Below are 144,179 nucleotides of genomic sequence, written 5' to 3'. Positions count from 1 at the left end.
CATCGACAACAACCATGGCAATAGCGGCAACGACGATCACAGCAACTCTTACCCACCCACTACTCTTTCATCACCCCCGGAAGAACACCGACCAACGGCACCCCCACCAACTACCCCTTCAACAACCCTGGCGGCACCCCCGGCAGAGACCCAGGAGGCTACCGGGGACACCCAGCCGACACCCGCGGCACCGCAACAGCCACGTCGGTCGCAGAGGACTATCAAACCCCTGAACAGACTAAATCTATAGAAGGGGTGAATGTGATGAAATATTTCCATTCATCACTGCCTGTGACTGAGATCGGTTTCAGTGTCATTTCCCTTCCCCCAGACCTCATTGTATTGTGTACTGGAATGTGCTGTATTGTATACTGGAATGTGCTGGAATGTGCTGTGTGTAGGGCTCCGCCCATACCTGGCCCCGTTTGTAAGCTAGCTTCAGTCTAGCCCCAATCTCCAGAAGGACGACATCTCTCTCGCTTACGTGTTTCGTTCTAAGTTAATAAAAGCCTTGTTTTGTTCTGCTACCTTCGAGTCTCGGAATTATTGAGGCACATCAGGCAGCACCTCCCAGCCCCACGACCTCCACCACCTGGAAGGACAAGGGCAGCAGGCGCATGAGAACACCACCACCTCCAAGTTCCCCTCCAAGTCACACACCCTCCTGACTGGGACATATCTCGGCCGTTCCTTTATCGTCGCCGGGTCAAATTCCTGGAACTCACGGCCTAACACTGCTGTGGGAGTACCGTCACCTCACAGGGACTGCAACGGTTCAAGAAGAAGGCGCACCACCACCTTCTCACGCACAGCTAGGGATGGGCAACAAATGCCAGCCTTGCCAGTGGCGACCGTAACCCGAAAGTGAATATTTAAAAAAAATACGGCAGGCAAGACTTGGCCTGAAAAACTAGGGAATAATTTGGGTAAATGCCAGTGAAAATCAGTGGAGAGAGGAACGTGATACGGGTGCGCCAAACATTCGGGTGCTAGCCAATGTTCCCTTTAAGCTGCGCTGTCGGCTCGTCGGCTTTTCAATGTAAAAACCGCGCCTGCGCGGTACTTTAAAGGGGCCAAAAAAAATAACAGGGATCATCGGTGCTAACATCAGCGACAGCAACCGTTTTCTCTCCCCTTCACAAACCCAGGCCGTGTTAGATGTGAATGAACGGAAGGCGGATGCAGCAGGAGCCAAGTCCATTCACAACCCGTTCAACAGACAGCACTGCCTTCCCACCATGCTTCTACCCTGGCAGCAGCCCCAAAGCTCCCTCTGCATCAACACTTGTGACAAGACAGCGCAAGTGCGGGAGCCCAGCATTTCTGCAATACTTAAGCCGGAATTCCCACGCTGGCTGCCAGGCCAACATGGGAGAAATCCCAGCCAGTGGTGAGGGCCAGCTGCATGCTCGTAACATTAAATAATGAGGATCTGTCTGATTCAAATCCCACACATATATATATAAAAACAAATGAAACACGCTCAGGCGAAAAAAAAAGCAATGTTATGGGCCGGATTTTGCGACCTCCTACGGGTGCGTACGAGGTGCGTATGCGCCCGTAGGGGCAGCGCAAGTGCCGGTTTCAGGCACGCGGAGCGCACGCGCTGAAAACCGGCACTTGCGATCTGTCAAGCATCCTCTTGACAGATCATCCGCCTGCCCAGGAAAAGCGCCTCTGCGGGCGGAGAGCTGCGCTTTTTGCACAACTTCCGCCCGCTGAAAGCCTTGTCAACTTCTTACGCCTGGTAAAAGCAGGAGTAAGGCCGGCTTTTACCAGCTTAAGAGTTTAAAAAAATAGAAAAATGAAATTTGATAACTCATTTATAAATTAAAAATACTCTTCAAAAAGATCAGTCTATTTTTAGCCCCGTAAAATATTTTGTTTAAAATATTTAATTAAATGGCATTTTAATTCATTTTAAATATGTAATTAAAAAAAAAATGTTATTTAATGTTTTAGTGTGTTTTTAAATGTGATCCCCATTCGTACTTTTGACAGTTCTGTACGTACGGACCTGTCAAAAGTGTGAATGGGGGTTCCCTTCTTCCATTGGTTTGCCTGGCTCACGTGATCCCAGGGGGGCTTGCGAACCGCCTGCACCCCTGGGATACCTGGGCCTCTGTGCATTTCAAAGAGGAGAGGCCCAGGATCACACGCCTCGGGATTTACGGAACCAGCGGGTAGGTTCGTAGATTTTTTCTGATCGGAGGCATCTGCCCACAGGAAGCCCCCGATCGGAAATTCAGGGCCAATGTCGTTTTGTTCATTGCGGAGAAATGGCCAGTTGATCGTTACCCGAGTTACGCCCTTGGGTTACCGCAGAGACCCCCCCCCCAGGCAGAGGGGTAGACCAATTCGAGAACTCGGTGGCAACGAGAGGCCTATGCTGGTTTTTCTAGTAAGTGCTTTGCATGGAATTGGCAGTTCAGAGAAGCACGAGGTGATGGGCTGGGCCATGAGGTGGTGGGATGCTTGGCGGGGGGGCGGGGGGAGGAGTCTAATTAGGGTCGCCAACTCTGGTTGGACATAATCCTGGAGGTGTCATCACATGACCTCCCTGACATGAATCAATTGAGCGGCCTGCGGGTGGCACTGTCCAGGGAGAGTATAAATACTCGGGCACGGGCCCAGCTTGCGCAGGATATTCTTAACAGGAACTAGTGAAGGACACAACTAGACCTCCATGTTGTAAAACAGTTGATTAAAGCTTTGTTTAACGCTTAGACCAAGTGCCTAGTAGTTTTCTTACGTCACTCCCGTCTCTGATCGCCCCGCCCCCACACTCCCGCCATTGGTCGCCAGACACGTCCGTCCCCGCGGTGCCCCGCCTTCCTGCACCAATTTCAAAGTGAACAGACTCTGTGGGGGGGTAACTTTAACTGACCCTCTCCTACCCATCGTGCGGGGGAGGGGGTTAAAATTTCAGAAATCTGAAACCTGCCCTCTTACGGTTTTAACGGAAGTGGGTTGTGGGGCGGGCGGCTGACCTGCTCACGAGAGACGGGTCAGTTATTGAAATATTGAAATAAGTCAGCGTGCCTCAAACTTTAACAGACTTTTAGATTAAGCGCTGCGGGCCGGGTTTCCCAGGTCTCGGGAAAAGCCGGCAGCTGAAGGGAGATGAGAAGGGCCGCAGCCAGCAGGTCAGTGTCGTTCCAGAAGGGGCAGGAGTGCTTCCCCCACCCCCCTAGCCCCCTCAAGCAAACTTGTTTCCCTCTCCACCATCCGAAGGCCCCCCCTCGCCCCGCGATCTGACCCCCTTTCACCGACCCACAGTCTCCCCCCCCGCCCCGATCCTCTGCTCCCTGGTTGCGGCCTACCACCGCAGGCCTCCCCGCCCGACAGCCTCTCAATCTACCTGCGTCTACAGTCGCTCTGAGGTGACGCTTGCCACCTCTGAGCATCAGCAGATGTGCGAGTCTAGGGAACTCTCAAACGTTCCCCTGTTGCCGAATCCACCCCACAGAATAAATGGGATTGTTTCAGCTGCAACACGAGAGCATAATATATATGGAAAAGAAAGAAAGACTTGCATTTCTATAGCGCCTTTCATTACCTCAGGATGTCCCAAAGCGCTTTACAGCCAATGAAGAATTTTTGAAGCATAGTCACTGTCGTAATGTAGGAAACACGGCAGCCAATTTGTGCACAGCAAGCTCCCACAAACAGCAATGTGATAATGACCAGATAACCTGTTTTTAGACATGCTGATTGAGGGATAAATATTGGCCAGGACACCGGGGATAACTCCTCTGCTCTTCTTCGAAATAGTGCCATGGGATCTTTTACGTCCACCTGAGAGGGCAGACGGGGCTTTGGTTTAACGTCTCATCCGAAAGACGGCACCTCTGACAGTGCAGCACTCCCTCAGCACTGCACTGGGAGTGTCAGCCTAGATTTTTGTGCTCAAGTCTCTGGAGTGGGACTTGAACCCGCAACCTTCCGACTCAGTGGTGAGGGCCACGGTTGACAATTAGTCTACAACAGATCCAGAGCTGAGGCGAAGAAATGCCTAGTGATGGGAGAGCTATGGGGACCATAGGTCCACCTGTTCCTCCCAAGCACGCTGCACGTACCACGTCATGTCTCAAATGACTAATTTGAGAGGTAGGATCGCTTTCAGGGGGAAGTGACACTAATTTGCCTCTAGGTTGGGGAAAGCACCAACAACACGAGTCACTCATCTTCATGGTGACACCTGGGTTGCTAATGACGCTGCAGCCAGTTAAATGTTCCCGCCCATTCAACTCAACTCCTCTGATAGGCTGAGTCCAGTGTAAAACGCTGAATGAGATATTCCCGTCTCATGAGAAATTACTTAGCTGACATCCTGAGGAAAAATGGACATCTTACTGTGCCGTCTCGTTCGATGTCCTGATTGGCCAAAGGTGGCGGACAAACATTTTGAAATGTACCTGCTGGGGTACAGACTGGGAGACAGTGGGGCTCAGCAAGAATGGCATTGATGGCTTTGAGCAGATGAGAATGTTTGGGCTGCCCTGTGAAGTAAGTTTGGTCGTCACTAAGGAGCCGTACAAGGGGCTATTAGGGCAGATGACCATGTGATGAAATATGCCTTCATCAGACCTGATTGTATTTTACCTGCTTGTATTGTGTGAACCACACCCTTTTGTTCCTATTGTGTGTACTGGCTACGCCCCTGTCTTTTGCCATATAAAGGTCTCAGGAGCTGTATGAGTCATTCACTACCAGACGAACCCGATGTGGGAAGACCTGCTATGCTGCTATGTTCTTAGTGATTAAAAGCCTTCAGTTGAATCCTTGTCTTTGAGTCATTGATGGCATATCAATTTTAATCACTAAAACACCAAGATGGATCGACTCCTGAAACCAGAGCGCTTGGATCTGGACCCCCATGCCTCAGACGCAGCCACACAGTTCGGACACTGGTTCCAATGCTTCGAATTTTTCATTGCAAACTCATCCACTGCCATAGCCGCAGCCGAAACCGCTACCGGAGACATGAAACTGGGAATCCTGCGAAACTGGGTGAGCCATCGGGTCTCCCCTCTCATCCAAGATGCCACCAGCTACGAGGAGGCCTGCACCATCCTGAAGGCCCACTACGCGCGGCCAATAAACGTGGTGTACGCCAGGCATCTTCTGACTACTCGCACGCAGCGGCATGGTGAGTCACTAGAGGACTTTATACTAAACCTAAAAGTACTGGGCAGAGACTGTAACTGTAAGGCCGTGTCTGCCATCGTGTACACGGAGGAGCTGATTCGAGACTCCCTTATTGCGGGCCTCAGTTCAAATTATATTCGGCAGAAACTGTTTGAAAAGGAGGGACTGGACTTAAAACAGGCTATAGATATAGCGCGATCGCTGGATATGGCCCAGAGGAACTCTGAATCCTGTTCCCCAGGCCACGCGGCCCACTCCGCCTCGTGCGCGCCGTGGGGGCCGCCATCTTGGAAGCCATCTTCACCTCCCAGGTCTCAGGCCAGCCCAGCACCATCGGAGCCCCAGCCTCCACCCAGGAGCCCCACTACTGCCGCGATGCATCGGGGCCCGAAATGCTACTTCTGCGGTCAGGACAAACACTCCAGGCATCTGTGCCCAGCGAAGGGCACCACCTGTTTTAAATGCGGGAAGAAAGGACATTTCAGCAAAGTCTGCAGAGGGAACCCCGCCTCCAACTCTACCACCGCCGCGTGCGCGCCGTGGGAGCGGCCATCTTGGAAGCCATCTTGTTCACCCTCATGGAGTCCACCATCTTGCCCCGACTACACGGACCTCCAGGACCCACTGGTGGCCTCGATCACAGTGGATCAATCCAGGCCACATCCGTTGTCTAAATCGATGATGGGCATAGAGGTAAACGGGAACAAGGTTAAATGCTTGATTGACTGCGGGAGCACCGAAAGCTTTATTCATCCCAGCCTGGTAAAACGACTTTCTCTAACGATAGTCCCCACACAGGGCAAAATCGCCATGGCCGATAAGACTCATACCTCAAAAATTACAGGTTTCTGCGCGGTTATGTTGTCGGTAAAAGGCAATGATTACAGAGATTTTAAACTATTGATAATGCCAGATCTCTGTGTGAGCGTGATCTTGGGTCTGGACTTCCAGTGCCACCACCAAAGTATCACGCTTACCTACGGTGGGTCCCAGCCGCCCCTCACAGTGTGCGGTCTGGCTACCCTAAAGGTCAAGCCGCCCTCTCTGTTCGCCAACCTCGCACCCAACTGTCGACCCATAGCGACCAAGAGTAGGCGGTACAGCTGGGAGGATAGACGGTTCATTGCGTCGGAAGTAGAAAGACTCAAGCGGGAGGGTATCATCGAATGCAGTACCAGCCCGTGGCGCGCCCAGGTAGTAGTAGTTAAGGGTAGCGAAAAGAAGCGGATGGTGATAGATTATAGCCAGACGGTTAATCTATACACCCAGCTAGACGCCTACCCTCTGCCCCGCATAGCGGATATGGTTAACCAAATCGCGCAATACCGGGTGTTTTCCACCATCGACCTAAAATCGGCATACCACCAGCTCCCCATTAGGCCGGAGGACCGTCCATACACCGCCTTCGAGGCGAACGGACGTCTCTACCACTTCCTCAGAGTCCCCTTTGGGGTAACGAACGGGGTCTCGGTCTTCCAGCGGGAGATGGACCGCATGGTCGATGAGAACCAGTTAACAGCCACCTACCCATACCTAGGCAACGTCACCATCTGCGGCCACGACCAGCAAGACCACGACTCGAACCTCGCGAGATTTCTGAAAACCGCCCTCAGACTCAATCTCACCTACAACGAGGATAAGTGTGTCTTTAGCACCACGCGCCTCTGTATCCTGGGCTGCGTGGTGGAAAACGGGGAAATCGGTCCGGACCCCGACCGATTGCGCCCCCTACGGGAGCTACCCCTACCAAACACTCCCAAGGCCCTGAAAAGGTGCCTGGGGTTCTTCTCCTATTACGCCCAATGGGTCCCCAATTATTCCGACAAGGCCCGTCCCCTCCTGAAATCAACGTCCTTCCCGCTAACAGCCGAGGCCCACGCCGCCTTCAACAGCATTAAACACGACATTGAGAAGGCCGCGCTGCGGGCAGTGGACGAAAACATCCCTTTCCAGGTCGAAAGCGATGCGTCCGACTTCGCTTTAGCAGCCACCCTCAACCAGGATGGGTGGCCCGTAGCCTTTTTCTCAAGAACCCTCCAAGGGCCCGAGATCAGGCACTCCTCGGTAGAGAAGGAGGCCCAGGCCATAGTGGAGACAGTGCGGCACTGGAGGCACTACCTAGCCGGCAAACGCTTCACCCTGCTTACCGACCAGCGGTCGGTAGCCTTCATGTTTAACAACAAACAGAGGGGGAAGATCAAGAACGACAAAATTCTCAGGTGGCGGATCGAACTCTCCACGTTTGAGTACAACATAATATATAGGCCGGGGGCCCTCAACGAATCCCCCGACGCCCTATCACGAGGGATGTGTGCCAGCATCCAGGGGGACAGGCTACAGGGCCTCCACAATGGCCTCTGCCACCCGGGGGTCACCCGGCTATTCCACTTTATAAAATCCCGTAACCTGCCCTATTCCATCGAGGAGGTCCGGTCTATGACCAGGGACTGCCGCACCTGTGCGGAATGCAAGCCCCGTTTTTTCAGACCCGACCGAGCCCAACTGATCAAAGCTACACGGCCATTTGAGCGCCTGAGCTTAGATTTCAAGGGACCACTCCCCTCCACCGACCGCAATGTGTACTTTCTCAACATTGTGGACGAGTACTCCCGCTTCCCATTCGCCTACCCCTGCCCAGATATGACCAGTGCCACGGTCATCAAGTGCCTCGGCAACCTGTTTTGCACGTTCGGCATGCCTAACTACATCCACACTGACAGGGGGGCGTCATTCATGAGCGATGAACTGCACCAATACCTGCTGTCGAAGGGGATAGCCACGAGTCGGACCACTAGTTATAACCCCCGGGGTAATGGGCAAGTGGAGAGGGAGAACGCGACAGTGTGGAAGGCGGTCACCTTAGCACTAAGGTCTAAAGGCCTCCCCACCTCCCGCTGGCAGGAGGTCCTCCCAGATGTACTCCACTCGATAAGGTCGCTACTGTGTACTGCTACTAACGCCACTCCTCACGAGAAGATGTTTGTTTTTCCCCGCAAATCAACCTCAGGAGTATCCCTACCCTCGTGGCTCTCCACCCCAGGGACAGTCCTGTTACGGAAGCATGTGAGGGGCCACAAAACGGATCCCCTCGTGGAGGCAGTACACCTACTCCACGCAAACCCACAGTACGCGTACGTCAAGCACGCCGACGGGCGTGAAGACACCGTGTCCATAAAGGACCTCGCCTCGGCAGGAAGCGACATGCCTTCATCAGACCTGCTTGTATTTTACCTGCTTGTATTGTGTGAACCACACCCTTTTGTTCCTATTGTGTGTACTGGCTACGCCCCTGTCTTTTGCCATATAAAGGTCTCAGGAGCTGTATGAGTCATTCACTACCAGACGAACCCGATGTGGGAAGACCTGCTATGCTGCTATGTTCTTAGTGATTAAAAGCCTTCAGTTGAATCCTTGTCTTTGAGTCATTGATGGCATATCAGACCAAAAGCTTGGTCAAAGAGGTAGGTTTAAAGGAGCGTCTTAAAGGAGACAGCACAAACCTGACCATGATTAGGCGACGAATTGAATTGGCACAGGACGGCTGGTATGATAAAATTGAATTATCGCATTGGTGCTGGAAGGGGTGTGTTCCTCTGAGATTAGGATTGAGACACATTGTTGAGGTGATGCAGTAGGAGCTGGAAGATGGGGAAGGGCTAATTTCAGAATCGCTGCGGTAGTTGCAATGATGCTTTATCATTTTAGTATCAATCCCTTCCTTGGATTTCAACTCTACTTATCTTTCCTTTTCTGAATTGTTTTGTGATCGCTGAGCTCAGTGGCGTGGAGACACGGGAACTCCAACGAGCCTCAGTAGCTTTGGACTCGGCAGGGGGAATAAAATCAAATCTCTTCCTCCGGTCATTATTCAGTTGCCCCTGCTGGAAAGCACATGTGTGGCCAGACGTTGGGTGCGGCAAGAGAGGATGGTGCCCACCATGGCAGATTAGCCTGCCGATCCTTTATTGCCGAGGCTCTCATTTGTGGAGTGGCCACTTTGGGGCGCCGTCTGTGGAGTTTCTAGCCTGTTTCTGAGTTTCTAGCCTGGACCGAGCCATGTTTCACCAAGCAGTCACCTTCAATAGGAGAGGTGGTGGAAGGGGACAGACATGGTGGACATAGAGAGAAAAAAAAACAAAGCACCTGAACTGATCTAACCGTTTATGAAATGTCAGCCATGGCTCAGTGGGCAGCACTCGCGCCTCTGAGACAGAAAGTCGTGGGTTCAAGTCCCACCCCAGAGATGTGAGCACATAATCTAGGCTGACACGCAGTGCGGAGGGAGTGCTGCACTGTTGGAGGTGCCGTCTTTCAGATGAGACGTTAAACCAAGGCCCCGTCTGCTCTCTCAGGTGGACATAAAAGATCCCATGGCACTATTTCGAAGAAGAGCAGGGGAGTTCTCCCCGGTGTCCTGGCCGACTTATCCTTCAACCAACATCACTAAAAAACAGATTATCTGGTCATTATCACATTGCTGTTTGTGGGTGCTTGCTGTGGGCAAATTGGCTGCCACGTTTCCCACATTACAGCACTTTATTGGCTGTAAAGCGCTTTGGGTCATGAAAGGCGCTATAGAAATGCAAGACTTTCTTTCTTCAGAGTCCTTGTGAACATGACCTCGAGCGACAGGGTGAGCGACAGGTAATGAGGAGGGTCTGATTCTCCTCTATCAGTGACAAGGCGAGCGACAGGTAATGAGGAGGGTCTGATTCTCCTCTATCAGCGACAGGGTGAGCGACAGGTAATGAGGAGGGTCTGATTCTCCTCTATCAGAGACAGGGCGAGCGACAGGTAATGAGGAGGGTCTGATTCTCCTCTATCCGAGACAGGGCGAGCGACAGGTAATGAGGAGGGTCTGATTCTCCTCTATCAGAGACAGGGTGAGCGACAGGTAATGAGGAGGGTCTGATTCTCCTCTATCAGAGACAGGGCGAGCGACAGGTAATGAGGAGGGTCTGATTCTCCTCTATCCGAGACAGGGCGAGCAACAGGTAATGAGGAGGGTCTGATTCTCCTCTATCAGAGACAGGGTGAGCGACAGGTAATGAGGAGGGTCTGATTCTCCTCTATCAGAGACAGGGTGAGCGACAGGTAATGAGGAGTGTCTGATTCTCCTCTATCAGAGACAAGGCAAGCGACAGGTAATGAGGAGGGTCTGATTCTCCTCTATCAGAGACAGGGCGAGCGACAGGTAATGAGGAGGGTCTGATTCTCCTCTATCAGAGACAAGGCAAGCGACAGGTAATGAGGAGGGTCTGATTCTCCTCTATCAGAGACAGAGCGAGCGACAGGTGATGAGGGGGGTGCTGATTTTCCTCTATCAGCGACAGGGTGAGCGACAGGTAATGAGGAGGGTCTGATTCTCCTCTATCAGTGAGAGGGCGAGCGACAGGTAATGAGGAAGGTCTGATTCTCCTCTATCAGCGACAGGGCGAGCGACAGGTAATGAGGAGGGTCTGATTCTCCTCTATCAGTGACAGGGTGAGCGACAGGTAATGAGGAGGGTCTGATTCTCCTCTATCAGCGACAGGGTGAGCGACAGGTAATGAGGAGGGTCTGATTCTCCTCTATCAGAGACAGGGCGAGCGACAGGTAATGAGGAGGGTCTGATTCTCCTCTATCAGAGACAGGGTGAGCGACAGGTGATGAGGAGGGGGCTGATTCTCCTCTATCAGAGACAGGGTGAGCGACAGGTAATGAGAAGGGTCTGATTCTCCTCTATCAGCGACAGGGCGAGCGACAGGTAATGAGGAGGGTCCGATTCTCCTCTATCAGTGACAAGGCGAGCGACAGGTAATGAGGAGGGTCTGATTCTCCTCTATCAGCGACAGGGTGAGCGACAGGTAATGAGGAGGGTCTGATTCTCCTCTATCAGAGACAGGGTGAGCGACAGGTAATGAGGAGGGGGCTCATTCTCCTCTATCAGAGACAGGGTGAGCGACAGGTAATGAGGAGGGTGCTGATTCTCCTCTATCAGTGACAGGGTGAGCGACAGGTAATGAGGGGGGTCTGATTCTCCTCTATCAGTGACAGGGCGAGTGACAGGTAATGAGGAGGGTCTGATTCTCCTCTATCAGCGACAGGGTGAGCGACAGGTAATGAGGAGGGTCTGATTCTCCTCTATCAGAGAAAGGGTGAGCGACAGGTAAAGAGGAGGGGGCTGATTCTCCTCTATCAGCGACAGAGTGAGCGACAGGTAATGAGGAGGGTCTGATTCTCCTCTATCAGCGACAGGGTGAGCGACAGGTAATGAGGAGGGTCTGATTCTCCTCTATCAGCGACAGGTCGAGCGACAGGTAATGAGGAGGGTCTGATTCTCCTCTATCAGCGACAGGTCGAGCGACAGGTAATGAGGAGGGTCTGATTCTCCTCTATCAGTGACAGGGTGAGCGACAGGCAATGAGGAGGGGGCTGATTCTCCTCTATCAGCGACAGGGTGAGCGACAGGTAATGAGGAGGGTCTGATTCTCCTCTATCAGCGACAGGGTGAGCGACAGGTAATGAGGAGGGTCTGATTCTCCTCTATCAGCGACAGGGTGAGCGACAGGTAATGAGGAGGGGGCTGATTCTCCTCTATCAGAGACAGGGTGAGCGACAGGTAATGAGGAGGGTCTGATTCTCCTCTATCAGCGACAGGGTGAGCGACAGGTGATGAGGAGGGTCTGATTCTCCTCTATCAGAGACAGGGTGAGCGACAGGTAATGAGGAGGGTCTGATTCTCCTCTATCAGTGACAGGGCAAGCGACAGGTAATGAGGAGGGGGCTGATTCTCCTCTATCAGAGACAGGGCGAGCGACAGGTAATGAGGAGGGGGCTGATTCTCCTCTATCAGTGACAGGGTGAGCGACAGGTAATGAGGGGGGTCTGATTCTCCTCTATCAGTGACAGGGCGAGTGACAGGTAATGAGGAGGGTCTGATTCTCCTGTATCAGCGACAGGGCGAGCGACAGGTAATGAGGAGGGTCTGATTCTCCTCTATCAGAGACAGGGCGAGCGACAGGTAATGAGGAGGGTCTGATTCTCCTCTATCCGAGACAGGGCGAGCGACAGGTAATGAGGAGGGTCTGATTCTCCTCTATCAGAGACAGGGCGAGCGACAGGTAATGAGGAGGGTCTGATTCTCCTCTATCAGTGACAGGGTGAGCGACGGGTAATGAGGAGGGTCTGATTCTCCTCTATCAGTGACAGGGCGAGTGACAGGTAATGAGGAGGGTCTGATTCTCCTCTATCAGAGACAGGGTGAGCGACAGGTAATGAGGAGGGTCTGATTCTCCTCTATCAGAGACAGGGTGAGCGACAGGTAATGAGGAGGGGGCTGATTCTCCTCTATCAGAGACAGGGTGAGCGACAGGTAATGAGGAGGGTCTGATTCTCCTCTATCAGCGACAGGGTGAGCGACAGGTAATGAGGAGGGTCTGATTCTCCTCTATCAGTGACAGGGTGAGCGACAGGTAATGAGGAGGGTCTGATTCTCCTCTATCAGCGACAGGGTGAGCGACAGGTAATGAGGAGGGTCTGATTCTCCTCTATCAGAGACAGGGTGAGCGACAGGTAATGAGGAGGGGGCTGATTCTCCTCTATCAGAGACAGGGTGAGCGACAGGTAATGAGGAGGGTGCTGATTCTCCTCTATCAGTGACAGGGTGAGCGACAGGTAATGAGGAGGGTCTGATTCTCCTCTATCAGCGACAGGGTGAGCGACAGGTAATGAGGAGGGGGCTGATTCTCCTCTATCAGCGACAGAGTGAGCGACAGGTAATGAGGAGGGTCTGATTCTCCTCTATCAGTGACAGGGTGAGCGACAGGCAATGAGGAGGGGGCTGATTCTCCTCTATCAGAGACAGGGTGAGCGACAGGTAATGAGGAGGGTCTGATTCTCCTCTATCAGCGACAGGGTGAGCGCCAGGTAATGAGGAGGGTCTGATTCTCCTCTATCAGCGACAGGGTGAGCGACAGGTAATGAGGAGGGTCTGATTCTCCTCTATCAGAGACAGGGTGAGCGACAGGTAATGAGGGGGGTCTGATTCTCCTCTATCAGCGACAGGGCGAGCGACAGGTAATGAGGAGGGTCTGATTCTCCTCCATCCGAGACAGGGTGAGCGACAGGTAATGAGGAGGGTCTGATTCTCCTCTATCAGAGACAGGGTGAGCGACAGGTAATGAGGAGGGTCTGATTCTCCTCTATCAGTGACAGGGCGAGTGACAGGTAATGAGGATGGGGCTGATTCTCCTCTATCAGCGACAGGGTGAGCGACAGGTAATGAGGGGGGTCTGATTCTCCTCTATCAGTGACAGGGCGAGTGACAGGTAATGAGGAGGGTCTGATTCTCCTGTATCAGCGACAGGGTGAGCGACAGGTAATGAGGAGGGTCTGATTTTCCTCTATCAGAGAAAGGGTGAGCGACAGGTAATGAGGAGGGGGCTGATTCTCCTCTATCAGTGACAGGGTGAGCGACAGGTAATGAGGGGGGTCTGATTCTCCTCTCTCAGTGACAGGGCGAGTGACAGGTAATGAGGAGGGTCTGATTCTCCTCTATCAGTGACAGGGTGAGTGACAGGTAATGAGGAGGGGGCTGATTCTCCTCCATCAGTGACAGGGCGAGTGACAGGTAATGAGGAGGGGGCTGATTCTCCTCTATCAGTGACAGGGCAAGTGACAGGTAATGAGGAGGGGGCTGATTCTCCTCTGTCAGTGACAGGGTGAGCGACAGGTAATGAGGGGGGTCTGATTCTCCTCTATCAGAGACAGGGTGAGCGACAGGTAATGAGGAGGGTCTGATTCTCCTCTATCAGAGACAAGGCAAGCGACAGGTAATGAGGAGGGTCTGATTCTCCTCTATCAGAGACAGGGTGAGCGACAGGTAATGAGGAGGGTCTGATTCTCCTCTATCAGAGACAAGGCAAGCGACAGGTAATGAGGAGGGTCTGATTCTCCTCTATCAGAGACAAGGCAAGCGACAGGTAATGAGGAGGGGGCTGATTCTCCTCTATCAGAGACAAGGCAAGCGACAGGTGATGAGGAGGGGGCTGATTCTCCACTGGCGAGCGGCAGGTAATGAGGGGGGTCTGATTCTCCTCTATCAGAGACAAGGCAAGCGACAGGTAATGAGGAGGGTCTGATTCTCCTCTATCAGAGACAGGGTGAGCGACAGGTAATGAGGAGGGTCTGATTCTCCTCTATCAGAGACAGGGTGAGCGACAGGTAATGAGGAGGGTCTGATTCTCCTCTATCAGAGACAAGGCAAGCGACAGGTAATGAGGAGGGTCTGATTCTCCTCTATCAGAGACAAGGCAAGCGACAGGTAATGAGGAGGGGGCTGATTCTCCTCTATCAGAGACAAGGCAAGCGACAGGTGATGAGGGGGGTGCTGATTCTCCACTGGCGAGCGGCAGGTAATGAGGGGGGCGCTGATTCCCCTCTGGCGAGCGGCAGGGCGAGCAGGGGCGCTGATGGAGAACGAGAAGTGAACTGAAACATGTGGCCAGTGACAGTTGGATGGAGGCCTCAAAAGTACAAAAAATTGGTAAAAATAGAAAACAAAAACGCTTTCTTTTACCAATGACTTGAGATGAAACAATTGGATTATTTCCACTGCAGTGAGCGTGCCTCATATCTGCCGTTTCCATTTTTACTGTGGACTTTTCGGTTCCAAGCCACTTTAATGTGGCCAGCAGTTCAGCATCTGTACAAGCTCTGTCCTGCTAATGTCTGCAGGTTTATTCACTGTACCTGCCCATGTGCGTGGTTAGTGCTGCTGGGGTTCTGAGAGGTAAATAGCAATTTTCTTTTAGTGGAGAGATATGTAGTCTGCTGATAGCCAAACACCTTGCAACAGCCAGGGACCGAATGTTACACTTCAGGGAAAATCTGGAAAGTGAGGGAATGAAAGGGGAAACAGGAGAAAGAGAGGCGGAGAGAAATTGAAGGAGAGAGATTGCAGACAGATAAAGAGAAACTGAGGGGCAGAGTAAGGGGAAGAGAAAGGCTGAGAGCAGCACAGGGAGAAAAAGAATGGCCCAGTAATTCCTGTCACAACGCGTGTGCCCGGAGGAATTGCCGGTTTTCAGCATGCACAGCGCATGCGCTGAAAACCGGCATTTCCTGTCCTCTGACCCAAGGGGTTAAGAGGCAGAACGCGCGCGACTTGTGATGCAGCGCGTGCGCGCTGAAATTCCTTTTTTTTTCAGAGTTGCCAGAGTGTAAAGGCCTCCGGTTTTTACGCGTGGAAAAACCAGACGTAAGTATTTAGTTTTACAGGTAAGTGGTCTTTTAGTAAAATTTAGAAACTTTTTTTCCACAGGTTTATTATTTTTAAAGAATTTACAGTAAGGTAAGTTTAGTTTTAGACCCTATTTTTAAAAAAATTATTTTTTTCAAAAATTTGATTAATTGTTTAAAATATTTTTTTAAACTTATTTATAGTTCATATAATCAGTGGGATGTTTTTTTAAATTTTATTTAAAGTTTAAGTAGTGTTTTGGCAGCCCATACTTTTCATGAGTTTGACAGTTCTTACTCTCAAACTCATGAATGAAGTTTTCCCCTCCCCTGATTGGCTGCACAGTGCTCACCTGATCCCAGCCGGCACATCGCACTAACTACGCCGCTGGGTCAGGTAAGTACATCGCGCCGACATCTGAACCGGGCCAGTGACAGGAAATGCAAGCAGGCCCGGGCTTCAGATGTCGGCGCGCCGGGTGAGTGCACGTCGGGGGCTTGCACGCGCGGCAAGCTCCCGATCCGAATTTCAGGGCCATTAAGTGAAAGAAACCGGGGGTTGCGTGAGACTGGTGAGAGTCAAGATCCATTCCAGGGAGAGAGTAGAAGATTCAGTAAGTGAAAGCCAGAGACCAGTAGCAAAGAGATAACAAGGAGAAAGGCTTGGATAGGCAAGAGAGAGTGAGAGCGAGGTGTGGACAGGGGGATTGAGAGAGGCAGGGAGAAAGCGAGGCAGACAGAGAGTGAAAGAGGCAGGGAGAGAACGAGGCATGGACAGAGGGAACATAAGAAATAGGAGCAGGAGTCGGCCATTTGGCCCCTTGAGCCTGCTCCGCCATTCAATAAGATCATGGCTAAACTTCTACCTCATCTCCACTTTCCTGCACTATCCCCATATCCCTTGATTCCCTTAATATGCAAAAATCTATCGATCTCTGTCTTGAATATACTCAACGACTGAGCCTCCACAGCCATCTGGGGTAGAGAATTCCAAAGATTCGCCACCCTCGGAGTGAAGAAATTTCTTCTCATCTCAGTCCTAAATGGCCCACCTCTGATTCTGAGAATGTGACCCCTGGTTCTAGACTCCCCAGCCAGGGGAAACATCCTCCCTGCATCTATCCTGTTAAGCCCTGTAAGAATTTTGTATGTTTCAATGAGATCACTTCTCATTCTTCTAAACTCTAGAGAATATAGGCCTAGTCTACTACAACAAATATTCATTCCTTTAAGGCACAAAAACCCCACAGGAAAAGTGGTCCAACCGTGGCTAACAAGAGAAGTTAAAGATAGTATTAGATCAAAGGAAGAGGCTTATAATGTTGCCAAAAAGAGTAGGAAGCCTGAGGATTGAGAGAATTTTAGAATTCAGCAAAGGATGTCCAAGAAATTGATAAAGAAAGGGAAAATAGAATATGAGTGTAAACTAGCGAAAGACATAAAAACAGATTGTAAAAGCTTCTATAGGTATGTAAAAAGGAGAAGTATAGTGAAAGTAAATGTGGGTCCCTTACAGGCTGAGACAGGAGAAATTATAATGGGGAATAAGGAAATGGCAGAGAAATTAAACAAATACTTTGTGTCTGTCTTCATGGAAGAAGACGCAAAAAACTTCCCAGAAATCGTGGAGAACCAAGGGTCTAGTGAGAATGAGGAACTGAAAGAAATTAGTACAGGTAGACTACCTTTTATCCGAACTTCCGAAAACTGAAACCCTCTAAAAACCGAAGGTTTTTTCGTTCAGCGTAAGTCGTGCGCACGACATGACCAGAGTGGCGCACGACTTACGCTGAGCAGAGGGTCAACGTAAGTCGTACGCACGACCCCCCGCGGACCCCCGCCAACCCCCCCGCCGACCCCGACCCCCGCCGACCCCCCCCGCGGACCCCCGCCGACCCCGACCCCCGCGGACCCCCGCCGACCCTGACCCCCGCCGACTTACGCTGAGCAGAGGGTCAGCGTAAGTCGTGTGCACGACCCCCCGCCGACCCCCCCGCGGAACCACCTGACTCTCTTCCAAAGGCTCGAAAGCAACGAGAGCTCTGAGCCCGTGGCGGTGCCGGCCCCTGTTCCGACCGAGCACGACGACCTGTTGGTGGAAATGCGGAACTTCATTGCATTCCAGGCTAGCAGCGACGGACAAGCCACGACTGCGGACCCCCCCGTGGACCCCGCTGACCCCCGCCGACCCCCCCGCGGACCCCGACCCCCCCTGCGGAGCCTCCCGCGGAGCCTCCCGCGGACCCCCGCCGACGCCGACCCCGACCCCCGCCGACCCCCCCGCCGACCCCCCCCGCGGACCCCCGCCGACCCACCTTCTGAAATCCGAAATTTCCCGAAAACCGAAACACGGCTGGTCCCGAGGTTTTCGGATAAAGGATAGTCTACCTGTATTAGTAAAAAAAATAGTACTGGAGAAATTAATGGGACTGAAAGCCGATAAATCCCCTGGACCTGATGGCCTACATCCTAGGGCTTTGAAAGAGGTGGCTATAGAGATAGTGGATGCATTGGTTGTCACCTTCCAAAATTCCATAGATTCTAGAACGGTTCCTGCGGATTGGAAGGTAGAAAATGTAACCCCACTATTTAAGAAAGGAGGGAGAACGAAAATGGGGAACTACAGACCAGTTAGCCTGACATCAGTAGTTGGGAAAATGCTAGAATCTATTATTAAGGACGTAGTAACAGGGCACTTAGAAAATAATAATGGGATTGGGCAGAGTCAACACGGATTTATGAAAGGGAAATTGTGTTTGACGAATCTGTTAGAGTTTTTTGAGGTTCTAACTTGCAGAATAATTAAGGGGGAACCAGTGGATGTGGTGTATTTGGATTTTCAGAAGGCATTCGATAAGGTGCCACACAGGAGATTATTGAACAAAATTAGGGCTAATATACTAGCATGGATTGAGGATTGATTAATGGATAGAAAATAGAGAGTAAGAATAAACGGGTCATTTTCGGGTTGGCGGGCTACAACTAGTGGGGTACCTCTAGAGAATATAGGCCTAGTCTACTGAATCTCTCCTCATAGGTCAATCCCCCCATCCCAGGAATCAGTCTGGTGAACCTTCGTTGCACTCCTTCTATGGCAAGTATATCCTTCCTTAGGTAAGGAGACCAAAACTGTACACAATACCCCAGGTGTTGTCTCACCAGGGCTCTATATAATTGCAGTAAGACGCCTTTACTCTTATTCTCAAATCCTCTTGCAATAAAGGCCAACATACCATTTGCTTTCCTAATTGCTTGCTGTACCTGCATGTTAACTTTCAGTGATTTGTGTACAAGGACACCCAGATCCCTCTGAACACCAACATTTCCCAATCTCTCAGCTTTTCTATTTTTCCTACCAAAGCGGATAACTTCACATTTCTCCACATTATATTCCATTTGCCATGTTATTGCCCACTCACTTCGCCTGTCTATATTCCCTTGAAGCCTCTTTGCATCCTCCTCACCTGGAGTACTGTGTACAGTTTTGGTCTCCTTACCTGAGGGAGGATATACTTGCCATAGAGGGAGTGTAATGAAGGTTCACCAGACTGATTCCTGGGATGGGGGGATTGTCCTATGAGGAGAGATTGAGTAGACTAGGCCTATATTCTCTAGAGGTACCCCACTAGTTACAGCCTGCCAACCCGAAAATGACCCGTTTATTCCTGCTCTCTATTTTCTGTCCATTAACCAATCCTCAATCCATGCTAGTATATTACCCCCAATCCCATGAGCTCTAATTTTGTTTAATAACCTCTTGTGTGGCACCTTATCGAATGCCTTCTGAAAATCCCAATACACCACATCCACTGGTTCCCCCTTATCTATTCTGCTAGTTACAACCTCAAAAAATTCTTAACAGATTTGTCAAACACGATTTCCATTTCATAAATCCGTGTTGACTGTGCACAATCCTATTATTATTTTCTAAGTGCCTTGAGAGTTTGAGAGACGGAGAACGAGTGAGGCAAAAACAGTGAGAGAGTAATAGAAGCAAAGGCAGAGAGAGTGAGAGAGGCAAAGACAGAAAGAGAGAGAGGCAGAGAGAGAGAGTTAGGCAAAAACAGCAAGAGAGAGAGAGAGAGAGACAGGCAAAGGCAGACCATGACAAACGTGGTTGGCAATGTAACAATATTAATTGTCAGAATGTCACTTTGCATTCATTTCTATACAAAGACATAATAATACCTTGCTGGGTACTTTACTGTAACAGTACAACTCTTCCGAGAACACGAATGAATGGGTAAAAGTGAGAACACGAATGAATGGGTAAAAGTGGTCAACAGTGCTTGAGATAAGTGGATAGGCATAAAATGTAGATTGTGTCTGAGGGGTTAACATTACGAGATGAGAATCTAAAGTCAGAGCAGATACAAAGTGCTGAGATAGAGATCTTTATTTTCTTCCATGAAAGGCTGTTAGAAGTGATTGCAAAAAGGGACGTTGTACCTTTAAGAGACGTCATTTTTTTAAAAAAAACATTAAAAAGAAACACGCACACAAAGAAATTGCATCATGTGTGTTCTGCGCAGCATCATTGAATGTCTCTGTGGATGGCTGTCACAGAGGTTGCCAAGCGGGTTACTGAAGCAATGGGCACTAGCCAGGAGGTAGCTGCCACTGCTTGTGTGGTCGAGAGTTGTGCTGCTCGCAGGCCTTGCCCCCGCACCCCCCCCACCACCCCCCCCCACCCCACCCGATCAGTGCAGAACAACAACTGGAAGCTGGCAAGTGAAGTGTCAGAGCTTGTTCGCAACCTGCGCCCCGGGAACATTGCTTTCAGTGTGTTGATCGACACGATGTGACAAGTGAAAAAAAGAAATCCCTTGCTTCGTGTGAATGGCTGTCTCATTTTATGTGGTTTGTAATCTGTTGTCTGGCTTCTCATTTTATTGTTAAAAAAAAAAGAGTCTTGCCATCACTGACACTGTGTCGAATGTAAACAGCCGGAAAGAATTCTCCTCCGTCCGAACATCTTTCCTCCAACTTGGCCAACTTTAGCCAGCGGGAGAGGAATCAAGCCGCCCGGACCATGGGAACAGGTCATTCAGCCCCTCGAGCCTGTTCCACCATTCAATGAGATCGCGGCTGATCTGTATCCTAACTCCATCCACCCGCCTGGGCTCCATATCCCTTGCTACCCTTGGCAAGCAAAAATCTGTTGATCTTAGATTTAAAATGATCTACTGCTTTGTGTGGGAGAGTGTTCCACACGTCTACCACCCTTTGCCTGAAGAAGTGTTTCCTAACTTCTCTCCCGAATGGCCTGGCTCTGATTTTAAGATTATGTCCCCTTGTCCTAGACATCCCCCCATCAGCAGAAAAAGTTTCTCTCCATCTACCCTATCAATACCTTTCAAAATCCTAAAAACCTCAGTCAGATCACCCCCAGAAGGTCCCAGGGTTCAGTCTTTCAGTCTCGGTTGCGATAGATGGCAGTGGTCGGTGAATTTCAATTGACTTCAGCATCTCCAATCCAGGGAGGGTAAAAATAGAAATAACAGCCTTGCTTTGGGAACAGCCTAATTGGAAAGAGAACGCAGGCTAAATTCAGCGAGGCTGTGGTCTCGGCAAGGAGCCTCCATAGTCAAGAATCTATGATTGAGGCAGGGTTACGGCGCTATAGCCCCGATTCTCCAACCTGCACTTGCCCCCTAGCGAGGTTGGTGGAGCAGCCTCTCTCTGAATTCACCCTCCTCTGAGGACAGCAAAGGGGGTCGGCTGCGATGCCTCCCGCGGTCAAATAACTGGCCCCACCATTCACCGTCCAACAGCAACAACAACAACTTGTATTTATATAGCACCTTTAACGTAGTAAAACACTCCAAGGCACTTTCTCACATTACAACAGTGACTCCACTTCAAATAGTACTTCACTGGCTAGAAAGCACTTTGAGACGTCCGGTGGTCATGAAAGGCGCTATATAAATGTAAGTCTTTCTTTCCTTCTTTCTTTCTTTCTTTCTTTCTTTCTTTCTTTCTCTTCACAGGAGCATTATCAAATAGAAATTTGACACCGAGCCACATAAGGAGATATTAGGACAGATGACCAAACGCTTGGTCAAAGAAGTAGGTTTTAAGGAGCATCTTAAAGGAGGCGAGACAGAGGTGGAGAGGTTTAGGGAGGGAATTCCGGAGCTTAGGGCCCAGGCAGCTGAAGGCACGGTCACCAATGGTGGAGCGATAAAATCGGGGATGCGCAAGAGGCCGGAATTGAAGGAGCGCAGAGATCTCTGACGGTTGTAGGGCTGGAGGAGGTTACGGGGATAGCTCACGCCGCATTGTGAAGGGCCAGCAGCAGCTGTGGGATCGCACTGCAGCGTGGGTTGGTGCCTCCGGGAGAGGAGGGGAGAAGAAGGTGATCGAGAGGCAACCCCTGGGCTCACTAGCCTGAGGGTATTAAACAGCCAATTGTCCCTAGATGGCAACACTTGCATGAGGTGTCTGGATTGAAATGAGACTTTAATGCTGGCCTCAGGTAAAATCCTAATACCGAAATATAAATACTCTCGCCTCTGAGTCAGTAGGTTGTGGATTCAAGTCCCACTCCAGAGACTTGAGCACAAAAACTAGGCTGACACTCCCAGTGCAGTGCTGAGGGAGTGCTGCACTGTCGGAGGTGCCATGTTTCAGGATGACGTTAAACCGAGGCCCCGTCTGCTCTCTCAGGTGGACGTAAAAGATCCCATGGGCACTATTTTGAAGAAGAGCAGGGGAGTTCTCCCTGGTGTCCTGGTTGACCTTCAATCAACATCACTAAAAACCGATTATCCGGTCATTATCACAATGCTGTTTGTGGGAGCTTGCTGTGCGCAGATTGACTGTCGCGTTTCCCACATTACAACAGTGACTGCACTCCAAAAAGTACTTCACCGGCTGTAAAGCACTTTGGGACGTCCGGCGGTCATCAATTTTTTTCTTTCTTTCTAAATTGCCAGGACTCCCGGTTGAATCGGTAAGATTGGTATGCCGGCGGTAAGTCACTCAGCCCGGACGCGAGACGCACCGATCGAACCCGCGTCGCCGCAGTCTGTAACCGTTAATCTGTAACCGCTGCTTGGCATGCCAGTGAACTCCGCACAGTTTTTGGTCTGCGAGTCGGTGGGCGGGTTGTTTTCATTTCAAAGGCGGCCTCACTCAACGCAAGTACCTGCCAAGTGAGTAGAAACTGAAAATCACAAAACTTATTTGCGGCCGTTGACTTGCTGCTCGACTGAAACGTTCTGCTTTGCGAGCTCCTGCCGAGTGAACGGATTTGGCCCAGGGTCCGCCAGAACGGTCAGCGCCAGGGCGAATCCCCCCGAGGTGCGAGGATTCCCAGTCCCGTACCTGAGCCGTCCGTTCACCCCAGGAATAGAAAGATGCCTTAAAGCCTCTCACATATCCGTGTGGAGGGGACGTGTTAAGCAAGCGCATGAAGAATAGCCATTTGGGCAAGGGACTGGACGTTGACCGGCACTCTTGGAGCCAAGCCCGTTCAGAGAAGGAGGGGACAATTATAGTGCGGTACTGAACCACGAGTTACCCACTAACCACTAGTCACTAGATCACTAGTCTAGTGGAGAAGCATAGTCTTGATGGCAGAGAGGTCTGGGAATTTGGGAGCTAATTGGATCCTGTGACAGACAACATCATTCATGTCCGAGGCCGGGACCCAGGAGCGAGGACGAGCCCAGCAGCGAGGTCAAGGCCCAGGAGTGGCGCAGTGTGGACCAGCAGCGGGGTCGGGGCCCAGGGAAGGTGCGGCATGGGCCAACAGCGAGGTCAGGAGGACCACAATGCATCCTACGAAACCCAGGCAGCGAGGACCTGCGGGAAGGAGGGAGGAGGACAGTAGGAGTATGTTTGTGTGTGTGTGCTAGGCCGTTGTAGCAGAGCCTGGTCTCCAATCGTCTTGGATCCCCTTGCCATTGGACCAAGACCTTGCTCTGTCAAGCCCGTGTGGTAGCTGGTGTGCAACGGCCACCTCACGTTAAAAGAATTCACGCACAGGCATCTTCCATCATCTTCCACCTACTAACCACGCCGGCAAAAGGGGATGTGCACGTGGCAGTACTGCAATCAACAACTTGCATTTATACAGCACCTTTAACCTAGAACAATGTCCCAAGGCGCTTCACCGAGGTGTAACCGGACAGAAAATGGACGTTAAGCACACACATGAAGAATAGCCATTTGTGCACGGTACTGGAAGCTGACCGGCACTCTCGGAAACTTTCAGGACAGCAAGGGACAATATTAATCCCATCTTTCTTACACACTTTTCCCCCTACTCAGGCGGGGGTGAACTTAATAATGAAAAAAATATTATGGCCCCGATTTTGCGCTAAGAATAATGGTGAGGCGATTACAACAGCGTCACTGTTATTATGAAGTAAATCAGACAGCAACTTCCAGCGTCCGCACATGCGCAGTTAAACCCGGAAATCAGGAAGTTGCTGTCTGAGTTGCCCTGCTCCTCCACAAGCTGCGCTACACCGGTACCTCGCCGATAGACTCGGCATTTAAACACATGAAGGGTATGAAGTTTCTGTACTTACCCACTAGATACCCACTAAACACGCCAGAATAAGCCAGGGCTTGTCCACTGACGTGTAAGTGAAATTTTAATGGCGTGATAAGTCTTAATTACTGCCAAACAACCTCTCTGGCACTGAAAATTAACTTTTCCAAGTGTGGAGTTTCATTCCTTCTGATTTTAATGATTGTTGGAGTTTTTAAAAAAGTTTTTAATTAAAATTAAATATTTTTTTTTAACTTTTTCTTTCTGTCTCTTTTATCTCTCTTAATCCCATCTTTCTTACACTCTCTTCCCTACTCAGCCACGGCACAGAACCCCTGTAGGGGGCGCTGCGCTGTTTCCCGATGCCCGATGGTAGTAAGTTGCTGCTCAAAAGCCCACGAAAAGTCTGTGGGCAGCTGTAAGCGTTGTGAACGGCAGGTGCCGTTCCTTCACCACTGACTGCAAAATCCATCCAAAATGTTAATATTTAATTGATGAATAAACCTGTCCACGTTGTCACATCGCAATTATTTGGGCCCGTTAGACCCGGAGGCAGCGACTGACAGTTTGTTTAGTCACAAGATGGCACCTCAGTTTAAAAATGGCCGAGCAAAGGGCCCAAATCATTGCGATGTGACAACGTGGACAGGGTACAAGGACTAGGGGACACAGACTTAAGGTTTTGGGCAAGAGATACAGGGGGGATGTGAGGAAAAAAAATTTACGCATCGAGTGGTGAGGACCTGGAACTCGCTGCCGATGGAAGTGGTGGAAGCGGAGACACTCAATGTTTTCAAGGGGAGACTGAATAGGCACTTGAGGGAAATAAACTTGCAGGGCTACGGGGATAGAGTGGGGCAATGGGACTGACTGGATTGCTCTGCAGAGAGCTGGCAGGGACTCGATGGGCCGAATAGACTCCTTCTGTGCCGTTATGACTCTATGACGTAGGCCGCAACGCCAGCCCGAGTGCGCTGTGAGCAGACTTAATTAATTTCTCACAAACGCTACGTATAAGCTGGGAGGGGGGAGGGGGGGCCCGTCTCACACCGCCCCCATACCCTCCGCCTTGCACCACCCACACCAACCCCACCCCCTCTTCCCCAGCATTGTCAACAGGCCTGTGGTTAAGTGCTGGCTGGGTTATAGTCAAGCTAGATGCAGTGTCACAATCAACCCCTTATCTGCTAACCCATTTGACGTGCACTTGACAAGCCACAATCACTCAATCACCTTAACAAAAAAAAAAGTACCCATTGAGACTGTTAGATAGCTGGAACAGAGGTGTGTGTTCCGACGAGAGAAAGGTTCCCCATTCAGGGCCAGGCTCCACAAGAACTGTACGTTATTAAAGATTTAAAGTTCCTCTATTTTTTTGCTCAGACCTCATAAAAATGTCCCCTGCTTCCTGACTTTTACAACTTCCGATTGTTACTCAAATTCATTGACAATCAAGCCTTGGTTTTTTTTTTCCCTGGTGGAAGAGGGGGGGAGAAGGGAGGGGTTTTTTTTTGGTTAAATAAACTGAGATGAAAGAATTTTATTCCCGAAGGCAAGAATCAAAAATAAATAACGTTCCTTCGACATGAAACATGGAGCATTCGTAATCTCTCCCATCGCTCCTCCCCCAATCCCTTGCCTCCCCCCCCTCCCTCCTACACCCCTGCCCCACTCTCGAGTTCAACAAATATATATATATATAAAAGATGACAAGAGTGAAGCAGGGTTGCCAAGGCCGTACATGGATTTGATTGGTGGCAGCCGACTTCGGGGGTCACGACCCTGCTCCATTTTTCATCAGTGCAAGCTGCCTGATCAAAGCAAGGCCTGCGATCACAAGGCTGGGTCAAAGGTTACAGGAACTATGCCCACCCCTTCTCCATTAGCAACTCCAGACTGGGGGCATCAAGGGGTTATAAAAGGATTTTTCAAAAAAAGGGAGAGAAGAGAGACTTTGCTCATCCTTGTGTGAGTAAATAAAAGGACAGAAGCTTTTTTTTGCACCAGCTAATTCAGGCAAAATTTATTTTGAATTCCGCCCCCCCCCCCCCCCCAGTTTAAATACAAACCTCGCGTCTTGCCCGCAGCTCCGAACAATCGCAGTAACCGCACGTTTCTATTACGGCGCTGTCAGAAACGGGGGGCGCAGGGGCGGGGGGGGGAGGGGCTGCCCTGTAAAATGTGGGGGCGTTCCTGCCTCCGCGGACCCGCGCCAACCCCCTCGCGTTTCTCCCCGCCTCTGGAGGCAAATATAAAATGGCCGCCGCCAACACTGATCACTGTCGAAATGTAAATTCTGGGCTACGGGGCCAGGGAGGTGGCGGGGTGGGGGCGGGAGGAGCAAAGGGGTGGCGGAATGATGTGAGTTGAACTGTCAAAGTCTGCTTGTAAAGTGCAGCAATGCCACTTCTGCTGTCTGGCCTGCGCTGGGCGTCCCACCCACATGACGGAAGGTCAGAGCGGTGATTCCGCCTCTCTCTGCTCCTTTTAAGAGGCTCCTTAAAAAAACCCACCTACCTCAATATCTCCTTATGTGGCTCGGTGTCAAATTGTGTTTTTTTTTAATTTACGCTCCTCCTGTTGAAGCGCCGCGGGGGCGTTTTACGGAGTTAATGCGTAAACGCAAGTGGCTGTCGTTGTCACCAACGTGACTTTGTAGCGACTGCGAAAAAAATAGTGCGACACCCTTAAAAGAGCGAGGCCCGGAGTTTCCGTCACCCAAAAACTAGGCCAACAATCCAGCGCAAAGGATGGCGGAATTTCAAGCGCAAATTCCGTCCGGCGCAACTCGGGTCTCCGCGATCTTTTGTGCCGGTTTAAAAAAACATCGCGCGAGAAGCCGGCCCCGCCCCCCCAGATTGAATGAATCACCGTGGCGAGTTTCCGCTAACTGCACCATTTGCGGGCAGTCCAGGAGGCTCTTAGGATTAAGCTTTTTTTTTCAGGCGCTAGCGCCACTAGGTACATTTTAAAAAGCTTTTAACTATTATTTTTCTTTTAATTTACTAAGAAACTGACTACTGTACCCCAATGTAACTGGTAAATGGTTCCGTATGGTTTTTTAAGGTAATTTGTAGCTATTTAAAATCAGGTTACTCACAGGTGGCGGACGAGACACACTGATTAAAAATGCTTATTTTTTTTCTGATAAACCCATTTTCAGGTGTATTAATCAAACTGCACCTCGTTACCGCGCTTAAATATATCAAGGAATATTTTTGAATGCAAATTTATTTTTTTTAAACGACATTCTAAAACGCCGCCCGATTGCACTGGTCCGTGGGAGACCTTACGTCCGCCAATATGCAAATGAGTTTGAGCACAAACTTGAGTAAACAATACACTTCGCCAAACTAGCTACTTGCTTCCTGGATCGCCGCTAGCGGCCAAAGCAGAAACTCTCGGCCCGACTGTACAGCTATCAATCTTGTGCATGTGCATAGAAACATAGAAGATAGGAGCAGGAGTAGGCCATTCGGCCCCTCGAGCCTGCTCCGCCATTCAATGAGATCATGGCTGATCATCCAAATTCAATACCCTGTCCCTGCTTTCTCCCCATATCCCTTGATCCCCTTAGCCTTAAGAAATATATCCAACTCCTTCTTGAATATATTTAATAAGTTGGCCTCAACTGCCTTCTGTGGTAGAGAATTCCACAGGTTCACCACTCTCTGGGTGAAGAAATTCCTCCTCATCTCAGTCCTAAATGGCTTACCCCTTATCCTTAGACTGTGACCCCTGGTTCTGGACTCCCCCGACATCGGGAACATCCTTCCTGCATCTAGTCTGTCTAGTCCTGTTAGAATTTTATAAGTTTCAATGAGATCCCCTCTCATTCTTCTAAACTCTAGCGAATATAAGCCTAATCGACCCAATCTCTCTTCATACGTCATTCCTGCCATCCCAGGTATCAGTCTGGTTAATCTTCACTGCACTCCCTCCATGGCAAGAACATCCTTCCTCAGATAAGGCGACCAAAACTGCACACAATACTCAAGGTGTGGTCTCACCAAGGCCCTGTACAACTGCAACAAGACATCCTTGCTCCTGTACTCGAATCCTCTCGCTATGAAGGCCAACATACCATTTGCCTTCTTAACCGCAAAAGGACACCCAGGTCTCGTTGCACTTCCCCTTTTCCCAATCTATTGCCGTTCAGATAATAATCTGTCTTCCTGTTTTTGCCACCAAAGTGGATAGCCTCGCATTTATCCACATTATACTGCATCTGCCATGCATCTGCCCAATCACCCAACCTGTCCAAATCATACTGGAGTTTCTCTGCATCCTCCTCACAGCACACACGCCCACCCAGCTTTGTGTCATCTGCAAACTTGGAGATATTACATCTAGTTCCCTCGTCTAGATCATTAATATATATTGTGAATAGTTGGGGTCCTAGGACCGATCCCTGCAGTACCCCACTAGTCACTGCCTGCCACTCGGAAAATGACTCGTTTATTCCAGCTTAGCTGAATGTGTGTGCCACAGGGGCTCTACAATATAAAAGAGGCGGAGGACACATTCAGCAACTTTCATCATCCACATACTACAAGCACCAGCCCTGGTTTTCTTTCTGGATCAATTTTTCTGATGCTCCCTGATATCTGTGCAAGTTCCTTTATCCCAAAGGCTCCAGGTGTAGCTTTCCAACACCACCACCCTCGACTCCATGACCATAAGAACATAACAACATAGGAAACAGGAGCAGGAGTAGGCCAATCGGCCCCGCGAGCCTGCTCCGCCATTCAATAAGATCATGGCTGATCCAATCTTGGCCTCAACTCCACTTTCCCGCTCTCTCTCCGTACCCCTTGACTCACTTGTAGTTCAAATGTCTGTCAATCTCCGCCTTGAATATGTTCAATGACTCCGCCTCCACAGCTCTCTGGGGTAGAGAATTCCAAAGATTCACCGCCCTCTGAGAGAAGAAATTCCTCCTCATCTCCGTCTTAAATGGGCGACCCCTTATCCTGAAACTATGCCCCCTAGTTCTAGATTTCCCCACAAGGGGAAACATCCTCTCAGCATCCACCCTGTCAATCCCCCTCAGAATCTTATGTTTCAATAAGATCCCCTCTCATTCTTCTAAACTCCAATGAGTATAGGCCCAAGCTGCTCAACCTTTCATCATACGTCAACCCCTTCATCCCAGGAATCAACTGAGCGGCCTGCGGGTGGCGCTGTCCAGGGAGAGTATAAATACTCGGGCACGGGCCCAGCTTGCGCAGGACATTCTTAACAGGAACTAGTGAAGGACACAACTATACCTCCATGTTGTAAAACAGTTGATTAAAGCTTTGTTTAACGCTTAGACCAAGTGCCTAGTAATTTTCTTACGTCACCCTTCATCCCAGGAATCAGCCTCGTGAACCTTCTCTGCACTGCCTCCAATGCAAGAATATCCTTCCTGTCAGACTGCCTGACTAAACCAAGTCATGTAAGCGCTAGAACTTCCCAAACTGAAGATTGGAACGACCAAAGCCAACTTATTCGGCTCCCACCGCAAACTCTATGCCCTTGTCTCCCGACTCCATCCTCCACCTCAGCTGCTCATTCGGGCTGAACTCGTTGGTGGGCAACCTCCTTGTCCTGCACACATTCCTACTGCTGCTGGAATCCTTATCCACACTTTGTGACCGCCAATCTCCTTCTCACCGGCCTCCCAGGCCACAACCTATACATCTTGCCCATACCCTGTGCCTACACTAAGACCCGACCAGCTATCAGCTCCACACTCATTGACCTCCTCTGGCTCCCCAACCCCCAATCTGTTGAGCCCATAAACCTCCTCCTCATTTACCAATCCTCACCCGCCCTACCTCGGAAACATCCTCCAGCCCTGAGTACCAGCCTCTCGACTTCGGCCTCCTTCCCACTACCATCGCTGGCAGAGTCTTCAACTGTCTCAGCCCTAATCTCTGGAACCTCCTTCCCTCATTCCCTCCACTTTGCTACACCTCTCCCCACCTGTAAAAGCTTTTGATCATCTTTTCCTTGTTCTTCCACTACTGATCGCTGCCCCTTTCTCCTCTATCGGAAGCACGTTGGGACATTTTCTGTGTTAAAGATGCCACATAAATGCAAGTTGTTGTTGGATTATGCCCCCAATCCTCAGTTCAAGGGGTGACTGAGTAAACTGCTCTCAGCCAACCCCCACTTCCCACAGGTTGCCAGGAAGAGTGCAGTTGGGAAATGGGGTGCCTCAGTCTCCGATTCTTCCTCCCTGCAGTGAAACACAAGTCCTCCTCTGCTCAGTGCCTCCCCGTGACACCATGGCCGAGATTAGGAACTCAACATGCCGTGGAGGCACAGCCACAAACCATTGCTGCATCCCCTGGAGAAAGGAAGAAAGAAAGAAAGAAAGAGAGAGAAAGAAAGAAAAAGAGAGAGAAAGAAAAAGAATGAGAGAGAGAGAGAAAAAAGATCGGGAGAGAAAAAGAAAGAAAGACTTGCATTTCTATAGCGCCTCTCACAACCACCGGACGTCCCAAAGCTCTTTACAGCCAATGAAGCACTTTTTGAAGTGTAGTCACTGTTGTAATGTAGGAAACGCAGCAGCCAATTTGCGCACAGCAAGCTCCCACAAACAGCAATGTGATAATGACCAGATCATCTGTTTTAGTGATGTTGGTTGAGGGATAAATGTTGGCCCAGGACACCGGGGAGAACTCCCCTGCTCTTCTTCGAAAAAGTGTTGGGCGATCTTTTACATCCGCCTGAGAGGACAGACGGGGCCTCGGTTTAACGTCACATCCGAAAGACGGCACCTCCGACAGTGCGGCGCTCCCTCAGCACTGCACTGGAGTGTCAGCCTAAGTTGCATGGCCCTTTCACATTTCCTTTCAAGTCTTGTTATTTATTGCTATGGATGAGAATTGTGTAAATTTTAAACAAAAACACACTGCACTATTTAACAGCACTAGACAGCAGCATAGTGAGTCAGCATTCCAACACGGTGGGAGATCATGGGGTGAGTCAGAAAATGAGTCACGAGAGGAAGCACAGATCGGAGTCTGAGCAATCACTTTCAGAAAGGGATTGAAACAATCGCAGGGTGAAGGGTCCCAAATGGCAGTGGGAGGAGGTTGAGAAAACGTAATCCCAAATTAAACCACCATTATAACTGCCGGTGACATGCCAAAACCGTGCACACTGATTGCTTACAGTTCCTTCCACAATGGCAAATTCTTTAATGTAACACGTGTGCCTCTCACACATTGCCTTGAAAACAGGGCCCCTGCACGTCAAAACCGGCCAAGTTCTGAAATTACTCATTCACAATTATTGATTCTTTTGGAACACGTAGCTTAAGTATGTCACACACAGGCCACACACAAGCTGGAGTGTGTCGCACACAGGATACTGCACAGGGTGCAGAGTATGTTACACACAGGGTAAGCACCAACAACAACATGCATTTATGTAGCACCCTTAACATAGGAAAATGTCCCAAGGCGCGTCACATGAGCGTTAACAGACAAGATTCAACAGCAAGCCACGTAAGGAGATTAGGACAAAGAGTTAGGTTTTAAGGAGCATTTTAATGAAGGAGGGAGAGGCGGAGAGGTTTAGGGAGTGAATTCCAGAGTTTAAGGCCCGGTAAGCTGAAGGCACGGCCTTCCAATGGTGGGGCGATGAAAATCGGGGAGGCACGCGAGGCCAGAATTGGAGGGGCGCAGAGATCTCGGAGGGTTGTGGGGCTGGAGGAGGTTACAGAGATAGGGAGGGGGCGAGGCCAAGGAGGGATTTGAAAGCAAGGATGAGAATTTTAAATTTGAGGCTGTAGGAACGGAGGTTTCTAACGAAAAGACTGAGTTCGACTCAGACAATCAAAATAACGAACTTTAATGGAACAAAACAGGTTTAAACTGGAAACTGCAGGAATACATCGAATACAGGTCTGCTCTCCTTGAAGGCTCCACGAGGACTGATCCTCTGGTCTGAAAGCTGACGTCATGACGTCATCACGTTCTTCCCGCCATTGGGGAATCACGTGACTAACAGCATGACGTCATCACGTTGAAACTGCGCTGTAAAGGTAACTAGACATAGTACAGTTAAACAGTGTAATTAAAGGTACAGGCACAGACAGTAACTACATTGCTGTTAAAGGAATGATGTACAACCGCTCTGAGTCCTTTGGTGGCTCCGCCACAAGGTGTTGCTTAACTGGGAGCCAGTGTTGGTCAGTGAGCACAGGGGTGATGGGTGAACGGGACTTGGTGTGAGTTAGGACACGGGCAGCAGAGGATGGAAGGTAGGAGGCCGGCCAGGAAAGCATTGGTATGGTTGAGTCTGGAGGTAACCAAGGCATGGATGAAGGTTTCAGCAGCAGATGAGCTGAGGCAGGGGCACAGACGGGCGATGTTACGGGGCAGCATGTGGATGCACACAGGCTGGATTGCACTGTACACAGGAAAACTAAAATAGGTAGAATTTCCTATCAGTACGGAGAAGGTATCCCTTAAAATCTTCATTAATATCGTCCCTGAGTCAGAAGATCATTAATTAATGTCTCACACCAGGACTTGAGAACAAAATCTAGGCTGACACTCCAGTGCAGTACCGAGGGAGTGTTGCACTGTCGGAGGTGCCGTCTTTCGGATGAAACGTTAAACCGAGGCCCCGCTCAGGTGGATACTAAAGATCCTGTAGCGTTATTTGAAGAATGACAGGATGCTCTCCCAGTAATTCTCCTAGTAATAGTGTCAGCGGTGGCTCAGCTCTGAGTCAGAAGGTTGTGGGTTCAAGTCCCACTCCAGAGACTTGAGCACAGAAATCCAGGCTGACACGCCAGGGCAGTGCTGAGGGAGTGCTGCACTGTCGGAGGTGCCGTCTTTCGGATGAGACATTAAACTGAGGCCCCGTCTGCTCGCTCAGGTGGACGTAAAAGATCCCACGGCACTATTTCGAAGAAGAGCAAGGGAGTTCTCCCCAGTGTCCTGGGCCAATATTTATTCCTCAATCCACATCCCTAAAACAGATTTTCTGGTCATTATCACATTGCTGTTTGTGGGAGCTTGCTGTGCACAAATTGGCTGCCGTGTTTCCCACATTAAAACAGTGAATACATTTAAAAAAAAAAAGTACTTCATTGGCTGTAAAGCGCTTTGGGGCGTCCAGTGGTCGTGAAAGACGCTGTAGAAATGCAAGTCTTTCTTTTAACATTTATCCTTGAGGCAACGTCACCTGGTAGGTATCTCACTGCTATTTGTAGGATTACCCCAGTCCCCTGCTTCCCGGCCTACTGGTGGGTAGTTCCTTCAGAAGAGCCGCTAGAGGCTTTAGGGAGCGGATTGCCCACCACCTTGACTGGGGATGGATTGTGGCGCGGATAGGACCATGAGAAAAGGGCAAGACAATAAATAAGAAACGCCTTAATTAATTTTTTCAATAAATTCTTTTTGCCAGTGAGATTCTTCGCAAGTTGCCAGCATTTTCCAGTGCATGTCACAAAAGCCCAATCAACTAATTCAAAAACACGTGGGCCGTGTGCCAGTCTATGGTGAGTCCCGGGTGCTTGTGAAGCCAAACAGGGCTATGCCTACAGGGCTATAATTGGCCATTACCCCTGAACTCACTGCAGGTCCAAACATGCTTTTTTTTATCAGTCTACACTCCTGATCCCTGGCTGCTGTGGCAGTCTAGGGTGCAGTGGTTAAACACTAATCTGATCCCCGCTGCTCCCTTACGGTGGGGATAGTGAATGTGCCCATGTTTCTAAATATCCTCACTGCTTTCTTAGAATCGGTGTTATAAATCTCATCATCATAAAAAAACTACTCATAACACTGGATGGCCAGCTGGTGGCGCCGTCCAAGGAGTATAAATACTCGGGCGTGGGCCCAGCTTGGCCAGGGACATTTTGTAAGACAAGGAGTTAGTGAAGTACAACTAGACCTCCATGTTCTGAAACAAGTTGATTAAAGCCTTGCTTTATACTCAAACCAAGTGTGTAGTGAGTTTTATTACGTCAATCGGGATCTGGTTTTACGGATTGAATGGTTTCTGAGCGATATTCAGAAGTAACATTTGACGCCTACCCCCTCTGTTCGACTCAATAACGGATCAGTAGGGTGAAATCGCACCATGCGATGTTAGCACACAAGAGTGTTAACGTGCTCATACGACATTCCTCTGGTGGCTGTTATGACGGAGGTGTTAACCTGCAGGTTTGTAGCCAGAGAAACGCCATCCAAAAAGAAAAACTTGCATTTCTATAGCGCCTTTCGCAACCTCAGGATGTCCCAAAGCGCTTTACAGCCAGTGAAGTACTTTTAAAGCGTAGTCACTGTTGTAATGTAGGAAACACAACAAGATCCCACAAATGGCAATGAAATAATGATCAAACAATCTGTTGGTGAGTTGAGAGGTAAGTATTGGACAGGTCACCAGGGAGAACTCCGCTGCTCTTCTTCAAAAGTGTGCCAATGGATCATTCATGTCCACCTGAGAAGGCAGAAGGAGCCTCGGTTTAACGCCTCACCTGAAAGGCAGCGCCTCCGACAGTGCAGGGCTCCCTTGGTACTGCACTGAAGTGCCAGCTTCGATTTTGTGCTTCGGTCTCTGGAGTGGGACTTGAACCCATGACCTATCTGACTCAGAGGTGAGAATGCTACCCGCTAAGCCTCAGCTGATATCCAGCACTAAACACGCTCATTACAAGTATCACGCAGCACAATTACAACCAGAGGCAACGTTTTCAGCTGTCAACTCAAGGGGAGAGTGTCTGCCTCAGCTCTTCCCGTTGCACATTTGCAGCGGGGCATTGTGCACCCCTGGCCTGTGAATTTTCCTCATTAAAATCACGGGCTGCACTTAAACGGAAAATGCTCCCCCGTAATCCTTTACCACATTATGGAGCGTTACAACGAGAGTCTCTTTAACTTTAGAACAGGTAGCTTAGACTTGCTTATCCAATCAAATACTAGCTGCCCAATTACATACTTTGAGTTTACATAAGAACATAAGAAATAAGAGCAGGAGTTGGCCATATGGCCCCTCGAGCCTGCTCCACCATTCAATAAGATCATGGCTGATCATCGACCTCAACTCCACTTTCCCACCCGATCTCCATATCCCTTGATTCCTCAGAGTCCAAAAATCTATCGATCTCAGCCTTGAATATACTCAAAGACTCAGCATTCACAGCCCTCTGGGGCAGAGAATTCCAAAGATTCACCACCCTCTGAGTGAAGAAATTCCTCCTCATCTCAGTCCTAAATGGCCTACCCCTTATCCTGAGACTATGCCCCCTAGTTCTAGACACTCCAGCCAGGGGAAACAGCCTCTCAGATTCTACCCTGTCAATCCCCCTCAGAATCTTGTATGTTTCAATGAGATCACCTCTCATTCTTCTACACTCCAGAGAGTATAGGCCCATTCTACACAATCTCTCATCATAGGACAGCCCTCTCATCCCAGGAATCAATCTAGTGAACCTTTGTTGCACCGCCTCCAAGGCAAGTATATCCTTCCTTTAGATTTAGGTTCTCTTTTTTCTCTCCCCAAATTGGTCCCTTTGATTTCTTTCCCCTTCACCCTTCTTCTCCTTATGTTGGGGTATAGGTCCACGTGTGGCACCAGACCACTGCTTCCTTGGCCAAGTGGCCATAACAGCCTGGGCAAGTGCCAGTGGACTATTTGACAATAGGCCTGTCACAGCCAAGACTGATCCTATCCTCACATGGCCACATACTTTCAGCCACAGTCACTGGACTGCGATCGGAGCAGAAATCCCGATGGATTTTCTCCTTCCTTGCCCAGTGGCCCTTTGTTGACTATAGCTCCATTCATCCCCATCCTCCGCCCTCAAAATGCCATCATGGCTGAGAGTCGCTATCAGCACAGAGCAGGGACTCTAGGTTTCAATGGAAGGGTGAGCTGGATGGACTGAACGGCTTCCCTCATTTGTCCTTATCCGTGCTCCTTGAGCGGGGACCTTCCTACTCTGCAGTAGCTTCACACAGTGCCGTTACTCACGGAGCAACAGCAAGCTGAAGGTTTGGTTCTATTATGTTTGAGCTGCTCCACTCTCAGATTAAGCTGCAGCATTGCAGAGTCAATCTCATGTGTTCTCTGTCAGGCCACAGAGTGGGGCTGCTATCGTCAGGAGACAACCGACACTTGGTGCGTGAGGGGACAACCTTGGAGCCTACGTCGGTGTCAGGATGGATGAGCATAGCGATGGAGAGCAAATCCTAGCGGCAGAGAGACCCACTGCTATATTCACCAAACTAATGGGAGGGAGGAGTTGGGACTTGGCGACATAGTTTTATTTTGTCTTGGTGCCTTGACGGAGCCTTAAAGTTCAGGCCTTGCTTGAAGGAAGTCACTTCAATATTAAAAGGAAAAAATGTTGAGACCAGGGATGAGAAAGAGAAGGGGTAGAAAAAAATAATAATGAAACGACAAGAAGTTGATGAGTCCTCCCCAAAACCCCCTGCAAAAATAACGGGGGGAAAAATTCGGTTGCTTTGCGCCTCCCGTTAACGCCTTAAGAGGGCGCTAATGGGGCACAAAGCAACTAGCGCCCAGACGCGACGGTGTTTGCGCCGCTCGTGAAATTAACCAGACATTTTGCGGTGGCGCTAAACACTACCAGCACGATCTCCTGCGCCTGCAGATCGTGACGTCAGTCGAGCGTGCAACGCCCCGGTAGCACCCTGGACCGGATATTGAGTGGCGCCCCCTGCCTTACCGCCTGCCGCTAGCAACGACAGGTTGAGGGGAACGTTTTGCAGTCAGGAAGGAACTGGGGGAGCGCTATTTAAAGGCGACCGCTTCCTGCCTTTTTCTTTTGTCGCTGACATTTTTGCACCACTCATTCTGAGAGAGAGACTTCTGGAGAGATTCAACGCTGTGTGAAGGAGTTTTGGGTACTGAGCAGCACTTTGCAGGTTCATTTTGATTTGACCTTCCTTGCATCGATTTAGAAGAGACTGTGGGGGCTGCACTCTGAGCTCTTTCCCTGGGCCTCTCCATTGTCCTTTCCAGCAGATTTGATGTACAGGTCTCTCCAGGCCGAGATTCAAGGCTGCAATGAGCAGGGTGTGGATGGAGAGCAAGATCGACCCGCCCCTTTAAGAACTGGCCGGCGCCAGTGTGTCTGTGTTCCATTGCTGACTGACATCACATGAGCTTCGCCAGCGCTCTGAGGTAGCGCCTCGCTCCTCAGCGTTAGCGCCTTAAGAGAGGTGTGTAGCGGCTGATTTAGCGCCCCAATCACCTCCAGGGGTGATAGTAGCCAAGTTTGCATTCGGAGGCGATAATTAGTGGCAGGCGCTAAACATTGCGCCCGGCCGATAATTGCGCCCCAAACGGGGCGATACCGAATTTCTCCCCCATGGGTCTTTGACAGTCTGTCTGGGCCAGACTTGACCTGAGGTCTTAAGGTGAAGGAGCTGGGCGTGCCATTTTAAGCTTTCCCAACTTCTAAAAATAAATAGTGTTGGTACTTCTGGTTGCAAATCATTGGCTTTTTTTTCTCTCTCTCTCTCTCCCTCCCTCTTCCCAAGCAACGGCAATGAAAAGAAAATCAAAAAGTAATTGTTAAAAGAGCCCACCGTGTTGGCTTCGTCAGTGAAGCAGAGCCACAGGCAAGAGCAAATGCCCTTGTACACACTGAAGTCGTCTATTAGTAACAGGAGGCTCTTGTTCTCTGTCTTAACCCCACCAAACAATTAACTTCCTGTCAGTATGGGAAGCAATTCAAAGCAATGAAGCCTGGAGGAAATTGTATTCATTTTATAGCAGAATGATTGAAACCAGAGGCCCCACAGTGTTATTACTTGTTTAATCTAGGAGTTGGAGGTCTTCTGGTGAGGAATTCTATCTGCCAACTAGCCAGTGCAGTTCGAGTACAGGAACCTTTAAGTGATTTCCTTAGTGCGGCCGGGGGGGAGCTGATAGAAGAAAGTGGCAAAGAAATGTCAAGAAGCAAAAAAAAAGAAAATTATCTCTTTTACAAAGCTTGCCGTCACTTCCCTTAGTTGTTTTAAGCTTTGATAGCCAGCTTAAACAGTTACAACGCTTTTTGCATTACAATGGTGCAGTTGATGGCAGGATCCCTCTGTTCTCTCTCCATCAGCTACAATCCTTGGTATAAACAATCTGGGACTGACTGCCTTGTTGGCCCTTGGAAAAGTGGGTGTACAAATCTGCCATCAGTTCCTGTCAAGTAAACAGTGGCAGCTGGTCTCATTTAAAAAATGTTTTAAAATTCATTCACGTGATGTGGGCGTTTCTGGCAAGGCCAGCATTTATTGCCCATCCCTAATTGCCCTTGAGAAGGTGGTGGTGAGCCGCCTTCTTGAACCGCTGCAGTCCGCGTGGTGAAGGTGTTCCCACAGTGCTGTTAGGGAGGGAGTTCCAGGATTTTGACCCAGCGACGATGAAGGAACGGCGATATATTTCCAAGTCAGGATGGTGTGTGACTTGGAGGGTAACTTGCAGGTGATGGTGTTCCCATGCGCCTGCTGCCCTTGTCCTTCTAGGTGGTAGAGGTCGTGGGTTTGGGAGGTGCTGCCAAAGAAGCCTTGGCGAGTTGCTGCAGTGCATCTTGTAGGTGGTACACACTGCAGCCACGGTGGAGGGAGTGATTCCCAAGAATGAATAAAGGAACACCTTATTGGCTCTATTCAGGAGACAACCTACTTATGGATAAGTGGGGACCCTGGTTAAAGAAGCAATGACAAAATGGGATGCTTTCAACAGTTTCGACCATTGAAGCAATTCCATCCTTTTGAGGGGAGAGGGGAGATGAGGAGGGGTGACACCTAAATACACAATTACAGTTGTGCAGGGAGTACGAGGCAAATGGGTCAGGGAAAAGGAGAGGAAGAGAAGGCAGATAGATCAAAAAACAACCCTTTCAGACTTCACTACTCTTACAAGAAACTGGTGCTTATCTAGCTGTTGTTCCTGCCTCAAGCAGTCTCCTTCAGCTAAGAGGACTCTTCTCCACGGTCTCAGGAGCAACAAGGACTGCTCTTGCTTTTCTGAGGGAGGTTTTGTTTCCAATAGCAGTTCTGGTTTGTGCAGCTGTACTACTGTCAGATGTGAGTCTGGGAAACTAGGAGTCCATTCAGACTCCCCTATACTCAATCTTCGGCAATTCAAAAGGGCTTCGAAATGGAAAATAAAAATTTGTATTGAACTATTGCTGAGCTGCAGATGTCTTTGTATATGTGCTTAATTACATGTAATAACCCGGGCAGGATTTGGGGGTGGGGGGCGGCGGGGGGGGTAGATTTTGCTGGAAGTAGGTTTTTCTTCATCTGTCGTATCCTCTTTTTCACAGAATCACAGAAACCCCACAGTGCAGATAGAGGCCATCTCGGCCCATCGAGCCTGCACCGACACATATCCCACCCGATCCCCGTAACCCCTACATCAACACATATCACACCCTATCCCCGTAACCCCACGTATTTAATCCCCCTAACACTAAGGGTCAATTTATCATAGCCAATCAACCTAACCCGCACATCTTTGGACTGTGGGAGGAAACCGGAGCACCCGGAGGAAACCCACGCAAACACGGGGAGAATGTGCAAACTCCACACAGACAGTCACCCAAGGCCGGATTCGAACCCGGGTCCCTGGCGCTGTGAGGCAACAGTGCTAACCACTATGCCACCGTGCTATGAAGAGTAGTGTTCATCCATAAGAGTAGAAAGAAAGGACTTATATTTCTATAGCGCCTTTCACGACTTCAGGACGTCCCAAAGCGCTTTACAGCCAATGAAGTACTTTTTAAAGTGTAGTCACTATTGTAATGCAGGAAGCCAATTTGCGCACAGCAAGCTCCCACAAACAGTAATGTGATAATGACCAGATGTTAGTTGAGGGATAAATATTGGCCAGGATACTGGGGAGAATTCCCCTACTCTTCTTCGAAATAGTGGCCATGGGATATTTTATATTGATCTGAGAGGAGAGGCGAGGCCTTGGTTTGATGTTTCCTCCAAAAGACAGCACCTCTGACAGTGCAGCACTCCCGCAGTACTGCGCTGGGAGTGTCAGCCTGGATTTTATGCTCACGACCCTAGGATAGGACTTAAACCCACAACCTTCTGATTCAGAGACAAGACATGCTGCCAACTGAACCACGGCTTGTTGGGAACGTTTGCAATGGAGAACAGGAGGGTGGAAATGTTGCAAAGAGCCCTCGCAGGATGGGAATGGTTCACAGGGGACCATCCACCTGTTGTGCAACTTTATCAGGGACTCCAGTTTTCCCTGGTTATGTATGTTACATGAGCCGCTGGGAGTTCTCAATCATGGGGGCAAGTGACACCTTAGAGGTGCTGCCTCAATTCAAACAGCAACAGCTATACTCCAGTCAGGGATAAGGCTGACACTCCAGTGCAGTACTGAGGGAGTGCTGCACTGTCGGAGGTGCCGTATCTCAGATGAAACATTAAACCGAGGCCCCGTTTGCCCTCTCACGTGGACATAAAAGATCCCATGGCACTATTTCGAAGAAGAGCAGGGGAGTTATCCGCAGGATCCTCAACTAACATGACTAAAAACTGGTCAATATCAAAGTGCTGTTTGTGGGAGCTTGCTGTGCCCAAATTGGCTGCAGTGTTGATCCTGCATTACAACAGTGACTACACTTCAAAAAGTACTTCATTGGCTGTAAAGTGCTTTGGGACGTCCTGAGGTCGTGAAAGGCGCTATAGAAATGCAAGTCTTTCTTTTTTTATATATAATACAGTGGAGTGAAAATGAAATGACATCTGGTGGTGGGATCAGGGTTCACTCAAACACGGAAACTGTTGACTAACAAGCTTGTCCGTGGCCAATCATCACAGCCCGAGGACATTGCTGCTGGAGTTACTCAGCCTGTGTCCTTGGCCAAAAAAAAGTCTTTAGCTGCTTCAACCATGACCTTCCACTTGTCGCGTGAGGTGGCGGTGCAGTTCGCTGCCAATTCTACAATGCTCAGCCCCCATTCCCATAGCGAAGGAGCTGATCCCAACCCACAGTGGGACCTAGACAACCTCAGGTTTGGGCTGACAAACCACGCAGGGTAACCTTCATGCCGCAATGACGATCTCCAAAAAGATGGGTATTCTGCAGCAAGTGTCTCACCTCTTGACTCCCCCCGCCATCTACAAGGCACCAAGTCAGGAGTGTGGTGGCATACTCTCCACTTGCCTGGACAGGTGCAGCTGCAACAACACTCAAGTAGTTCAACACCATCCAGGACAAAGCAGCCCGTCTGATCGGCAGCGCTGGGAGCGTTAGCCTGGATTATGTGCTCAAGGCTCCTTGGAGTGGGCCTATGAACCCACGACCTTCTGACTCAGAAGCGAGAGTGCTACCCACTGAACCACAGCCGCCCCTTGGGCATAATACTCGGGGTAAATAGTCTCTTTAAGGCAACAGCTGACCACAAATCCAAAATATCCTACCGCAATTCATTTTGGCTTGTGAGAAGGGAAACATATTTGTAGTTCCCCTTTAGACAGCATTCCTAACAACATGCCAAAAAACATCAAAAGGCCGCAAAGGCACACCACGTACTGGTAGCTGGCCATGGGACTCTCCACCAGAGACAGCACATAGAATCTTACAGCACAGAGGGAGGCTATTCGGCCCATCGTGCCTGTGCCGGCTCTTTGGAAGCGCTCTCCAATTAGTCCCATTCCCCCTGCTCTTTCCCCACAGCCCTGCAAATTGTTCCTTTTCAAGTATTTGTCCAATTCCTCTTTTGAAAGTTACTATTCAATCTGCTTCCACCGCCCTTTCAGGCAGCGCATTCCAGAGCACAACAACTCGCTGCGTAAAAACAAATTCTCATCTGGTTCTTTTTGCCAACTTTTATTCTGTGTCCTTATGCAAAGTACTTATTAAGTCCCTCTGTCATATTTTGATCATCATCTACAACAGCAATTTACATTTATATAGCGCCTTTAACAAGAGTGTAATCAAAGAAAAATTGTCACTGAGCCATAGAATATTTGTTCACATATCTATATATATATATATATATATATATAATTACATCATTCAGTCAAACAGGCAACTGCTCTCTGCAAGCCTGTGTGGCATGAAATACTGCTGGAATGGGTAAGATTCTGAGCAGAACTAACCCTAACTTTAGATAATGAAAGCATTACTTTTTTCAGGAAGTCGTAGCAGATTGGGGGGGGGGGCGCGGGGGAGGAGCGGGGGGCAGGGGGCAGTCTGAAATCTGTTTGGTCCAAGAGTCTCTCTTAGGCAGTCCCTCGGAACCGAGGATGACTTGCTTCCACATTAAAAATGAGTTCTCAGGTGACTGATGAGTCCAATGCGGGACCTACAGTCTCTGTCACAGGTGGGGCAGACGGTGGTTGAAGGGGCGGGTGGGTGGGGTGCTTGGGTTGACGTGCGCACCTTCCGCTGTTTGCGCTCCCAAGAGTGCACCCTCGGTTGGTAACTGCCTTTAGTCGAGCTCGACTCAGAGGTCTGGTACTGTAATAGTGGGTTTGGGTTGAACTGGAAGCGAGTGTTGGATGGTCGGAGGGGAGCGACATGACCCGCCCTGTGTTTGAAGATTCCTGTTTTTACATCTAAACGCCACAGAATGTTGATCAACTGCTGATTTTGCCACTTGTTAAAATCAGCCCCTGACCATTTGGTGCTACTGACTGATATCCTGCTGCACAATGACTGCTTGTAGCCTTAGGGTGAGGACATATCCCTGGACCTCCTGGGGTTGGGCGCGATTGAGTCCCAAGAGCATCAGGCGTTGGGAGTGTATTCACATCCCGGGACCAGCAGGAATTAGGAGTCTATGGGGGAACAATTCTGTTGTTTGCGCCTCCTGTTAGCGCCTTAAGAGGGTGCTAACAGGGCGCAAAACAACTAGCGCCCGGGCATGGCGATGTTTGTGCCGCTCGCGAAATTAACTAGACATTTTTTGCGGCAGCGCTAAACACTACCGCCACGATCTCCTGCGCTAGCAGATCGTGACGTCAGTCAAGTGTGCAACGCCCCGGTAGCGCCCCGGACCGGATATTGAGTGGCGGCCCCTGCCTTACCGCCTGCCGCTAGCAACGACAGGTTGAGGGGAGCGTTTTGCAGTCAGGAAGGGACTGGGGGAGCGCTATTTAAAGGCGACCGCTTCCTGCATTTTTTTGTTGGTGACATTTTTGCACCACGCATTCTGAGAGAGAGAGAGAGAGAGGGCTAGATTTTCAGTTGCTTGCGCCAGCAGTTAGCGCCTTAAGAGAAGTGATTTTCGGGCGCTATTCATGTAGCGCCCGGGCGCAGCGCAGTTTGCGCCCCGCCCCAAATTAAGTTGCCCGTTAGCGCCGGCGCAAAGTTTAGCGGCCGCCCGGATGCGTGCGCAGAAAATGACGTCACATCCTCGTGCAACGCCCTTTGGCCGCCCCGAATCCAAACTTCAGTCGGACCGCCCCATTCTGCGGCTGGCGTCCAGAGCGTTTGTAAAATGGAACGCAACACACCCTGGGGAGCGCAAATTAAAGGGCACTCCTCCTGCACTATACACGGCAGTCTGCATGTGTTGTGTGGAAGGATCCAGTGTGTTGTTGTGAACGGTGTATTTATGTTTGCGGCCTCCTCCTCCTCCTCCTCCTCCTCCTCCTCCTCCTCAAAAAACACATGCACCCTTCCCCTTTAAGAGCTCACTGGCACCAGAGTGTCTGCCGTGCGCTGCGCCCGAGCTCGGGCGCTGCGCTCTGCACCGCCGGCTTAGCGCCTAAAGATAGTAGTGGAACGCCTCTTTTAGCGCTCCACCAACCTCTTAGGGCGAAGCCACTGAATTTCCGGCAACGGGGCGCTACTTTGGGGCGGGCGCTAACTTCGGGCGGGCGCTAAGCTTAGCGCCCCAAAACTGTCTATACTGAAAATCTAGCCCAGAGACTTCTGGAGAGATTCAACGCTGTGTGAAGGAGTTTTGAGTACTGAGCAGCACTTTGCAGGTTCATTTTGATTTGCCCTTCCTTGCTTCGCCAGCGCTCTGAGGTAGCGCCTCGCTGCTCGGCCTTTGTGCCTTAAGACAGGTGTGAAGCGCCTAATTTAGCGCTCCAATCACCTCCGGGGGCGATAAAAGCCAAGTTTGCCGTCGGAGGCGATAATTAGCGCCAGGCGCTAAACTTTGCGCACGGCCGATAATGGCGCCCCAAATGGGGCGATACTGAATTTTTCCCCCTGTATGTCTGACTAGGGCAAACGAATTTAGCCATCCTGATCGAAATTGGGTGCAGGAGCCTCATTTCAATATTGAAATGAGTATTGTGCTCATTTCAGGCGGCTGCCAGGGCCACCTAAGAAAAGGGCCCGACCGATTTAGTAGTGGCCCGAATGCCCATGCAAATCAGGCGCAGGCCTCTGCCCTGCTAAATTGGTTATCTTTGCACCCATTCAAGGCCCGTAAAATGGGTGCAACAATGTTAAATTTAGGCTCCATTGTCTCTCAGCCCCAGCCGCAGCAGCAATAAGGCTTTGCTTCCATTTCCATTGTGTTATCAGTTCTGTACTGTACAGCTTGAGACTGCGCTCTTTTCTCTGGTAAAAAAAAAACAATTTTCTATTAAAATGTAATATTGAGTAAAGCAATGGTGTGGAGATGCCGGTGTTGGACTGGGGTGGACAAATGTAAGAAGTCACACAACACCAGGTTATAGTCCAACAGTTTTATTTGAAATCACAAGCTTTCGGAGCGCTGACGAAGGAGCAGCGCTCCGAAAGCTTGTGATTTCAAATAAAACTGTTGGACTATAACCTGGTGTTGTGTGACTTCTTACATGGGTAAAGCAAGTGAAGGAATGTCAGTGCCAAGCTGTAGAATATTACTGGGAATCAAGGATATCAACTGTAGGATATCAATAGGATATCTCTGGTAATCAAGGTTAGAAATGGTGGATAATGCTCTGGGTACTGGAGCATAGTGGTTATATTACTGGACTAGTTATCCAGAGGCCTGGACTAACAACATGAAGTTCAAATACCCACCACGGCAGCAGGGGAATTAAATAAAATCTGGAATGAAAAAGTAGTTAATGGTGACCATGAAACTAGCGGATTGTCATGAAAACCCATCAATGTGGTTGACTCTTGACGGCCCTCTAGCCAACCACTCAGTTGCACCAAACCGCTACAGAGAAGACGGACTGCAGCGGTTCAAGAAGGCGGCTCACCACCACCTTCTCGAGGGATGGGCAAAAAATGCTGGGCCTTGCCAGCGATGCACACATCCCGCAAACGAATAAAAAAAAAACTGGCATATTCAAAGTGTACAAATACAGATGTCAACTTCAGACACGCAAACTGATGTAGGCAGATTGCCATTCATATTCCTGATTGTGCGATACAATTACTTAATGGATGCACAGTAACAAGACATAAAGGGGGAGAAATTGGGTGAGTAGCGCCACCTGTTAGCGCCTAAAGAGGCAGTCAGTGGCTGTAGCGCCACTGGCTGCGTCTCCGGCGATATTCAGTAGGGGCGCTAATGGTGGCGTTAGGCATTTGCGCTGCGCCGCCACCAATGACGTCATCGGTGTGCGCAGCGCCCCATTCGTGCCCCGTTCGCGATATTTGGTAGCGAACGCCGCAGTTGCGCCGCTCGCTACCCGCGCCCGGTTCACGGGGCCTTACTGTGCCGGCAGCGGCGCAAGTTAAGGTGGAGGTGCGGGGCGGCCGCTTTTTCGGCGGCCGCCTGCCAGCACCTCCGTCCCCGGCCTCCTAACCCCCCCCCCGCGGCATTGCCGGCTGTTTCCCGAGAGCCCGGCACTTCTCCTTGGTGCCGGGCTCATTTGCCGGCACTCGCGTTCGGGGATCGCGCTGTTGCAGGCCCCTCCCCCTTAACAGTGGGAGGAAGGCCTGCAGTACCGCAGCGTACCGTGCCGCAGCATGTGGCGCTGCGGCACGTTGCGCTGCGATATTCAGTTTCAGCGCCCTAAGAGGGACGCAGAGCGCCTCGAGCCTCGCCCTGTCTCCCTCGAGGGGCACTGAAACTGAATTTCTGGCGATCGGTATCACACCGATCGCTGCGCTAAATCCTGCGCTTAGCCGACTTTTGCACCACTTTGGCGTCCCAACCCAATTTCTAGGCCAAAGACTGCTTCATCCACGACATTGGAGATGTATAGATGTGGTAGACATTGAGCAACCATACTTTGTCCAATCACTGACACACATCAGCTCTTCTTTCATGGTGGGCCACATAAATTGCACAGCTTACGTGCCAATGCCAAAGGAGGCGGCAATGTCTAGGGTGGAACACCACCTTCCACTGAACATGTAAAAGACACACACATGAGCCTGTGGGAATTATTACCACGTACCCAGCGTGTACTTTACATGTACTGGAGTTGGCACTGAGGCACACACGAGCTGCCCAGCACCAACTCTGAGTAAACTTTGACCTTACTGTAGCCGCGCAGGAGGAGCAGGCCGTGAGACTGGGTGCGCAGTCAGCATTCATGTAGTGTGTACTGTACAGGTACAGGAGCTGGCATCGCGACACACATGAGCCACATGGTACCCGATAGGAATGGATCAAATGCTTTTTCACACGCTAGCAAACAGTTACATAGAATTACATTGAAATTTTACAGCACAGAAACAGGCCCAACTGGTCCATACCAGTAATAACAACAGAAAACGCTGGAAAAACTCAACAGGCCAGGGCAGCATCCGTGGAGAGAGAAACAGAGTTAACGTTTCAGGTCGAAGACCTTTTGTCAGAACACTGGTCCATACCAGGGTTTATGCTCCACACGAGCCTCCTCCCACCCCTCTTCATCTCACCCTATCAGCATATCCTTCCATTCCTTTCTCCCTCATGTGTTTATCGAGCTTCCCCTTAAATGCATCAATGCGATTCGCCTCAACCACTCCCTGTGGTAGCGAGTTCCACATTCTCACCACTCTCTGGGGAAAGATGTTCTGTCTGAATTCCCGATTGGATTTATTAATGAGTATCTTCTAATTATGGCCCCTAGTTTTGGTCTCCTCCCCCACCCACAAGTGGAAACATCTTCTCTCTGACTACCCTATCAGGCCCTTTCATAACCTTAAAGACCTCTATCAGGTCGCCCCTCAGCCTTCTCTCTTCCAGAGTCCCTGCAGACTAAAAAGTGACTTTTACACATACCGTTTACCGACCATCAAAAACCACAAAGGAAGCTTTACAACATCCCTGCGACAAGGTTCATACCATCGGGCACCGTGGCATTGACCAACCCCCAGGGGGCTGCCCACCCAACCATGCTATTTTCTCCATCAGCTTCACTGTTAGCTTACCTGACCTGTAAATTAGGCGGGGGGTGGGGGGGGGGGGCGGAATCAGCCTGGACAACATAATAAAAGATACATGTAGACAAATATTTTTAAAAAATTCTCCACAATTATGCTCGGGGCAGGAGGGCGGGGTCAGGAGAGAGAGCCTCTGAATCTCTAAACCAAAGCCCCCCCCACCCCACCCCCCTCCTGGAAGGATACCAGGGTGGCCAACAGTTTCTCGGCAACTGCTATCCATAAATAATCTGGGGGGAGGTCACTGGGTTTGTGTGGCGATTCCTCCACCGCCCCAGCCACCGCCCCCACCCCCCCCCCCCCACCCACCTTTCTTTGTGCAATCAATGGTATTTCCCATCTGGGTTGAATTAGTCTAAATGAAGACCACATGAAACAGATACAGAGTTCAACGAAAACCTTCACCAGAATGATTTATTAAAAAAAGAGGTCATCCAGAAAACCAAAGTGGTTTTTAAAGGCTACGGGCTCGATTCTCAAAGTGTCTTCATGGATTTTTTTTTACCCCCCTTCCCTTCTTGTGCTTTGTAACCATTTGTGCTCTTTCAGGAGTGGAGGGAGGGCGGGGGGGGTAACCCAATATTCCAAAAATAGAGCCTCTCTGCCAATGTGGCTGGATTCCACCCGCCACACAGGTTTGAAAAGGGAATGTGGACAACGGGGTAGATCGCGACTTGGTGCAGTTAGTGTAAAACGGGTGATAGGCGAGTCGGCAGCCCGCTTCGCATCTCTCTCCATGGAAATAATGGACTTCAATGGAAATAAAAATGGGGAGTAACACGGGCGGCCGAATGGCTATTGGCATGAATCTTGTCATTTATGTGGAAATGACTTATGAAATAATACTGGGTGGCCTGCTGGTGGCACTGTCCAGGGAGAGTATAAATACTCGGGCACAAGCTCAGCTTGCTCAGGACATTCTTTAACAGGAACTAGTGAAGGACACAACTAGACCTCCATGTGGAAAAACAGTTGATTAAAGCCTTGTTTAATACTCGGACCAAGTGCATAGTAGTTTTCTTACGTCAGCTATTGCCCATTTTACACTGTGACCCAAGGTCAGGATCTACCCCCCCCGCCTTGTAGCGTGTGACGAGCCGAGATGCCGCATACATTGAATTTCCCCAAGAAACATTGCTTTGCCCGTGAGAGTTTTTTTTTCTCTTAAATTGCTTTTTTCAAACCAGATCTAGAACCGCAGAAGTTTACAACACGGGAGGCGGCCAGTCGGCCCATCGTGTTTGGGCCGGCTCTTTGCTCGAGCTTTCCAAAAACGAATCCCACTGCCCCGCACCCTCTGCTTCAATTAGGCCCTCTGTGTAAACGGAAGGGCGTCTGGGATGCAGGAATTTTCAGAGTGTAGGCTGGAGTTCGCCCTGTCTCCTGGCCCATTTGCACCATTCCGTGCAAGGGGAATTCTGGATTTATGTTTGGAGGTTTCGAAAAAAAATTCCAATCATTCTTCACAAATCAGGTCTTGTCAGCGGCTGAGTGGGGACTTCGTCCGGTCTGCAAGCCCCGCCCCTCACCATTTATCATCTAGTCCCTGGCAAGGTGCCTGCTCCTTATGGGGGCAGCAGCCTCTTAGAAGCAGGGGCCTGGCGGAGGCTCTGTTTCATTATTGCTTTCCCGGTCCCGGGAACAGAGAAGGTCGTCCTGTGCCGCCATCCCGCTTTTCCATCTCGGGCGACGTGTGCAAAAAGGCGACTCCCTTGGGAGGGGCCCCCCGCCCACCACTACTGCCACCCGCCTCTCGCGGCCACTCAGCCCCGAACGCCTCTTTGATTCTGGCACTGTTCCCGAGAGCTGGGTGCCAATCGGGCGGTGATCGGGCCTGGCCTCACCGCTCTCATTAACATTGCAGCGGGACGGGCAATAGATGGGCGTCTGCGGTCGGGGAACGGAGGAAAAATTCAGGCGACCAGGGTGGGGATGTGGTGGCAAGCCTCCCCATCTTGTTCTCCTAGATTTTCCACCTTGGGTAATATGGAGGAAAAATCATTCCCATTGTGTTGGCAACAGTGTTCCCTTTAAGCTGCGCAGCCGCACAGCGCTCCAGGGATCCCGGGCAGCCGGCTTTTAAACTGTAAAAAACTGCGCATGCGCAGAATTTTGAACAGGCCGTGCAGCCCGTTAAAGAGACCCCGCGCGCGGCCCCCCAAAAAATTACAGGGTTCATTGGTGGGCAACCATTAAATGAATACTTTCACAAATGTTTGTGATATTTTGTGAGGGGCTATTTTAATTTCACTCCCTCCCCTCCAAAGTGTTTCTCACAGCTGTAAATGAGTGAATTTGTGGCGTCACAGACAACAATACACACAGTCATTGGTTGGCCAAACATTTGTTCATGGCAACCTGCCCCTTTAAGAAAGTTGTAATAGTGTTTTCAGCGACATGTTAATGATCCCAAACCCCCTTAATTTATAATGATGGTGCTGGGATAAGGGAAAAAGGAAACACAATCTGGAATTAGCATTAATCTCAAAGTACGTCACTGTGTCATGGATATGGAGTGCCGATAGGGTACAGTACCTTTAAAGGGTCTCACTATAAGTGCCCTACCTCAGCTGTTTCTTCCTTTTCCTGCTGTACTCGTTGAGGCTGTTGAAAGAAAATAGTCACAGTCAAGAACTGGTCGGGACAACACGGTCATTGCATTGCCACCCGTCATTCCTGTCATTCTGCCCAGCGCTGAGAGGATGGGGTGAATCCCATAATGGCCTAGAAATTCGGTGGGCTGCGCCACCAGTTAGCGCCTAAAGAGGGCACTCAGTGGCTTTAGCGCCACTGGCCACGCCTCCGGCGCTATTTAGCTGGGGAGCTAATGGCGGCGTTAGCCTGTTGCGCTGCGCCGCCACCGATGACGTCATCGGTGTGTGCAGCGCCCCGCTACCGCCCCGATCTCGATATTCGGTAGCGCCCGCCTCTGTAGCGCCGTTCGTAAATTGCGCCCGGTTCACGGGGCCTACCTGTGGCGGCAGTGGCGCAAATTAAGGTGGCGGTGCGGGGCGGCTGTTTTTTTCGGCGGCCGCCTGCCAGCACCTCCGTCCCCGGCCTCCTGATCTCCCCCCGCGGCAGTGCCGGCTGTTTTCCGAGAGCCCGGCACTTCTCCTCGGTGCCGGGCTCTTTTGCCGGCACTCACGATCTCCGGTCGCGCTGGTGCAGGCCCCTCCCCCTTAAGAATGGGAGGAATGCCTTCAGTACTGCAGCGCGCCGTGCCGCAGCGTGTGGCGCTGCGGTACGTTGCGCTGCGATATTCAGTTTCAGCGCTCTAAGAGGGACGCGGAGCGCCTCGAGCCTCGCCCCGTGTCCCTCTTGGGGCGTTCAAGCTGAATTTCTGGCGGTCGCAACTGCTCCGATCGCTGCGCTAATTCCGGCGCCCAGGCGAGCTTGGCGCCCCGTTTGCGGCCCCACTGAATTTCTCCCCCTTAGTGTCTGAGAAAGTGCTTGCATTTCTATATTGCCCTATCGCATGCCAGCGATTATGTGTCAGCCGTGGCTCAGTGGGTAGCACTCTCTCTCGCCTCTGAGTCAGAATGGTTGTGGGCTCACAGTCCCACTCCAGAGACTTGAGCACAAAAATCTAGGCTGGCACTCCCAGTGCAGTGCTGAGGGAGTGCTGCACTGTCAGAGGTGCAGTCTTTCCGATGAGATGCTAGCCTCAGGCCCTGTCTGCTCTCAGGTGAACATAAAAGATCCCACGGGCGCTATTTCGAAGAAGAGCAGGGGGAGTTCTCCCCGGTGTCCTGGGCCAATGTTTATCCCTCAACCAACATCACTAAAACAGATTATCTGGTCATAATCACATTGCTGTTTGTGGGAGCTTGCAGTGCACAAAGAGACTGCTGCGTTTCCTACATTACAACAGTGACTGCACTTCAAAAAGTACTTCATTGGCTGTAAAGCGCTTTGGGACGTCCTGAGGTCGTGAAAGGCGATTATATAAATGCAAGTCTTTCATTTCTTTATGCCTCAGGGTTTCCCACAGCTCTTGACATACAATGAATCACTATGAAACGTAGCCAGTGTTGTTAGGTGGACAAACGTGGCAGCCGTCTTGCACACAGCATGATCCCGCAAAGAGCAAATGAGGCGAAAGACCAGTTTAATGTGTTGATTGAGGGAGGAATCTTGGCTAGGGCACCAGGAGAACTCCCCATGCTCACCCTCAACTAGCACCGCGGGCCTCTGGGTCTTGGAAAAAGATTCCGCCTGTCTGGGTCTCCCTGCTACTGTCCTCGGCTGAAAGGACGGCCAAGGCACCCCTCATAGTGATCAGGAGCAGGAACCCTGGCGGGTTTTTATTCCCCCGGGGAATACATCGCTCCGGGCATTGAGGCCCAGTTAGCGTCTTAGTTGCTCCTCCACCTGAACTCAACGCTGATTGGGCGGGATCAACCCTGGCGTCTTCCTGGTTGGGAATGGTTAGATGCTACACGGACTAGTCCAGTTATCCAACGTGCCATGGGAGGATGAGGGGGTGGGAGTCTAAAGGCTGTCAACTTATAAGAATTTCAAAGTAGAGCAGATTTGAATCGACATGTTCCTTCCTGTGGGGGTAGTTAACAGTTTCAGAGCACTGAATCTTACAATCGAAACTGTCTTGAGCGTGTGGACATCATCTCATAGCTGAGGAATGAGGAATAAGTCACAAGTATCACTGGTTGCTTATTCAGGAAATTGCATCTTGTTCTGATTGATGTTAGTTTGCACATCCTGCCAGCAAGAGCAACAACAGGTAAAGCCCATCGGGCTGTGACATACTGCCATTTAAGGAATATATTGCTCCTTCAACCACGTATGTAATGCACCCCCAATATTGAAAGAACAGAGAGAGCTGTATTTATACACTGCCTTAGCACGTCTCTCAGCTACGGCTCATAGTGCTTCATAGACAACGAATCATTTTGAAGTGCAGCGGCTCTTCTTTTTATGTAAAGGAATGCGGTGGCCATTTTGCACACAGCAAGATCCCACAAACAGTAATCAGACGAATGACCGGTGTTAGTGGAGGGAGGAATGTTGGCCCAGGACACTGGGAGAACCTCCCGGTCCCTCTTTAAAGCGTCCAATGGGATCTTTAACGTCCTCCTGAGCCACTAGAGCAAGCAGGTGGGAGCTCGGTGTAATGTCTCAGTTACTTCTATAGAACCGACAGTGGGCACGCCCGACATCTTACACATTGTACGGGGTGCCAGTCACCAGGAAGGTCTCAAGTTCCACTTGCAGTCTGTGTTGAGTTACCTGAGCTCGCAGTGAGGACAGTCACTTGGTGCTACAACTGGCTTCATTAGGGAAGGGAAAAAATCAATCTGCCAGGGTTCCTATTCCTGATTACCACCCAGGGACCCCTGATAGAAGCTCCTTAGGTGCAGATCTCAGGGGAGGACAGGACCATCTTTACAGTCGAATAGCCTGTTCACACTTTCTGTCTAGACTCACGTATAGAACCAGATAGCACAGAAGGAGGCCATTCGGCCCGCCATGCCTGAGCCGCCTCTTTGAAAGAGCTGTCCAATTAGTCCCACTCCATCGCTCTTTCCCCACAGCCCTGCAAATTTCTCCCCTTCAAGTATTTATCCAATTCCCTTTTGCAAGTTACTATTGAATCTGCTTCCACCGCCCTTTCAGGCAGCGCATAACAACGCCATGAAGTGATGAATGTACAGGACTTGGTGCAGAGTAGGACACTGGCGCAGATCTTTAGATCATCTGAAGTCTACGGAGGGTGAAGGATGGGTGGCCGGCCAGGAGTGGATTGAAATAGTGGATTCCGGAGGTGACAAATGCATTCAGCAGCAGACGGGCTGAGGCGGGCGATGTCAGGGAGGTGTCAGTACGTGGTCGCTGTGATGGAGAGGATATGAGGTCAGAAGCTCAGCTCAGGGTCCAATAAGAAGGCTGAGATTACCAGCTGTCTGGTTCAGCCGGAGACAATGGGGGAGGAGGAGGGGGATGGCATCGGTGGCGAGGGTACAGAGTGTCATAAATCGCAACTTCTACAAGAAGTAACTCAGGAAGTACTACTGAACGGCCAGCTGAGGGCGCCATCCGAGGAGTATAAATACTCGGGCGTGGGCCCAACTTGGCCAGAGACAATCTGGAAACAGGAAGCTAGTGACTACTAACTAGACCTCCATGTTTTTTTACAAGTCAATTAAAGCCTTGCTTTATGTACAACCAAGTGCGTAGTGAGTCTTTATTACGTCACAGAGTTTGTAGCCAGGGTTGACAACGATGGTTTTGGTCTTCCTGACGTTTAACTGTAGCTCATCCAAGACTGGATGTCAAACAAGCGGCCAGGCAACAGAGAGGCAGTGCCGGGGTCGAGCGAGGTGGTGGAGAAGTAGAGCTGGGTGTTGTTGTAGCGCACATGTGGGAGCTGGCTCCATGCTTGACAAGGGGGCACCATGTAGAAGAGGAAGAGGAACGGCCAAGTACAGAGCAGTGGCAGGGCTCTGGGTGTGGGACGGGAAGCCATTGCTGGAGATGCTCTGGCTATCACTGGATAGGTAAGAGTGGAACCATGCGAAGGCAGTCCCAGTGAGCTGGACAATGGAGGAAAGGTATTGGAGGAAGATGGTGTGGTCGACCGTGTCAAAGTTTGCAGAAAGTTTGAGGCGGTCGAGGGGGGATAATGCACCATGGTCATACACATGGAAGATGTCATTTCTGACTTCGACGAGGGCCGTTTCAGGGCCGTACCAGAGGTATAAACCTGACTGGGAGAGATTCAAACATGGAGCCACTCCAGAGGCTTGAGCACAAAATTAGTGCGGTGCGGTACTGAGGGAGTGCCGCACTGTCGGATGTGCCGTCTTTCGGATGAGACATTAAACTGAGGCCCTGTCGGGTGGACATGAAAGATCCCGTGGCACTATTTTAAAAAGAGCAGGGGGGGGGGTTCTCCCCGGTGTCCTGGGGGCCAATATTAATCCCTCAACCAACATCACTAAAAACATGATCTGGTCATTTATCTCACCGCTGTTTGTGGGAGCTTGCTGTGCGCAAATTGGCTGCCGCGTTTCCCACATCACAACAGTGACCACACTTCAAAAAAGTACTTCATTGGCTGTAAAGCGCTTTGGGACGTCCTGAGGTCGTGGAAGGCGCTATAGAAATGCAAGTTCTTTCTTTTCTCTATCCTGCTTCATAAACCTTCTGAAAATCCGTTCTTTTTGCCCTCAACGTTGGTCACCCTCGCTGAACTCAACTTCGCGGGCTTGGCTTTCCTGTCTTTTTACTGTGAAGTGCCCTGGGGAGATTTTTTTTCTCTGTTACATTAAAGGGTGTGCCAAACAAATGCAAGCTGCTGTTGTTGTTGCTAGCATCCGTGGGACCATCACCCAGCAAGAACGAGCGCCTTAAGGGGGGGGGGGGTAAAAAGAGGGGTAGGTAATGGAGCGATCCTCTACGTAGCCATGTATTTTTATTTCGGACAGGCTCAGGTATAATTCCAGCTCATTTGCTGCCAGTAACTTCAGCATTGCTGTTTTCCTTAAGCTAATAAACGTTTACCAGATGGAATTCTGCTCCAGGCCAGGGCTGGCAACAGTCCAGGCCTTTAGTCTCATGTACAACAACCTGCCCACTGCCCCCAGCCCCCACCTCCCCCCATCCCCCCCACCCCCACCCCGCTGCCTCCCTCTCCTTCCACTCCCCCGACTATCAGGAGAGGTTACAAACAAGCACAAGCTGTTTTTGGCAGGCTGTTTTCGTTTTTTTATGAATGGCCCAGCCTTGGGTCGCTTCCATCTACAAACACCGCTCATCGGGAGGAGCAGATTTTCCCAGGCTTCCTCATAGGCCAAAAAAAACCTCTTGACAGCGAAAACAAAATAAAAAAAAGAGAGAGAGCGAGCGAGAGCCAGCTTTAGTTTTTCAAACAGATTGTGGTTGAAGCCAGCCTGTGTCAGGGAAGTGCTAGTTACCGATAGATTTGAAATCCTCCAGCCCACAGATTTGAAACTCTTTTTTAAAAAAAAACATGAAAGCCTCCTCAGACATAAATCAGCCTCCTCACCAGGCCCCAAACACCTGTTATTGTTTACTAGGTTCTCTTCTTGTTGAGTGGAAAATTACCCAGCTGACAGGGAGCCGGGTTTCCTGCCGTTCCTTCCCCCACCTTTCACCGCACCCACCCCCCACCCTCGCTCTCCCCACCCCATCCCCATCATCTCACCCCATCAATCCTCTCCCCATAAGAACACAAGAAATAGGAGCAGGAGTAAGCCATTCGGCCCCTCGAGACTGCTCCGCCATTCCAAAGGATCATGGCTGATCTGATCTTGGCCTCAACGCCCACTCCCCATAACTCTTGACTCCCTTATCGTTCAAATATCCTCTCCCTGAAGTCATCGACTCCTCCTGTGTCAGCCGTGGCTCAGTGGGCGGCACCCTCGCCTCAGAGTCAGAAGGTTGTGGGTTCAAGTCCCGCTCCAGAGGCTCAAGCACAAAAATCTAGGCTGGCGCTCCAGTGCTCAGTACTGAGGGAGTGCTGCTGTGTCGGAGGAGCCGTCTTTCGGATGAGACGTTGAACCGAGGCCCCGTCTGCCCTGTCAGGTGGACGTGAAAGATCCCATGGCACTATTTCGTAGAAGGGGAGGGGAGTTATAGATTATAGATAGTTGATAGATTTTTGTTAGGCGAGGAGGGGGGGATTATGGGTTACAGAACCAAGGTGCAGTTAAGGTGCAGATCAGCCATGATCCAGTTAAATGGCAGAACAGGCTCGAAAGGGGCTGAATGGCCTCCTCCTGATCCTATGTCAAGTGCTTTGAGATGTTTGTGAGGGATGTGAGATCAATAAATGCTAGCTTTTCCTTTTCAACTTGGCACTGTCCCATTACCTGCTAGATAACCTTGAGCAGAAATCAATCGTACGCTTCAAGCTTAATTTGTGTGAAAAATCATAATTGGAAATTAATAATTTTTCTTTCGCCTCCTATTTTTGGATCTCTTTCGTATACTTTGCCGGTGGCATCGGGTAAGAGGGGGAAAAAAGGAGGTCGCAACCAATGTTCCAATGCGAATTTTTTGATTGGGTGCGAGGCCCGTTCAGGGTTTAATATCGAGAAAGCCGGTCCCGGGCTGCGCGGGTAGAAACGGCAGAGAGCTGCGCGGCTTAGAGGGAACGTCGAGAGTGAGAGCACACACAGAGAGCGCCACAACTCTGTGCCCAAAGGGAAATCCTTGACCACGTGACGGATAATTCGTTTATTTTCTGCAGCTGTTTATCCTCCTGCTGCCTCACCAGTCATGCATTGCACACTGGTGCGGGGGGGTGGGGGGGGAAGGGAGGAGCGGAGGGAGGAACAGGGGGGGGAAGGGAGGAGCGGAGGGAGGAACAGGGGGGGAAGGGAGGAGCGGGGGGGGAGGGAGGAGGGGGGGAGCGGTGGGGGAGCAGGGGGGAAGGGAGGAGCAAGGGGGGAGCGGGGGGGGAGGGAGGAGGGGGGGAGCGGGGGCAGCAGGGGGGAAGGGAGGTGCAGGGGGGAGGGAGGAGGGGGGAGCGGGGGGGGTGAAGGGAGGAGTGGGGGGGGCTTTCAAAAAAAAATTTTTTTTAAGTCCTGGGAACGTCTAAAATTTTACAATGCTTTAGTGATCAACGCTTTGTGAAAATAGACTGTCTCTTAAGTAATGTGTGGCAAAGTTGCAATGTTATGTGGGAATTGGCTAACAGAGAGAGAGAGAGAGAGAGAGAGAGAGAGAGAAAGAGTGAATTCATTTTTTTTTAAATGGGATTCCGAGATTCTGACAGCTGCTTTCACAATCAAATTGGACGCGGTCACCAAGAAGTCACGGTTAGCTTCAAACCCCCACAACATGAAGGATTAAAGCCTTAAACAGGCCCACTGTGTGTCAGAGAATCCTGAAGGAGCTTCTAGTGGAGAGGAGGTTGGCGCTGGGAATGGATTTCCCCTTCCCAATGCCCACCACCCACCCCCCCGCCACCCCCCCCGCCCCCCCCGCCATATCCGTTTCATTTGGTTTGTTTTGAATCTCGGGAGGTGGGGGGCACATTAAGACGAGGGACGTTAGCACCATGGGGGGATGGCACGGGACCCTTTCCCAGTTTTAAGGCCCACCCCCCCCCCCCCATTTGCCAGCATCCAGCACTGCCGCGTCGGGTGCAGCGCAGCTGGATGCACAGCAGTACTCCCTCGACACTGCCCCCTCGTCTCAGCAGCACTTACTGCACCCTTCTCCGTTCATAGAGCACGTCTGTCTTGTTACTGACGGATGCCCCGTGACGTTGCTCACGGTTAATACGAGACGCGTGGCTTGACTACTCCCACCGGGAATCCAGACTGTTGCCGGGGTCAAATCGGGGGGGCGGGTCACAGAACTGTGGTTTTTTCGCACCGGTAACAGAAGGGCTGATTTGAATCCTGTAAACCATGGCGGGCAGTTAGAATCGCCAGCAGGAGTCGATCCCTGACTTCCCGAACCCATCCCGCCAGCTAGGAGCAGGCAAGTGGGGACACCCGCTGGAAACCAGCGGGGTCCTTCTTTAAAGATGCAGATCTGCCTCCGATGATGTCATCGGGGGGGGCGGGGGGGGGGGGCCCGGACTGCTATTTTAACTACGGGCCTGAGCAGGGAATTGGCTGTGGTTTACCCGCTAGATCAACCTAGCTTCGCCCCCTCTCTATCTCCGTAAGCCTCCTCCAGCCCTACAAGCCTCCGAGATCTCGGTTGTCCAGTGGCCGGTATGGACCTGTGTCCCTGGTGGCTTAGCATGGGAATTAGGCATCTGAATCCCTGGCTGCTTAGAGGCTAGTTTGCATCTGCGCCCTTGGTGGTCCAGTGTGGGAGTTAGGCATGCGAGTCCCCAATTGTCTAGAGGTCGGTGTAGATTTGAGTGCTTGGTGGCCTGGCGATTCAAAGAACAAATCTGCACAGAAATGCGATATGGATAGTATACCACAGAAACAACAACTTACATTTATATAGTGCGTTTAACGTAGTTAAAATGCCCCAAGGCACTTCACTTGGAGCGCTATCAGAAAAAAATTGACACTGGGCCACATAAGGTCATCTGCCCTAATATCTCCTAATAGAATCATAGAATGATACAGCACAGTAGGAGGCCATTCCGAAAGAGCTCTTTGTTGTTGTTGTTGAAAGGGAAGTAGTAAGGAGCGTTAACAAACAAAATTTCACACCGAGCCACACAAGGAGGTATTAGGGCAGGTGACCAAAAGCTTGGTCAAAGAACTAGGTTTTAAGGAGCGTCTTAATGGAAGAGAGAGAGGTAGAGAGGCGGAGAGGTTTAGGGAGGGAATTCCAGAGCTTGGGGCCTCGGCAGCTGAAGGCACGGCCGCCATTGGTGGAGTGATTAAAATCGGGGATGCGCAAGAGGCCAGAATTGGAGGAACTTTATGCAGCTTCAGAAGTATCTTTAGAGATCTAACAAAAACTAAACCAAGTCAAATTAAGCTGCTTACCAAAAAATTAATTTTAAAAATCGCATCGGGGCAAGGCCGGAAACAGGTTCTGCCACCAGCTCCTCTGTTCAGTTCCACACTTTCTGTAGTGGCGCTGTGTCACTGAATAAAGCCTAGGCTTCCCTCCCCATACATCTGAGGGCATTGAGAGTCAAGCACGTAATGTGGGACGGGAGTCACCTGCAGGCCAGACTGATCAGGGGTGGCAGGTTCACCGTCCTCCAAAGACATTAATGAACCGCTAGGAGGGTTTTTATGACAATCCGACAGTTTTTATGGACACCTTCTAATCTGGTGCCAACCAGAAAGGCCAAAAGTATTGAACTTACCTTCATAACTTACCACGGTGGGAATAGGAACTTGTCGTCTCTGGGTTACTGGTCCCATTCTGTAACCACTAACGAACGCTACCCTACCCGACTGCAGACGCCTCTCTGTCGAGAAGTAGAGGCCGGAGCAATTTTTGCCACTTCCAGTGAAAGCGTAAAAAATAATTTTCTGAAAGAACAGAGTGAGGAAATCTTCCCGCGGTGTCAAGGATGTGGCTAGCCGGCAGTCAGCAGAGGGAAGCGTCCCAACGGTGCGACTGGAGCCTAGCCCGGTTCAAAAGAGAGATCGCACTCTACCTTTAGAGAGATGTTCAGTTAGGAGAGAGAAAGAAAGACTTGCGTCTTTCACCACCTCAGGACGTCCCAAAGCGCTTTACTGCCAACGAAGTACTTTTTTGGAGTGTAGTCACTGTTGTGATGTAGGAAACACGGCAGCTAATTTGCGCACAGCAAGCTCCCACAAACAGCAATGTGATAATGACCAGATCATCTGTTTTAGTGATGTTGGTTGAGGGATAAATATTGGCCAGGACACCGGGGATAACTCCCCTGCTCTTCTCCGAAATAATGTGGTGGGATCTTTTACGTGCATCTGAGAGGGTAGACGGGGCCTCGGTTTAACGTCTCATCCAAAAGACAGCACCTCCCTGGAGTGTCAGACCCATATTTTTGTACTCTAAGGGCAGGATTTTCATTGGGCCGTGGAGTCGGGAGTGGAGGCGTGGGGGGGGGGGGGGTTAAAATCCCGAAATCGGGGGTCCCGACCCCATCCCGCACCCAAACCCGCCTCCATGCCAGTTTCAAAGGAGGCGGGTACCCGACCCGCACTGGGACCTGCCTCCCCGAGGCGGGAAGGGATTAGTGCCAATTAACTGCCTGTTAACAGGCAGTTAACAGGCCGTTTTTAGCCTGATCCCTACTTTTAAGGTTGAAGTGTGGGATTCCCGATGGCTCCAAACCATGCCGAGTTAGAGGAGGTGGGCCGTCGGGTTGAAGGACTTGGAGGGGTCGAGATGTCGGTGTTCAGGTGAGTGATGTGTGCATGAGTGCAAAGGTAAGTGTGTTTGGTGTGTCTAAAGTGTGTAAAGAAGTTTAAATTACCTGTACTTACCTTTTCAGCCTTCCTTCCTCTAGGTCTCGGGAGTTCCTCATCTCACCTGCACAGAAAGCAGAATGGCTGCGAAGTGTCAAAAGTGACAGCCTGCAGCTTTCTGTGCAGGAGAGATTTCTAACTGAGTCTGTGTAGAAGGACTCAGGTTAGAAGTAAGACTGTCAGTGTTTGACAGCTTCAAACAGCTGTGAAACGCTGATATTTCATCTGTCAAAACCTCTTAATGGATGAAATTTCAGTCTGTGACGTCACCTGTTGTCGGGTGGCCCCTAAATGGCCTGCTGAGCCCACTGGGCAGGCTCAACAAGGTCAATCAAGTTAAGATCGCGTGGATTGGCCACATCTCGATGGAGGCGGGACTATTACCCCGGAAGTTGTAGTCCCACCTCCTACCCGACTCCTGAATGAAAATCCAGCCCTAAGTCTCTGGAACGGGACTTGAACCCACAATCTTCTGACTCAGAGGTGAGAGTGGTACCCACTGAGCCATGGCTCTCAGTGAGCAGCGACAGCATCCTTCCCATGCTGAAACCTAGAGCTTAATCCGGTTGGCGGAGAGTGCTTCAATTGGCCTCACTGCTTCGTGGGCTAGGGAAGGGGAAAAAAAGCGGCCAGGGCTTTCACTCCTGATCCCTGTCCAATGGCCTGCCCTCTACTGAGGCCCAGCCGCGATGCCTCCCATGGTCAAATAGCCAGACGATGCTCACATGAAGACTGCCCACAGGGGTGATGTCCTGGGAGCCTACTGGTGCCTGACTGCAACACAAGTCAGTGCTTTCAGGAGAAGTGGGGGGGGGGGATAAGGGGGCAAAAGGAGTGGAAAGGGGGGGCCGGAAAAAGGAGTTGGATCTAATAATGAACAAGGAATCCTGTTTCTTATTTTAAACCATGTTGCTTTGCTCTACCTAACTTCCTAAGTGAACAGCTCTCCCATTAACAGCGAAAGCATTCAGCCCACTCATGGATTAGAAAGTAACATTTATATTTTTGGTAAAAAAAAACCTCTGCCTTGTGTGGATTAAAGCAACAGACAGACTTTTGTTATTTCACATGTAAAGTGATGACAGCATCCCTACGCGGCAAGAAACAGCTGACCCAAGATGGGAGCAGCTGGCCCGAGCCAATGACCCCTCGGGGCGCTTCCACCAGCACCCCCCGCCCCCCCCCCCGCAACCTGCTCACTGCTCTGTGGGATCTTGCTGTGCGTAGAACGGACGCCCAATTCGCTACGGGCGGGGCGGGGTGGGGCTCGTCGTTTCCGAGGGACGTGACGAAGATGTCGACGGATCCGGAACACTAAGTGAGTAAACAAGACGAGAAAAGAACCGAAATCCTATATCCAGACCCGAACATTTCACCTTTTAAAAAAAAAAAAATTCCCATTTCTTCCCCCCCCGCCCCACCCCCCGACCCGTTCACAGGGCTTTTCCTCGCAGTGAGGATATCCTATGGGAAATAACAACAGAAAAGGCTGGAAATACTCAGCAGGCCAGGCAGCATCCGTGGAGAGAGAAACAGAGTTAACGTTTCAGGTCTGGGACCCTTCATCAGAGACCTGAAACGTTAACTCTGTTTCTCTCTCCACCGATGCTGCCTGGCCTGCTGAGTTTTTCCAGCATTTTCTGTTGTTATTTCGGATTTCCAGCATCCGCAGTATTTTGCTATCGTATCCTATGGGAAGTTTTGGTATGGTTCAGTCACGCAGTGATTTTTAATCCTCTCCGAGCATCAGTACCCGCGCGCCTGGTTCATTTGAACCTACGCAAACAGTCCGACCGCTTGCAAACCACAGCACTCCGGGGTCACGCGTGGAGCATAAACAAACAAGTGCACAGCCTCGATCCCATTAAGTACAGTAAGCAATAGCCCCTGGTGGGTTGGCATCACAACTCTTGAGAGGCACTTTGCTTTTTTTTTATATGTAAGGCCACAGTTTGAAATAATACAAGAGAACTTCACGGTGGGGGGGGGGGGGGAGTCTAGTTTCCTTGAAAGCCCCTCCCCTAACCCTTTCCTTCCACCCACTCCGCCCCAACAATATCACCCAGAAAGGAATTATTATGTGGCTCATGTGTCAGAGGAATGTAGTAGCTGGGTCAGAGGAGGGAGGGAGGGAGGGGGGGGCGGTGTGGGGAGATTTGGTGGGGGGGGGGAAACGACTGTGAAACCTTCATCAATTGCAGGACCTTCCCCCTGAATCTCTAGCCCCTTTTCCCCACGGAGCCTTTCATTTAAGACAACAGCAGAACCGCTGCAAACTGGAATTCCAAAAATCCACAGGAGCACAAAGTTCCCCTTTGTTGGGCCTGAATCCGAGCTGCCCCGTGCCCTCGGACTCCCACTGCTGTAACTCAAGCGGTCGTGCCCCTGCTTTCGGAGGGGAGGAGACTGAAGCGGGGGGTGGCGGGGGGGGGGGGGGTGAGTGGGGGGGGGGGAATGCTGGAGAATACCCACGCCAAACTCCGGTCGTTTCTGACAAAGTGTTATTTTTGTCTTGATAAAGGGCATCCTTCTCCGTTGAGCCCAGCAGTCGCTGAGTTAACCGAATTAGATACAAGAATTTGTTTAAATTGATAGGAACATAGGATCAGGAGGAGGCCTTTCAGCCCCTCGAGCCTGTTCCGCCATTCAATTAGACCATGGCTGATCTGTAACACAGCTCCATCTACCCGCCTTGGTTCCGTGACCCTCAATCCCCTTGCCCAATAATAATCTATCAATCTCAGTGTTGAAATTTTCAATTGGCCCCCCAGCCTCAACAGCTTTTTACATAGAAACATAGAAGATAGGAGCAGGAGTAGGCCATTCGGCCCCTCGAGCCTGCTCCGTCATTTAATCAGATCATGGCTGATCATCCAAACTCAGTACCCTGTCCCTGCTTTCTCCCCATATCCCTTGATCCCTTTAGCCTTAAGAAATAAGCACGATTTACCTTTTGTAAATCCACGTTGACTTTGTCCGATCCTGTCACTGTTTTTCAAGTGCTCTGCTATTACATCTTTTATAATGGACTCTAGCATTTTCCCCACTACCGATGTCAGGCTTACCGGTCTATAATTCCCCGCTTTTTCTCTACCACCTTTTTTGAATGGTGGGGTAACATTAGCTACCCTCCAATCCATGGGTACTGTTCCAGAGTCTATCGAGTTCTGGAAGATGACCAGCAATGCATCTACTATTTCTAGGGCCACTTCCTTAAGTACCCTAGGATGTAGATTATCAGGCCCTGGGGATTTATCGGCCTTCAATCCCATCAATTTCCCTAACACCATTTCCCTACAAATACTGATTTCATTCAGTTCCTCCCTCTCATTAGACCCTATGTTCCCCGGCATCTCTGGGAGGTTATTTGTGTCCTCCTTTGTGAAGACAGAACCAAAATATGTATTTGGGGAGAGAGTTCCAGATTTCCACTACCCTTTGTGTGAAGACGGTCTTCCTGACATCACCCCTAAACAGCCCAGCTCTAATTTTAAGATTAGAGAAAAAAAATAGGAGCAGGAGTCGGCCATTCGGCCCTTCGAGCCTGCTCTGCCATTCAATGAGATCATGGTTATGCCCCCTTGTTCTGGACTCCCCCCCCCCCCGAACCAGAGGAAATAGTTGCTATCGACCTGATCAAATCCTTTAGCGTTCGCCTCCCCTGCTCCGCCCAGCCAGGGCCTACCCACTTAGTGTCTCCGCACCCCCCCCCCACCACCCCACACACCCACCACCACCACACCCCTGCCATCGGGAGGGGCCCAGAGCCAGCGGGACGCCGCCCCCTTTGGGACGTGGAGCTTGCCAGCAAGATGGAAACTGAGGCCCGAGCTCATATCGGCTGGGGTCTCCTTGCCAACGGGAGGGGGGTGGGGGGGGGAATCAAGCGAACCGCACCCTGGGCAAAAAGAATCAAGCAAGGCTCCCACTCCGAGAGGAGGCGCCAACCTTTAGGAGGGGGGCAGTCGCCTGCTTGCCTCCGCTGAGCACCACTTTCTGACGGGGCAGGGATCGAGGGGTCCATTTTAAGCCGCGGGCGGGACCGCGGCCGAGCGAGCGGGCAGCCTGATCGGGCGACGGTGACCGGGGAGACCCGGCCCGAGTTTAAACACCTCGAGCAGATTACCCACACACTCCATCTTCCACGCCCAGGGTAATACAAGGCAAGTTTATGCAACATAGGGTTTGCCTGCCGACCTCCCCCAGGATTATCCTGGAATCTCCAGGAATTAAAGATTCATCTCTGCCAGCAAAAACCTGGGAGAAAAATCACAGGCGATTAGAAAAATAGTGTGACATGAATCAGTCATTCATGAAAGAAAGACCTATGAAATAATACTGAGCGGCCTATGGGTGGCGCTGTCCCAGGAGAGTATAAATACTCGGGCACGGGCCCAGCTTGCGCAGGACATTCTTAACAGGAACTAGTGAAGGACACAACTAGACCTCCATGTTGTAAAACAGTTGATTAAAGCTTTGTTTAACACTTAGACCAAGTGCCTAGTAGATTTCTTACATCATAGTGTATTAGTAATAAAAAGAAATATTGGATGTGGGGGGGAAAAAGATCTGTTTGACAGACAGTCAAAAGTCATCCAGTCTGTTCAGATTGTGATGGATTTTCAAACCGCTATTCAGTAGCCGCTGTTTTTCCTTTCTTTATTCACATCTCAGGGTTGAGCCCTGATTGGTGAAGTTTCATTCATTTGTTCTCAAGGTGTGGGTGAGAAGCAATTTTATTTTGGGGGGGTGCGCGGCCCCCATTCACAGTTTCACGCTCTAACGTCGGAAAAGCCGTTCCCGGGGCTGTGCGGGACCGGCAGAGCCCCGCAGCCCGGAGGGAACGTCGGCGAGAAGACCCGAAATTAGTTTCCTGAGAAGGTGGTGGTGGTGGTGGGCGATCTCCTCGAGCTCCTGTACAGCAGCGCGGCTTGTCACAAATTTAAAAAAAACCTGCTGGTTTACCTGGTGCCTCCTAGCCTCCCCACCCCCCCCGCCCCGCCCCCACACCCTCTCCATTGCTCGCCCGACATGTCCATTCTCAGGGTGCCCGCCTTCCCACGCCAATCGCACAGTGAATAGGCTCTTCAAACCCCATTTGATTCTTGACTCTCAGTGAAACAGCCTTTATTCCCCACCTCCAATACTTTTCAACTAATAGAAAGAAAGAAAGACTTGCATTTCTATAGCGCCTTTCACGACCACCAGACGTCCCCAAAGCGCTTTACAGCCAATGAAGTACTTTTTGAAGTGTGGTCACTGTTGTAATGTAGGAAACGCGGCAGCCAATTTGCGCACAGCAAGCTCCCACAAACAGCAATATGATAAAGACCAGATAATCTGTTTTAGTGATGTTGATTGAGGGATAAATATTGGCCCAGGACACCGGGGATAACTCCCCTGCAATTCTTCGATAATAGTGCCGTGGGATCTTTTACGTCCACCTGAGAGAGCAGGCGGGGCCTCGGTTTAACGTCTCATCCAAAAGACGGCACCTCCAACAGTGCAGCACTCCCTCAGTACTGCACTGGAGTGTCAGCCTAGATTTATGTGCTCAAGTCCCTGGGGTGGGATAATAAACAAAAGTGTTCAAAGAAAATGTTGTAAAAGCGCAATTATTTTTAAGGCCCCTATGATTGTTCTCCCGGGTTGTTGCTGGTGGCGGTGTCCTCGAGACTAGCCTTTAACCCTGGGAGACTCCAGGGCAATCCTGGAGGGTTGGCGACCCTACCTGGTTGACGACCCTACCTGGTTGACTCTAAACGCCATTTGAAATAACCCAGCCATTCACTCAGTGAACAATTGCTATGCGTGTGGTAAGAATGTCCTCGGCAGTTCAGGATTTAATCCTTGCTCAGAGTGCCTGCAGAGTAAGGGCTGCTCCTCTGTTTTGGGATGAGTCCCACATTCAGTAACGGCACACGGAATGTCCTCCCTCACCAGCACTTCCACGTTCTTCCTGTTCTCAGTGTCTGTTGAAGGCTGATTGCCTCAGGCCATTTCAACTATCTCAGCTCATCAGCTGCAGGGCAGCCTGACAGTAAATCACAACTCCCCGAGAGAAATTAAACTTCAGCAGTACAGACATGTACAAGGGCGTATCGAGTGACTGAGAGAGAGAGAGTGTGAAACAGAGAGAGAGAGAGAGAGAGAGAGAGAGAGACAGGCAGGGAGAAAGATAGAGAGAGAAAGAGAGAGTGAGAGAGAGAGACAGGCAGGGAGAAAGATAGAGAGAAAGAGAGAGTGAGAGAGAGAGACAGGCAGGGAGAAAGATAGAGGGAGAGAAAGAGAGAGTGAGAGAGAGATGGAGAGAGAAAGATAGAGAGAGAAAGAGAGAGAGAGACAGGCAGGGAGAAAGAAAGAGAGAGTGAGAGAGAGAGAGAGTGTGAAACAGAGAGAGAGAGAGACAGGCAGGGAGAAAGATAGAGAGAGAGAAAGAGAGAGTGAGAGAGAGATGGAGAGAGAAAGATAGAGAAAGAGAGAGAGAGAGACAGGCAGGGAGAAAGATAGAGAGAAAGAGAGAGTGAGAGAGAGAGAGAGTGTGAAACAGAGAGAGAGAGACAGGCAGGGAGAAAGATAGAGAGAAAGAGAGAGTGAGAGAGAGAGACAGGCAGGGAGAAAGATAGAGAGAAAGAGTGAGAGAGAGAGAGAGAGAGACAGGCAGGGAGAAAGATAGAGAGAAAGAATGAGAGAGAGAGAGACAGGCAGGCAGGGAGAAAGATAGAGAGAGAAAGAGAGAGTGAGAGAGAGAGAGACAGGCAGGGAGAAAGATAGAGAGAAAGAGAGAGTGAGAGGGAGATGGAGAGAGAAAGATAGAAAGGGAAAGAAAGAGGGAGAGGGTGAGAGACAGAGGTACAGAGATAGTGAGAGAGAAAGAAAGATAGATAGAGTTAGAGAAATAGAGACAAAGAGAGCGAGAATGGGAGAGAAAGAAATATATAGAGAGAAAGAGACAGCGACAAATAGAGAGAGAAGGATAGAGAGAAAAACTGAGAGAGCCACAGACAGGGACTGAGACAGAGAGACACAAAAAGATGCAGAGAGGGACTGAGACAAAAACAGATAGAGGGACATAGAGACAGGAACAGAGGAAGAGAGAGAGAGAGAAAGATAAAGGCAGGGACAGAGAGAGAGAAAGACAAATAGATACAGCTGGAATGAAGAGAGAAAGACGTGGAGAAATACAGAAAGACACATGTGGGGACTGTAACTAGGAGAGAGCGAGAGGGAGAAACTGATTGGGACAGGAAGGGAGCGGCGGAGGGAAAGAAAAATAAAAGTATGGCAGACCTGAGATAGAGAGAACGAGAGAGAAAGAAAGGGAGAAGGAAGCAAGGAAAGAGAAAGACAGATAACGAAAGACGTTATTACTCTTATTTGTGAGGGGCACTTTCTAAATGATTAGCAGTGTGTGGAAATTCTCCCAAGACGTTTCAGCTCATTGAACCCAGTGAGAACTGAAAGAGGACTTGAGTCAGTGAGTTGAAGCATTTCCTTAGAGCATTGAAGAGAGGAAAATGGCAGAAACCCAACTCAGCATCCTATCTATGTATAATCTACATACGGCCAGGAAAAAGTACTCAAAGGGAAGACATGCAGGAAAAATGAAAATTCATGTAATAACTAAGTGAGTGTATGAAGGTTGCTGGTGGTTTTCCTGCCTCTTTCTCTTTTGTTCTCTCCCATAGAGATCATCCCTGGATTACTGCCTAAAACCAATGTTATGCTACTTCCCAGGGCCAGAACACTGAGACCCAACCGATTAAGCCTGTCAGAACGATTGCTGATCAGAAACATTTTAACCGCTATCAAACTGCAGTATTTTTAATGCAAAGGCAAAACACTGCGGATGCTGGAAATCTGAAATAAAAACAGAAAATGCTGGAAATACTCAGCGGGTCAGGCAACATCTGTGGAGAGAGAAACAGAGTTAACACTTCAGGTCAGGATTCTGACGAAGGGTCATCGACCTGAAACGTTAACTCTGTTTCTCGTCCACAGATGCTGCCTGACCTGCTGAGTATCTCCAGCATTTTCTGCAGTATTTTTAAACACTGCGGGGGGGAGGGGGGAAGTCTCTGGGCAGCCACAGCGTGCACTGAACGAGCGGGCGCCAGACCGCTCCACCATCTCAGCCACCATTTTGGTTACACGGTGGGGCGGGACGTTTACGCCGAATCAGATGTGGAAGGCGTGCTGCGGCGGGAATGCCCGAAAACACGCAGGTTTTTCGTGCTTTCTGTTTTGACATTACGACTGGGAAACGACCATTTTGCTTTACAGTTTTCGCTCCCTTCCCCTGCTGAAGAAACGAAAGACATTGCGTTGAAATAGCGCCTTCCTCGTCCTCGGGACGTCCCAAAGTGCTTCCAAGCTTATAAAGCTCTTTTGAACTGTAGTGGGAAGCGAAGCAGCCAATTTTGTGCACAGCAAAGTCCCACTAAAAGCAATGAAGTCAATGGGGACAGAGGGAGGAATATTGGTCTGGACACCGGGAGAACTGCCTGCTTTTATTCCAATAATGTCATGAGGGTCATTTACATTCACCTCGACCGACAGGGGATCCCCAACCCCCACTCCCACCCCCTCCCCCCTCCTCAAGGTCCAGCTGGAGTGGGGCCAGCGTTTTAGCAATTTCCCCCTATTCCGGTTCCTCCGCCATGCACTCGATGGCTGGTCTTTCTGCACTTCAACCCCTCGATTTCTGGCCGCCCATGTACCTGACACGGGCGGAGATCCATCTGCTTGAAACTAAACTACTGAGCAAGCCAAACTGCTTGAGGGGGCGGAAACTCTCTTCCCACAGGGGCGCACCCCCACTTTCACAAGTCCAGAGCACTTAGACGCAGGTTAGCAAGATCCGAAGCTTGGGGGGGGGGGGGGGGGGCCTCCAAAGCGCTTGTCGGGGCAACACTGGAGTTTGGTTTTTGACCGTTCCGCTACTCGCCCAGCTAAGACTGCCACTTATTGGATGGGCCCCAGGTGCCTCCCCTCTCCACTGCACCTCCAGCCATGCTGTGATGATAAGGTGCACTTTGCATTGACAGTACGAGCAATCCATCACGCACAACATCAAAAGACTTTGCTTCAAATCCCTGGATCCAAACAAACATTCAACTGACTGAGACAAGGGGGCTTAGAACAAGCAGAGCTGACAGCCTGGGCTACAATCCTTCAGCTGTAAGAGGCCTCCAATAGACACGCCTAACCCAGACTCTGGCAGGGCCGTTGAGTAAAAGTGAAAGTGGAGCGACGCAGTTTGTTCTCCATATTCCAGGTTGTGGAAGTCTTCTGGGCTGTGCATTTTCTATTTATGATGGACTGGGCCTGTCCACAGGGCAGTCTAGACTTAAAATAGGTTTGTGAAAAGCCTGCTGATCTAAATGGAGAGTTTAGGTCACTCAAATCACTGAGTCATCTGATTCGAATCTTTTCTTTCTTCCCCTCTTCTCCTGAAGGCACCGATCCCCGTTGGGGTACATCTCCGTGGCCACCAGCTGTGCTCACCCAAGTGGCTGTTCATTACATCTCAGGCCAGGCAGTCCGTATGGCTATTTGGGCAGGGGGGGCATCACAGCGGAGGGAGTGCTGCACTCTCGGAGGTCTTGCCCTTCGGAGAAGACGCCAACCCGAGGCCCCGTCTGACCGCTCAGGTGGATGTAAAAGATCCCACTGGGAGAAGAACAAGGGAGCTCTCTCTGGAGTCCTGGGGCCAATATTAATCCCTCAACCAACATCAATAAAAACAGATGATCTGGTCATTTATCACATTGCTGTTTGTGGGAGCTTGCTGCGTGCAAATTGGCTGCCGTGTTTTCTACATTAAGAACATAAGAATTAGGAGCTGGAGTCGGCCATTCGGCCCCTCGAGCCTGCTCCGCCATTCAATAAGATCATGGCTGATCTTCTACCTCAACTCTACTTTCTCGCACTATCCCCATATCCCTTTGTTCCCGAAAATTTAGCCACCTCAGTCTTGAATATACTCAACGACTCAGCATCCACAGCCCTCTGGGGCAGAGAATTCCACCCTCTGAGTGAAGAAATTTCTCCTCATCTCAGTCCTAAATGGCCGACCCCTTATTCTGAGACTGTGACCCCTGGTTCTAGATTCCCCAGCCAGGGACTACATTTCAAAAAGCACGTCACTGGCTGTAAAGCGCTTTGGGACGTCTTTGAGGTTGTGAAAGGCGCTATATAAATGCCTTTAACACTGATTGGAGCGATATTTTGGACCCTTGGTTGGGTTAGACCTGGGCTTGGTTCGGGTATATGCTTCTCCGGACTCGACTGGACCCAAGACAAGCCTGCCCCTCCCTCTTGAACAAAGCTCTGAACACATTGAATGCTAGGTGAAACCCGGTGAGTAACTAACTGCGCCTCACACAATGACCAAAGTCAGGGGGAGGGGTGAAAAAAAGACACTGTCCCTTTAAATGAAAGGACACAGAATAGAGCTGAAAGTCTTGCATAAGTCAGGCCTTGCCTTTTCCAGAGAGGATGTTTGAGTTGGCAATACTTTGAACTGTGTACTCAGACACTATAACAGACACAACTTCCTGTGCCGAGAGTGAAAGCTTTTGTGAGCTTATGGCACTGTATACAGTGTAATAGTGAGACTCGGTGTGATTCCATTTCTCAATAGTGAACCGGGGCACCATTTAAAAAAATGAGATTCTTGTGATTAACCGTGACCAATATCTCACAGTTATCCCTCCCCCCCACCCCCACCCCCACCCACCCCTATTCGGGATTATTCCCTTCTTTACACTCTGAAGTCTGCACAGAGGGTATTCGCATGGACAGAGCTGTCGCCATCACAGCCATTAAGGGCCACGCTTCTTAAGCAGTTTTGTTTTCGAGCCATCGGAACTACTGGCTGCATCCCCACGGCAACTGAATCAGAGAGGCCATGTGATGCGCAAGATCCCTGGATCCGTGCAGGAATTCCTCGCCTTTTTTGATGGGGTGGAATGAGTCAGACAGTCGCCTGAGCAAGAGCCGCAGGAATTCCTCCAGGAATGAGAACTGTTGGCAGCTTTTAAGATCCTCCGCAGTGTTTGTGAGCAGAGACGTCAGCCTCAACGTGATTGGTCACGGGATGGAGACGTCAGCTTCAACGCGATTGGTCACGGGATGGAGACGTCAGCCTCAACGTGATTGGTCACAGGATGGAGACGTCAGCCTCAACGCGATTGGTCACGGGATGGAGATATCAGCCTCAACGTGATTGGTCACGGGATGGAGACGTCAGCCTCCACATGATTGGTCACGGGATGGAGACGTCAGCCTCAACGCGATTGGTCACGGGATGGAGACGTCAGCCTCCACATGATTGGTCACGGGATGAAGACGTCAGCCTCAACGCGATTGGTCACGGGATGGAGACGTCAGCCTCAACGTGATTGGTCACGGGATGGAGATGTCAGCCTCAACGTGATTGGTCACGGGATGGAGACGTCAGCCTCAACGTGATTGGTCACGGGATGGAGAAGTCAGCCTCAACGTGATTGGTCACGGGATGGAGAAGTCAGCCTCCACGCGATTGGTCATGGGAAGAAGAGGTCGCCTGCAATGTAATTGGTCATAGGATGGCACCGTCACCCTTGATGTGATTGGTCATGGGCTGATTTCCGGGTGGCCAATGACATGTCACAATCTAGTTATCCATACTACTGCGGTCCATGCTCCTTTGAACTCTCCTCCATTGTTGCCCCGAAGCTACATTCTACCAGCTCTTCCTCCGCCCTAGCTGCGTGGCAATCGAGGTTCCTCGCACTGTCTCCTACTCCACCTCCTTCTTTTGCACCCCTTCAACAACCTCCCGGCCTCCCTCAGACTTCACTTCCTCCCACAATCCACCGGCTTTTCAACCCCAAGCTTGCTGTGGCCTCATCGCCATTTCCTCATTTACCTCCTTTTCTCCTGTGAATTTATTTTCCAACCTTAGTGTTGTCCCGGACAATGGGCCTCACCCCTTCACCTTGGATTTTCAGTTGGAAAGAAATCACATCTACCCAAATAAACGACCATTTAAAATTAGTACAACAAAAATCAAAAAGGATGGAAGCCTTAAGAGGCGTAGGAATAGGAGCCGGCCATGAAGCCCCTCGAGCCTGCTCACCGTTCAGTTAGATCATGGCTGATCTGTATCTTAGCTCCATTTACCCGCCCTGGTTCCGTAACCCTCAAAACCCTTCCCCGAAAAAAATCTATCAATCTCAGCTTTACAAATTTTTAACTGAGCCCCAGCCTCAACAGCTTTTTGGGGGAGTGAGTTCACTATGTAGTGCATGTGATGGCTGATGGCTCGATTTCAAAATTCTCATCCTTGTTTTCAAATCCCTCCATGGCCTTGCCCCTCCCTATCTCTGTAATCTCCTCCAGCCCCACAACCCCCCGAGATATCTGCGCTCCTCTAATTCTGCCCTCTTGAGGATCCCTGATTATAATCGCTCAACCATTGGTGGCCGTGCCTTCTATTGCCTAGGCCCTAAGCTCTGGAATTCCCTGCCTAAACCTCTCCGCCTCACTACCTCTCTTTCCTCCTTTAAGACGCTCCTTAAAACCTACCTCTTTGACCAAGCTTTGGGTCACCTGCCCTAATTTATCCTTATGTGGCTCGGTGTCAAATTTTTTGTCTTAAAATACTCCTGTGCAACGCCTTGGGACGTTTTACTACGTTAAAGGCGCTATATAGATACAAGTTGTTGTTGTAGCAAAAACCTTCAGCGGTCACCAAGATGGCGGCACTGGAGCCAGGTTTTTTTAGGCTATGCTACTGAGCACACCCAAGAGTTGTCCAACATGGTAAGATTACACCACTGGTCATTCACCAGCATGGGTTTTGTTTCCTCATTTGTCTAAAGACATTAGCTCCTCGAAAGAATGAAAGACTTGCATTTCTATAGCGCCTTCCATGACCTCACGACATCCCAAAGTGCTTTACAGCCTATGAAGTACTTTTTTGAAGTGTAGCCACTGCTGTAACGGAGGGAACGAGACAGCAAATTTACGCACAGCAAGCTCCCACAAACAGCAATGTGAGAACGACACTTTTGTTATGTTGATTGAGGGATGAATATTGGCCGGGACACCGGGGAGAACTCCCCTGCTCGTCACTGAAATAGTGCCGTGGGATCTTTTACATCCACCTGAGAGAACAGCGGGGCCTCGGTTTAACATCTCATCCGAAAGATGGCACCTCCAACAGTGCGGCACTCCATCAGCACCGCACAGGCGCGTCAACCTAGATTTTTGTACTGCGGGTCTCTGGAGTGGGACTTGAACCCACAACCTTCTGACTCACAGCCGAGAGTGCTGCCCACTGAGCCACGTCTGACACACCAACCTTGACACTGACGTTTTTTATAATTCAGTCTGAAGATGTGGGCGTCACCAGCATTTATTGTCTATCCCTAGTTGCCCTTGAGATGGCGGTGGTGGGCTTCTCCTTGATCAGCTGCAGTCATACGAACAGTGACGGACAGGTAAAGACCCTCTGGTCCATCCAGCCCGTCCCACACAATTGCGATACCTTGTGTATCACAATATATACACTCTCCCCACCCCACCTCACCCCAAACCATGTGATCTCCTGGGAGAGGTGAAAAACCAGATAAAAAATCCCAGGCCAATTTCGGGGGAATAAAATCTGGGAAATTCCTCTCCGACCCATCCAGATGATCGAAACTAGTCCAGGAGATCACTCTGGCCCTGAATTCACTGAAGTAGCTACCTTTTGTAAGAGGTGATCTCCGCCCCAGCCAGAAACAGGTCCAGCTCTCGCTTGAAGGAATTCAGCGAATGAGCGTCCATCGCACGAGATGCCAGCCTGTCCCAGAGATCCACTATTCTCGGGGAAAAGAACCATCTCCTGACGTCTAACCTAGATCTGGCCTTCTATAACTTCAAATTGTGACTCCCGGTGCTTCCAAACCTAGTTTATTATTCCGTGTGGTGAAGGCGCTCCCACAGTGCTGTTAGGTAGAGAGTTCTCAGCGACAATAAAGGAACGGCGATATATATAGAATCATACAGCACAGAGGAGACCATTCTTCCCATTGTTGATGGGGTGAGATGCAGCGGGGTGGGAGGAGGCTGGTGTGGAGCAGAAACACCGGCACGGACCAGTTGGGCCGAATGGCCTGTTTTTGTGCTGTAAATACTCTGTAATACTTTGTAATCGTGCCTGCGCCGGTCAATGTCCATGGCCAAGTTGAGATGGTGTGTGACTTGGAGGGGTACACGATTCCCTGCATTCTACAACTATCTCACCCAAGTGGCCATTCTTCACGTGGGAGCCTTAGACAGTGTTGGTCGGTCATAGAGGGCATCACAGTGCCGCCCAATCCCGTCCTCACTCATTGTCCACGCAGTCACACACACACACACACACACACACACTCACACACACACACACACACTCACAGTCACAGTCACACACACACACACACACTCTCACACACACACACACACACTCACAGTCACACACACACACACACACACTCTCACACACACACACCACACACACTCTCTCACACACACACACACACACACTCTCACACACACACACACACACACACTCTCACACACACACACACTCACAGTCACACACACACACACACACACTCTCACACACACACACCACACACACTCTCTCACACACACACACACACACACTCTCACACACACACACCACACACACTCTCTCACACACACACACACACACACTCTCACACACACACACCCACACTCAGTCACACACACACACCACACACACACACACACACACACACACACACACACTCACAGTCACACACACACTCACAGTCACACACACACACACTCTCACACCCACACACACACAGTCACACACACACACCACACACACACACACACACACCCACACACACACACACACACACTCACACACACACACACTCACACACACACACTCACACTCACACACACACACTCACACACATACACACACACAGTCACACACACAGTCACGTTTTCCAGGAACTGACGCTGAGACCCACGTGCATCACACAGTACCAGATGGGGGAGAACTGGCAGCTTTAATTCCTGTGTACACAGTGGCCCGACAGTGAGACATACATGAGTCACACACTGAGTCAGTTGTCAGCCTTCGGCCAGAGTGTACTGTACATGTACCGGAACTGACACTGACACACATGCGAGTCATGCAGCAGCGGACCTGAGGGAGTTGTCAGTTACAAGTGAAACTGCCCATTCAAAGCGATCCTGAAAGTGACACCACAAACTCAAACTGCCACAAACTCCCACCTCTTTACTGCACTTTGCCCGTCTTACCCTGATTTTCATTCCCCTTTGTATATTTTCTTCCACCCAAACGACAGATTACGCAGTGAATGAAAGAGTTTGGTGGTTTTCCCCGACCATGTTCTCAGCCGTGTATTTTGGAAAAGTACCAATCTCACATCGTGGACTGCCCCGCACACACACTCTCGCTGGCTTTCTCATACTCATTCTATGCTGCTTTCCTTCACTGCTTTCTCTTCCAGGCAGGTGGACACAGTAAAGGAATAGAGCACGTGCCCCCCCACACACTGCCTTCAGAGATTCTGACTTAGTGACACTTCGTGGATGCGTTTCATGAGCGTCGCCTTCCCTGACATCAATCAAAGCCAGCTAGCGCTGGAAAGGGTGAGATAACAACAACAACAACAACAGCAACCTAAGGAAGGATATACTTGCCATAGAGGGAGTGCAACAAAGGTTCACCAGACTGGTTCCTGGGATGGGGGGATTGTCCTATGAGGAGAGATTGAGTAGACTAGGCCTATATTCACTAGAGTTTAGAAGAATGAGAGGTGATCTCACTGAAACATACACAATTCTTACAGGGCTTGACAGGGTAGATGCAGGGAGGATGTTTCCCCTGGCTGGGGAGTCTAGAACCAGGGGTCACAGTCTCAGAATAAGGGGTCGGCCATTTAGGACTGAGATGAGGAGAAATTTCTTCACTCAGAGGGTGGTGAATCTTTGGAATTCTCTACCCCAGAGGGCTGTGGAGGCTCAGTCGTGGAGTTTATTCAAGACACAGATTTTTGAATATTAAGGGAATCAAGGGATATGGGAATAGTTGAGGAAAGTGGTGATGAGGTAGAAGATCAGCCATGATCTATCTCATTGAATGGCGAAGCAGGCTCGAAGGGCCGAATCCTGCTCCTATTTCTTATGTTTTTATGTAACAACAACACCAGCAACAACAACACCAGCAACAACAAATGCAACAACAACAACACCAGCAACAACAAATGCAACAACAACAGCAACACCAACACCAGCAATAACAACACCAACAACAACAACACCAGCAACAACAACAACACCAGCAACAACACCAACAACTACAACACCAGCAACAACAACAAATGCAACAACAACAGCAACAACACCAACACCAGCAACAACAACACCGGCAACAATAACAACAGCAACAACAACTTGTACTCACTACAGCAGGCTCTTTGCCGATGTTGGTCACATCACCAAAGGGAGGCAGCATGTGGAGGTCAAGAGGGAAAGGGGAACAAAATAAAGAAAGGGACATGCAGGATGGCCTGAGCCTGGGTGGCCATCTATTGGACAATCCACAGCTAGCCAGGGTCTGATTGTTGAAAGATGGAACAGATTGGACCGCGCACATGCACATAATGGTCCACTTGTGCACAAGGAATCATGAAAGCAGTCTGTTCACGCAAGGAACATTTCACAAAATGCTCCCCACAAATTCATGCACACCTTTTGAAGGTAAGTATGGGTTAAAGGGATGTTCACCGTGCATTTCGCAAGGTTACCAGGTAGCCATGTCCCCTCTGCCCGTCCCACCCTAGTCATCCTGGTCACTCGACCGTCCAGTTCGAAACAGACGAATGGTCACTCTACCTGAACCGCTCCGACACGCATCACACTTCAGCACAGCAGATTGGTCTGGCTGCTGTACTGGACGAGGTGTGGTGCAGGGGGCCTTAACAGAGGTGGAAAAATGAGTTAAAAGTGACAATGGTGAGGGATCGAAGAGATAAACCAATTTCCAGGGCTCAAACTTGATAGTTATGGGGACCCAACTACAGCAGAAAGAGCTGTGACAATACTGATGTTCGGAGGAGACCTTCCCAGAGCGGAGCTTAGGTGGCTCAGTGGGTAGCACTCTTGCCTAAGAGTCGGAAGGTTGTGGGTTCAAGTCCCACTCCAGAGACTTGAGCACAAAAATCTAGGCTGACACTAGGGATAACTCCCCTGCTCTTCTTCGGAATAGTGCTGTGGGATCTTTTGCATCCCCCTGAGAGAGCAGACGGGGCACGGCCGAAAGAAGGCACCTCATTCAGTGCAACACTCCCTCATTAACTGCACTGGGAGTGCTGGCCGGGATAACGTGCTCAAATTCAGCGGGACAAATGAAAAGCACAACCTTGCAACTCAGAGACATATTCCAGTGAACTGGAGGATAAACGGAAACAATTCTGTGATGCAGATGGGATATAACATTCCATTTCAGCTTTTATTACTCATCCTGTTGGATGCCTCTGTGAGTATTTATGTTTTATACTAGAATTGCTCTGTTTGGGCGAGCGGGGGGGATGAGAAGGTGGGGTTGGGTCTCAGAGCTCCCTCATGTCTGTATAGATTTTTTTTTCCTTCCTTAATTCTTCCCTCTCATTGTGCTGTGTGTGTGCGAGTGTGTGTCGCGTGCGAGTGCGTGTACCCGTGTTAATCCTGTCCCACAGTCCCCAGCCTTCCTGTATCTCATGGCCCCCTTTGTTCCATCATCGGGGGCCGTGCTTTCAGCTGCCTGGGCCCGCGGCTCTGGAATTCCATCCCTAAACCTCTCCGCCTCTCCTTCCTGCTCGAAGAGGCTCCTCAAAACCCAACCCCCGCCCCAATGCTGGGACATGCGCGCAGGTTGGGTGTTGGGGCCGTGGCGGGATCAGTCTGGTCACGGTGGAATAGCCCGCTCACGCACGAAGCCCGCTCAGTCGGGCAGGGTACTGCGGCGCAATGGGGGTTAGAGAGCGACTGAGGAGCCATATCCCGACAAGGAGCCGTCGCCATAGCGCTGATTTGCCCTTATTTGGTGGCGGAGCAGACTGAATCGTGGACCGTCATCCGCAAATACGCCAGTACAAACCCCGGAAAACGCCAGCTGATAAAAACAGAATCCAACTTCTTTGGACGCTATAAATCAGTGGCCCTTCAGGGGAGAAGAGAAATAAATTGTGGGGAGAGGGGGGAAATCATGACAGCAACATGGAGTGATATGTGAGAGTGTGATCCAATTCTGGCCTCTTGCACGTTCCTGATTATAATCGCTCTACCATTGGTGGCCGTGCCTTCTGTTGCCTCGGCCCCAAGCTCTGGAATTCCCTCCCTAAACCTCTCCGCCTCGCTACCTCTCTTTCCTCCTTTAAGACGCTCCTTAAAGCTTACCTCTTTGACCAAGCTTTTGGTCACCTGCCCTAATTTCTCCTAATGTGGCTCGGTGTCAACATTTTTTTTTTGTCTTATAACACTCCTGTGAAGCGCCTTGGGATGTTTTACTGCGTTAAAGGCGCTATATAAATGCAAGTTGTTGTTGTTGTTATGTCAAAGGCGCTATATAAATGCAAATCGTTGTGTATGATGCCAGTCGGCCAGGCGCAGAAAGGGTTAATCTCCAGGAGTCGTTTTCCAGCCGTACATATTTGGCGAAAAAAATTTTAAAAATAAAAAATCTAATGATTCCATCGTTAGCTCAAAACAAAAATGCTTGCACCCACCGGACTGCTGTCCCACCACACGGCCAAACACGCGGCCCTTGACCCCAGCTGCAGTCATTTATCAAGTGACCGCGGAAAGCTGAAGCCCACTCCAAACAGGCAGCCACCCCTTGGCTTGCCGTCCCACTGCCAAGCACCGCTGTAAATCTCCTTAAAATCCAGTGACTTCAGTGCAAAGGAATTCTGGCACTGCACAAAAATAAAAATCCTGTGTGTTCCTGATGTTCGTGGCCAGGCCAGGAATCTCCTGCCCTCTGTTTCCCAGCCAGTTTTTTTTACATTTCCTTCCACAAACCTGTCGCAAATGCTGAAGTGGAACGCTGGCCAAATATAACCTGTTTCTTTTCCCCGCCGCCCACCTTTCCCCATTCGCTCTCCCTCCGCCCACCTGTAACCACATCTGGGAGCCACAGCTGGAGTGAAAGAAACACACACACAAACAGTCAAAATCGTAGAAAGGGGGAAGAAAACCCCCCCCACAGAAACAAGACAATGTGGGCCTTGGTGTTAAAGGTGGAGGGGTGGGGAAGGGGTGCAGGAGGGTGGTGGGAAGGGTGTGCGAGGGACAACCCGACAGCGGACGATGAACCAGGCAAGGCCGGGGAAGTGGAGGCCCTGCCGATCTTAAAGGCCGATCTTTAAATAGCTCCTTGCTGACTCCCGCCCGAGACTCAGCCACACTGATGGCCTGGCCGGTGGGCGGGATTAGGAATTTAGTGGCAGGAGGCCGCACACGTGAACCCCCGTGGGGACAGACCCCGGCAGTCAGTGGAAGGAGGGCCCGGCGGGAGATCCCGATTTCCAGCGAGAACCATGGCAGTGGAGGAGGGGGCGGGTGGGGGGGGGGAAGCTGTGGGCTGGGGAGGCCAAAGGACCCCTGAAGGGGCCTGGCAGGGGGTGGGGAGACCTCCTGCTCCCTGCGGCCCAGGAGGAGTTCTGAAAGGAGCAGATCTTTAATAATTACCGTGGCCAGTCGATGCCTCCCGCCTCGGATCTGTTGCCAGGCAACCGACAGCGCGGGATCCCCCTGACACTTGGTTCATTCTACGCTGCAGCGCCGATGGTGTCATTATGCCTCGACTTTTGAATATTAACTGGGCCCCTCCGCTTGCCTTTGGTGGGAGCCTTGCCGATGGCCTGATTTAGGGCAGTATAAGTTGAAACGGCCAGGAAAGTAGAATTTTTGCTTTGTAACCCCTCCCAACGTACCATTCCTGCCGGGAGCGTGGTTGGGGAGTTGGGGGGTGGCGGTTAAAATCAGGGCCAAAGTGTCAGAAAGAGGCGGTTGTTTAAATTAAGAACCGGCAGTGCTCAGAATTGTGAATCACGGCACTTGAGGCCGCTCTTTCATTTTTGTATTTTTGTTCAGTTGCTGGCAACGAGGACTTCTCTCTCTCTCTCTCTCTCTCTCTCACTCTCTCTCTCTCTCTCTCCTCCTTCCTCTTCCCCACCTCCCCCCGCCCCACACCCTCACCCCACAGCCCTTTCCTGAGCATCTCAGTGAAAGGATTTGGTATCTGACCACCCCCCACCCCCCGACAGTTAGAACACTCATGCCTCTCGCTACGAGTCCCCCCATTATTTACATCTTCCTCAAAGTGCTTCCAAATGGGCCGACAGGAAGTTGCTGGCATCTGGAGGCCTGAAGTGATCAGTTTCAAATGGCCACGCTCCTCGTTTCCCCAACTTCCGAGCTCGGCCCCGAGACACGGGGAGTCGACATTCCCAATTACCAGCCGCAGATCTTTACTCATTCCGGTTCACACCGCCGGGACTCTGCAGACCTGCGGCGGTCCAGCTGGGGCGGGGAGAGAGGGGGGCGAAGTACCCTTCGCCTTTTGTTTAACGCCACAGCATTCGTCTCCCTGGAGAAACCCACAGTGTCACTGAGCAACAGCCCCTGGATTGTGCCTGTAATTTCACCACCCCCCCTCCCCCCCCACGCACACGGGCACGCACTTGCACTCGCACATACACACACGAGTACATGCGCACATACGAGCACACGCACACACATACACGCATAGCCTAACCTTGGTTTAAAGCTGCAGCATTCATCTCTCTCTCAAAAACCCGCTGACACTGAGCAACAGCCTCTGGATTTCGCCTGTTTCACCACCCCCACAAACACACACACACGCATGCACACGCATGCACACGCACACACACACGCACGCACACACACACACACACACACACACGCAGTCTTGCCATTAAGGTGAGCAGCCAAATACGGCCCAAAAACCCTCCCTTCAGCAAGCGATACAATAATTTTTTTCTCCCCTCCCTGCCCCGAGGACTACTGACTCTTGCTGGGGTACGCCCACAGGGGGACAACGGCCGTGCCCACCCCATCCCCCGGGTAACTCCCGAACCCGCGACCTCTACCGCCTAGAAGGACAGGGGCAGCAGGCGCATGGGAACACCATCACTGCCAAGCTCCCCTCCAAGCCACACACCATCCTGACTTGGAAATATATCACCATTCCTTCATCGTCGCTGGGTCAAAACCCTGGAACTCCCTCCCTAACAGCACTGTGGGAGCACCTTCACTGCACGGACTGCAGCGGTTCAAGAAGGCGGCTCACCACCACCTTCTCAAAGGGCAATTAGGGATGGGCAATAAATGTCGGCCTTGCCAGCGACTCCCACATCCTGTGAATTAATTTAAAAAGAAAGAAGAAGCCGTCGGAGGAGCAGAGTTCTCCTGCTTTACACCGATAGCCTGCTGTTAGCAGCAGCAGCGACACCCTGTCCTTGTTGGGAGGTGTCTGCGACATTATCTGGAGAGCAGGAAATTCTCCCGGTGCTCGAGCCGACATTTATCCCACCACCAGAAACGGCCAAAAGCAGATCAACTGAACATTCAGCTCGTTTGCTCTTTACGGGACCTTGCGGTGCGCCAGCCAGCTGCTGAATTTCCCTACGTCACAGCGACGACTGCACTTCAAGAAAGCATTTCACTGGCTGCAGCGGCCGGGGGCGTGGTGGTGGGGGGTGGGTGAGGGTGGGGGGAGGGGGGCGTCCCGCGAATGTGACAGGCGCTATAGAAATGCAAGCTCGTTCTTTCTTTAAAGCACTCGAGGCCGACAGAAAGGGAAAATTCTAAATCCACCTCCACTCCTGGGTGCTGACTGCCTGTTCCCGTGTGTTAAACAGCCATTTTCCTACCCGGGGTAATTGTCTGACCAGCTCCACAGCTCAAGTTAAATGAAAACAGTCCCCTCTTGTACTGCCTGTTGCAAGGGACTTCAACTATTCCTGTGTTCTCCTGATCGACGGCAAGTTAAACGGTGCAAAGAAGAAAAAAAACCACCCGGTATTATCGAACTCAATCATCTAGTTCATCAAATAAAAATACAAACCAATTAAGAGCAATACATTGGAACGAGTCATAAGTGTTCAAGTTTAATTTGTAATTTTTGAAAGGATCGCTCGACAAGAACAAACTGTTACTGCCAATGTCCGGACTGTCAACATTGAGAGGAGTCCAGGGTTTATATACCCTTTAAAGCAGGCCAAAGTAATCAAACCCAGAACATTGTGAGTTCTTAAACGGGCAATGACCCTGCTAAAATAAGTACCCGTAACCACACACAACCCACGTAATCCTCCCGCCACAGAACATCGGAACCGCAAAAATAGCTCCCAGTTTTGGAAAAGGCTTTCATTTTTACACGATGCACGCAGAATTGTTCAGACTTGTGTGTGAATATTTAGCTTTGCTTTGGTTTCCTGAGGGAAAAAGATTATGATTTTACACCCAACGAGGGCTGGGGGGGTGGGGGTGGGTTGTTCACTTTAACAGGAGAGCGGTGCTTTTGGTAACCATGGAAACGGTGCTGTCCATATTTCTTCCCCCGGTTCCCCACCGGCCCATGCTCATCAAAGGCACGAGGCAGATCAGGCTTTGTGCTGTTTAACACGTAGATCGTCAGCAAACGCCACAAAAAAACCAGCTACAAATAAGTAAAAAGCTTAAGTGCGTTCGCTGGTAACCAAAATAAATACTTCGAAAGCATTGCACGATTGTGTGTTGCCGATTTCTATCAGATGGTGCATCTCTTTTCCTACCCCTTTTTTAAAGTGCGTTTTATTTTGTTCCTCTCTCTGTATGGCTCCCCTCCGCCCTCCGCACCACCCACACAACACCACACACTACTGCCTGGGGCTTGAGAATGGGCAGCGAGTCTCTCCTGAGGGCCAAGTGTGCAAAGGCACTGCCCGCTATTGCACTGAGCCATTAAGACTAGAGGGACCCAGTTTGATTCCTTCTCTGCACCGAGATAGGCAATCTCAGGCTGGATGGTGACAGTGGGGCGCTGCAATTTGCCTCAGCGCCGCTGGGCTAAGGAAAGGGGGGAGGAGGGGGAAATGAGTCAGTGTTCCTGGTTCTGATCACTATCCAATGATCCATCCTGGAAGGATGAGGACAGGATCAGGATGAGCTATGATGACCCCTATGGTTAAATAGTCAACCAACACACACTGGGCTAGAAATTCATTGTAGCCCAGGAATGGACGGTAAAATTAGAAAAGCTGGAGAATTAGCGCCAGGCGCTAATGCATTAGACTGCACGCAAAATTCGCTCTCACTGCTCAAAGAAATGATTGGAGCGCTAATTCAAGCCTTAAAGCCCAAGCTCATTGGCGTTACACTAAAAGGGTGGACCAATATCAGGTGCAGTCTAATCGCAAGTTATCATTGCCACAGGCTTTTTCCAGTTCTTAAAGGGGAGGTTCATTGATGCTGCAGTACTTCATTCTCAGCATTGCTGGCTGTGCAGCTACCTCAGCAAGCAGCAGCAGGTCAAGGAGAAGGAGCCGGACGACTGAAGCAGCTGTACTGATGGCAGATCCATGCCCTGGGGAGAGAGCCCGCAGATTCTGCGATGAAGCATTGGAGGCGTTGGTGTTCGCTGTGGAGAGACGGAGGGCGGAGCTCTACCCGGCATGTGGCAGGAAGCCTTTACTGCAAGTCTTCCGCACCATGTGGAGGGAGGTAGTGCAGCACGTCTCGGGCAGCACCGTGGTCCCCTGGACCCACACACAGTGCAGGGAGAAATTTAATGACCTCACTCGGGTGGTCAGGGTGAGTGAATGCTTCAACAAATGCTACATACCACCATCTGAACCACAGTCTTCACACACTACCCAAAGCACCACACCCCCAGCACTCACCCACCAACAATCTCTACCTACCAACACTCACACCCACATCTCACACCTTGCACACATTGACAGCTATTCAACTATGGCAGGCGCATCACCCAAACACATTGCTCCACACTCACTCACACACTTTCCTTTCAATGCAGGCCAAGGTGGCTCACAATAGGAGGGAGCAGGAGCGCACAGGCGGGGGACAAGCCGACACCCAAGCACTGTCTGAGCTGGAGGAAAGAGTGCTGCAGACTATTGGGCACCAGGTGGTGGGCACCGTGGCCACCGGCGACATTTGACCCCCTTCTTCTCACATCCCACTTCCCCCTCACCCCACAAGTGTTTCGCACTTTCCAGCTAATCATGCTGTATGCATGCATTTCTCCCTTCCTGCCCCCCTTCCCTCACCTTAACCCAACTCTTGTGCCTTTGTGCTAGCGAGTGAGGCGGGAGAAGAGGACAAGGGAGAACCCGCAGGCACCAACTCAGATACTGGCACTAAGCGTTCTATATAGGCTAGTATAGTAGTGGGGTCTGCACAGGGTGAGGCACCGGGGATAAGTGGGCTGCAGCAAGACCGGGGGGAAAGGGTAGCTAGGGGGTCCAGCTCCCTGGAGGGCGAGTTTGCATGCGAGTTCTGCTGCACAGGACTCAAATGAGGACCTCAATGGGGATGCATTTAGAAGAAGGGTGATGGGCATGCACCCGGAGATGATAGGTGCGATGGCAAGGGTGCCCGAGAGTCTCTCGGCAATGATAAGGAGCGTGGAGGAGTCCGCCTCCAATATTGCACAAGGCTCTGCGCACACCATGGAGCCCAGCATTTCCAGTCTGCAAAGGATGGTAGACTCCCAGAGAGACCGTGGCGACCCAGGTCTGATACCGCGTGTCACGGGCGATGTGGCAGCTTCCATTGCAGCACAGGTGGAAGTGACGTCTTAGTGCTGTAATGCAGTCTATGCTTGGTGCCATTCAATCTCAGACTGCTCTCATGCAGTCTCAGCTTGATGCCACACAAGCTCTGACTGCTGCCATCATGGCTGGGTCTACCACCGTCAACCGGGGCTTTCACGGTGCCGCAGCAGGCCAGCAATCTGTGCTCCAACAGATTGCTAGTGATGCTGAGGTGCTGCCCCGGGGGAGTGGCAGTGGGTCAGTGGAGAAGAAACCTGCTGTCCTCTCTCAGAATGACAACATTCCTGCTCCCACAACTGCCACTCTGCCATTGCCCTTGTCACTGCCTGTCATCCAGCCAGCCCAGACTGCTGCCGCCCAGGCTGAGGAGGCGCAGTCTACAGCCGGGCCTTCCAGGCCCAGAGCTAGTCAAGGGCATCCTGCAAGGCCATCAGAAGCCTCCTACACGGACACTCAGCAACCTTCCACCAGCCGTGCTGCAGCCACTGGGCCAACACGTCGTAGGAGCACTGGAATAGGCAAAGGCACAGTAACGAGAGGCACTGAGGGATTGCACAAGGGGGAATAGTTAATTTTTTTTTGTAAATATGTGTTCACTGATTAGTGATAAATTTATCAATTGATTTTGGATTCTTTTGTGGTGTATCTCATTTCAGCTTTGCGCTGTGATATGGCCTGTGACAAGGATGGAATGATGGGGATGTGGTGAGCAATGGAGATCTGGGGTTTAATTTATTGGAACCGCAGTCTGATGAGGTGATCACAGACTGCCCTTCTGGAAGACCTCCTCCCTCACTCCTCTTCCTCCTCCTCACCCTCCTCATCTTCCTCTTTCTCCTCGTCCTCCTCCTCTCCCTCTTCCTCCTCCTAAGGTGGCCCTGCAATCCCTGGTGGCAAGGGCTGGGCCCTCATGATGGCCAAGTTGTGGAGCATGCAGCAGACCACCACGAAATGGGACACCCGTTCAGCCGAGTACTGGAGGGCTTCTCCTGAACGGACAAGGCAGTGGAACCGTTGCTTGAGTACCCTGATGGTCTGCTCGATGATGTTCCTGGTGGCAGCATGGCTGTCATTATATGAGTGCTGGGCAGCAGTGTTGGGGTTGTGGAGGGGAGTCATGAGCCAGGTGGAGAGCGGATAGCCCTTGTCTTTGAGCAGCCAGCTGCGACCTTGACGTGGTGGCTGGAAGAGTGCTGGCACACCGGTCTGGTGCAGGATAAAGGCATCATGGCTGTTGCCAAGCTAGCGGGCATTGACGGTGAGGATTCGCTGTGTGAGGTCACACACCAACTGCACATTAAGTGAGTGGTAGCCTTTGCGGTTACGGAAGATCTCAGGATTGTTATGCGGTGCCCGCAAACCACGTGGGTGCAGTCAATGATTCCTTTAAATAACGTCCCTGGAGCTGGCTTCCGCCTGCTTGTTGCCAGCTCTCCCTGTCGCTGTTTGGTCGAGGTGCTAAGGTAGGTGGCAACAATCAATTTTGCAGATCGGGCACTCATTGAGCGTTGCATGCTCACTGATGTCACGATCTGCCTGGCATGGAAGTCCCCGGTGGTACCTTGTATCGGCGACGCAATGGGGGGTCTGGATTTGCCGTGTGCCACTGGATTCGCCTCCCCAGCGCTACTGCATCAGCGTCCCGTTAGCGCCAGTTCCTGGCGCTAACAGGAGGCACTAAGGTACTGAACTTTTCCCCCACTGTTTCGGTTGAAACATAAAGAAATGCTACTTAAATGAAGTACTGGAGACCCTACTGACACCATTAATCTGTACCTTAGCAGGAGTCTAAGTGGGAGAAATTCGGGTCATTTGCGCCTCCTGTTAGCGCCCCTGGGGTGCACTAATAGGGCGCAAATGACTTTGCGACCGGGCGCGGTGCCACTAACGATTCCCACCATATTCGGCGGGAGTTTAGCAGCGGTGCTGCGCCATTGCGCCCGGAGATTGTGACGTCATCTCCGGGCACATCGCCCCGGACCCTAAATTGGGTATCGCCCCCTGAAGCTGCAGCGGGCGATGACAGCGACAGCTTCAGGGGGCACGTACTGGGTGGCCGGCCACTACCAGGGCGAAAATTAAAGGGCAGGTGGTCGGCTGCTGTGAAAAAAAAGGTGCCGTTTTCATTGCCGCTCAGGTGGCAGTTTGTTGGCGGGTTCGGTGCCGCGATCGCTCGGCACGGTACTCCCGCTCCCTCGCTGATCCAGGTAGGTGGCTTCTTCTTTGGCAGAATGTGCAGCTTGGCCCCTTCCCTTTAATTGAGGGAAGAGCCCCTCATATGCGGCAGCACTATACATAGATACATAGATACATAGAAGATAGGAGCAGGAGTAGGCCATTCGGCCCTTCGTGCCTGCTCCGCCATTTAATGAGATCATGGCTGATCCTTTAATTCAGTATCCCGTCCCCGCCTTCTCTCCGTAACCCTTAACCCCTTTTGCCCGTAGAAATATATCTAATTCCCTCTTAAATATATTTAATGAGCTGGCGTACACTGCCCTCTGTGGCAATGAGTTCCACAGGTTCACCACTCTCTGAGTGAAGAAATTCCCCCTCATCTCTGTCCTAAATGGTTTAGCCCTTATCCTTAAATTATGTCCTCTAGTTCTGTTCTCACCCGCCAAGGGAAACATTCCTTCTGCATCCAGTCTGTCTAGACCTGTCAGAATTTTATACACTTCTATGAGGTCCCCTCTCAATCTTCTAAACTCCAGTGTGTACATCCCTAAACTACATAGTCTCTCCTCATAGGTCATTCCCGCCATTCCTGGTATCAGCCTGGTGAATCGCCGCTGCACCCCCTCCATGGCAAGAACATCCTTCCTCAGATGAGGCGACCAAAACTGTACACAGTACTCGAGGTGTGGTCTCACCAGTGCCCTGTACAGCTGCAGCAAGGTATCCCTGTTCCTGTATTCTAACCCTTTTGCTATGAAGGCCAGCATACCGTTTGCCTTCTTGACCGCCTGTTGCACCTGCATGCTCGCCTTCAGTGACTGGTGTACAAGAACACCCAGGTCTCTCTGTACTTCCCCCTCTCCCAATCTATTGCCATTTAAATAATAATTTGCCCTCCCGTTCCTGCACCCAAGGTGGATAACTTCGCACTTGTCCACATTATAGTGCATCTGCCATTTATCCGCCCAATCGCCCAGTCTGTCCAAATCGCTCTGGAGCTTCCTGGTCTCTTCCTCTGAGCCCACCCCACCTCCTAGTTTAGTGTCGTCTGCAAATTTGGAAATGCTGCATCCGACTCCCTGATCCAGGTCATTAATGTAAATTGTGAACAGCTGGGGGCCCAGGACAGATCCCTGTGGTACCCCACTTGTTACTGCCTGCCATTCAGAAAATGAGCCGTTTATTCCAACTCTCTGTTTTCTATCTGACAGCCAGTTCCCTATCCACGCCAAAACTTTCCCCTTTATCCCATGAGCCTCAATTTTCCATGCTAATCTTTTATGTGGGACCTTATCGAAGGCCTTTTGGAAGTCCAGGTACACCACATCTACTGGCTCTCCCCCATCTATTCTACCAGTTACTCCCTCAAAAAATTCCAATAGATTAGTCAAGCACGATTTACCCTTTGTAAATCCATGTTGACTCTGTCCTATCCTGTCCCCATTTGCTAAGTGCTCCGCTATTTCATCCTTAATGATGGACTCCAGCATTTTGCCCACAACTGATGTAAGGCTTACAGGTCTGTAATTACCTGCTTTTTCCCTACCCCCCTTTTTGAATAGTGGGGTAACGTTAGCTACCCTCCAATCCATCGGCACTGTTCCCGAGTCTAATGAATTCTGAAAAATCATCCTTAGTGCATCCGCTATCTCTAGGGCCACCTCCTTCAGTACCCTAGGATGCATGTTATCAGGCCCTGGGGATTTGTCCACCTTCAATCCTGGGGCTGTGCGCCCCGCTCCTGCCCCAGGAAGGAAGTGGAGTGCTTGATTTAGCGCTCCACTTCCCTCCGGGGGGCGGTAACACGAATTTAGCGAGTGGGGCGGAACTTCCCCGTCTGGTGCAAAATGTCCCACCTCCCAGATGTTACCGCCCCCCCAAATGGGACGATACGCAATTTCTTCCCTTATATCTTTAAAAGAAGAATAGCGAGATCATTTTTTTTCATTCATTCATGGGATGTGGGCCTTGCTGGCAAGGCCGACATGTATCCCTAATTGCTCTTGAGCAGGTGGTGGTGAGTGGCCTTCCTGAACCGCTGCAGTCCGTGGGGTGAAGGTGCTCCCCATGAGGGAGAAAGAAACAGAAAGATATGTTGATAGGGGGAAATGAGGTAAATAGTGGGAGGAAGCTCGTGTGGAGCATAAAAACTGGCCATGTTGGGCCTGTAGCAGTTGGAGCAGACTTCATGAATTTTTAGATTTTAACCCTTATTAAAAACTGGACGGGCTGTTTGGGGGGGGGGGTGGGGGGAGCAGTGAAAGACCACTCAAGCTGGAGATGACTCACTCGTATGGAAACAAACTGTCCTTGGGTACAATGGCCCAAGAGGCCCACTCCCAAGTCTTGATTAGCAAGGCTGACGACTCATTGTTCTAGTCAAGATGAACTCGTTAAGTTAATCGGCAGGAAGATCGAAAAGAGATCAAAAACCATTCAAGAGATCGAAAACCACTCCCCCAGGCCATGTGTCCATTAATACCACAGACTGCGGTCTGTGTATTGGAGGGGTATAACAGAGAGCAGTTTGGATAGCTCGCTCTCCCTCTCTCTCCTGCCCTCCACACAACGGAACATCAAGAGGAGCAGAGCCTTGCTCTTCCAACCGAGACGGACTTCGACTAAGGCTGGGACTCGCATGCCGCAAGGCCGGTACGGAACCAGGTAGCCGAGATGTACGGGAGGGAGCTGCAAGCAAGATCAAAAGGGCAATCTAGGTGAGCATTGCCAAGCCTACACACCCACAAGATCACTTAGCTGTGTGAGGGGGTGCCTGTATGTTCCTACCAAACCAGAGGGGGTTTAGCGTTGGAAGGGTCCTGTGATAGTTTACACGGGAGGGTGTTTTTAGGCCATGGTAAGTCAGCATGGCAGGGGCTTGTTGGACAAGTCAGGGTTGTACTGTTTTAAACTGTACTGTTGTGTTCACACTGCTCGTACTGTATGTGAGTGGAGTGGTTTTTGTTAACCTTAATAAACACTGTACGGGTGAGCCCGAAAACGCTGTCCGTGTTCCAATCTGTCCTCAGTAATCCCTATCATCCAGAACTTGTAGTAAGGGGGTTTGCGTGCTCGCTACGGGCGGGGCGAAGCCACTTACAATAATTGCCAATTGCGGCAGGGGCCACAGGAAATTGGCCACCGCAAAAACCGGTTACAGGCCAAATGTAAATTCAATGCAAACTGGCAAATTGGGCATCTGAAAGACTTAAAACAGGATTTCTGTTGGAGATTTCCATTCAATGACCGCGGCTGGAAAGTGTGGATATGTGAAGATCGAATAAGGACAGTATCCAGCACCACAGAACCACATCTCAGCAAGAGGCAGAACCTTCAGGAGAAAAATGACAGAACTTTCAGGAGAATAGGGACAAACTCTTGAAGAGAAAAGGGACAATAACCTTCAAGAGAAAAGGGACAGAAACCCCAGGAGAAACGTGACAGCACTTTTAGGATAAAAGGGACAATACCTTAAGGAGACAAGGGACAGTATCTTCAGGAGAACAGGGACAATATCTTCAGGAAAAAAGGAATATCTTCAGGACAAAAGTGGACAATAAATTCAGGAGAAAAGGGACACTATCTTCAGCGGAAAGGGGATATCTTCAGGAGAAAAGGGACAATATCGTCAGGAGAAAAGGGGCAATATCGTCAGGAGAAAAGGGGCAATATCGTCAGGAGAAAAGGGGCAATATCGTCAGGAGAAAAGGGACAATATCGTCAGGAGAAAAGGGGCAGTACCTTAAGGAAAAAAGGGACAGATCCTTCTGGACAAAATGGGCAGAACCTTCAGTAGAAAAGGGACAATATCTTCAGGAGAAGATTGACAGTACTCCGAGGAGAAAAGGGGAAGCACTTTCAGGGGTAAAGCGACGATACCTTCAGGAGAAAAAGGACAGTACTTAGGAGAAAAGGCAAAGTATATTCAGCAGGACAGGGGCATATCTTCAGGAGAAAAGTGGACAGCAGCCTCAGGAGAACAAGAACAACATCAAGATAAATAAGGCAGTATCTTCAGGAGAAAAGGGACTGAAGTTTCAGTTTAGTCAGGAGAAAAGAGATCATCTTCAAGGGTAATGGGACAGGTCCTTCAGGTGAAAAGGGTCAAAATTTTCAGGCGAAATGGGACAATATCTTCAGGAGCAAAGAAACAATAGCTTAAGGAAAAAAGGGACAGAATCTTCAGGAGAAATGGGACAATATCTTCAGGAGCAAAGGAACAATAGTTTAAGGAAAAAAGGGACAGAATCTTCAGGAGAAATGGGTCAACATTTTCAGGAGAAATGGGACAATATCTTCAGGAGCAAAGAAACAACAGCTTAAGGAAAAAAGGGACAGAATCTTCAGGAGAAATGGGTCAACATTTTCAGGAGAAATGGGACAATATCTTCAGGAGCAAAGAAACAATATCTTAAGGAAAAAAGGGACAGAATCTTCAGGAGAAATGGGTCAACATTTTCAGGAGAAATGGGACAATATCTTCAGGAGAAAAGAGAGAACATCTTCAAGAGAAGATTGACAGTACTCTCAGGAGAAAAGGGACCATATCTTCCGAAGAAAAGGGACAGCAGGAGGTCTTGAGAATGGTAATGGGATTCGATGGGGTAGATTCTATTTCCTCTGTGGGGAAATTCAAAACAAGGGGGCATAATCTTAAAATTAGAGCCAGGCCAGTTAGGAGTGAAATCAGGAAGCACGCTTTCACACAAAGGGTAGTGGAAATCTGAAACTGTCCTGCAAAAAGCTGTGGATTCTGTGGATGGTTTGAATTGTTTTAAGCCTTAGACCGATCGATTTCCATTTGGTATGGGTATCAAGGGATATGGAGCAAAGGCGGGTAAATGGATTTGAGATACAGGTCAGTCATAATCTCATTGAATGGTGGCACAGGCTCTGGGGTCTGAATGGCCTATTCCTGTTCCTATGTTTTTAAATGGGTTAATGTAAAATAGCAGAGAGAGGAATTTCAGATGATTGTGTTAAGGGTTCATACATTAGTATTCCATGGTATTCTCACCCTTGTTTTCAAATCCTTCCATGGCCTCGCCCCTCCCTATCTTTGTAACCTCCTCCAGCCCTACAACCCCCTGAGATCTCTGCGCTCCTCCAATTCTGGCCTCCTGGGTATCCCCGATTTTAATCGCTCCACCATTGGTGGCCGTGCCTTCAGCTGCCGAGGCCCTAAGCTCTGGAATTCCCTCCCTAAACCTCTCCGCTTCTTTACCTCTTTTTCCTCCTTTAAGACACTCCTTAAAACCTGCCTCTTTGACCAAGCTTTTGCTCACCTGCCCTATTATCCCCTCATGTGGCTCGGAGTCAAATTTTGTTTGGTTGACGCTCCTGTGAAGCGCCTTGGGATGTTTTACTATGTTAAAGGCGCTATATAAATGCAAGTTGTTGCCGTTGTTGGTAGAATTTCAGGGCAGCTGGCTTTAGAGACCTTCAACATGCAATGGGATGCCAGATTGGAAGAGGCAGAGCACTCAAAGGATGAGGTGTGGTGGGCTGAGAGGCCTTTTGTCCTCCTTGACTTCTCGTATGTTTCAAACAAGAAATAATAAACTGGGCATTAACTGACTCATGGCTCTCTTGGTGCTTTAATATCGGTGCCATTATAATACGGATTGCCGGCACGGGTTCGACGGGCCGAATGGCCTCCTCCTGTGCTGTAACCATCCTATGATTCCAAGGGACCCGTGCTTGTGAGCCGGTTTCTGGTATTCACACCGCTAAAGCAGGCTTCCTTGCAGCTTGTGGGAGTTTGCTGTGTGCAAATTGGCTGCCGTGTTCCCTACATTACAACAGTGACTACACTTCAAAAAAAGTACTTAATTGGCTGTAAAGCACTTTGGGACGTCCGTTGGGTCATGAGAGGCGCTATAGAAATGCAAGTCCTCTTCTTCTTATCTCGATGGCACAACTGCGGACCCACAAAGAACAGAGTCAAGGAGCCCGGGTAAGGGAGCCCCCCCTCTGATCTAACCGCTGGATACCCCAATCACCGGGAATGGGAATTAGAATGCCCAACAGAGAAGCAGGCACCATCTCTTCAGGCAGCTCGCCATTACGTAGGGTTCCCAGTCCCCCAGGATCGACCGGGAGTCGCCAGGAATGACGGATTAATCTCTTGGGGGCACTGTTGCGAGCAACCCAGGAGAAGAAAAAATAAAATAAATCATAGGGCCTTAAAAGAATGGTATGGTTTTCATCTTCTGTGAATATTTTCACTTATTAGTGATAAAAAATATTGGAGATGTGAAAAAAAAAGCTGTTTGACCGAGTGGGGGGGGTGGAGGGGAATGCAGGTAGGAGGTCATGTGACGACACCTCCAGGAATATGTCCGACCAGAGTTGGCAATCCTACCTTTGCGCAACCGGACACAGGAGTAGGCCCCTTTTCGCCCGATCCTTGAAAGTGTGCACGTGCATGAAACGGAAGGATCGCATTAACAGCCGTCCATTTTGGAGCCGCACTTAGAATTGAATGCTCCCCTTCATCTGGAGGTGCAGTTACAGCAGCAATCATACTCAATTTATCAGTCCCGGAGAGAATTAAAGCTATCGCTGAACGGCCATCGCTGCAGAACGCCTGGTTAAAAGGTTCTAAAAGAACGTATCAATTGTTGTATAGATGGGACGTGAGGAGGGAGATGAAACCGTACAAATTTGACTGCAGAAGTCCTGCAACTGCATCAGCCCCAATGTAAATTGGCCCTATCAAAAAATCACCACGTTTTTCATAGAATCATGGAATGACACAGCACTGAAATTCTAACAGGACTAGACAGACTAGATGCAGGAAGGATGTTCCCGATGGCAGGGGAGTCCAGAACCAGGGGTCACAGTCTAAAGATAAGGGGTAAGCCATTTAGGACAGAGATGAGGAGGAATTTCTTCACCCAGAGAGTGGTGAACCTGTGGAATTCTCTACCACAGAAGGCAGTTGAAGCCAATTCATTAAATATATTCAAGAAGGAGTTGGATATATTTCTTAAGGCTAAAGGGATCAAGGGATATGGGGAGAAAGCAGGGACAGGGTACTGAATTTGGATGATCAGCCATGATCGCATTGAATGGCGGAGCAGGCTCGAGGGGCCGAATGGCCTACTCCTGCTCCTATCTTCTATGTTTCTGAAGGAGGCCATTCGGCCCATCGTGCCTGTGCCAGCTCTTTGAAAGAGCTCTCCAATTAGTCCCACTCCCCCCTGCTCTTTCCCCAAAAGCCCTGGAAATTTTCCCCCTTCAAGTATTTATCCAATTCCCTTTTGAAAGGCACTATTGAATCTGCTTCCACCCCCCTTTCAGGCAGCGCATTCCAGATCATCACAGCTCACAGTGTAAAAAGAATTTTCCTCATCTCGCCTCTGGTTCTTTTGCCAATTACCTTAAATCTACCGACACTTCTGCCACTGGAAACATTTTCTTCTTATTTGCTCTGTCAAAACCCTTCATGATTTTGAACACCTCCATTAAATCTCCCCTTAACCTTCTCTGCGCTGAGGAAAACAACCCCAGCATCTCTAGTCTCTCCACGTAACTGAAGTCCCTCATCCCTGGTACCATTCTGGTAAATCTCCCCTGCACCCTCTCTAAGGCCTTGGCATCCTTCCTAAAGTGTGGTGCCCAGAATTAGACACAATACTCCAGCTGAGGCCTAACCCGTGATTTATAGAGGTTTAGCATAACTTCCTTGCTTTTGTAGGGCTGGATTTTGTCAGCCCCGAGGAGGCGGGTATGGAGGCGGGACTGACGGTAAAGTTGCTGAATTTGGGGGCGGGTGGCAAACCCGCCCCCAACCTGCCTCCGTGTCCTCTTGCCAGGAGGCGGGAAGCCGTCGTGCCCCGGGTCCCGTCTCCTCGAGTCGGGAAAGGGATTAAAGCCTATTAACTTCCTGTTAACAGGTAGTTAACAGGCAGAAAATAGGATTATCCCCATTTTTCCTTCCCAAGTGCGGGCTTTCTGACCTCGGGGAACCCTGCCAGGGTGTAGGAGACGAGTAGGAGGTCTGTGGGGGTCGGAGGGGTCTGAAAGTGCAATGTAGAGGTGAGTGATGGGTGCAAGTGTGGAGTGGTAAGTATGTAAGGTGAGTGTAAAGTGTTAGAAAATGTTCACCTTTGTTTCTGCCTACAATCTTCAGCCGCTGTGGAGCCGGAGTCCTGACATCTCCATTGTAGATATCACAGACTGGCTGTTGGATCCTCCTATCCAACAGTCAGGTGATTTCTACAAAGTTGAAAGGTTTGATGAGTCCTGAACACAAGGGCTCATCAAACTACACAGAATGTCAGTGTTTGACAGCTTCACAGATCTGTCAAACGCTGACATTTCTTCTTTCAAAAAACCTTGACAGATGGCACGTCAGACGTTGACGTGCTCTGTCAGTGACTTCCCCCTAATTGGCCTGCTGAGCCCGCTGGGCGGGCTTAACAAGGTCAATCAGGGGAAAATCCTGCTGATTGGCCAGAAGCTGATGGAGGCGGGATTGAAAGCCGGCAAGCAGCAGTCCCGCCTCCAGAAGCTTCTCATTGAGAAAATCCAGCCCAATGCCTCTGTTTATACAACCAAGGGTCGCATATGCTTTTTTAACAGCCTTCTCAACATGTCCTGCCACCTTTAAAGATTTAAGTGCGTACATTCCCGGTTCTCTCTGTTCCCTCTTTAAAATTGTACCATTTAGTTTATATTACCTCTCCTCATTCTTCCTACCAAAATGTATCACTTCACACTTGTCTGCGTTAAATTTAATTTGCCATGTGTCTGCCCATTTCACCTGTCCATGTCTTCCTGAAGTCTGTTACTATCCTCCTCACTGTTTACTATATTTCCGAGTTTTGTGTCATCTGTAAACTTTGAAATTGTGCCCTGTATAAACCAAGTCCAGGTCATTAATATATATCAAAAAGAGCAGTGGTCCTAATACCGACCCCTGGGGGACACCTACATACTACAAATGGTAGGACACTGAGTAGTGTAGAGGAACAGAGTGCAGTGCATGTCCACAAATCCCTGAAGGTAGCAGGACAGGTAGATAAGGTGGTTAAGAAGGCGTACAGGATACTTGCCTTTATTAGCCGAGGCATAGAATATAAGAGCAGGGAGGTTATGCTGGAACTGTATAAAACACAAGTTAGGCCGCAGCTAGAATAATGCGTGCAGTTCTGGTCACCACATTACAGGAAGGATGTGATTGCACTGGAGGGGGTGCACAGGAGATTTACGAGGATGTTGCCAGGACTGGGGAATTTTAGCTATGAGGAAAGATTGGAGAGGCTGGGGTTGTTTTATTTGGAACAGAGGAGGCTGAGGGGAGACCTAATTGAGGTGTATAAAATTATGAGGGGCCTTGATAGAGTGGACAGGAAGGACCTATTTCCCTTAGCAGAAGGGTCAATAACCAGGGGGCATAGATTTAAAGTAATTGGTCGGAGGTTTAGAGGGGATTTGAGGAGAAATTGTTTAACCCAGAGGGTAGTGGGGGTCTGGAACTCACTGCCTGAAAGGGTGGTAGAGGCAGAAACCCTCATCACATTTAAAAAGTACTTGGATATGCACTTGAAATGCCGTAACCTACAAGGCTACGGACCAAGAGCTGGAAAGTGGGATTAGGGTGGATAGCTCTTTGTCGGCCGGCACGGACAAGATGGGCCGAATGGTCTCCTTCTGTGCTGTAAATTTCTATGATTCTATGACAACATAGAATCACAGAATAGTGCAGCACAGAAGGAGGCCATTCGGCCCATCGAGTCTGCGCCGGCTCTTTTGAAGAGCAATCCAGTTAGTCCCACTCCCCCTGCTCTTTCTCCATGTTGTATACTTCCCTCCAGTCTGAAAAACAACTGTTCACCACTACTCTCTGCTTACTTTCCCGTAGCCAATTTCGTATCCACGCTGCCACTGCCCTTTGACTTCAATTTTGCAAATAAGTCTATTATGTGGTACTTTATCAAATGCCTTTTGAAAGTTCATATACACAACATCAACTGCACGACCTTCATCAACCTTCTATGTTACTTCATCAAAGAACTCAATCAAGCTGGTCAAACACCATTTGCCTTTAACAAATCTGTGCTGGCTGTCATTTATTAACCCATATTTTTCTAAGCAACAATTAATTTTGTCTCGGATTATTGTCCCTTGGTTCCATGATCTCACGGGGCAAGGCGGGGGATTGAGGGGGGGGGCGGATAGGTGGGTGGGTGAGGCTACTAGCCAGGGTGCTAATTAGTATAATGACTCATCATGCATAGAAAGAAAAAACTTGCATTCATATAGCACCTTTCATGCCCTCAGGACATCCCAAAGTGCTTTACAGACAGTTTTTGAAGTGTAGTCACTGTTGTAATGTAGGAAATGCAGCAGCCAATTTGCACACAGCAAGCTCCCACAAACAGCAATGTGATAATGACCAAATAATCTGTGTTTTTTTTAAGTGATGTTGATTGAGAGATGCGTACTGGCCAGGACACCGGGGATAACTCCCCTGCTCTTCTTTGAAATGGGGCCATGGGATCTTTTGTATCCATGGGACCTCGGTTTAATCACACAGAAATCACAGAAACCCCACAGTGCAGATAGAGGCCATTTCAGCCCATCGAGCCTGCACCGACACATATCCCACCTGATCCCTGTAACCCCTACACCAACACATATCCCACCCTATCCCCGTAACCCCGCGTATTTAATCCCCCTAACACTAAGGGTCAATTTATCATAGCCAATCAACCTAACCCGCACATCTTTGGACTGTGGGAGGAAACCGGAGCACCCGGAGGAAACCCACGCAAACACGGGGAGAATGTGCAAACTCCACACAGACAGTCACCCGAGGCCGGATTCGAACCCGGGTCCCTGGCGCTGTGAGGCAACAGTGCTAACCACTATGCCACCGTGCTGCCCGGGTCGGGACCCCGCTGTCAACCCGCAGCCACGCACCTTTCCCAGATGTCGGGTCTGTCAGCGCTGATCAGACCCGATACGCAGCGGCGGGGGAGACAATTCAGGTCATTATGACCTTGTTAACATTAAGAAGTATTTTGAGCTCACCTTTACCTTTCACGAGGTCGCCCACGGGGTCCCCGCTGCTCGGGGATCACATCGGGTAAGCAGATCGGGAGTTGTATGACAATGGAATCATCTCTTTACTTGATAGCTGCAAGTGTGCTATAAAAGCTTTCATCTCACAGCTGTTCACTTTCCAAGCTCAGAAGCTGTTGCTTACTGCATTTGGAAGACAGATTGAGCTTTATGCAGGTTGCAAGTGTTTGGAGTAAACTCTCTATCCAGTGTCACCTCATTGGAACAACCTCTCTCACCATCTCAAGTTCACCAGCCATCTATTACATCATCATCAGTGCTCTTGAAACGATCTCACGTTGGTCCTCAGAATCCCATCATGGTTAGCCCCAACACCAGTAGCACCAGGCACACCAGCAGCACCAACAACAACACCAACCTTCTCCGCAATCAACTGATGCTGCACAGGACACAGGGCATCAGCACCTGAACACATTGCCGCCCGGGAGGCCAGGGATGGCCTCACCATGGCCAGATTTACTTCACTTGACGCTGTACACCCTAGCTGCCACATGATGCGCCAGGTTGGCACCACCCCACACCAACACCATAAAGTATCCCTACAATGCCCAAGCCATTCCCTTCACACTCATCACCATTGCGGGGGGTACTGTTATGTCTCACCATTCACTGTAACTCACTAAGCCACTTCCAAAGGTGCACACAAATCTGTCCAAGAACGCAAAGTTTTGAAAATAAAGTTTTCAATGTTTGACACCACATTAACAGAAACTTTACATGAACATTGGCTAAAAGACCCAAGTACCTATCCTTGTGTGTTGTTAGTATGATTGCACTAGGAAAAGGGTGAGTGTGAGGGCTGGCTAGTGAGATGGGGATGTGATAATGTAGATAGAGAGAGATGGGTGGAGGCGCAAGGTAAGTTGGTGTGAGTGAGGATGTGCAGGAGTAGGGTAGGGAAGGCAGAGTGATGGGGATGTGATGAGTGGCACAGCAGGAGGAGGGTGAGTGTGAGGGGTGGCTAGTGAGATGGGGATGTGATAATTTTTTTTTTAATTCATTGATGGGATGTGGGCGTCGCTGGCTAGGCCTGCATTTAGTGCCCATCCCTAATTGCCCTTGAGAAGATGGTGGTGAGCCGCCTTCTTGAACCGCTGCAGTCCATATGGTGTTGTGGCATTGGGGAAACACTGTGTGTATGTAGATAAACCTGTATAATCCCCTTTTAACTGCTGTATTCCCCTCCCCCCGCAAGACAGTTGCAAGCTGAGAGGAATAAGGCATGTTCAGACTTGCCTGCTGCTGAGAGAAGGAAAACCAATCAGGTTCCAGCAGGTGACCAATCCGTGAGTCATCACAGGCTCGCGGGCTTTACGAATTCAGTACTGTATTGTGAGAGTTGGAGTAAAGACCTATTTCTTGTAGCTCGCTGTGTTGCCTATTTCTTTACGCGGGGGACTGTAGTCTCCCACATTGGTGACCCCGAATGTCGGCGGCCGAAGCCCCCGACTCACGTAGCCCTACAGAGGCCAGCAACGACCCGACGGCAACCAGCAGCAGCTCGATGTCGGCCGGCGCCGCGTCCTTGAAGCTCCCCACCTTCTGGGAACACCAAGCACCAGCTTGGTTCGCGCACACGGAGGCCCAATTCACCCTTCGCAGGGTTCAAGACGATGAAGAAAGGTACCTCCACGTAGCCTCAGCACTAGCAAGCTCTACCGCTGCCGAAGTTCTCGACCTGCTGGGGAACCCACCACAGACCGGCAAGTACTCAACCATTAAGGGCCGCTTGCTGCAGGCTTACGGCCTGTCCGGGGAGGAGAGGGCCCGTAGGCTTCTTTCACTACCAGGCCTCGGCGACTCTACCCCGACCCAGTTGATGAGCCGGATGCTTGCGCTCCTGGGCTCTGAACCGCAGTGCTTCTTGTTTTGGGACCTTTTCCTCAGCCTGCTTCCTCAGCAGATACAGACTGCCCTCGCGGGGTCCCCGATCACGGACTGCGTACAGCTGGCAGCCGCCGCGGACAAAGTCTTCGCCGTTGCCCAACTCGGCTGTGCAGCCGCGAAGCTCCCTGACACCACCGAGCGCGCGCCGCCACACCAGGCCGCAGAACTATGCTACTACCACGCGCGTTTCGGCCACAAGGCCCAATGCTGCAGAGCACCCTGCTCTTTCGATCAAACCAAGATGGCCGTCCGGCCCAACGCGCCAGCCCCGCGCCGCCGTCTAGGCCCGCTCGACCGCACCCCCGCCGCCACGATGGCCATCGGCACCGCAGGTAAACTGCTGTACATAACCGACTCCCTTTCAGGGCGCAGATTCCTTTGCGACACCGGAGCCCAATGCAGCATAATTCCTGCCTCCCAGCTCGACATCCAGACAGGCTGCAGCGGCCCACCCCTCGTGGCGGCAAATGGCGCAGCCATCGCTACTTTTGGAAAGCGACGGGCCGAGGTTTGTTTCAACGGCCAGCGATTTACGTGGGATTTCGTGACGGCCTCGGTGGCACATCCCTTGCTGGGCGCCGATTTTCTTTGCGCCCACGGACTCCTGGTCGACGTCCGCGACAGGCGCCTGATCGATGCAGCAACTTTCGCTTCACTGGCCTGCCAGCAGAGCAACAGCCCGGCCCTCGTCGGGTCCTGCTCCGCCCCGGCGGATGACGACTACGCCCGCCTACTCGCAGATTTCCCGAGGCTCACACAACCGACCTTCTCAGCCGCGGCAGCCAAGCATGGTGTCGAGCACCACATCGCCACTACAGGACCACCAGTGTTCGCCCGAGCCAGACGCCTGGACCCAGCCAAGATGGCGGTGGCCAAGGAAGAATTCGCCACGATGGAGAAACTGGGCATCATCCGCCGCTCGAACAGCCCCTGGTCGTCCCCCCTCCACATTGTGCCCAAGCCGGGCGGTGGCTGGCGCCCCTGCGGTGACTACAGAAGGCTCAACAACGCCACCACGCCCGATAGATACCCCATTCCGCACATCCAAGACTTCTCGGCACACCTAGCAGGAAAGTCCGTCTTTTCCAAGGTCGACCTGATTCGCGGCTACCATCAGGTCCCCGTCCACCACGCAGACGTCCAGAAGACGGCAGTCATCACCCCCTTCGGACTGTTCGAGTTCCTGCGCATGCCCTTCAGGCTCAAGAACGCCGCACAGGCCTTCCAACGGCTCATGGATTCCGTCCTACGGGACCTGAGCTTCCTGTTCGTCTATCTGGATGATATCCTCGTGGCCAGCACCAGCAAGGCTGAGCACATCACGCATTTGCGCTCTCTTTTCCAGCGCCTCAGCCAACACGGGCTAATCATCAACCCGGCCAAATGCCAGTTCGGAGCAGCCCAAATTGACTTCCTTGGCCACAGAATCTCGCCAAGGGGAGCCATTCCCCTACCGTCCAAGGTGCAGGCGGTGGCGGGCTTTCCCCAGCCCACCTCGGTCAAGGTGCTGCAGGAATTTTTGGGGATGGTCAATTTCTATCACCGTTACGTGCCCAAGGCCGCCTCACTCATGCGCCCCCTCTACGAAGCCACCAGGGGCAAAACGGGCAAAGAGCAACTCACCTGGTCCAGCGAGATGGCGACAGCCTTCCACCAGACCAAAAGCGCCTTGGCCAACGCCACACTACTGGCCCACCCCATCCCGGGCACCAAGACCGCCCTCACCACGGACGCCTTGGATTACGCCGTCGGCGCTGTCCAGCAACAGTGGGTCGAAGGCGCGTGGCAGCCACTGGCATTTTTCAGCCGACAGCTGCGCAAGAACGAGCAGGCCTACAGCACGTTCGACAGAGAGCTCCTGGCCCTGTTCCTGGCAATCCGGCACTTCCGTTTCCTCCTGGAAGGCCGGCCGTTCACCGCATTCGTGGACCACAAGCCGCTCACTTTTGCCATGGCCAAAGTAACCGAACCCTAGTCCGCGCGCCAACAGCGCCAACTCAACTTCATCTCGGAGTTCACCACGGACATCCGCCACGTCGCCGGCAAGGACAATTTGGTGGCCGACTGCCTCTCAAGACCCTCGCTCCACGCAGTGCACCGGGCGTCGACTACGCCAGCATGGCGAGAGACCAGGCCGCCGACGCGGAGATCCAGGCCCTCAGGACGTCAACCACCAGCCTCACTCTGGCCGACATCCACTTCCACGCAGCTGGCACAACCCTCCTGTGTGACATCTCAGTCCCCTCGCCTAGGCCGGTCGTCCCATCCGCCTGGCGCAAGCGAGTTTTCGACATCATCCACGGCCTCTCACATCCAGGGATGCGTGCGTCTCAGAAACTCATGTCCGCCAAGTTCGTCTGGCCTGGACTCCACAAGGATGTGAGAGACTGGACCAACACATGCGTGGCGTGTCAGCGCGCTAAGGTCCAGCAGCACACCAAGGCGCCATTGGAGTGTTTCCCGGTGCCCGAGAGGCGTTTCGACCACGTCCACGTCGATCTGGTAGGCCCCTTGCCGCCGTCGCACGGTTTCACACACCTGCTCACGATCGTCGACCGCACCACCAGATGGCCCGAGGCGGTTCCCCTCGCCTCCACCACCACGACCGACGTCGCGCGAGCATTCGTCTCGACATGGGTGGCCCGGTTCGGCGTGCCGACCGACATATCCTCGGACAGAGGCCCCCAGTTCACCTCCCACTTGTGGAATGCCATCACCGCTGGCCTCGGCACCAAGTTGCACAGGACAACAGCCTACCACCCGCAGGCCAACGGGCTCTGCGAGCGCTTTCATCGTTCCTTGAAAGCCTCCCTCCACACCAGCCTGGCTGACACCAGCTGGATCGACAAACTACCCTGGGTCCTCCTGGGATTGCGCACCGCGCCCAAAGAGGACCTCCGCGCCTCCACGGCCGAGATGGTCTACGGCCAACCGCTCAGAGTACCAGGCGACTTCCTCCCCCTGACAACGGAGCTGTGGTCGGCCGCCAGACAGCTTTCCCTGCACCAGGACGCGGCTCAGCAATTCCGTCCAGTGCCCACTTCGCAACACGGCCCGCAGCCGTCCTACGTGCCTCGGGGCTTACGACATGCGGAGTTCGTCTTCGTGCGCCGGGACGCGCACAGAGGCCCGCTGCAGGCACCATACACCGGCCCCTTCTCAGTATTGGAGACGGGGGACAAAGCTTTTCTTACCGACATCGGCGGGAAGCCGGACCTTATTTCAGTAGACCGCCTCAAACCGGCGCACCTGGACCTCAGCTTCCCGTTTCGTCCGGCTCTTCCCCCACGGCGGGGCAGACCTCCCGCGTTGGCGGCGGCCCCACAAGAGGACCAAGACACGCCAGAACCTTACTTCCCGGCCACCGCCCCACCTTCGCCGGCAGCCCATCCAGCCAGCCCACCGGCAGACCAGCCGACGAACCAACCGGCCGACCTCCCAGACAGCCCTCCTCACACGCCAGATGGCTACTGCAGCCGCTACGGCCGTTTGGTCAAACCTCCGCAGAGACTGACTTTTACAGTTAATGAGGATTCTGGGGGGGCGTATGCGGCGTTGCCACATTGGGGAAACACTGTGTGTATGTAGATAAACCTGTATAATCCCCTTTTAACTGCTGTATTCCCCTCCCCCCGCAAGACAGTTGCAAGCGGAGAGGAATAAGGCATGTTCAGACTTGCCTGCTGCTGAGAGAAGGAAAACCAATCAGGTTCCAGCAGGTGACCAATCCGTGAGTCATCACAGGCTCGCGGGCTTTACGAATTCAGTACTGTATTGTGAGAGTTGGAGTAAAGACCTATTTCTTGTAGCTCGCTGTGTTGCCTATTTCTTTACGTGGGGGACTGTAGTCTCCCACAGTGTAGGTACACCCACAATGCTGTTAGGAAGGGAGTTCCAGGATTTTGGCCCAGCGACAGTGAAGAAACAGCGATACAGGTCCAAGTCAGGATGGTATGTGGCTTGGAGGGGAACTTGTAGGTGGTGATGTTCCCATGCGTCTCCTTCTAAGTGGTAGAGGTCGCGGGTTTGGAAGGTGCTGTTGAAGGAGCTTTGGCGAGTTGCTGCAGTGCATCTTGTAGATGGTACACACTGCAGCCACAGTGCGTTGGTGGTGGAGGGAGTGAATGTTGAAGGTGGTGGATGGAGTGCCAATCAAGCGGGCTGCTTTATCCTGAATGGTGTCGAGCTTCTTGAGTGTTGTTGGAGCTGCACTCATCCAGGCAAGTGGAGAGTATTCCATCACACTCCTGACTTGTGCCTTGTAGATGGTGGAAAGGCTTTGGGGAGTCAGGAGGCGAGACACTCGCCACAGAATTCCCAGCCTCTGGCCTGCTCTTGTAGCCACAGTATTTATATGGCTGGTCCAGTTAAGTTTCTGGTCAATGGTAACCCCCAGGATGTTGATAGTGAGGGATTCAGTGATGGTAATGCCATTGAATGTCAAGGGGAGATGGTTAGAGTCTCGCTTGTTGGAGATGGTCATTGCCTGGCACTTGTGTGGTGCGAATGTTACTTGCCACTTGTCAGCCCAAGTCTGAATGTTGTCCAGGTCTTGCTGCATATGGACACGGACTGCGTCAGTATCTGACGAGTCTCGAATGGTGCTGAACAGTGTGCAATCATCAGCAAACATCCCCACTTCTGACCTTATGATGGAGGGAAGGTCATTGATGAAACAGCTGAAGATGGTTGGGCCTAGTACACTGCCCTGAGGAACTCCTGCAGTGATGTCATGTGATTGAGATGAATGACCTCCAACAACCACAGCCAACTTCCTTTGTGCTAGGTATGATTCCAACCAATGGACAGTTTTCCCCTTGATTCCCATTGACTTCAGTTTTGCTAGGGCCCCTTGATGCCACACTCGATCAAATGCTGCCTTGATGTCAAGGGCAGTCACTCTCACCTCATCTCTTGAGTTCAGCTCTTTTGTCCATGTTTGGACCAAGGCTGTAATGAGGTCAGGAGCTGAGTGGCCCTGGCAGAACCCAAACTGGGCGTCAGTTAGCAGGTTATTGCTGAGTAAGTGCCGCTTGATAGCACTGTCGACGACACCCTCCATCACTTTGCTGATGATTGAGAGTAGACTGATGGGACGGTAATTGGCTGGGTCGGATTTGTCCTGCTTTTTGTAGACAGGACATACTTGGGCAATTTTCCACATTGCCGGGTAGATGCCAGTGTTGTAGCTGTACTGGAACAGCTTGGCTAGGGGCGCAGCTAGTTCTGGAGCACAAGTCTTCAGTACTATTGCCGGAATGTTGTCAGGGCCCATAGCCTTTGCAGTATCCAGTGTCTTCAGCCGTTTCTTGACATCACATGGAGTGAATTGAATGGGCTGAAGACTGGCATCTGTGATGCTGGGGACCTCAGGAGGAGGCCGAGATGGATCATCCACTCGGCACTTCTGGCTGAAGATAGTTGCAAATGCTTCAGCCTTGTCTTTTGCACTCACGTGCTGGGCTCCACCATCATTGAGGATGGGGATATTTTTGGAGCCTCCTCCTCCTGTTAACTGTTTAATTGTCCACCACCACTCACGACTGGATGTGGCAGGACTGCAGAGCTTTGATTTGATCCGATGGTTGTGAGATCGCTTAGCTCTGTCTATCGCATGTTGCTTCCGTTGCTTGGCATGCAAGTAGTCCTGTGTTGTAGCCTCACCAGGTTGACACCTCATAATGTAGATAGAGAGAGATGGGTGGAGGTGCAAGGTAAGTTGGTGTGAGTGAGGATGTGCAGGAGTAGGGTAGCGAAGGCAGAGTGGTGGGGATGTGATGAGTGGCACAGCAGGATGAGGTTGAGTGCGGCTTTATACTAACGTTTCATGATCTACTGAGATCATTGAAAGGTTTACGCCACTACACCCAGGTCCTCCTGATGACATCCCTGCTTGTGCCCTCCTGTGCAACCAGGCTGTGTTGGTCTCCTGGGGAGGTCTCTTCTGCCCACGGGAAGGGAAGAGGACCTCCCTGCGCGCTGTGACTCCCTCCATAAGCATATGGAGGGAGTCAGGGGAGAGCCTGGGTGCAGCCCTGCACCTTTGTGCAGTGCTTGTCAGTGTTTGCAGCACCTCAATGCTTTGGACACTGACAGCACAACTGTCGACATCAATTTGCGCATGGTCCCTTTAAGCAGACTAGAGAAGTGACCTCATCAGAATCGCTTCCTTCAGTTGGCTGGCAAACGCGCTGGGCGGGCTTAACAAGCCCAATCAGGGGGAAATCATTTTGGACAGCGGGCTGGAGCCAGCAGCGAGGTCAGGACCCACCACCAACGTCGCCTGCCACGGGCCCGCCGTGGTAGGGGAAATCGTGGCCCAAGTCTCTGGAGTGGGACCTGAACCCACAACCTTCGGACTCAGATGCGAGAGTGCTTCCCACTGAGTCACAGAGCAACAGGACGTAGCCAGATTCTAGGATGGACTCATCCTTTGGCTCCCTTGGTAGCCTTGTGGGTCAAAGCATTTCCCATGCTGGTGAAACGTGGCAGGCTACCGATTTAGTTGGCCAACCGAATATCTGCCGCATGCAGAAACCCACCACCTCAATCCAGCGTCTCAGAAATCCACGCGAGTCGCCTGATTACTCTTTGCCTCATTGCTGAGCGCCTCATTCCCTTCACCATAAGAACGTGCCCCATTTGAGGCACTGCAATTGGGCCTCGCTACCTCTCAGTGGGAAGGGGAAAATCAGCTGTGTTTTCTACTCCTAATTTACTCACTCCTGGCCAATATCTATCCCTCCAACAACAGCACTAAAAAAATTACCTGGTCGTAATCTCATTGCTGTTTGTGGGAGCTTGCTGTGCGCAAATAGGCTGCCGCTATTTCCTACATTACAACAGTGACTACACTCCAAAAGTACAACTTGTATTTATATAGAGCCTTTAATGTAGTAAAAACGCCCCAAGGCACTTCACAAGAAAGTTATTAAACAATATTTGTTACTGAGCCACATAGGGAGATATCAGGACAGCGGACCAAATGTTTGGATAAAGAGGTAGGTTTTAAGGAGTGTCTTAAAGGAGGAGACAGAGGTAGAGAGGTTTACGGGGGGAATTCCAGAGCTGAAGCCACGGCCACCAACGGTGGAGCGATTAAAATCGGGGATGCTCAAGAGGCCAGAATTGGAAGAACGCAGATATCTCGGAGGGTTGTAGGGCTGAAGGCGATTAAAGAGTTAGAGGGGGGCGAGGCTATGGAAGGATTTAAAAACAAGGATGAGAATTTTAAAATCGAGGCGTTGCTTAACCGGGAGCCAATGTAGGTCAGTGAGTACAGGGGTAATGGGTGAACGGGACTTGGAGCGAGTTAGGATACGAACAGCAGACTTCATTGGCTGTAAAGCGATTTGGGACATCCTGAGGACATTGAAGATGTGATATGAATGCGAGTCCTTCTTTATGTGAGCTGCATTTGGAGTGACCAGTGTGTTGAAGTGGGCTTCAATTTCTCCTGATTTTCCTCTCATTAGGGGGGTATAAGAAAGCAGCTGGGCACAGCGGAGGACGAAGTATAATCGGCGGCCGAGTTACCACATGCCTGGAACGGAGCACGGAGGATTTTGCCATCCGTTCGTTTAAATGAATGGCAGAATGGGACCGGCTTCCTTACGGGCGTGCGATGCTCCGCGCCCGAGGCCCGAGCGATCGCTTAGGCCCGGGCGCGCAAGAGGAGGGGGAATTCGCTCTGCCCCACGAGACGCAGAAACAAACGGACCTCCATTTTATAGAGCAGACGTCCGCTGCCTGCTTCAATTAATGTTAAGATGAAAGAGCCGTCGAGCTTGCTGCGAGGAGGTCGGGACACCTTTCCTTGCGAAAAAAAAACTGTTAGCGGGGAAAGCGTTGAACGAAGTCCCTTCGACCTTTGAGGTATTGTCTATTGTTCTCCCGAGAACGTAACATGCGCACACTGGGTAAAAAGGTATGGCTGAAAGGTGAGAGGGAATGTTGGCAGCTGGTGTCCCCATGTGTGGTATCTATGGAATGCCTGGCCCCAGCTGAGCGCTTCCTCCACTAATAGCACACATTTCCTCTTCCCCGCTGCTTTTCCAGCACACAGCCGACTCTAATAACCCGAAGGATTGCTACACAGCCCCTTTTAGTCTCCAGCTAGGGGGATTCCACAAAACGCTCCTTGTTTACTGTTGGTTTCCCCATTAGCTGATGGGACAACCTTCTTCGGGAAACCTGTATTTGGCTAATCCTTTCTTTTTGTTTGACCTTTTCGGGGGCCAAGTTGACGGATAGACTAAGGAAGTCAGTGAAAAGTCTGTTCCTGTTAAAGCCTGGTTGGAGATTTGTGTGGGAGGCGGTGGGGGGTCAATTGCTTACATAAAAAAGTTTAAAAAACTGCAGAGAGAAAGAAGCCCTCGCTCGCTCGCCAGACAGCCCCCCACCCCAAGAAGCAAATCTGAGATATGTTAATGCTCACTGTTGTGGACAATCCTTCATTAAAGCACTAGTAAGTGAGACATAAGACAGAAGGAGCATAAGGAGATAGGAATGATAAAAAAAGAGACCCTTCGGGCCACCCTGCTTGCTCAGTCATTCATCCCAATATTCTTGACCTGAAGACGCATAACTGAACCACAGAAGTGGTGGTACAGGAAACTCTTTTATCCGGCACCAACGGGACCGGCGTGGTGCCGGTTTATCAAAAAGTCCGGATTACAGAGAGGTATAGTTAAAAGGTACGAGAGCTCCGTACACAGCAACAAATCCAGGCTTCCCTGTTGCTTAGCAACATGTGCAGGAACTCCGGCCACAGGCCAAGCGTCCCTGTTGCTTAGCAACAAGTGTAGGAGCCCCAGTTACACGGCCACAGATCCAGGAACGGCCACTAATATGAAGTAAAACTTACCTGAACCTACTCCTGAATTTTGCCGGTTAACAGAGATTTCCGGTTATTTAGGTGCCGGTAAATCGAGAGTTTCCTGTAGAAGGGTTAAGTTTCTGACCTCAGCCATATAACTAGGTCCTGGGGGAGTGGGTCTCCCCCTCCCTATCGCTCTGTCTCTCTTGTCTGGTTACACTCCTGTGAAGTGCCTTGGGACCTACTGACCTACATTGGCTCCCGGGCCGGCAACACCTCAATTATAAAATTCTCATCCTTGTTTTCAAATCCCTCCATGGCCTCACCCCTCCCTATCTCCATAACCTCCTGCAGCCCTACAACCCTCCGAGGTCTCTGCGCTCCTCCAATTCTGGCCTATTGCACAGCCCTGATTTTCATCGCTCCAGCATTGGCGGCCGTGCCTTCAGCTGCCTCGGCCCGAAGCTCTGGAATTCCCTCCCTAAATGTTTTTGCATCGCTGCCCCTCTCTCCTCCTTTAAGACTCTTCTTAAAACCTACCTCTTTGACCAAGCTTTTGGTCGCCTGTCCTAATATCTCCTTACCTGGCTGGGTGTCAAATTGTGTCTGATTACGCACCTGCGAAACGCTTTGGGACGTTTTACTATGTTAAAGGCGCTGTATAAATGCAAAAGGGAAGAAGTGGCCACATGATTCCAGTGGGGAGGGATGGGGAGCATAGGGTGAGTCCTTGTGCAAGTCTCGTGTACCCTTTGCAATTAGATCGGATCGGATCAGAACTAGAACTAGATCAGACGAGCACCGCTCAGTTAGTCTTCAGAGAGTGGGGAAGAAAAATGGAGAGATCTGATGTTCAAATTAAAAACAAACAAGGCCCCAGAAGACCCACGGACCCAGAGCTCCACATGGATTCTAAAGGTCTCCCTCCAGTTCGACCAGTTGAACCCCCAAGGAAACAGAGTAGAACCCAATTATGTTGAAACTCTGCCATTTCCTGTATTGATTAGTGAGGGCAGAGCATCTGTGGAAGAGGCAGTGACTCCCCAAGTCAGTGCTGGTCACGGATGTATTAGTCGAGAGCGGTAAGGTCTATTGGCCTCCACTGGGGCACAGGTGGATCCCATAAGTCAATCCAGGCCTGCCAAAGGTGCCTGGAACCCCAAATAAACGAAAATTTAAAAAAAACAATTGCTGGATTGGGCCCCCTGGCTTAGGGCCAGGTGGGCGTGGTCAATAGGGCTGGATGAGGGGTGGCATCCCAGGCACATGGGACAAATCAGCCCGCTTGATTGGCACCCCATCCACCACCTTAAACATTCACTCCCTCCACCACCGGCGTACCGTGGCTGCAGTGTGTACCATCTACAAGATGCACTGCAGCAACTCGCCAAGGCTTCTTCGACAGCACCTCACAAACCCGCGACCTCAACCACCTAGAAGGACAAGGGCAGCAGGCGCATGAGAAAACCACCACCTGCAAGTTCCCCTCCAAGGGTGGTGGAAGCAGATTCAATAGTAACTTTCAAAAGGGGAATTGGATAAATACTTAAAGGGAAAAAATTTGCACCGCTATGGGGAAAGAGCAGGGGGAGCTGAGGCTAATTGGATAGCTCTTTCAATGAGTTAAGATGGGCCGAATGGCCTCCTTCTGTGCTGTATGACTTTATGAAGGTGGTATCTGCACACCGGCCAATAAATACATTGCATGAGACTGTTACCAACTGATCCGAGACCTGTGTGACCAGAAGGAACATGCAGGATGTTAACCTGGGTCAACCAGTAACCTTTAGAACTCACCTCACGTCCTGAAATATTGAAACGTTCTGCCATTCACCGTTTTACTACGCTAAAGGCACTATATAAATGCAAGGCGTTGTTGAAACAAACTCTAGTCTTACCATAGTGCAATTCCCAAAATGTCAGGAGTGGCATGATTACAACGAACCCATACAAATCAAATAAGATCCTGAGTACAATCTTAAGAATTTTTTTTTAGCCGGCTACCCTTTTTCCTTCCCATAATCTTTACTTTTGCATCTATTCCCTACATTTAAAAAAGAAAGAATTTGCATTGATCTAGTATCTATTATGTCCGCGGCATGTTCCAAAATGCTCCACTGTCAATGGGTTACCTTTGATGCGCAGTCGCTGTAGTTATGCCGGCAAACACAGCAGCCATTTTTTTAAAGAAAAAAATCTTTCATCAAACATCTGGAAGTTTACCAGTTCTGCCTGCTGGCAGGCTGCGCGGTTTTTAACCAGTTAAACTCCAGATATACCCTTGCTAAGCTTCAGCTCTCACCGAACCCAACTACTCACTCACATCACAACAGCTGCTAAATTCCAAGGCAATTCATGCACTAGAACTTTATAAATCATGTACTAGAACTTTCTAAATCACAGCTTAGGCCGCAGCTGGAGTATTGTGGACAATTCTGGGCCCCACTCTTCAGGAAAGATGTAAAGGCCTTAGAGAGGGTACAGAGGAGGTTGACCAGGGTGTTAACAGGGATGAGGGACTTCAGTTATGAGGAGAGGTTGGGAAAGTTAGGACTGTTCTCCTTGGAACAGGGAAGGTTAAGAGGTGACCTTTCAGGATGATGAGCGGTTTTGATAGAGTAACTTGGGGAAAAATATATTCCCTCTGGCGAGTGGCTCAATAAGCAGAGGTCATAGATTCAAAACCATTGGAAAAAGATCTGGAGGGGCGATGAGGAGAAATGTTTTCACTCAGAGAGTTGTCGGGCTCTAGAACGCTCGACCTGGAAGCGGATTCCATCAATGATTTTAAAAGGGAGGTGAACAGGTTCTGGAGGATGAGCAACTTGCAGGGTTACGGACAAAAAGCGGGGATGTGGGACTAGGCATGATCGCTCTTTCAAAGAGCCGGCACAGGCACGACGGGCCGAATGGCTTCCTTCCGTTCTGTAAGTTTCTGTGATTCTATGACCTTGGGCTGCACCCGAGAGATGTGCTAAGGTGTTATACAAATATGCCCTTCTCAAATCTTCAACGACAGCCGCTGCACTTTGGAACATAAGTAATTCATTGAGCAAAGCACTCTGAGGCATTCCAACAGCCACGTGACACGGCATTAAATAAATGCAAATATCTCTTCTCTTTGTTCGGTTCCCTGAGTAGAGGTAAATGGCTGGTGTCCCACGGGGATAAAGTGTTAACTTCCTACTGAGTAAACGGAGACTCTTCATATACTATATATACTTTTCTCAGTTGTTTAGTCCCTTTAACATGGTGATGTGTTTCTGCATGTGTCAGATACCCTGCTGATCAAAGAAAAAGTTTTCAGGCTAATACAAAAGCAAAATACTGCGGATGCTGGAAATCTGAAATAAAAACAGAAAATGCTGGAAATACTCAGCAGGTCAGGCAGTATCTGTGGAGAGAGAAACAGAGTTAACGTTTCAGGTCGATGACCCTTCGTCATGCCCTTTTACCTCCTCCCTTCCCACTGTCCAGGGCCCCAAACACCCCTTCCAGGTGAAACAGCGATTTACTTGTACTTCTTGCAATCTAGTATACTGTATTCGCTGCTCACGATGCGGTCTCCTCTACATTGGGGAGACCAAACGCAGATTGGGGGACCACTTTGCGGAACACCTCCGTTCAGTCTGTAAGGGTGACCCCGAGCTTCCGGTCGCCTGTCACTTTAATTCTCCCCTCCACTTCCACTCAGACCTCTCCGTCCTCGGCCTCCGACATTGTTCCAATGAAGCTCAACGTAAGCTCGAGGAACAGCGCTTCATCTTTCGATTAGGCACTTTACAGCCTTCTGGACTCAACATCGAGTTCAACAATTTCAGACCATAACCTCGGCCCCTACCCTTTTTTTTACATTTTTTTTCCTCTCTCTCACATGGCAGCTGTCGATCATTCTGCCAGTGCCATTTACACTTCATCTAGAGCCATCTTTTGTTTCTTAACTTGTCCCATTACCATCTCCTTTTGCCTTGCACCATCATCCCTTTTGTCGTTTAATCTCTCCTGCCTTCCACCCTATCACAGACCTTGACAAAGGGTTCACCCGAAACGTTGACTCTATTTTCTCTCCACGGATGTTGCCTGGCCTGCTGAGTTTTTCCAGCATTTTCTGTTGTTATTTCGAATTTCCAGCATCTGCAGTATTTTGCTATCGTAGTATCACAGACCTTCCCTTTTGTTCTTTCCTCCCCTCCCCCCTTTCCCTGCCCCATGCACTTACTTAAAAACCTGTTCCATCTCCAGCTTTTTCCAGTTCTGACGAAGGGTCATCGACCTGAAACGTCGACTCTGTTTCTCTCTCTCCCCACAGACGCTGCCTGACCTGCTGAGTGTTTCCAGCATTATCTGTGTTACATTGTTATAGTATCACATCGTTAAATGGAACTACTTTGTGTCTCCTTGTGTTCTTTTACTATAAATAATACAGACACTTTTAGCTCATTTTAGTTACTGCTTTTACTAGCTGTATTTCTGCTGTTTCTGTGCTGCCACATGGTGCGGAGTGATACAAGATGTCCGACGCTGCACTGTGCACGGGGTGCACAGTGTGTCACATAGCAATATAACTACACCATACCAAAGTAGTTCCATACCAAAGTAGTTCCATTTAACGATGTGATACTATAACAATGTAACATCCCTCTTTCTCAAAAAACTATAACAATGTAACAATCTGTTTTTATTTTAAAAAGTTTCCAGGGTTACCCTCAGTGAAAGGAGATGGCAAGGAATGGGCATCGCTGCCAATATAGATGGTAGGGCAACTGATGGGCATCCATTCCGTGCTGATTTGGTGGGGAGATCAAGAAGACTTACAGCAGAGAACGTTAAGGGGAGATTTAGTAGAGGTGTTCAAAAACACAAAGAGTTTTGATAGAGTAAATAAGGAGAAACTGTTTCCACTGGCGGGAGGGTCAGTAACCAGAGGACACAGATTTAAGAAGATTGACAAAGGAACCAGAGGGCGAGATGAGGAGAAGCTTTTTTTACTCAGCGAGTTGCTGTGATCTGGAATGCGCTGCCTGAAAGGGCGGTGGAAGCAGATTCAGTAGTGACTTTCAAAAAGGAATTGGATAAATACTTGTAAAGGAAAAATTTGCAGGGCTATGGGGAAAGGGCTGGAGGGAGTGGGACTAATTGGCTCGCTCTTTCAAAGAGCAGGCACAGGAACGATGGGCCGAATGGCCTCTTTTTGTGCTGTCAGATTCTAATTCAGCGAAGTTTCAGTTGAGGTCTCGTTCCCTTCCCGCTCTGACCAATGCCAAAGTCTTGTTCGAACACATCCGTTGGGTTGGGTCTCTCTCTCTTGTCTAAAATGGGGCTCCTGTTCTATGCACACAAACTTGTTAAAAGCTTCAACGAGGCTAATTGAAAGCACACTACCTGTTGCAGCACAATAAATGTCAGCAAACACCGCCTGTAAAAGCCCCAGATGGGAAATAAATTACAGTTGTTTATGGGGGAAGTTGTTGTGATGTTTTAATTGCATTCCGATGCCCACCAATTACTGCCTTCAGTATCCGCAACATTGCATTCAGTGCACTTCTTACAATTAATTAAAAACACATCAAAAATTCCCAATAAATTTCCCTTATTCCCATCTGTTCAGAGAATTGGGTGTTTGGGCTGGGGGGAGAGAATCACTTCAAAGAGGCAGCCTCAGTCTAGTTTTTCTCTCTGCGCTGGACCTTTGACCTCTGGACCATTCTCCTTCTGCTGGGAAAGGTGGCAATGTCATGTCCGCGGGCTGCAATATCAAGACGTGCACGAAGAGACTCTAAAATTGCGCAGTATTTTAACCAACTCCTGAAAGTGAGTTACAGGCTGCAATCTAATCCCGGGGATCAGATGGTTTATATATGGGAGTAATAGATACCTGGGAGTGAGTTAGAACCTAATCGAAGGGTTGATAGTTTACGTGTAGAATGAGAGGTGATCTCATTGAAACATACAAAATTCTGAGGGGGAATTGACCAGGTAGATGCTGAGAGGTTGTTTCCCCTGGCTGGAGAGTCTAGAACTAGGGGACATAGTCTCAGGATAAGGGGTCGGCCATTTAAGACTGAGATGAGGAGGAATTTCTTAACTCAGCGGGTTGTGAATCTTTGGAATTCTCTACCCCAAAGGGCTGTGGATGCTGAATCGCGGAGTATATTCAAGGCTGGGATAGATCGATTTCTGGACTCTAGGGGAATCAAGGGATATGGGGATCAGGCGGGAAAATGGAGTTGAGGTCGAAGATCAGCCACGATCTTTTTGAATGGCGGAGCAGGCTCGAGGGGCCGAATGGCCGACTCCTGCTCCTAATTCTTATGTTCTTATTTAGAAGAGTGGATACCTGGGAGTGAGTTACAGGCTAGAATCTAACAAAGAGGTTCAGATGGTTTATATAATGGGCCGGATATTCCGATCCCTATGGGTGTGTACGCACTGTGTACCCACCCATAGGGACATCGGAAATGCCGGTTTCAGGCACGCACTGCGCATGCGCTGAAAACCGGCATCTCCGATCTGTCAAGAAAGCTCTTGACAGATCCTCCGGCTGCCCGGGAGAAGGGCCTCTGCGGGCGGATAGTTCCGCTTTATGGAGACCCTCCGTCCGCAGAAAACCCTTACAATTCTTGCGCCTGGTAAAAGCAGACGTAAGGCCTGCTTTTACCAGGATAAGATTTATAAAAAGTGTAAAAAAAAAAATTTTTCCACTGAGTTATCATTTAAAAATACTTTAAGGAAAGGTCCGCAGGAGGCCTGTGATCGGAATATCTGGGCCATTAATGGATAGCTGGGAATGTGTGACAAGAGAACAATCTAATTGAGGGGATTAGATGGTTTGTATATAGCATAATGGATACCTGGGAGTGAGTTACAGTCCATAATGTAATCAAGGGGAACAAATGATATCGCAAACTGTAAGAGCGAAGCAGTTTATTGCATCATCTGAATGTGTCGATACAATTACTGCCTTGAATCCTTTCCCCTTGTGTCTCTTATTTTGATAATGTGTACCCATGGGTTTGTGGGTTGGTTGTATTCCACCGGGGGTAATAACTGGAATGGTGGGTTCCAACCACCAGCATTCTCTGTGTAGTTGCTGACGCCCACACCGAAGGTTTAACAATTACACAGGTGTGACTGCGGGACTGTCCGCAGATAAATACACAGTCGGTAACCAGCAAATAACAAGATACCGTTCTGACTGGTCGGAAATATCTATGACAAACAGCGAGGCATCGACGCTGTCCTGGCCCGCAGTTCCACTTCATCCTTCACCTTATCCGGCGCTTTAACAAAGTTTTGTAATGGTGAGGCATCAGGCCCACAGAGTCACATCACATCCTGAAAGAACTGACAGGCTCCTCCCGCCACCATTGCACCCAACTCATTGTATCATGGGACTATCGGGACGGTAGACAGCGAACTAGATGGACGTTGGTCTTCGTAAACGAACGCAGGGTTTGGCCTCCACCGCTCTACGTAAAGGTCCATTCGACGTGTTGATCACTCCTTGAAGAACTTCCAGACACTGGTCCTAAATTTCCCACTGGCTAGTTTGAACCCGTATCCTACCTTGTCTCGCAGTGAGGGTTCTGTTTGCAGTCGTGTTCTGGATTTAATTTTCACTGCTCTTTTTACGATCTAATAGACCATTTATGAAGTCCCCTATTATCTCACTTCAAGACCAAAAAGCCCAACGTTTTCCAGGCCTTCCTGATAATGCAGTCCCAATTAACCCAACAGAGTCCTGATTAACCCAACACAGTCCCGATTAACCCAGCACAGTCCCGATTAACCCAGCACAGTCCCGATTAACCCAACACAGTCCCGATTAACCCAGCACAGTCCCGATTAACCCAACACAGTCCCGATTAACCCAACACAGTCCCGATTAACCCAACACAGTCCCGATTAACCCAGCACAGTCCTGATTAACCCAACACAGTCCCGATTAACCCAACACAGTCCCGATTAACCCAACAATGTCCCGATTAACCCAACACTGTCCCGATTAACCCAACACAGTCCCGATTAACCCAACACAGTCCCGATTAACCCAACAGTCCCGATTAACCCAACAGAGTCCCGATTAACCCAAAACAGTCCCGATTAACCCAACACTGTCCCGATTAACCCAACACTGTCCCGATTAACCCAACACTGTCCCGATTAACCCAACAGAGTCCTGATTAACCCAACACTGTCCCGGTTAACCCAACACAGTCCTGATTAACCCAGCACAGTCCCGATTAACCCAGCACAGTCCCAATGAACCCAACACAGCCCCGATTAACCCAGCACAGTCCCGATTAACCCAGCACAGTCCCGATTAACCCAACACAGTCCCGATTAACCCAGCACAGTCCCGATTAACCCAACACAGTCCTGATTAACCCAACACAGTCCCGATTAACCCAACACAGTCCCGATTAACCCAACACAGTCCCGATTAACCCAACACAGTCCCGATTAACCCAACACAGTCCCGATTAACCTAACATAGACCCGATTAACCCAACAAGAGTCCCGATTAACCCAATACTGTCCCAATTAACCCAACACTGTCCCGATTAACCCAACAGAGTCCTGATTAGCCCAACACTGTCCTGATTAACCCAACACAGACCCGATTAACCCAACAGAGTCCTGATGAACCCAACACTGTCCCGATTAACCCAACACTGTCCCGATTAACCCAACAGAGTCCTGATTAACCCAACACTGTCCCGATTAACCCAACACTGTCCCGATTAACCCAACACAGTCCTGATTAACCCAACACAGTCCCGATTAACCCAACACTGTCCCGATTAACCCAACACAGTCCCAATTAACCCAACACTGTCCCGATTAACCCAACACTGTCCCGATTAACCCAACACAGTCCCAATTAACCTAGCACAGTCCCGATTAACCCAACAGTCCCGATTAACCCAACACTGCCCCGATTAACCCAACACAGTCCCGATTAACCCAACACAGTCCTGATTAACCCAACACAGTTCCGATTAACCCAACACAGTCCCGATTAACCCAACACAGTCCCGATTAACCCAACACTGTCCTGATTAACCCAACACAGTCCCGAATAACCCAACAGAGTCCTAATTAACCCAAAACAGTCCAGATTAACCCAGTAGAGTCCTGATTAACCCAACAGAGTCCTGATTAACCCAACAGAGTCCTGATGAACCCAACACTGTCCCGATTAACCCAACACTGTCCCGATTAACCCAACACGGTCCCGATTAACCCAACACTGTCCCGATTAACCCAACACAGTCCCGATTAACCCAACACAGTCCCGATTAACCTAGCACAGTCCCGATTAACCCAACACAGTCCCGATTAACCCAACACAGTCCCTATTAACCCAACACTGCCCCGATTAACCCAACAGTCCCGATTAACCCAACACAGTCCTGATTAACCCAACACAGTCCCGATTAACCCAACACAGTCCCGATTAACCCAACACAGTCCCGATTAACCCAACACTGTCCCGATTAACCCAACACAGTCCTGAATAACCGAACAGAGTCCTGATTAACCCAAAACAGTCCAGATTAACCCAATAGAGTCCTGATTAACCCAACACAGTCCCGATGAACCCAACACAGTCCCGATTAACCCAACACAGTCCCGATTAACCGAACAATGTCCCGATTAACCCAACAGAGTCCCAATTAACCCAACACAGTCCTGAATATCCAGAGGTGAGGTGTGAGTGACTGCCCTTGACATCAAGGCAGCATTTGACCGAGTGTGGCATCAAGGAGGGTGTGGTAAACCACTGTTTGTATTCCTGTTTGTCCTGTTTGTATTCCACTGTGTACATGCCTGGACATGCCTCGGCTGACTCCTCCCACAGGTCCTAGTATAAAGGTGACTGCTCCCCAGCCCTTAGTATCATGGACCGGTCGACCACGCGAGCCAGACCTCCATTCTGTTGTTAATAAAAGCCTTTGGTTACTCTTCTAACTCTCAGTCTTTTATGAGTAATTGATAGCGCATCAATTTTATTAACAACATTTTTATAATGGAGAAGATCCTCACACCAGCATGCCTGGACTTAGATCATCGGGAGGCGGACTCATCCACCAAGTTTACTCACTGGCTTAAGTGTTTCGAAAAATTCCTGACCGCCTCCGAAGCAATCAAATCGGACGAGGACAAACTGGATGTCCTGACCTCCAAAGTGAACCACTGAGTGTACTCGGTCATCCAAGACGCGACCTCGTACGCGGACGCTATCAAGCTCCTCAAGGACCAGTACACGCGCCCAGTGAACGAAGTGTACGCCAGGCACCTCCTGGGGAGTCGTAAACAACAACCTGGGGAATCGACCATGGAATACCTTCAGGCACTGTCTGTGCTTGGCCGGGCCTGTGGTTGTAAGGATGTAAAGGCCGCCGTGTACACAGAGGAACTTATCCGGGACGCTTTTGTAGCGGGCCACAGATCCAATTACACCCGACAGCGACTGTTGGAGCAGAGTAACCTCGACCTGAACAAGGCCTCTGAACTCGCACTATCGTTGGATGCAGCCTACCAGGGCATGGATGCCTACTCCTCTGCACCGTGGACGCCGCGGGGAATGACAGCCTGGGACACGGTAGGACCGCCTCATAGCGCCGTGCCACCCCAGCCACACCCCAACAAGGGCCCAACTACCGCAGCAGTGTCCCAAGGCCAGACAGCAGTGCCCCAAGGCCAGAAATGCTACTTCTGTGGCCAGGCAAAACACCCCAGAGCGCGCTGCCCGGCGAAAAACGCGATCTGCTCGGGCTGCGGGAAGAAGGGACACTACGCTAGCGTCTGCAGGGCCAAAGCCACCCCGAACCCCAGCAGCGCCGCGTGTGGGCCATGCGGGCCGCCATCTTGGACCTCCCCGGCCATGTGCGAATCACCGGTACAGCAGCCATTTTGGACGCCTCCAGCCACATGGGGATCATGGACGCCGCCATCTTGGACGACAGCCGGGACGCAGCAGGCCCCCGACACCGCCTCATCTGATACCCGCAGCGACACACCGACCCCTACGCTGGCATCCGTTACACTGGACCAAGCGAGACCGCACCAACTGGCCAGTTCCACAATGGACATTAAGGTAAATGGTCACGATACAATCTGCCTTTTTGACTCTGGGAGCACGGAGAGCTTCATCCACCCCGACACGGTGCGGCGTTGCTCTCTCCCAGTCCTGCCTGCGCAACAGCGGATTTCTATGGCCTCCGAGTCCCAGTCGGCGGACATCGGCGGCTACTGCGTGGTGACACTCGTAGTAGACGGGACCGTGTACGATCATTTTAAACTTCTGGTCCTGCCTGACCTCTGCGCTGCCGTCCTGCTGGGGTTAGATTTTCAGTGCCACCTTAAAAGTGTTACGATGGCGTACGGTGGACCCCTACCCCCACTCACAGTCCGCAGCCAGCAGCTTCCAAACTGCCCGCCGCGCACCAGGTGCAACCTCTCCACACTCAGAGTCACCCCCCCCCAACTGTTTGCTAACCTCACCCCCGACTGTAAGCCCATCGCCACAAAGAGCAGGCGATACAGTGCCGGGGACAGGGTTTTCATTAAAACCGAAGTGGAGCGGCTCCTGAAAGAAGGGATTATTGAGGGCAGCACCAGCCCCTGGCGAGCCCAGGTTGTGGTCGTTAAGACCGGCGAGAAGCAGCGCCTGGTCATCGACTACAGCCAGACAATAAATCGCTACACCCTGCTGGACGCCTACCCACTCCCCCGTATAGCTGATATGGTCAACCAGATCGCGCAGTACCGCGTCTTCTCGACCATTGACCTGAAATCAGCGTACCACCAGCTCCCCATCCGCCCTGAGGACCGCCAGTACACTGCCTTTGAGGCAAACGGCCGCCTCTATCACTTCCTTAGGGTTCCCTTTGGCGTCACCAATGGGGTCTCCGTCTTCCAAAGGGAGATGGACCGGATGGTAGATCAAAATGCGTTGCAGGCCACTTTCCCATATCTGGACAATGTGACCATCTGCGGCTGTGACTTGCAGGACCATGACGCAAACCTCGAAAAATTCCTCCGCACCGCCCAACTCCTAAGCCTGACATATAACAAGGAGAAGTGCATATTCCGCACAAACCGCCTCGCCATCCTTGGCTGTGTTGTGGAACACGGAGTCATCGGCCCCGACCCCGACCGGATGCGTCCCCTTATGGAACTTCCACTGCCCCACTGCCTCAAGGCCCTGAAGAGGTGCCTAGGGTTTTTCTCCTATTACGCCCAGTGGGTCCCCTACTATGCGGACAAGGCCCGTCCGCTGATCAAGTCCACCTCTTTTCCCTTGACGGCAGAGGCCCGCTTAGCCTTCCACCGTATCAAGGAGGACATTGCCAAAGCCACCATGCACGCAGTGGACGAATCCATCCCCTTCCAGGTGGAAAGCGATGCGTCCGACTTTGCCCTGGCCGCTACCCTCAATCAGGCGGGGAGACCCGTGGCCTTCTTTTCACGAACCCTCCAAGGCCCGGAGACCAGACACTCCGCTGTTGAGAAGGAGGCCCAGGCGATTGTGGAGGCTGTGCGTCATTGGAGGCACTACCTGGCCGGAAAACGATTTACCCTGCTCACTGACCAGCGTTCAGTTGCTTTTATGTTTAACAACAAGCAGAGGGGCAAAATCAAAAATGACAAGATCTTGAGGTGGAGAATCGAACTTTCCACCTACAACTACGAGATCTTGTACCGGCCCGGGAAGCTAAATGAACCCCCGGATGCGCTATCGCGTGGCACCTGCGCCAGCGCGCAGATCGATAGACTGCGGGCCCTCCACAATGACCTCTGCCACCCGGGGGTCACCAGGTTCTTCCACTTCATCAAGGCCCGCAACCTGCCTTACTCTATTGAGGAGGTCAGGACCATGACCAGGAACTGCCAAGTGTGCGCTGAGTGCAAACCGCACTTTTATAGACCAGACAGGGCCCACCTGATAAAAGCCACTCGCCCCTTCGAGCGCCTGAGCGTCGATTTTAAAGGGCCTCTCCCCTCCTCCGACCGCAATGTGTACTTCCTCAATATTATTGATGAGTACTCCCGTTTCCCGTTCGCCTTCCCCTGCCCGGACATGACCAGTGCCACGGTCATTAAATGTCTGAACAACCTCTTCACCCTGTTCGGCTTCCCCAGCTATATCCATAGCGACCGGGGCTCATCGTTTATGAGCGACGAACTCCGTCAGTACCTGCTAACTAGGGGTATTGCCACAAGCAGGACCACCAGTTACAACCCCCGGGGGAACGGACAGGTGGAAAGAGAAAATGCGACAGTTTGGAAGGCCGTCCTGCTAGCCTTAAAGTCTAGGGGCCTTCCAACCTCCCGCTGGCAGGATGTGCTCCCCGATGCGCTCCACTCTATTCGGTCACTGCTCTGCACTGCCACTAACGCCACCCCTCATGAGAAAATGTTTGTCTTCCCAAGGAAGTCCACATCGGGGACATCACTACCGCCATGGCTGACATCCCCAGGGCCGGTCCTACTGAGAAGACACGTGAGGACCCATAAAACGGACCCCCTGGTCGAGAGGGTCGACCTCCTCCACGCCAACCCCCAGTATGCTTACATCGCATACCCGGACGGGCGGGAGGACACAGTCTCCATAAGAGACCTTGCACCCTTGGGGGCTGCAGTAACCCACTACCCACGACCACCCCCCCCCACGATCCGATATCCAGCCCCAGCAGACGGCAGGCCTGGGCCCCGCGACCCGCTCGACATCTACGAGGACGACACGCCTGTGCCACAGCCTACACTGGACTCGACGCCGGAAACTTCACTACCCCTGCTGTCGCCACGCAGATCACAGCGGCAGACAAGACCTCCGGAGAGACTCCAATACACTAACTTTTAATACACTTCACCCCGCCGGACTCAATTTTAAACAAGGGGTGAATGTGGTAAACCACTGTTTGTATTCCTGTTTGTCCTGTTTGTATTCCACTGTGTACATGCCTGGACATGCCTCGGCTGACTCCTCCCACAGGTCCTAGTATAAAGGTGACTGCTCCCCAGCCCTTAGTATCATGGACCGGTCGACCACGCGAGGCAGACCTCCATTCTGTTGTTAATAAAAGCCTTTGGTTACTCTTCTAACTCTCAGTCTTTTATGAGTAATTGATAGCGCATCAGAGGGAACCAGGGGTAAAACTCTCCACTGGGTGAAGTCATTCCTAGCACAAAGGAAGATAGTTGTGGTGGTTGGAGGTCAATCATCACAGCCCCAGGACATCGCTGCAGGATTCCTCAGGGCAGTGTCTTAGGCCCAATCATCTTCAGCTGCTTCATCAATGACCTTCCCTCCACCATAAGGTCAGAAATGGGGATGTTCGCTGATGACTGCACAGTGTTCAGTGCCATTCACAACTCCTCAGATAATGAAGCAGTCCGTGCCCGCATGCAAAAAGACCTGGACGACATTCAGGCTTGGGCTGATAAGTGGCAGGTAACATTCGTGTCACAGAAGTGCCAGGCAATGACTATCTCCAACAAGCGAGAGTCTAACCACCGCCCCTTGACATTCAACAGCATTACCATCGCCGAATCCCCCACCATCAATATCCTGGGGGGAGGGGGGTCACCATTGACCAGAAGCTTAATTGGACCAGCCACATAAATACTGTGGCAACACGAGCAGGTCAGAGGCTGGGTATTCTGCGGCGAGTGTCTCACCCCTTGACTCCCCAAAGCCTTTCCACCATCTACAAGGCACAAGTAAGGAGTGTGATGGAATGCACTCCACTTGCCTCGATGAGTGCAGCTTCAACAACACTCGAGAAGCTCGACACCATCCAGGACAAAGCAGCCCGCTTGACTGGCACCCCATCCACCACCTTAAACATTCACTCCCTCCACCACCGGCGCACCGTGGCTGCAGTGTGTACCATCTACAAGATGCATCTACAGCAACTCGTCAAGGCTTCTTTGGCTGCGACCTCTACCACCTAGAAGGATAAGGGCAGCAGGCGCATGTGAACACCACCACCTGCAAGTTCCCCTCCAAGTCACACACCATCCTGACTTAGAAGTATATCGCCGTTCCTTCATCATTGCTGGGTCAACATCCTGGAACTCCCTCCCTAACAGCACTGTGGGAGTACCTTCACCACACGGACTGCAGTGGTTCAAAAAGGCGGCTCACCACCACCTTCTCAAGGACAACTAGGGATGGGCAATAAATGCTGGCCGTGCCAGCGACGCCCACATCCCATGAATGAATTAAAAAAAACACAGTCCCTATTAACCCAACACAGTCCCGATTAACCCAACACAGTCCCGATTAACCCAACACAGTCCCGATTAACCCAACACAGTCCCGATTAAACCAACACAGTCCCGATTAACCCAACACTGTCCCGATTAACCCAACACTGTCCCGATTAACCCAACACTGTCCCGATTAACCCAACACTGTCCCGATTAACCCAACACAGTCCCGATTAAACCAACACAGTCCCGATTAACCCAACACTGTCCCGATTAACCCAACACTGTCCCGATTAACCCAACACAGTCCCGATTAACCCAACACTGTCCCGATTAACCCAACACAGTCCCGATTAACCCAACACAGTCCCGATTAACCCAACACAGTCCCGATTAACTCAGCACAGTCCCGATTAGCCCAGCACAGTCCCGATTAACCCAACACTTGTATTTAGCAGCCAGTAAACCTGGCCATTTGAACAAAACCGAGTTCCAGCTGGAATAAACAGACACCGGCTTATGTGACCTCAGTCACCACGAGGCAAGTGACGCCCCGACTCCATAATTCCGGTGACAAATAGGTTAAGGCCGCCTATTCCTGAAAGGTAAGGGAAGGGGGCAAGCCCCCTGCATTTGTACTCGGTAGCAATGGGGTTCCTACATGAAACAGCAGATCCTAGAAGTGCTACGGAGACTGGTACCTGACTCAGCTACAGAAGGGGGAGAGAACACGCTGCCCAACCATTTTAACCGGATGTGTAAATGCTCGTTCAGATGTTGTCTAATGGCTGGTCAAATCCCTACATGTACGTGACTGTGATCTCCCTGTGACGACTGATACTTTACAACACACAAGTCAAATCATCCCAAGGCCTTGCTAAAGACTCTTTCACAGTCACATGCTGTTGGTTCAGGAGCGAGGTGCTCTACCCACCTTTCCCCGCTCACATCCAACAATATAAAGCATGTGCACTCTGACGTAAGAAGACTACTAGGCACTTGGTCTAATCGTTAAACAAAGCTTTAATCAACAGTTTTACAACATGGAGGTCCTTCACTAGTCCCTGTTAAGAATGTCCTGCGCAAGCTGGGCCCGTGCCCGAGCATTTATACTCTCCCTGGACAGCGCCACCCATAGGCCGCTCAGTATTATTTCATAAGTCTTTCTTTCATGAATGACTGATTCATGTCACACTCCATGCCTCCGATGGCATCAGGGACTCAGGTAGCCAAAGCAGCCTGCCGAGGCAGAAGGAAACCACTGCCGGCGCAGGCACGATGGGCCGAATGGCCTCCCTCTGCACTGTAAGATTCTATGAAAACATACGCCGCCTTCTTACTGACCGTCCAATCAATGGCAGCACACTGGTAAATGAAAACGAGGAGAGAGATGCACAGACATTGTGGGTCTTCAGTCTCCCAGTGACCCAGCATCAGTATGAAAGCACCATGACAACAGGGCAGCCATATTGTAGAAAAACACTGCACGTCCTTCCATTACTCACCCATTTTCTCGGTCTTCCTCTAGGCCGCTTCACTCTCGGTGGCTCTGCTTTCTGTTATAGCAGATACAGACAATAGGAAGTTAGTACAACTAAATTAACAACGGCTTCAATTATTCAGGAACATTATGGTTATTCAATCAGGTTGCTCTCGGTCATTGAGTCCTATGAGCTTGCAAACTGCGACTGATGCCATTTTGTTTCATTGGCAAAAGGTAGAAGATAAACCTTTATCGCCATCCTTTGCAGGAAGATCTTAAGATATATTTTTGCCCCAGTCTTGAGTTTGTTGATCCAAGCAGCGGGACAGGTGCTACACTTGGCCCTCGACTCCCTGGACTAGGGAGGGGAGAAAACCTGCGCACATTCTCTAACCAGCAACTTGTGTTATAAAGAACAATCAAACAAACCTGAGTAGGTAGCAATATGCCTATATCTGCTGTCTTAGGAGAAGGCCACCGTACAACATGGTCTACCTCAGTTCTGAACTAGCGGTACAAACACTTCTGCACTCCCTCTCTATGCCGTAGTCTCGCATTCCCTTTCCTGAACACTATCCAGCGACTCTTGATGAAAGTCCGCATTTGGGTGTTTGGGCGAGGACAAGATTGGGTTCAGCTGCGATGCTCTGCACGGTCGACTAGCTTGCAGGCTCACGCATAAAGAACAGGTGAGGTACCAGAAGCCACCTATGAAACCCTGTCCCAGCCAAGAGCCTTCAGAAGAGGAGAGAGGAAATCACAAATCTCTTGTTTTTAAAGAACTGGATTAAAATCCGAGGAAAGAGAGATTTCTACCTCCTGTAAAAGGGATAAAAATCAACGGCATGTCTGAGGAGGTGGGAAGAAAACTGCTGGGCCAGAGCTGGTCAAGCTGTTGAGATATCTCCCAACAACACACAGCCAAGCAGCTTAGTTGAAACCACCTTCTGTTATTTTTAAACCTTTTTTTTTTCCAGTTGTCCCTTATTGTCCATCCCTCTCAACTGAGTGGCTTGCTAGGCCACTTCAGGGTGGCAGTTATGAGTCAACTGGGACTGGAGTCACATATAGGCCAGACCGGGTAAGGTCGGCAGGTTTCCTTCCCTGAGGGACATTAGTGAACCAGTTGGGTTTTTACCACAATCCGACAGCTTCATGGTCACTTTTACCGATCCCAGCTTTCCATTGCCAGATTTTTAAAAACTGAATTAAAATTCTGAAACTGCCAAATTCTCAAACTCACATCTTCCGGATTACTAGTCCAGTAACACAACCACTACACTACCGTACCTCTGGATTACTCCGGATTACCCCACCCCTTCAGCATTTCATAGGGACCACTCCCTCCGAGACACCCTAGTCGACTCCTCTATCACCCCCAACACCCCTTCCCCTTCGCCCGGCACCTTCCCGTGCAGGCGCAGGAGATGCAACACCTGCCCTTATACCTCCTCCCTTCCCACTGTCCAGGGCCCCAAACACCCCTTCCAGGTGAAACAGTGATTTACTTGTACTTCTTGCAATTTAGTATACTGTATTCGCTGCTCACGATGCGGTCTCCTCTACATTGGGGAGACCAAACGCAGATTGGGTGACTGCTTTGCGGAACACCTCCGTTCAGTCCGTAAGGGCGACCCCGAGCTTCCGGTCGCCTCTCACTTTAATTCTCTGCTCCACTCCCACTATGACCTCAGCATCCTCAGCCTCTTACACTGTTCCAACGAAGCTCAACGTAAGCTCTAGGAACAGCACCTCATCTTTCGATTAGGCACTTTACAGCCTTCTGGGCTTAACATCGAGTTCAACAATTTCAGATCATAACCCCTACCCCTATATTTTTTTCCCCCCCTTGTTTTCTCACATGGCAGCTGTTGATGATTCTGTCATTATCATTCACACCTCATCTAGAGTCATCTTTTGTTTCTTAACTTGTCCCGTTACCTCTCTTTATGCCTTGCACCATCATCCCTTTTGTCAGTCAATCTCTCCTGCCTTCCAGCCTATCACAGACCTTCGCTTTGTTCTTTCCTCCCCTCCTCTCTGCCCCTGCTTCAAAATCTCTCTTCTCTAACCTTTTCCAATTCTGATGAAGTGTCCTTGACCTGAAACTTTGACTTTGTTTCTCTCTCCTCGATGCTGCCTGACCTGCTGAGTGTTTCCAGCATTTTCTGTTGTTACTCCGGATTACTAGCCCAGTAACATAACCACTACACTACCGTACCTCCGGATTACTAGCCCAGTAACATAACCACTACACTACCGTACCTCCGGATTACTAGCCCAGTAATATAACCACTACACTACCGTACCTCCGGATTACTAGCCCAGTAACATAACCACTACACTACCGTCCCCCCGGATTACTAGCCCAGTAATATAGCCACTACACTACCGTACCTCTGGATTACTAGCCCAGTAATATAACCACTACATTACCGTACCTCCGGATTACTAGCCCAGTAACATAACCACTACACTACCGTACCTCCTGATTACTAGCCCAGTAACATAACCACTACACTACCGTCCCCCCGGATTACTAGCCCAGTAATATAGCCACTACACTACCGTACCTCTGGATTACTAGCCCAGTAATATAACCACTACATTACCGTACCTCCGGATTACTAGCCCAGTAACATAACCACTACACTACCGTACCTCTGGATTACTAGCCCAGTAATATAGCCACTACACTACCGTACCTCTGGATTACTAGCCCAGTAATATAACCACTACATTACCATACCTCCGGATTACTAGCCCAGTAACATAACCACGACACTACCGTACCTCCGGATTACTAGCCCAGTAACATAACCACGACACTACCGTACCTCCGGATTACTAGCCCAGTAACATACACACGACACTACCGTACCTCCGGATTACTAGCCCAGTAACATACACACACTACCATACCTCTGGATTACTAGCCCAGTAACATAACCACTACACTACCGTACCTCCGGATTAATAGCCCAGTAATATACCACTACACTACCGTACCTCCGGATTACTAGCCCATGACACCACCATATTATTTCCTTTAGGGATATGGCCAAAGGTGGCACGGACGCATTGATTGCCCATCCTTTTGGGCAATCAGGTGGGCCCTTTCGGACCACTGGTCAATCGCAACAGAGCGGCTCGCAAGGCCACCACAGAGGGCATTAAGATTGAACCGCGTGGTGTGGGACTGGAGACACATGTAGGGCAGGTCCGGTAGGGGTGGCAGGTTCCCTTCTCCTGAAGGACATCAGTGAACCGGATGGGTTTTCAGCAACAATCAGACAGCTTTCCTGGTCATTTTCCCGGTGCCAGCCCTCAAATGTTCAGACCTCTTTCAGTGGAAGGTCTGGTATGCGGAACTCTTTGTAATCGCTCAATTTGAAAAAAAAAACCTGTGGGAGAGAGGGTCTTGCAGGAACTGAGAAAAAACACATGGGCCACATCACTCCATTTGAAGTTTTCAAATGCTGTTTGAAGTACCAGACTTCATGCTCAAGGAATGCAATTGAAATCATCACGTACCCACTCCAAAGGCAAGACAGGACTCGGCCTCAATATCAAAAATGCTGCAATTTCAGACTTTATAACTTGTCCCAAGAACACCAGAAATTAATGAATCACGGTACTGTGATTAGATGCTCAAGTAATGACTCCCTGTGTGGGACTGGCCATGTCCCACAGCCACTGGCTTCAGAGAAGGTTCGGTTTTTTTATGCTCTCTCTCTTACTCGCACTCATCACTTCTTCACACAAAGGGTGGTGGAAATCTGGAGCCCTCTCCCACCAAAAAGCTGTTGAGGCCGGGGGATTAATTGAAAACGTAAAAACTGAGATTGACCGATTTTTGTTCGGCAAGGGCATTAAGGGATATGGAACCAAGGCGGGTAGATGGAGTTAAGGTACAGATCAGCCATGATCTATTTGAATAGCAGAACAGTTTCGAGAGGCTGAATGGGCTACTCCTGTTCCTATGTTCTTCCTGTGTTCCTAACAGGAGAAATAGGACAGTAAATTCAGGAAAAAAGGGACAGTACCTTCAGGGGCAGGCTTGATGGGCTGGATGGCCTACTCCTGTTCCTATGTCAGGGTGAAGCTTGTTAGCACTGGGAAACTGAACACTTTCCAAAATTGAGCATTCCCAAATCAAGTACAGCATAAGTTAGATGCCAGCAAATGCAGTCTCTACTCTGTGCTGGTAATGTACCACAGCACCGACCTCCGAAGAACGGCCCCCCCCCACACGGCAACAGTGTGGTGCTTTCGACCTTCCACATCGTCCACCGCGTGACCTTCCTGAGCGGGATTACAAATGCCAGTTCATGGTGGTTTAGGGTCAGTTTCTGTGTTGCTGACCCCGTGCCCTCTAGGAAGTGGCCAGAAGCTCCAACCCCATCTCACAGAGGAGGAGACTTTCACCTCATCGGCCTGGGCAGAGGGGATAGAGGAATCCTACCCCCAATCACCTCCTGTACCAAAGGTATTAAGGGATGTCATAAATCTCATCATCGAGAAACTACCTATGAAATAACACTGGACGGCCAGCTGGTGGCGCCGTCCAAGGAGTATAAATACTCGGGCGTGGGCCCCAGCTTGCCAGGGACATTTTGTAAAGACAAGGAACTAGTGAAGTACAACTAGACCTCCATGTTCTGAAACAAGTTGATTAAAGCCTTGCTTTATGTTCAAACCAAGTGCATAGTGAGTTTTATTATGTCAAGGGATATGGGCCAAAGGCGGGTACATGGAGGTAGATCACAGATCAGCCAGGATCTCATCGAATGGCGGAACAGGCTCAAGGGGCTCAATGGCCTCCTCCTGTTCCTATGTTCCAAGGGCTCCTCCTTAAGGGTCCACGGTCACCGATCTTTAAACTAGTAGATCAAACATTCAATTACTCTTAATTGGAAGTCAGCTCTGTTGAATTACTGCACGATCCAATTTATATTTTAGACATTTCTTTATGTTGTCATTTTATTTACATTGGTAAATTTAAATAGCCAGTTAATTCTTCTGATGCAAAATAAAATTCTTTGAACAAACAGAAGCTGACAGTAGGTGATGGAGGACAAGTCCCGACACTTAACATAGAGTTGTGTTATAAAACCCCTGTTTTACTATTATTAATACTTTAACGCTGTTATTATTTTTCCGTTGAACTCTGTTCTAACTCACAAGGAAAGGTTGAGGAAGTTGGGACTTGTTCCTCTGGAAACGAGGAGGCTTTGAGATGACCAAACCGACTTTTCCAAGATTATGAAGAGGTTTGGCAAAAGTCAATCCGGGCCAAATTGTTCACAGCGACAGAAAGTTCAAATACCAGGGGGCACAAGTTAATAATAAAATCAGGAGGTTTGGAGGACGAAGAGAAATCAGATTGACTTTTTTTTTTTTTACACACACACGCGAAGGGTTACAGAGTTGGTGCCACACTTTACAAGGCCTGGGCCTTTGAAGTGGATCGTATAAATCAATTCAAGAGCCAATTAGATACGTTCGTGGATTGAGAAGGCGGATGGGTGGGCTTGAGATCAATTGGAAAGAGACGCGTAAGTTTTTATTGAGTTAGTCCTCCTGGTGCAGTTTCGCACTATGGGAGCACACTGCGGGATTAGCCAATATGCAGATTCTCCTCCTCTTCCTATTGAATTTGACATTAGAGGAAGAAACATAGAAACATAGAAGATAGGAGCAGGAGTAGGCCATTCGGCCCCTCGAGCCTGCTCCGCCAGTCAATGAGATCATGGCTGATCATCCAAATTCAGTACCCTGTCCCTGCCTTCTCCCCATATCCCTTGATCCCCTTAGCCTTAAGAAATATATCTAACTCCTTCTTTAATATATTTAATGAATTGGCCTCAACTGTCTTCTGTGGTAGAGAATTCCACAGGTTCACCACTCTCTGGGTGAAGAAATTCCTCCTCATCTCTGTCCTAAATGGCTTACCCCTTATCCTTAGACTGTGACCCCTGGTTCTGGACTCCCTGGCCATTGGGAACAGCCTTCCTGCATCTAGTCTGTCTAGTCCTGTTAGAATTTTATAAGTTTCAATGAGATCCCCTCTCATTCTTCTAAACTCTAGCGAATATAAGCCTAATCAACCCACTCTCTCTTCATACGTCATTCCTGCCATCCCAGGTATCAGTCTGGTGAATCTTCACTGCACTGTCTCCATGGCAAGAACATCCTTCCTCAGATAAGGCGACCAAAACTGCACACAATACTCAAGGTGTAGTCTCACCAAGGCCCTGTACAACTGCAGCAAGACATCCTTGCTCCTGTACTCGAATCCTCTCGCTACGAAGGCCAACATACCATTTGCCTTCTTAACCGTCTGCTGCATGAAGGAAGCTTTAAACTACTCCTGATCTGTGCTACGTGAGATCATGTAGGGTTCCCAACACTCCAGGAATTGAAGATTGATCTCCCAGACACTACTGAGAGCAACAACCTGGAGAGAAATCATGGGGACTTAAAACAAAATGGTGTGGTTTCGTTTTTACATTTTCTTTGAAGACCTTTGTTTATTAGTTATAAAAACATATTGGAGATGGAAAAACAATGCTGTTTGACTGGGTGGGAGGTCAGGTGATGAAACCTCCTGGAATAGGCCCAACCAGAGTTGGCAACCCTCACTGGGTGAAAAAGAAATGAGGACGTGTCTAATAAGAGAAGAAAATAAAGCATTCCTTTCCTATCAGGTACCTTTTGCACTGCTCGTGGTTCCTTGTTCTTACTGCCTATCGGTCTTCCTCGAGGTCGCTTTGGAGTAGGAGGCCCAACAGGTTCCTGAAGGACAGAAGTACACGTGAGAGTTAACGTTGGTATAAAGTAAAGAAGCTTGCCAGAAGAGTATCCTTTTAAAAAATAATCCATAGATCCAAAGGGATATGGGATCTCTGCAAAACCTGACTCGCTTCATAATCTTCAAACAATACATGCACTCGATACAGCAAAGATCTGGCACTAGGCTCAATGTCCAGCCCGCTCCATCACCAACGCACTGTGCAGTATGTGCGATCTACAGGATGCACTGGAGCAATCTACCAAGGTTACTTTGAAGCTCCTCCCACCCCTGTGGTCTCTACCACCGAGAAGGACACGAGCAACAATGCCGTGGCAATGCCATCATTTCCAAGTCGCACACCATCCCAACTTGGACATATATTGCCCATTCCTTCACCGTCGCTGGGTCAGTATCTGGGAATTCCCTACCTAACGCCATGGTGGGCGCACCTTCTCCACAAGGACTGCAGCGGTTCAAGAAGGCCCATAGCCACCTTCCCAGGGTAACTAAGGATGGACAATAAATGTAGTTTTGTCAGTGTCACCCTGGTCCCAAGAACAAAACTGGGATCGAGTCATGGGGAATTAAGGAGTACAGGGAAGGTTGGAGGCACTTTACGCAACATGGGTCAAAGTGTTACTGAATGAGAGAAACAGAAAAAAAGACTTGCATTTATATAGCGCCTTTCACGACCACCGGACGTCCCAAAGCACTTTACAGCCAATGAAGTACTTTTTGAAGTGTAGTCACTGTTGTAATGTAGGAAACACGGCAGCCAATTTGCGCACAGCAAGCTCCCACAAACAGCAATGTGATAATGACTAGATAGTCTGATTTTGTTATGTTGATTGAGGGATAAATATTGACCTGGACACTGGGGAGAACTCCCCTGCTCTTCTTCGAAACAGTGCCCGTGGGATCTTTTACATCCACCTGAGAGCAGACGGGGCCTCGGTTTAACGTCTCATCCGAAAGACGGCACCTCCGACAGATGCAGCACTCCACTGGAGTGTCAGCCTGGGTTTTTATGCTTGAGTCTCTGGAGTGAGACTTGACCCTACAACCGTCTGAGTTAGAGATGAGGGTGCTACACACTGAGCCATGGCTGACACCTAAACCTAGAGGTTAAAAAAAACAGTTTGCTTCTCAAGACAGCTCCAACTTTACTGTAAGAAACATGGGGAATGAGTGCCTGGGTACACCATGGGCCACAATGTTCCAGGAAATGGTGGTTCTGCTCAGTATGACTCACCTGGAGCGAAATTGGTTGCCTGGCCTGCAATGCCTCCATGGCAGCAGCCAACACTCCACGAGAAAAAAGTCCTAATCAGAGCTCTTGCTGAGGGATATTCTGTAGTTTCTTTATACACATTGGCCGGGATATTCCGGGGTGGCAGCGGGCGAGATCGGTGACGGGTCGGTTGGGAAAGTTGTTATTTTTGACAGTGGGTCGGGAACTCCGTCATCTCGCTCCCACGCGCCTTTCCCTCTTCGCGGAGCCGACCCGACCGGCAGCGGCGGGCGACCCAATTTAAACAATTATTACCTCGCTGTCAGTCCCATAAGAATGTGTTTAAACTCACCTTTTGAATTTCACTGGATTCCCACGGGGGCCACGCTGCTCAGGGACCACGTCTGTAAACCTGAGGCGGGAGGTGAGTGGCCATTGATCCAGCTGATTAGTTGACAGGGTGAAATGTACTGACAGCTGATCACTTTCCTCAGGCAGAAGCTGTTTCTTACTGCATTTGCAACACAGATTGAGTTTTCTGCAGGCTGCAAGTCTTTCAAGCAAAGTCTCCATCCATTGTCACCTCATTGGAAGAACCTCTCTCACCACTGACAGAATCCTTCTGTCATCTCTACTTCACCTGCCATCTATTCCATCAGCATGGGTACCGTTTATACTGTCTCACCTTGGTCCTCAGAATCTGACCATGATCAGCCCCAACACCAGCAGCACCAAAAGGAAAAAAGACTTGTATTTATATAGGCCTAGAAATTGGGTTTTGGCTTAGCCAGGGCTTTAGCGCCGGAAATTAGTGCCGGCGCTAAGTCCCCTGCGCGCGCCAAAAATTCAGAGGCGCCGCGCCCAAACGGCTGCCGGCGCTACTGAAGGGTCTTAGCGTCTGGAAAAGGGCGCTAACTGCCGTTTCGCGCCGCAATTCCGGCGCTGCGGCACCCGATGCGGTGCGGCAGGCTGGGGAAGTGCAGGCCTCCTCCTTCCGTTAAGGAGGAGCTGCCTGCACCCGGCCGCGGCCCGCGCAAATCTGCTTAAAAATGAGCCCGGCACCTCGGACAAGTGCCGGGCTTGCATCTGTTCCGGGGGGGGGGGGGGGGGGGGGAGAGAAGTCCGGGGAGGGAGCTGCGGGCAGGCGGCCGGCGGGAAAGCGGCCGGCCGCCGCGGGGCCTTTAATGCGCCGGCGCTAACTGCAGTAAGGCACCTCTGACAAAACGCTGGTTGCGGCTGCCACGGGCGAGGCGGCCGCAACTCAATTTCGGAGTTCAGGCGGGTTACCACGGCAACCGGGACGCTGCGCACACCGATGACGTCATCGGTGCCGGCGCAGCGCTACCGGAGCAACGCTGATTTAGGGCCCCAGGGAATTTCACTACTGGCCATAACTCCGGCGCAAGGCCCTCTAGCGCCTCAAATGAGGCACTAAGGCTACTGAATTTTCAGCCGATAGTGCCTTTACAGCCAATGAAGTACTTTTGAAGTGTAGTCACTGTTGTAATGTGGGAAACGCAGCAGCCAATTTGTGCACAGCAAGATCCCACAAACAGCAATTTGATAATGACCAGATAATCTGTTTTTGTTAGGTTGGTTGAGAGATAAATATTGGCCAGGACACTGGGGATAACTCCCCTGCTCTTCTTCGAAATAGTGCCATGGGATCTTTTATGTCCACCTGAGAGAGCAGACAGGGCCTCGGTTTAACGTCTCATCCGAAAGACGGCACCTCCGACAGTGCAGCACTCCCTCAGCACTGCACTGGAGTGTCAGCATAGATTTATGTGTTCAAGTCCCTGGAGTGGGACATGAACCAACAACAACGCCACCACCAACCTTCTCCTTAACAACACCCTGATGCTCCACAGGACAGAGGGCCTCAGCGCAGGGCTGCGCCATGCCGGAGGCAATATCCCCAACACAGGGTATACAGGCAGAGGATGAGCTTCCTCAACATGACCGAGCAGCAGTGCCAAAGGAGGCTCAGGCTACCGTGCCAGGTCGTCGCAGACATTTGCAAATGGCAGGAGCAAGACCTGCAGCCCAGAGAAGCGGGTGGACGCTCATAGAGTCATAGAGTTTTACAGCACAGAAAGAGGCCCTTCGGCCCATCGTGTCTGCGCCGCCCATCCATCCCTGTCCAGTCTAATCCCATTTTCCAGCATTTGGTCCATAGCCTTGTATGCAATGGCATTTCAAGTGCTCATCCAAAAGCTTCTTGAATGTTGTGAGGGTTCCTGCCTCTACCACCCTTTTAGGCATTGAGTTCCACATTCCAACCACCCTCTGGGTGAAAAAGTTCCTCCTCAAATCCCCTCTAAATCTCCTGCCCCTTACCCTGAATCTATGCCCCCTTGTTATTGACCCCCCTACTAAAGGGAAAAGTTCCTCTTTATCTACCCTATCTATGCCCCTCATCATTTTGTACACCCTCAGCCTTCTTTGCTCCAAGGAAAACAACCCCAGCCTGTATAGCCTTTCTTCATAGCTGAGGCGCTCCATCCCAGGTAACATCCTGGTGAATCTTCTCTGCACCCTCTCCAAAGCAATCACATCCTTCCTATAGTGAGGTGACCAGAACTGCACACAGTACTCCAGCTGTGGCCTCACCAGCGTTTTGTACAGCTCCATCATAACCTCCCTGCTCTTATATTCTATGCCTCGGCTAATGAAGGCAAGTATCCCATATGCCTTTTTAACCACCTTATCTACCTGTTCCGCTGCCTTCAGGGATCTATGTACATGTACACCAAGGTCCCTCTGACCCTCTGTACTTCCTAGGGTCCTACCACTCATTGTGTATTCCCTTGCCTTATTTGTCCATCCAAAATGCATCACCTCGCACTTTTCAGGGTTAAATTCCATTTGCCACTTTTCCGCCCATCTGACCAACCCGTTTATATCGTCCTGTAGCCTGAGGCTTTCCTCCTCGCAATTTACCACCCCACCAATTTTTGTGTCATCTGCGAACTTACTGATCATACCTTTTACATTCTCATCCAAATCATTTATGTAGATCACAAACAACAAGGGACCCAGCACCGATCCCTGAGGTACCCCACTGGACACAGGCTTCCAGTCACAAAAGCAACCTTCGACCATCACCCTCTGCCTCCTGCCACTCAGCCAGTTTAGGATCCAACGCGCCAAGGCACCCTGGATCCCATGGGCTCTTACCTTCTTGACCAGTCTCCTATGCGGGACTTTGTCAAAAGCTTTACTGAAGTCCATGTATACCACATCCACAGCATTTCCCTCATCCACCCCCCTAGTCACCCCCTCGAAAAATTCAATCAGATTTGTCAGACATGATTTACCCTTGACAAAGCCATGCTGACTATCCCCGATTAATCCTTGCCTCTCCAAGTGGAGACTAATTTTGTCCCTCAGAATTTTTTCCAATAATTTCCCTACCACAGATGTTAGGCTCACTGGCCTGTAATTCCCTGGTTTATCCCTGCTACCCTTCTTGTATAATGGTACTACATTAGCTGTTCTCCAGTCCTCTGGTACATCCCCTGTGGCCAGAGAGGTTCTGAAAATTTGTGTCAGAGCCCCTGCAATCTCCTCCTTTGCCTCCCACAGCAGCCTGGGATACATCTCGTCCGGGCCTGGGGATTTATCCACTTTTTGGCCTGCTAAAACCGCTAGCACCTCCTCCCTCTCGATGCTAATATGTTCAAGTATGTCACAGTCCCCTTGCCCGATTTCTATGTCTGCATCGTCTTTCTCCATAGTGAACACAGATGCAAAAAATTCATTTAAAACCCCGCCTACATCATCTGGCTCTACACACAGATTGCCACTTTGGTCCCTAATGGGCCCTACCCTTTCCCTGGTTATCCTCTTGCCCTTAATATACTTATAAAACATCTTAGGATTTTCCTTTATTTTGCTCGCCAGTGTTATTTCATGGCCCCTCCTCGCCCTCCTAATTTCTTTTTTAAGTATGCCCCTGCACTTTTTATACTCCTCTAGGGCTTCTTCCATCTTTAGTCTTTTGTAACTGCCAAAAGCCCCCCTTTTATTTCTAATGCATTTTTGTATATCCCTTGTCATCCAAGGTTCCCTTTGCTTGTTGGTCCCACCCTTGACCTTTACAGGAACATGTTGGCGTTGTACTCTCTCTATTTCCCTTCTGAAAGTCTCCCACTGTTTTGATGTGGATTTTCCTATAAGTAGCTGCTCCCAGTCCACTTTGGCCAGATCCTGCCTTATCATATTAAAATCGGCCTTCCCCCAATTTAGAACCCTTATTTCCGGGCCGTCTTTGTCTTTTTCCATGACCACCTTAAATCTCACCGAATTATGGTCACTGTCGCCAAAATGCTCTCCTACTGATACTTCCACCACTTGCCCGGCTACATTCCCCAGAATTAGGTCCAGTACCGCCCCCTCTCTTGTAGGACTTTCTACATGTTGGCTCAAAAAGCTCTCCTGGATGCACTTTAAGAATTCTGCACCCTCTAAGCCTTTCACACTCTGACTATCCCAATTTATATTGGGGAAGTTGAAATCCCCCACTATTATTACCCTATTATTTTCACACTTCTCTGAGATTTGCCTACATATCTGTTCCTCTATCTCCCCCTGACTGTTTGGGGGCCTATAGTACACTCCCAGCAAAGTGCTTGCCCCCTTTTTGTTTTTAAGTTCTACCCATATGGCCTCATTAGAGGAACCCGCTAATATATCATCCCTCCTTACAGCAGTAATTGACTCCTTAATTAATATTGCAACACCCCCTCCCCTTATACACCCCCCTCTGTCTCGCCTGAAGATTCTATACCCCGGAATATTGAGCTGCCAGTCCTGACCCTCCCTCAACCATGTCTCCGTGATAGCAACAATATCGTACTCCCATGTGCTCAACAACAACTTCAGTTCATCCACCTTATTTGCAAGACTCCTTGCATTAAAATAAATGCCTTCCAGCCCTGTCATATTCCCTTTTGCCTTCACATATTTGCTCTGCCTTCCTAGCTTACTTGTTTTTTCCTCTGTATTTGGCTGTAAATCACCCCCTACTATAGCTCCACTCTGTACCCCATCCCCCTGCCAAGTTAGTTTAAACCCCCCCCCAGCAGTGCTAGCAAACCTCCCCGCAAGGATATTGGTTCCCCTCTGGTTCAGGTGTAAACCGTCCGACTTGTACAAGTCCCACCTTTCCCAGAAGCAGACCCAGTGATCCAGGAAACTAAAGCCCTCCCCCCTGCACCATCCCTTTAGCCACGCATTCATCTGTTCTATCTTCCTATTCCTATACCCACTAGCACGTGGCACCGGGAGTAATCCAGAGATTACAACCTTTGAGGTCCTGCTCTTTAATCCTTCACCTAGCTCCCTAAATTCTTGCTGCAGGACCTCATCCCTCTTTTTACCTATGTCGTTGGTACCAATGTGGACCACGACCTCTGGCTGTTCACCCTCCCCCTCCAGAATGCCCTGCAGCCGCTCAGTGATATCCTTGACCCTGGCACCAGGGAGGCAACAAACCATCCTGGATTCACGTCTACGGCCACAGAAATGCCTATCTGTTCCCCTCACTATAGAATCCCCTACCACTATTGCTCTCCCACTCTTTTTCCCCCCTTCCTGGGCAGCAGGAGCACCCCCAGTGCCAGGAAGTTGGCTGCTGCTGCCTTCCCCTGGTGAGTCATCCCCCTCAACAGTATCCAAAGCGGTATACTTGTTTGAGAGGGGAATGGTCACAGGGGTCTCCTGCACTACCTGCCTGCTTCTATTGCTCCGCCTGGTGGTCACCCATTTCCTGTCTTCCTGTGCAGCCCTTCCCTGCGGTGTGACCAACTCACTAAACGTGCTATCCACGACCCTCTCAGCATCGTGAATGCTCAACAACCCATCCACCCGCAGCTCCAGCGCCTCAATGTGGTCTGCTAGTAGCTGCAGATGGATGCATCTCTGGCACACGTGGTCATCAGGGGCACCGGGGTCCCTGAATTCCCACATAGAGCAAGAGGAGCATATCACGGGGCTGGGCTCACCTGGCATGACCTTCCCTTTACTTAATTTAAATTAATTTACTATCACCAATTAAAAATATCTCTAAGGCGCTTGTATAGTCTACCAACAGTCCCTGCTACACCAGAAAAGACCCTAGTAACTATAAACTACAGAGTTAAAGTTACCAGTGATAAAGGTACTCCTTACCAGTGGCTGTCAAAGTCACCAGTGCCCTCAGCTTCTTCGCCTCAGGCTCCTCCCAGGGATCTGCAGCAGACATTTGCGGCATCTTGCAGTCAGCCGCCCACAGATGCATCACACAGGTCACCGATGCCCTCTTTGACAAGTCAGCCAATTATATCAACTTTGCCACTGATGATGCCAGTGTTACTGAGCGGGCGCTGGGCTTTGCCACTCCGGCTGGCTTCCCACAGGTGCAGGGCATCATCGACTGCACACATGTGGCCATCAGGGCACCCCATCATCACCCTGGAGTCTTTGTCAACCACAAGGGCTTCCCCTCCCTCAATGTGCAGCTGGTCTGCAACCATAGGAAGATCATCATGCATGTGTGCGCCAAATTCCCTTGCAGCTGTCATGACTCTTTCGTCCTGCGCCAGTCCACCCTCCCTCAGCTCTTCGCTCCTCCAAACAGACTTTCCGGCTGGCTGCTTGGAGACAAAGGCTATCCACGGGAGACGTGGCTCATGACACCCTTGAGGAGACCAAGTACTGAGGCCCAGGAGAGATATAATGAAAGCCACATCTCCACCAGATGTGTCATACAGCAGACAATAGGCATGCTGAAAATGCGCTTCAGATGCCCTGACAGATCTGGAGGAATCCTTCAGTAGGCAGCAGCCAAGATATCCAGAATCGACGTGGTCTGCTGCACCCGGCACAACATAGCGCAGCAACGAGGATTAGCGCTGCATGAGGAGCAAGGCACTGAGCGCACAGCCTCTTCAGAGGAGGAGGAGGAGGAGCATCAGCTGGAAGACGAGGAGGAGCAGGAGCTGGAGGAACCAGCGGCCCAAATCACACCAGCACCCTAGCACACTGCTGCCCGTCGGACCAGGGGTGGCCTCATCAAGGCCAGATCTACTTAACTTTACGCAGTACACCCATGTGGCTGCCACATGCCTCGCCAGGCTGGCAACACCCCATAGCAACACCATAAAGCATCCCTAAAATAACCAATCATTCCTTTCACACTGACCACCATTGCTGGAGGTAAAGTTAGGTCTGACCCTTCACTCCAACTAACGAAGCCACATCCCATTGTGCACACAAATTAGTCCAAGACCGTAACGTTTTGAAAATAATTAAATTTATGGTAAAGATTAATTTAACAGAAACTTCACAATAACATTGAACAAAACACCCAAGTGACTACCCTTGTGAATCTACTTGTGTGGCATCTTTCTCTTCCGGGTGCTTCTATGTGGTGCTACCCTTGTGGCTTCAGCAGATGTAGAGGCAGCCTCCTCACTTCCAGGCTGTGACTGCTTAGACACTTTTGATGGTGATGCTCTGGGTTTTGGAGCCTCTGATGGCCCCGCCAAAGTCTGCTCCTCCTGCGACTGTGCAGGGGCAGACTCGGCCATCGCTGTCCAGGGAGGCATCTGGGGCTCTGACTGAGGGGTTGGCAATGGGGGAGAAATGTGAGCGCTTTGAGAGGAGCCGCACTTTCCATGTCCCCTCTCACCATCATCCCTCTCATGGGCCACCCGCACTTCCCTGCTAGCAAGGAGCTGGAGCGCACCTTGCTGCACATCAGTGGGGCCATGAGGACCCATGTCTACGCTGACATCCCTCCTAGAGAGGAGGTCTATGAGCCTCTGGGATTTATTCTCCATAGATAGCCATCTATCTATCATAGATACCCATCGATTCTCCATAGATAGCCATCTATTCTGCATAGATACCCATCGATTCTCCATAGATACCCATCGATTCTCCATAGATACCCATCGATTCTCCATAGATAGCCATCTTTTCTGCATAGATACCCATCGATTCTCCATAGATAGCCATCTATTCTGCATAGACACCATGTGCTCCTGCGACTGGCACATTAGCTGCTCCATGTAGGTGGCCATCCTATCCATGCAGGAGCCTACAGTCGCCATCGCCTGCGACACGGTGGTGCTCATGTTGGAAATGGACTCCTCCATTCTCTGAACACTGCAGTCATCGTGCTCGCAAAACCTGTCAGAGTCTCCTGCACCTGATCCTGCAGCTCCAGGATCGCCTTCTTTCCGGGTGGCCCCCGAGGCTCAGCGTCTGTGTGAACCCTGGCAAGCTATTCGTCAATGGGAGGCCAAACTCATCCCTGTCCTCACTCAATGCGGACTTCCACCATGTGTCGCTGGATGTCAATCAGGAGTGGAAACCCTGGCCGATTTCTTCCCTTTATTCCCCAGGGACACGGAAGTCAATTGTAGCACGCCAACCACCATCCCAGCTGTCAGCAGGTCCCAAGGGGGTCAAGGCTCACAAATCCCAGGCCCATGACTCTCTTGGAGCAGGCCACGTTGAACATCCTGGCATATTAGGCAGCACGGTGGCATAGTGGTTAGCACTGTTGCCTCACAGCGCCAGGGACCCGGGTTCGAATCCGGCCTCGGGCGACTGTCTGTGTGGAGTTTGCACATTCTCCCCGTGTTTGCGTGGGTTTTCTCCGGGTGCTCCGGTTTCCTCCCACAGTCCAAAGATGTGCGGGTTAGGTTGATTGGCTATGATAAAAATTGACCCTTAGTGTTAGGGGGATTAAATATGTGGGGTTACGGGGATAGGGTGGGATATGTGTTGGTGTAGGGGTTACGGGGATCGGGTGGGATATGTGTCGGTGCAGGCTCGATAGGCCGAAATGGCCTCTATCTGCACTGTGAGATTTCTGTGATTCTGTGATTAGAGGTCCACCAAGCTCAGCCACAGTATCATTCTGCTCATGTCTTGTCCCTGTTCTTGTGCACAATCTCACAACCATCATACACGGTATCTTGCAAGGCAAGAAGATGTGTCAGATGGCCAATATTCTAACACTTGTCCCGTTTCTCTCATTCTAGACCTGGAAAAGCAGCCTTTTAGCACAACCAACAACAGTAACCTGCATTTATATTGCGTGTTTAATGTAGTAAAACATCCCAAGGCGCTTCACAGGAGCAATAATCAGACAAAAATTGACACCGAGTCACACAAGGAGATATTGGGACAGGTGACCAAAAGCTTGGTCAAAGAGGTAGGTTTTAAAAACATAAGAACATAAGAAATAGGAGCAGGAGTAGGCCATTCGGCCCTTCGAGCCTGCTCCGCCATTCAATGAGATCATGGCTGATCTTCTGCCTCAACTCCATTCACCGGCCCTATCGCCATATCCCTTGATGCCTTTACTAGTCAGAAATCTATCGACTTCTGTTTTGAATATACCCAATGACTGAGCCTCCACAGCCCTCTGGGGTAGAGAATTCCAAAGATTCACCATCCTCTGTGTGAAGAAATTTCTTCTCATCTCAGTCCTGAATGGCCGATCCTTTATCCTGAGGCTGTGGCCCCTGGTTCTAGACTCCCCAGCCAAGGGAAACATTCTCCCAGCATCCACCCTATCAAGCCCTGTAATAATTTTGTATGCTTCAATGCGATCCCCTCTCATTCTTCTGAATTCAAGAGAATACAGGCCTAGTTTACTCAATCTCTTCTCATACGACAGTCCCGCCATCCCAGGAATCAATCTCGTGAACCTTCGTTGCACTTTAAGGAGCGTCTTAAAGGAGGTGAGGGAGTTAGAGGGAGAGAGATTTTGGGAGGGAATTCCCGAGCTTGGAGCCGAGGCAGCTGAAGGCAAATTCTCAGCTACACATGTCTGGGGCCACACATATGGGTCCTGGGATAAGGATGTGTGTGCACTGCCTGAGCTGTGCTTGCACCAGCCATTCTGTTGACTCGTAAGCTGATTGTCCTCCTCCTGAACTGGGAATGCCACTAGAACCCCTAAGGGGTTTCCTATCCCGCCCACTGTTGCTGCTGCGAATGAACTAGCAGCTAAAAGCTGGACTGCTGTAGGAAACTGAATGACTTGTAAAAAAAAAACTTGCAACACAGAATTTTTTTTATGCAGTGAGCTATTATGATCGGGAATGCATTGCCTGAAAGGGCGGTGGAAGCAGATTCAATAGTAACTTTCAAAAGGGAATTGGATAAATAACTGGAAGGGAAAAGATTTGCGGGGCTATGGGGAGTGGGGCTAATTGGACAGCTCTACCAAAGAGCTGGCACAGGCACGATGGGCCGAATGGGCTACTTCTGTGCTTTATAGGAACAGGAGGAGGCCATTTAGCCCCTCGAGCCTGCTCCGCAAATCAATGAGATCATGGCTGATCTGTGACCTGCCTTTGACCCCATATCCCTTTGATTCCATGATTCTATAAACAAAAATGTCCAGGAAGCAAGATAAAAGAAATAATGCACCAATAAAAATGCAGATGATACTGGATAATAAAGCAAAAAAAAAAAAAACCCTGCACACTTTTTAACCCACGCCGAAAGGTGCAGCTCACCTTTAAGAAGTCCGGTCTTAAAAG

Source organism: Somniosus microcephalus, chromosome 11 (assembly GCF_052327205.1).
Source record: "Somniosus microcephalus isolate GS21.2 chromosome 11, FLI_Smic_1.0, whole genome shotgun sequence".
Taxonomy (NCBI): domain Eukaryota; kingdom Metazoa; phylum Chordata; class Chondrichthyes; order Squaliformes; family Somniosidae; genus Somniosus; species Somniosus microcephalus.
Note: the sequence above shows the minus strand (reverse complement) of the source record.